Consider the following 102190-nt stretch of genomic DNA (forward strand, 5'->3'; position numbering starts at 1 on the left):
CAAGTGCATTTAGTTTACGACACTGTTTTCAATTAAAAATGGAAGAACTTTATATGCGTTTGGCCATTCATTTACAGGACAGCTGCTTTTTGGGGGCCTGCACTCTCAGAAAAAAGGTACAAAAGTTATCACTGGGGCTGTACCTTTTCAAAAGGTAAACTTTTGTCCATTTCATGAGCTAATAAGTACATTTTAGGTGTTAATGTGTACATTTTGGGTGCTAATATGTACATTTTAAGTGTTAATATGTACATTCTAAGTGTTAATATGTACATTTTAGGTGCTAATATGTCCATTTCAGGATATGTCAATTTCATGAGGTAATATGTCCATTTTAGGTGGTAAAATGTTCATTTTAAGTGTTAATATATACATTTTAGGTGGTAATATGTCCATTTTAGGTGCTAATATGTCAATTTCATAAGCTAATATGTCCTTTTTAGGTGGTAATATGTCCATTTTAGGTGCTAATATGTACCACTAAGGTACCAATATGCAGCCTTTGGGTACAAAAGTGTACCTTATGAAAAGGTACAGCCCCAGTGATAGCTTTTGTACCTTTTTTCTGAGAGTGTGTAAACCGCAAAATTGATTCAAAGTGCAAGTTTTTGAAAACGACACCATTATATTATTAATAAATTCTGTAGAAGTATTGTTGATTCTTAGTATATGTTTACTTAAGCAGTTAACTTATGTTAAATAATAAAACCTTATTGTAAAGTTTTACCCAAATATATTTAAATACATGACATGCTTGTTTCAATAGAAATTGCTTGGAAGAATAACTTACTGTGAGTGCTTTTCAGTGCAGCAAGGCAATTGCTAGGGTGTAGTGGCTGGTTGCTAGGTGGACGGACTGATGGATAAATAAACGATAGAGCAGAAATTTAGGATCTCAGAAGAGGTAAGTTTACAGTAAATATAGTATAAATATTCGCATTTTGCCAAGTCAACATATTTAGCAGCTGTCGCACTATAATTCTTGCTAAAATAATTAGCTAAAAAAACTAAAATAATTTATACTATAAAACTGACTATATATAACATGTTCTACAAAATGTACAGTAATAATTAATACAAAAATGTGTTTGTTTGAAAATTTGTTTATATATATATATATATATATATATATATATATATATATATATTCTTTTCTCTATTCTATTCAATTCTTTTTTTAAAAAAATACTACTTTTATTATGTTTTTGTTTTAGGGTAAAATGTGGCCTGAATATTGTGAGTAATAAATAAGATTCACCTGAATATTGTGGCAAACAATCAAAAGATACATTAATCCAATATTGTCTTATTATTTAAATACCTTTTTATGTATTAATTATCATGGGATGTTGTATGGCATAGCACAAGGATTTATTCTGTGGATCCTTCAGCAGATCTGAAAGCGGTTTAACTCCTGAATCTAACAGTTTATTTCCTCTGAGATCCAGTGCTTTTAGCTGTGATTGGTTAGAGCTGAGAGCTGATGCCAGAACAGCACATCCCTGTGCCGTAAGCCCACAATATGTAACACTGCAATTATAACAAGATTACTTTAAATCACATTTTCTGATCAAGTGAAAACAGACAAAAGTTGTGCGTACAGATCCATCGACCTTTCAACACATTGTTCAATTTGAAAATTAGAGTAACAGTTCACCAATAACAACAAGATGTAACCTATAATGCATTGTAAATGATCCACATGACACAAGTTACTGGTAATGACTGTATTTTTGTTTTAAAAAAGCACAAAACAAAACAGATTGCTGGAGCATATTTTCCCCTCCTTCACTCTCCCTATGAACACAGAGCTCAGAGAATCCCCAAACATGGGTGTTAAAATAACATTTACAAAGGGTAAATGATGGGAGAATCATTATTGGGTTAAAGACAACTTCATTACCTGATAGAAGATGACACACTCCCACTGAAAGCTGCTTTAAACCTGAGTCAAGCAGGTCATTAGCACTGAGGTTCAGCTCTCTCATACCCCTTTTCCACCAATTCAGAGCTGGTGCTGGTTCGGAGCCAGAGCCTAGTTTCAAGTCGGTTCTTTGTTTTGTTTTTCGACCACCAAAGCACCAGCTCTGAACCAGTAAAAGTGGTTCTTAAGTAGCACCAAATCATTGCTGGTCTAGAAGTAAGAACCGCTTACATCAGCGGCTGGGGGCAGGGTTACCGTGACCAACAAGACGAACAGAAACTTGTGACCACCATTTTTTAAATAGCAGCTAATCGTGCTAATAGCAGCTCGATTGTAATCTCCGTTAATGAAAGTTACGGCGAGCTGCACGGACGTGCTGGATTCGGCGTGTTTGGATACCGATGTAGTTCGCAAATCCATGAGTAACGCAACAACCGGCATTGTTGATGGAAGGCTTGTTCGAGATGCATCGGAGCAGCGTGGACTGATCGGAGCTGCGGGAGTGTTTGGAGAGTGTACGACTGCTTCTGCTTGTGAATCGCTCTCGCAGTTCGAGATTCGCAGTGCCGAACCATCTCGAACATGCCTGGTGTGTTTGTGTGTGCCACGCTAGCGTAGCTGGGCAACATGAGATGTATACAGTGACGAAAGATCTGGCTCTGTGGTGGCTCTCTAGCCTGTGGAAAGGCAACCAAGGGGGTAATCCATCGACCGGAAGTTGAAGCCTCGCGGGAGCTGCCATCTTGTAGCAGAACTTCACTTGCGTTAGCATTCCCATTAACTCCCATTCATTTTGAATGACTTTACATCTGAGGCGTTTGAAGACCCCATTTGTCCTTTATTTATTTCTAAAGAAACACGACAATGTATAAAATGCTCCATTACCTTGTAGCTTAGGTTATGGCCCCGTAGAAGCAGTTTTAGTGAAAGTAGGCTAACGATTGCGTCATACCCACGCGACTCTCTGTTGCACAGGAGAGAGATTACCGTATGGACAAGAGGAGAAGCTCGCGGGCTATCGGGGAAACGTGGAGGCAAAATGACAAAATAATTAATCAGAATACCTAGCAAAATTGTCTCCTTCTCCTAGCTCATGGACAGCTCCTATTCACACTCTCTGCCTCTGCATGTTTCGGAAGGGAATGATTCAGATTTCTCATGCCACAGCACTGGAAGACAGACGGGTTGCTCACGTCACATCTACGTAGTCAAGCTCTGTTTGAGTCTGCGCGTCAGGGATGGAAGTGCTAAAAAATCAGGCTTCAATCGTCTCAATGGAGTTCCAATGAGATCGCTCTGTCCATTTCTTTTACTGTCTGTGAAGGCAACCAGGTTCTTTGAAAGCTCCGAACCAACTCCGAACCGGCAGCTCTAGCTCTGAACCAGCACCTGGTTCTTGTTGGTGAAAAAGGGATATCAGATTCGAGTGTTTAGATGTGTCTACATAACCCACGACAGAATTGATGAGTTAGATTGCAATTATTCCGCCTGAGAAAAGGATAAAAACAATGAAAAAGTTTTAGATATACATACAGTTCATTTGTTATATCCATACATTCATTTGTTAATTGTGAGATGTTCACAGGAATCTAGAGGCCTGTTATTATCATAATCTCTCCAGATGAACACGTGGGTCTTCAAACACAGGGAGCAGATCTCTTACTCCTGAGTCTGTGAGGTTATGAATGCTGAGATCCAGCAAATCGACAACAAATCGAGAGAGAAACAGGCCTAATTTTATGATGTGTTTTGTTTCTGTTGTGTGTAACGTTACAGCAGTCGTCAATGAGGGGCTGCTGGCTTATACTTTCGTTTTGTATTTATTCATTTCACTATTAAAATGTTTAAATGTTCGCCGGTTCCTGCTTCCTTCCCACAACAAAACCCGTTCACGTTACATTGGCAAACTCATTAGTGAATTATTTATTTATGGTGAATTACTGCATGATACCTGGATGTTCAGTCAGGCGAAACTAGGATGGTTCACATCACAACACAAACGTCCGTGAGCACATGCACACCAGTCCACCTCAGTTCGAGCCAGTCCGGGCTCCTCAACCGACAGGCAGCCGCCTCCTGTTCCTCCATCAGCCACTATACTGCGAGTCGTAAAGACAGCCACTAACATCGGATTCAAAATCCTCTTCTTCCGTATCATGTTTAGTAGAGTCCCAGATGGCAAACTGATATTGAATCAACGTGGAAATATGACATCGAAACAACGTTGATCTGACATTGTTTTGCTCATCAAATTAACGTTGAACCAACGCCAGACGCTTCATTCTTTCAAAACTAACGGAAAATCAACTTGAAATCAACGTTGTTTCAACGTTATGAAAGCAAACCAATTTTCCATTTTCATTTAGCTTTGAAGAATGCCACGTCTGACGTTGGTTCAACGTTAATTCGATGAGCAAAATCAACGTTGTTTCGATGTCATGAGAGACGTCGTTTCCACGTTGATTCAATGTTAGTTTTCTGTCTGGGCGTCCATTGGTTCCAACAGTCCGTAAGAGTCCTTGTGTGCTGTAAGTCCCAATGTGTAAGTGTCCACCGGTGTATATGCAATCCATCTGTAGTGATAATCCAATGAAAAGTGATGAGGTTTGCAGGAATGGTAAGTCCTTAAAAGAAACTCCTCAATCCTGCTTTGGTCTTCTTGACAGAGACCTCATTGGTTTGCCATGCTGCTTCTTTTATGCTGGCTATTTCCTGTTACCTGTCAGGTGATCGCTCAGGCAGCCTCATTTAAAGACATACACACATAAAATGGACTAAAATGACTAAGACAACATGTAAACCTATTAAATCTCTAATATACATAAAATCATCACGATATATAGGGTGGTTAAAACGTGTGGCCTGTGTGACAGCATCACAATGTACCCCCATTCAAAAAACAATTGCCATTGCACTGTGAAAACTTGCGACCATCTCAGAATATAGAAGCATCTCTCATTCATTTGGAGTCGGAGTTGCACTGTCTGTGTGTCACTGTGTTCACGATTTCTGCTCATCTGCTGAGAAGGAACTCATGCAAGAAGTTATCCAGTTACCAAACTGTGAAAAGTTAAAAGAAATGGCGGCGTATTTTGAGCGCAGATGGGGTTTACCACCACAGTGTGTTTGTGCAGTTGATGGATCACACATCCCCATTCTTGGACCGGAGGAGTAGCACACAGAGTACTTCAACCGAAAGGGCTGGCATTGGATCACAGGCTGTTGTGGATGGATGGGGGAATGGGTTTATTTTGTGCTGCGTATGTCAGGATTGTGGGACTTAGTGGATAGGAGTTTGTTAATACCTTATGCAACAAAGAATATTTGTGGACATGACGTGGGGTATACAGTCCTTGGTGATTTCACCGACAATGGGCGACTGACACCCCAACAACTTGTGTACAACCAGAAAACAAGCAGAGCCAGAGTGTTTGTTGAGAATGGCTTTGGCAGACTAAAGGGCAGATGGAGATGTTTGCTAAAACGATCAAATCCCTGGTCATGTTGTGTTCTGTATAACCACTGTGAAATGAATGGTGATGAGTTCAGATAAGAATGGGTTACGGGTATTCAACCAGCCGGACGGGGCACTGCCATCCACTGTGGTCTAGATGCGCGCAATGGTCTAATGACGTTTTTGACTACAATGTAGTAAACTGCAGTCTCAATGATTACAGACCAGAAACTTTGTTTTTTTTTGTTTTTTTTTGCTTAACCCTTTCATGCATGAATTATGATAACCTCAGTCAGGATTTTTTTCCTTTGTGTTTGTATTGCCCTTAGGGAATGAAAAACAAGATTTGATTAGATTTTTTTTTTAAACAAATTTTTCAAAGAGATTTTCAGATGTCCACTTGAGTGGACAGCATGCATTTATAGTTTAAACTGAAGAGATACTGTATTAAACATAATACAATAATCAACCAGATCAATTTTGTGTATTTAACAAACTAATCAATACAATTACATCAAATCATGTGAAAACTATAAAATATATGAAAAAATATATATATATAAATCCGAAATATTGCAAAGGCAATTGACCTGCATAAAAGTTGCACTTCGTGTATCTTGGATATCAGAACATGATGATGTGATTCCATCAGAAATGTCTACAGCCTGTCGATGTACAATTGTGGAAACACTCAGATGCTCCCTCCAGTGTGCCAGAGTATGTCAATTTACCCTTATTAGCTGATAATTCTGATTATGTTAGAGATGGACACATTTCTAGCATAGCCCCTCTTCTGAGAAAACCTAGTGATACATTTTTTTTTAAATCTCATCTGAAATGAGCAGTGTTGGGCCAGGCATAACGCATTCAGATTATTTGGTTGATGTTACAAGGAAAGTAATGTGTTAGAAGTAACATGCATTACATAATCAGATTTGTTTTAATGTTTCGAGTAAAGTAATGTATTACAAGTAATATGCATTACCTACTCAGATTACTTTTTGATCTAACAATTAATTACAAGTAATGTGCATTATGTAATCAGATTACATTTTGTTGTTACGAATAAAGAAACGCATTACAAGTAACGTGCATTACATAATCAGATTACTTTTTGATCTAACAAGTAATGCACTACAAGTAACATGCATTATTTAATCAGATTACTTTTTGATCTAACAATGCATTACAAGTAACATGCATTACATAATCAGATTAATTTTGATCTAACAAGTAATGCATTACAAGTAACATGCATTGTGTAATCAGATTACTTTTTGATGTTACGAGTAAAGAAACATTGGTAAACAGATATTTTTTGATCTAAGAAGTAATGCATTATGTAATTAGATTACTTTTTGATGAAATGAGTAAAGTAATCCATTACAAGTCACAAATTATGTAATTACATAACTTTTTTAGACGTCAATGAAAATTACATTCTAATAATACATTTATTTACAGTCAAAAAAAGTTACTGCAAGTATTTTCAAAAACAATATTCACAGTATAAGTATAAATTGTAGCTAAAATATAGCCATTGATGCATGAGGTCCACTATAGTGGACGGGTGATTTATCCGATTTTTCTCCCAATCTAAAATCAAAACTTTGAAAATTTTACTGTGATATGACTCATTAGATACTGCTTGATGCTGCAATCTTTTTTTTACCTACAAGAGTGTCCTAGGATAGAAGGAATGGGTGGATATTCCGGAGCACCTTGGCATGTCTTGGTTTTGAGGGGGAAAAAAATCAAAACTCAATGGCTTATAACTTTGTTGCAATGCATAGGATGATGCACCAGGGTCCACTGAAGAGATTGATGTGCAACTTTCCCATCAAAACCCTTGCAAATTCAAGAAAATGCTTTTTAAATAGCTGTCCACTGTAGTGACCACTATGCATGAAAGGGTTAAGGAAAAAAAGGCTTTTTTTGGTGCAGTATACATCTGTTGTACTTTGTTTTTGCTGTATAACACTTTCTTTTTGTAAATAAAAATTATCACTCCTTTTCTGAATCATGCTTTGGTTTTCATTTATTCTGTAATCACCCCCAATTTGTACATAGAGAGCATTATATTCCTGAAATAAAATGATTTCTGCTCATTTGTCCTTGTTAACCAAATTATCTTGCCGTCACTTGAGTTAGTGAATATAGAAACATAATTCATAATGCTTCATTTATTTTTGTCTAGTCATTTTTTTGGCTCTGTAATGATAAATATAAAATGTAATTTCATAAGTGACAGGTTGTTAAACAAGTTTTCCTACTCTCTGCTTATTTGAACCTATATACACTTTCACATGGTTTACAGTTTTTCTCGATTGTTTACACACATTTCCTGCAAGCCTCATACTCTCAGAACTACACACAAATAAAAAAAAAAACACATAATAGGCAAAACCCCTCAATTCTCCTGCAAAATTAAACTTTACATTCAAAAAAAAAAAATTTTCTTCTCAAAAATGGTATTTTGTTTCCAAATGACACACAAACACCATCATATGAATAGACATTTATAAGAACCAGTTGAACACTGATGTGCTCAATGTAAAACACTCTTCTCCATTTATCGTAATGACCTTTGTTTTGTCCAGTGTTACACAACATACTACAGTACATACAGTGTGGTGTAAAATATTTGAGAATATTGTTTTTATATATTAAAAATCAGAACACAGAAATACACTGTAGCATTTTTTCCTCCACAAAAACAATGTACTCAGTGTACATAGTGTTTTGAAAAAAGAGTGTTTTAGAACTACAATTTGAGTGTGAAGCAGGAATTGTGCTTGTAGTTCAGCAGAATTGGTACAGGGGGTTAGTTAATGAGTTTCATGTTGTGCTCATTGTGTCTCAAATACCAGAATTTGTGTGTAAACAATTGAGAAAAACTGTAAATACTGAGCTTAGTGGTGTTTACTGAACACATATACTTCCTCAGAGCACTGAAAATATTATTACAATGTGGAATGTGTCTTTTTACGTTGTACTATATTGTAGTATGTGAAATGTTTGAACATATAACCAGCACTTCAAACTTCACCATATGAGCTTTACCATGGAAATGAAAAGGCACTGGATGTCAAGAAAGTGATATTTTACAAACTTTATTCAACACAAGGTAGCAATAAATTATGAAAACAGTAAAATATTACGGTGCAAAGAAAAACAAAGACAAATGTATTTTTGAACAACTGGACAAACTGTCCAAGAACAGACAGAAACCCGGCCTGAAAGCCTCCTCATTTTAGTGTTTTCACTTCAAAATCTTAATTTTGAGTTAAACTATCAAACTATCATATCATATGAGAGAGAGAGAGAGAGAGAGAGAGAGAGAGAGCATTCACCACTCACACATTCACAAGATTTATTATAGACCAAAACTGAATATATATATAGGCTAAATGGAAATAGATGCATACAAATAAAGAAATAAAGATGCATCAAAATCAATAAAGATACATAAAAACGATAAAAAAGTAAACAAATAAATTAAGATAATTAAAAATATAAATAAAGGTAAACAACCAAATAAATAATAATACAAATAACGATTAATAAATAATAATAATTTAAAAAAGTAAAGAAAGAAACTCGTTCAGTTTAACTATAGAACTTTTATCACTAAATAAACCAATAATCATGGTATAATTGATATATGCCTTACATACTCCTTTCTTGAATATTTTAATTTAATGAATTTAAGTCAACTGTTTGGGTCCCCAAACATATTAATTCATTAGAGAGAGAGAGAGAGAGAGAGAGAAAACATTCCCAACATTTAAAGTTGACGTAGACGATATTGTAGGCGGTTCAACGTCATTTCCGCCTGATGGCCTGAAAATGCAGGCGGCCATATTATATTAGCAAACACACTCACGCAGTAGCAGCAGTTTGTTTATGCTTGTGTATTTCGGATAAATATTTCCCCAAACTCTCTAGGTTTAGTTGAAGTGATCGTGTGACGATGAGCGGCGGCACGCCGTATATCGGCAGTAAGATCAGTTTGATCAGTAAGGCGGAGATCCGTTATGAGGGCATTCTCTACACCATCGACACCGAGAACTCAACCGTCGCGCTCGCCAAAGGTCAGCAAACACTCTTTACACACAAAAAGACTCTTCGGTTCGTGTTAACGCGTAGTATTGCGAGGGTATTTGTATTTAGCATCGAGGCTGCGTCTCAAAATGTAGTAAGCTCCCTAAACAGACAGCAGTGGTGAGCACTGGAGCCTCGTGCGGCTTTATACGCGTGTTAGTTTTCTTTGCGTCCTATTCACCTGCCGTAGTTTTGGGCATCACAACGGCAAAGTAAACGCGTCTGTCATGTTCATAAAACGCAATCTGGCTAACTTATTTGTTAAGATTTTAGCATTTTTAATGTGTTTAATAAAGGATAATTCGCTCCATATCAAAGTGATGCATTCTCTTGCTAATGTACCATGTTAACCAGAGTTAATGCCAAAATACCAATCATTGTTGCTGCTTTAACATCTTGCCTCATTCAGACAGTGTAAGCGGTGTAATCAGAGTTGTGTTTTTCATGCTAGTGGTTGCTAATGCAAAGTTACCACAGTTTTATGGTATTAATTGTGATATTTTGGATGAAACTATCATGGTAACTTAAATAAGTGTTCAACCTTTATACCTTACATGCAACTACTGCATTAAGGGATCTCTGATGTTTTATTGCCACTCTTTTCTGTGATTCAAATGATAATACTATATCATGCACACATTTAAACTCCCAGACACTGTTTTAACCATTCCCAAATGATGAATTGCTGTCTGGCCAGTTTTGATATGAAGATGAATGTTAGGATTGTGATTTTTGGTAGTACTAAAGCAAATGGTCAGCGTATATTAGCACCATTTTGGTTGTTTTTAAAGCTGTGATGTCAAACTTGGCAAGTAATGCAATCGGATCTCAAATTTTAAGAAGATTAGAGTCAAACCTCAGAGAGGACCAATTTATTCTGAATTAATTGGATGAAAGCTCATTTATAAACTCTTAATTCTCGTTGCAGTGCGCTCCTTCGGCACGGAGGACCGACCCACAGACCGCCCCATCGCACCCAGAGATGAGACGTTTGAGTACATCATATTCAGAGGAAGTGACATCAAAGACCTGACAGTGTGTGAACCTCCCAAACCGACATGCTCTCTGCCTCAGGACCCTGCCATTGTTCAGGTACACATGAACAAATGAAAAAAGTGAAGATTTATAATATGATTAACAGAAATAATGTGCTCTTGGTGGATATGGGCTGTATTCTAGTGAGTCTACTGGTAGATCCTTCCAACACTCCAGGAAAGCCAAGAATGTGGATCCAGTCTTTTTTACCACATCCGTCCTGAACCAATTTACAGATTTTGTCCGGTACCCAAATCTGTCATTGTCCGAAAAAGCAGGAGGCAGCCTGAAAATGAGCTTAAAAACATCATCCTGTGATGTTAACCTAAAAATTGAGGCGTTCTCTTATCTCTATCCTGAAGAGAAAAATATCCCATGAAACCACATAAGATTAAACCACAAGAAGCACTGCAAGTGTGAGGAAAATATTCAAATATAATGAAATAATTGTAAATGAATGAGAGAAACCCTAAAGAAAAGGAAATGCAACACAAATGTGCGATTTAATCTCTTCAGCTCATTCATACAGGTTGCTTTCAATAACTCCTCAGATTTCCTGCCTGATGTACTAATGACCGCATGTCCGCCGTGGACTCCATGACTTCACCACTACCTGTGGAGCTTTTTTCTGACACTATGATTAAAATAATATTTGGCCACATTTACACAGCCGGGTATTTAGAGAGACGAATATCCCCTCCCCTCTCCGTTTTCAACATCGGTTTCAAAAAAGTTGTCATTTACTTCAACCCAGAAAATCAGAAAAATTGTCAGAAAATCAGAATTGTTTGTTACATACGCATGGAATTTAGATGTGTATGAAACCCAATATTATATTTAAATACCCAATATAGTTATTTAACCCAACCCCCCAAAGCTAGTTCCATCTGTAGAGAACTTACGATGCTGAAAAGTTTTCTGTATAGTTAAGGAGCTCAGCTTTCATATGCCGAAACTAGCGAGAACCTGTACTAAAAATGTTTAGGGCTCCAACAACTAATCGATAAGATCGATTATAATCGATAATGACATTCGTTGACAATGATTTTCATAATCGATTAGTTGGTCTGATTACGTCACGGGGATTGGTTGAAACAGACCAATTATGATGCTCTCTGTCTTACATGCGCTTCATGAGGCACACACGCAAGGTCTCTCTCCCTAGTTAGTGTTAAACTCTTTAGACTTTTATTGATTAGTGCTTTATTTTTAAAGTTTGTGGGTAAGAATAGTGTAAAAAAAAAAATATTCGATATTAATCGATTCTCATTTTTACGAACCGATATCGATTCTTAAATCTCAAGAATCGATTAGTCATCCTGTTTCGTTTGAATGAATGGGACGTTGTATCGCGGCTGCGCGCATCCAAAAAAAAAAATCGCAATAATCTTTGTCCTTTGTTACTATTGATATGAAACAAAGTCTCAATTTTCAAATTACGTCCATTTTCTTTAGAAATTCAAAAACATAAATAAGGTTTTGGCGCTGTGGCGTGAGATCGCTCTGGCGCAGCTCAAGAGAAGCAGCAGCGCTGATCTCTCTTCCGGCTTAATAATACCAGTCACAGCGCCAAATAAACATGAATGAGCGTCTGAAAGAGTGTTAAAAGATAGAATACAACTTGCATCTAAATCCGTATCATGTCACATTGATTCGCTCAATCAGCGTTTCAACCGTGGAAAGACGTCAATTAAATAGCTTGTAATCAAAGTCATTGTCATATTTACCTCAGAAAACCCACATAAACTTGTTAGTCAGCTAGAAAAAATAACTCTAGAGGAGCATTTTGCTAAATATATACACCATATTACAATTGCATTATAATGTTCTTCAATATTTAATGCATATTTGAATAAATCTGGCAAGTTTTTATGACAGTTTTTTTTCATATAATCTTCTTATTATAAAAATAAATAAGTGTAATTTAAGTGTTTGTGTAGCTATAAAACAGTTCATTATTACCTTCATATTAGGCTAATGAAGTCTATAGGCTACAACTAGACTATAGTTTACAGCATTTAAGAGATTTGATTCCCTGGCCATTTATTGTAACTGATATCCAAAATAATCGATATCGAATCGAATTGCAAGCTTGTGAATCGAAATCGAATCGAATTGTGAAATTTGTCTCAATACCCAGCCCTAGTGTTTACAATGTGAAGCACTAAATATAAAGGCAGTTAATAATCACAGCAGTAAAATATTGTTTAGTTTTAGTCGCTGTACTCGGTGGTTTTCAGCGAATGCGTGTGCACTAATGCGTCATTTTTCCTGTCCTTTAAATCAAGCCTTTTGGCTTGATGTGTAAGTTACCTCTATTCTGTTCTCTCTTTATGGCATTTGTCTCAAGTCTTAATTGTTTTTCAAACGCAATCTACTGCGGCTCTACATTCAAACGCTTGTTTTCAGTCTTTCTGTATTTATCAATTTTACTTTAATTCTATTAATGAATTTTATATTTGAGATGTTTTTAGTTTACATCTCTACATCGAAATAACATGTCTGTGTAAATTTGTTTGAACAAAAATTGTGTTAATACTAGGGCTGTCTAACGATTAATCGCATTCGAAATAAAAATTTGTGTTTACATAATATATGTGGATGCACTGTGTATAATTATTTTGTGTGTATATATATATATATACACACACATGCATGTATATTTAAGAAAAAAAATATTATGATTAATTATATTAATATTATATTATTAATATTATATTATGTATAAAATATTTATATTTACATATCATATAAATTATATATAAATCTATATACAGTATATACATGAAAATATTTCTTAAATGTATACAAGAATGTGTGTGTATTTATATATATATATATATATATATATATATGTATAAAAATAATGATACACAGCTCACACGCATATATTATGTAAACACAAACTTTTATTTTGGATGCGATTAATCGTTTGACAGCCCTAGTTAATACATATGTTGGATATCTTTTTTATTTTACGTTAATCATGGTTGTCAACTTGCCATCAGCAATTATTTTAAAACAATGCAAATTTTGAAATTAGTAAAACTCAATGTGTGGCTTTTGCACTTTTTATAGTACGCTTTTGCACATAAATACCCTTGTGGCTACCCTGATTTAGGGTCTTGTTTAGTTCTAATAAACAATCATTCAAATAGAATTTATCCGATTAATCGAAAAAATGATCATCCGATTAATCGAAATAATCGATAGTTCAGACGCGAATTTCGGACTCCGTGTGCAAGGGCCTTCATTCCTGACCAGCTGACCTCATTATGTTTTATTCTTTTCCCATCTGTTAGTCCTCTCTGGGATCTTCTGCCCCACCATCATCTTTCCAGTCGGGAAACTCCTACGGGCTGTTCAGCCATCCACAGGTCACGGCATACCCTCAGTTCAACCCTGCCCCGCTGGTCTCGCCACAGTTCGGGACGGTCGGTGTCGGTAAGTTGAACAAAACCCTCATGTCACTCTTCCATACATCTCACGAGACCATATTATTGCGATACTCCAAGACCTGTGATAAAAGGTCAACAAAAAAATGACTGTTGATTATAATGGTCAATTTGGGATTACATAGTGAGTGTGAAAATGAATAGGCTTTGACTAAGTGCTGGAAACCCAATGCACAGGATAATAGTGACACCACAATAAAAAGATTCATGATTCTGATCCTGAAAATACAGAATTATTTTCAATGCTTTTTACTGTAACAGAAGATATTTGGCATGAGATCAGGACCCACAAATATTCCCCTGTTGCATTATTAGGCTATACATTAATATCAACATTATAGTAGCAGTTTAATGTAGAACTAACACTAAAATGTATTTATTTTGGTTGAAATATACACAATATTGTCACTATAAACTTTACATATTGTTGAATTTTTGTATTTCAGTATATTTTGACACTCCTAATGAGAAGCATATTTTTATAACAGCCTACAGCTGCAAAATACTTCAAGACATCCAATAATTTTAGGATGCTGAGCGGAAGTGACCGAACATGGTATTTGATGATCCTGTGGCACCGCTGATGTGTGTGCCTGCTTTTCATTTCCTCACAGGAAGTTCATTGGGATATTTTGTTAGTGACACTGGCATGACTCAGAGCAATGCTGCTGCCTCTGCTTTCAACAGTGACACTCTGTGTGCTTTCGTAGCAGAAGGTAAACCAATCCCTGGGGACCGAAAACAAACTATTTAGTGTTTATAAACCAAATGATTTGGGTTTATCTAACCGTCAAATGAAATCAGTATGTTACTAACCATTGGTCAGTGTAAAATAAAGCCTTGTGTTTAGAGCTCTGCAAGATCCCAACCGTTTGGTCGTCTTTAGTGTCTGTTTTGTCTTTTGAAAGTTTCGTATGTAACGGTTTCATTTCTCACTATCAGAGGCCGTTTTAAGGCACCTGCATGTAGAGGAAAAATCAAATTTTCTTAATACTTTAACTTATGGGCAACATGCATGCTGCAACGCTTTGGGAATAATAATCACATTTAAATGGGGTGGGAATTATGTGTGAGCAGAATACAGTTGACGGATATATGAAATAATTGTAATTATTTTCGCAATGCTTAATGTTGGAGGGGAAACGTGCTGTATTGTCTCCTATGCCCACAAGAGGGCGCAAGTGAGCGCAATAAGCAAATAAACCAAATCAAGCATCACATCTTTTGTTTAAATTGAAGTGACATTTACTTTTTAAAGTGCATCAACTTTTGAAATGATTGTTCTTAAAATATAATTTCCTTAATGTTTATTCAAAGAATATTAGGTTACATAGTGGATAAATAACATGTGTATCAATAACATGAGAAAACGCGTCTCAACAGACAGCATAATGCACTACATAAACACAATACAGCAAACCTGCCATTCAGAAACAATCCACTTCTACTCGCTACATATCAGTCCCTCCAGGATTTCACGATTTTTTTTTTGTGATTTTTGCGATGAAAATGACTGATTTTGTGGTGGTAATTTCCAAAAATGTGTGAAAAAATTTGCGATTTATATATAACATTTACCATAATAGTATTCAGTCCTTCCAGAAAAACACTGAGTTTTTTTGTGATTGTTGCGGGCAAAAATTGATTGATTATTCGGCCAGTTTTCTTTATGTGGGATATTTATGCAATTTTATGCGATGGAATTGCTGGAATTTACAAAAATCGAGGGAACTTGCAAAAATTGCGGTTTGATGAAAAAGAGAAAAAAAGTGATTCCCCCAACATCCTGTTAATATAAGAGTCATTTCTTATTACTTCCTTTGATAAACAAGCATACTACATCATAGAAAGTGCTGGGAATATTTAATTTCTCATCTTGTTTTATTTCAGACTGTAAGAGTGTAAATAAGGTGTGGCCCCTTTAAGAGCTGCGCGCTCCCTGTTGAACTGTCGAACACCCCATGTGTGCGGGTAATTTCTGTTTGATGCTACTACTTTTATCTTATGTTGTTTATTAAGTAACGATGTGACAGTAGAACGTTCGACAGACAGTTATACGAGTTCGATTTGTGAGATGTCAATCGCCTCCGTGAGTCTGTCTGAAGTCGCGTAATTGCGTCACTTCATAACGTTCCCATGGAAACAGGGGGAAATGGCTGCTCTTATGTGAAGCAAACGCAACATTTTTCAACTTTCTGCTAAAATACATGTGACTTTTTTTTGCAACGAAAATGCGAGGATTATGAAATTATGCAAACCCCGCATATTTTGCACGGAAATCGGCAATTTATGCGGCGAAAGTGAGGCGTATTTGAAAAAATGCGGCCCCCGCATAAATATACGGACTTTGGCTGATTTTGCATTGAATTCAGCGATCGCATAATCGCGTTTTTCTGGAGGGACTGACATATTGTTCGTCCAAAACACCAGATGGTGAACTTGATCTTCCGCGGGGCTGAACGATTAACCCAATCGCTTTTTGAAACGTTGTGATTAGCTGATCACAAAAGTCTTCGATGTGGATCTTAAATTGTCAGAGCAAAAGCATGACTGACCTCATTGTGTGGCCGTCTTATGCCTGGTTCAGATTACACGATTTTAGCCCGATTTTGGCACGATCCGTTTGACGTAGGGTGTCGTGGGGATTCGTAAACGACAACGGGCGTCGGGACGCAAGATTCGATCGAATCATCTCGTATAGTGCGTCATAGTACGCTACAACCTACGTCGCGTTTGCAAAGTTCGTGACAAAAAGACTAGCATGTTTAATTTTTTAACGGTCGTCCACGACGGTTCCGTCACATGTATGAGGTTGACCAATAGGAGCACAGAAGCTTTTCCGTACACAACTTTCAAAAATGGCGAAACAAAAGAGAGACGATTGTGCTAACGTTAAAACTAAAAGTAAAAATGTATAAGAAAACAATATTTTACCTCAAGTTCTCTTTGAAGGATTGACAGCCCATACTGTCCTCTTCCAGCAATCCAGGAGCGTGCCCAGTGTCGGGGTTTTCTTTCTTTCTTTTTTTCTTTTTTTTTTTACATTTTTCTGAACACAGGACAGCCAATACAACACTCACCGCTTCATCCATTGTTTGTTTACGTCAGTTTCCGGAAGTCACTCGCTACTAGTTTCGCCTTCTCGATGACATCACGCGCGCCGTTAAAGATGGCATGTGTCTTGTCCACGACAAAACAAGATTTTAGGAGTCAAAATCGTGTAATCTGACACAGTGACTATTGTAACAGACAAAAAAAAATTGTGTAATCTAATCCAGGCATAACTAACCAATGGAGATAGCTTTCCGCTGTTATACCCCAAAGAAACGAATCATCTATTGGATAGAAAGTAGTGTTCATTTCGTTAGTGAAATCTATGACAAGTTTTTTGCCAACCTTTTTTTTCGTAACTAAGACGTGACAACGCCATCATTTAACGATTTCTGTGACTAAATAAACATGCAATATCCTTGAATGAAGACGAGACTTAATGTAGTTTAAAAAAAACTAAACAAATCACACTCTGTTTTTGTCAGGGGAAAAAGAGATGACAAATTACTGTTTTCAACATTTTTAAAGCCCCCTGTCAGAGCTTTTCTTTTAATAGAACATGTTTCCTACCCAGGGTTTTACTTAATCTCAATCTGGCAACCATACGTGCGCTCTCTCTACACTCCTGAGGGGGTGCGGACGATGTGAAAACAAAGACTAGTAACCTTCAGTTTAGCGATTTTTTTTTTTTTTTTTTTTTTTTTTTTTTTTTTTCAAATGAAAGTGTCATCCAGCCATCTGTGTTCGGTCACGAGCGGCTGTTTGCTGCGACTAAATCTGTCATCAAACCTTCTCAGTGATGAACTGCAATAAATCCAAACGTGGATCTCGACTTTAACCTTCTAATTGTGATTGCTGAATGTCTTTTTTGCTGTTGTTTTAATAGAAAATCACTAAAGTAATTTGCATATATTAATTACTGTATTTTAATACTAGGTTACTATTTACCAGGTTACTAGTTTTATTTATTTATTTTTGTTTGTTTCATCAGTAGGCCTAGATGATAAATAGCCTATAATAAATCAGGAAACTAGATGAGGTCAAATAAATCATGTTTTGGTTGACATTCTCTTGATCTGTGCTTATCGGTGAAAGTGCAATAATTCTGATGAATATTTCTCAAATGACAACAATCAATATGATTATAATTGAGCAAAATAATTGGGATTATCAATTTAACCATTATGCAGCATGAAGAAAACTAGACTAAAATAATCAGACATTTGTCAACTAAAACTTGATGAAATAAATACAGGATACGGTTGACGAAATATAACTCGGGATTAAGACTTAAAAAAAAGCTGACAGAATGAACACTAATGGAAAGTAGGGCTGGGTAATAAATATCGATTTCTCGATATTAATCGATTCTCATTTTTACGAACCGATATCGATTCTTAAGTCTCAAGAATCGATTAGTCATCCTGTTTCGTTTGAATGAATGGGACATTGTATCGTGGCTGCGCGCATCAAAAAAATCGCAATAATCTTTGTCCTTTGTTACTATTGATATGAAGCAAAGTCTCAATTTTCAAATTACATCCATTTTCTTTAGAAATTCAAAAACATAAAAAGAGTTTTGGCGCTGTGGCGTGAGATCGCTCTGACGCAGCTCAAGAGAAGCAGCAGCGCTGATCTCTCTTCCGGCTTAATAATACCAGTCACAGCGCCAAATAAACATGAATGAGCATCTGAAAGTGTTAAAAGATCGAGTACAACTTATCGAAATCTGTATCATGTCACATTGATTCGCTCAATCAGCGTTTCAACCGTGGAAAGACGTCAATTAAACAGCTTGTAATCAATGTATCGTCATATTTACCTCAGAAAACCCACATAAACTCGTTAGTCAGCTGAAAAAATAACTACAGAGAGGATCATTTTGCTAAATATATAGCCACCGTTTAAATGTTTATATTTCATATAATCTTCTTATTATAAAATAAATAAAAGTGTAATTTAAGTGATTCATTCATTATTACCTTTATATTAGGCTAATGAAGCCTAGTAGGCCACAACTAGACTCCCATAGTTTACAGCATTAGTTAAGAGATTTGATTCCCTTGAGAAAAAAGGCCATTTATTGTTACTGATATCCAAAATAATCGATATTGAATCGAATCGAAATCGAATCGAATTGCAAGCTTGTGAATCGAAATCGAATCGAATTGTGAAATTTGTCTCAATACCCAGCCCTAATGGAAAGGCACACTGCATCTGCTGGACTACAGGGTAGTGCAGGGGTCAAAATTTAAAGGCATGTTGTACTTTCATTAAGAGTGTGTGCTGCACACTACTGGGAATATTAAGCTGAAGCTTGACTTTACAAATTAAATGGCAAATCTAATAGCAATCGCAATATATCTGCCACAAAATATTCTGCACAACCGTAATCTGCAGTGTGTGCTGACCGACGTATGGTCAATTGTGCACAATTGCACAATTTTTGCCAAAAACCAAAGGTTTTTGTCAGCAGGAAGCCACTTTTCAAATTAACACCGCCGCACGGTATACTGGATAAGCTAACAAAAAACAAACCGGATCATTTACGTTGTCGTCATGTCTTGTGCGCCTCTTGACACACAAATTCGAATTCAGGGTTTTTGCATTGCATGTGGTGTTTTTTTTGTTGTTTTTTTTAATTAGGTGTAAGTTAAGTCATCGCATTTAAAGCTACACTGTGTAACTCTTTTAGTTTATTCTTAGCTAAAATCACTTAGTTCTTTCAAAAATATATGTGCTCATTAATGAATATTTACTTCGTTCAAGTAATAAAGTATTCTCGTGAGTGTATAATATGCCATTGAAAATACATACGGGTAAGGGATTCTAATGTCGGTCGCCATCTTGAAAGTACATTAGCCAAAGAGGGACATAATTCAAGTTTCGTCTTTCGCGTTTACGTTTGAGATAACACTCATGGACGAAGTCGAACTGGAAGCCATGTTAATCTTGGACTACATTGGCCACCGTAGGAGTTAAAACGAAATCAAAATTGAGAGGAACAGAAACTAATATTCACTGGATGGTCGTATACCTTTACACCGCTAGATGGGGGTAAAAATCACACAGTGTAGCTTTAAGTCAACGTTTTCTCAAAACTCCCTTCTGCCGCTTTAAGGAGGGCCAAGCTTCTTTCCACCATGCTTTCCCAGTTTCTCTCTCCTGCTTAGACTGTCTTGCATCGTTGAGCTAGATTAGAGATGTGCAACTGTGGTCCACCTGCAGATTGGATCTCCATCAGTGTTCGAATCTGAAAAGGACCTGGGCTCCCCTGAAAGCCTACTTTGAGACATTTAGGGAGAGCTCTAACACTGACCCTTTTTTGTGTCGCATATATTTTGATTTTCTGTTCATTAAGGTTCCTGAAATAAATGATGATATTAAAAATGTGTCGGTGTTTATTCGCTCAATTCTATTTCCGAACATCTGTCTCCACTAATAAATGCAATGGGCGTGGTTCAGCGGGACGGAGCCGAGCGGTGAACAAGTCAAGTTCAAATGACAAACACCTGTCTGTGATTTCAGTAAAATTTCAATCTTGGCGTGAGGAGGCCGCATATAAGCGGGCCATGCTGACATTAGTGTGTGAGAGAGAGACTGGGAGCTCGTGCACGTATCCTGAGAGAAAGTGACTTCTGAAAGCTGAATCAAGCGGAAAGAGTGGGTCTATAAACTGTATCCAGTGAAGCTGTTTTCAGCGGGAAGAGGATTACTACGTCTGTATCCAGAAAGCTGTGTCCAGCGGAAAGAGTAACCTATTAATTATCATCTGTGTCTGTTGCCTTTTTGATATTTTAGTTAATGTTATTTGAGCGCGACCACGCGCTGTAAAAGAGCCTTGTAAATAAAAGTGCACGAGTTCCAGCATTTGCCGACCCTGTGTCTCCTTCCATCACCCACACACAACGAACATGTTTTGCATCACACTATTGTTTTAAATGCCCGAAAATGCACCAAAAGCGTTAAAATAGGGCTCCCCCGAAAGCCACTTTGTAATTCGAACCCTGATCTCCGTCCCTAATCAAATATACCTGAAGAGTCTAAACAAAGACTTCTGGATTACTTTAAAGCGAGGGGTTTTGATAAGGGTTGGGGTTAAACTCTGCAGGAGAGTGGACCTTGGAGTCCAGAGTTGGGCGAGATTGCCCCTGCTGCTAGAAGTGACGTATGCTAAGACTCTGCCTTCCAGTGCTTGGGCTTCCTGTGGTCTTCCATCTTAGCTACCGGTACACTAGGCAGTCCCTCCAGGATTTCACGATTTTTTTTGTGTGATTTTTGCGATCAAAATGACTGATTTTGTGGTGGTAATTTCCACAAATTTGTGAAAAAATGTGTGATTTATATATAACATTTACCATAATAGTATTCAGTCCTTCCAGAAAAACGCGGAGTTTTTTTGTGATTGTTGCGGGCAAAAATTGATTGATTACTCGGCCCGTTTTCTTTAAAAATGCGACGGAATATGCGGGATATTTATGCAATTTTATGCGATGAATTTCCAAAAATTGAGAGAACTTGCAAAAATTGCGATTTGATGAAAAAGATTTCTCTTTTTCAGTGATTTCCCCCAACATCCTGTTCTCACTAGGCTAATGTAAGAGTCATTTCTTATTACTTCATACATACTACATCATAGAAAGTGCTGGGAATATTTAATTTCTCATCTTGTTTTATTTCAGACTGTAACTAGTGTAAATAAGGTGTGGCCCCTTTAAGAGCTCGCTGCAGTGTTATATGTGCGCCTCGAACACCCCATGTGTGCGGGTAATTTCTGTTTGATGCTACTTCTTTTATCTTATGTTGTTTATTAAGTAACAATGTGACGGTAGAACGTGTGACAGACAGTTATACGAGTTCGATTTGTGAGATGTCAATCGCCTCCGTGAGTCTGTCTGAAGTCGCGTAATTGCGTCACTTCATAACGTTCCCATGGAAACAAGGGGAAATGGCTGCTCTTGTGTGAAGCAAACGCAACATTTTTTAACTTTCTGCTAAAATACACGTGACTTTTTTTTGCAACGAAAATGCGAGGATATGCGCATATTTTGCAAGGAAATCGGCAATTTGTGCAGCGTATTTAAAAAAATGCGGCCCCCCGCATAAATATGCGGACTTTGGCTGATTTTGCATTGAATTCAGCGATCGCATAATCGCGTTTTTCTGGAGGGACTGACTAGGAAGCCACTTCCACCATGTTTGTGTGGAAATGTCAACCTATGTCTTTGATCTTTGTAGTTCCTCTAGGTCAGAACTTAGCCAAACTTAAAAATGTGGGGGTGACTCAACTGCAATAACTATTTCTTCAGTTTGACTCTGTGCAGAGACTGCACACTCGATAAAAGTGTGGTTATCACCTGACGCTTTCTGTTGTCGCTCCTGAACTCGGTGTACCAAACTTAATTAAGCTCTCTGCTACTACTTTATTCAGCTGCTGTGTGGGGGTGTCTCTTGAAATACTGATTTAACATTTCTCCAATTAATATTTATAACTGAATGTGTGTGTGACTGGATTATGATCTCTGTTTTTAACACAATTCACCTGATTTTGTCTTCTAACCGGCACAGATTTCCTGGTCAGGGTGGCTGCGGTTCTTAACATTTGTGGCTGTGAACGGTCCGATTTTGTCACTTTATCTCATGTCTTGCCATTTCTGTGATGCAGGTCACACCAGTCCGTCTCTGGACGCTCTCCGAAAAAGCTCTCCAGTGGAGCCTTCTGCCCCATCCGCACCTGCGGTCACCACTGCCCTCACGACATTGGGCCGCAAGAGCCCCGTGTCAACTCGTGCAGCCTCCACCAACACCCAGATGCCTGTGGACCTCGCCGAGCAGATGAGGGGTGAGGAAACATTTTGGCTGTTGCCAACATTTCCAAATGCTCAACAAAGAGTTTGTGCCCATTGGTTTGTGAACTGCCCTACAGAACATGAAATGAGTCATGGCGCCCTCTTGTGCTCTGTGATTGGCCAACACAGTCAGATCGAAAGTGGGAAGTGTCGACTTGGGGATTCCCACTCCAGACTTCATCTGCCATGTAGCAATAGTGAAGGATGTATTTGAGTCTCAAGGCCCGTTCACACCAAGGACGATAAAGATCTAGTTCTAAAAATTGTTTAGAACTAGATCTTTTTATGTTTAGAACTTTGAAAAAGTTAGTTTGAAAAAGCTTGAAAAGAAAATTGTTTAGAACTAGATCTCAGTATTAAAGAATAGCAAGGTTCAATCCACAGCTACAACAATATTGAGAAACAAAGAACGATTTCGTTGAAAAAAAATAAAGCTTTTGAAAGATAAAACACTAACAGCCAATCAGAAGCCATTCTAATTTACGGGTTTGCGCATTTAAAAAGGCAGACAACATTGCGGAGCAGTTCATCTCTGAAGTCCACCACTGTTTAAAGGGGTCATGAACTGGCTTTTAAAATGTTATTATATTTTTGTCTGAGGTCAACTTAAGACGTTCGCTTGGTTTTTTGCATTCAAAAACATCAAAATGAATAAGTAATAGGCTATTTTGTACTCTGGTTGTGAGCCTTCCTGAAAAACGGTCGGTTTTTATGGGCGTGTCGCACTGAAGACTTGGAAGTAAACGCCCACTGCTGTGAGTGGAGAACAGTTTTGCATATTATAATGAGTTTCACTCACCCGTCGGTGTAACGTGGGGGAAAACGTCCAAAGTTGTCAAATGGCAACCGGATTCGCCCATACATGTTCGACCCAGAGTCCATGTGTTGCACAATTCCTGTCAGATCCAATATAGACGGCACAGCACGTTCTTTACTCTTAATCGGTCTGAAAATCCAGTCTTGTTTACGAAACAATCCTCAGTGAAATGAAGCGAACAGACAACGATGTTTTACCCTCATCAGCTGGAACGTCATTAAAAATAAAGTTTATCATGCAGTCCTATTGGAATCCAGAGGAAGCTTTTGCAGCGACTGTCTTCTTCCACAACCAGGCACTGCACAATATTCTGTATTGCTCGGTAGAACGATCCGGTTTGTCATCACAAGGTAGGCATGTATGTTAGGCTACTTAGCTATGCGTGTAATGCGCAAATCGGTGGGCGGGGCTAAACCGGCCGTGTTGAAGTAGGCGTCGATCTTCTGCGGGGGGTGGTGTTTTAACCCCTTCGATCGTCATAGTTTCCCACTTTTCAAAACGAGACGTTTTCAGAGGCTGGTGTAAATAAAAGCTTTTATTGGACTAACAAGGGCGTTTTCAGTTCTGAAACTTACAGGATATTCTTATAATATGATGACCTCTTAGATATCAAAAGCTCAAGGAAAATTTGATTTCTCAGTTCATCACCCCTTTAAGTCAAGCCCCTATTCAACAAAATGGATGTGGAAAACAGTCGTTTTCCAGCAGAAGTATTACCTCAGGTATCCAGCACTCGTTTCGACAACATTGTCTTGCTTTCTTTGAAGTTCAGTGCAAAAAGACTAGGTGTTTTTATTTCACTATATTGACTATGTCAGCTAAAGTCACCGTTAAGGCCTGTTCACACCGGGACGAATTTCACGCACGTATACGCCTCGTGACTAATCAAATGGCGCCAATGTGAGTGTGCACACCGATGCGTAAAACGCCACTCGTAAAAGCCTCATTTTTAAAAACAAACGCCTCGGGTTCGTTTTTTTTTAGTTTGACGTGCTGCGTCAAACTATCCTACGAATGAGATTGGCGCTTATATTCACGTGTTTGGAGCTTCTGAAGTTACAGTAAAACATAACTTCGGGGCACTCAAACACAAAACGGTCTTGCCGAGCACGCATACGTAACGGAGAAGAAGATATACGCCAAGTAGCGTCGCCGTCTACACAGCCAGGAAGAAATAAGACGAGGACGATGCGAGGCAAGTTGAATGTAGAGCTGCTGGTCTGGTGTTGGAACAGCGACAGCGACAGCGACTACGACCATCTTGATAAAAGAGAACTGTATGGAGTGGTATTGCAGTGCAAATTGGCGCCATCTAATGTCAGGGAATGAATTTGCATGTTCACTCGGCTCATTTGGCGCTTTTCCGCTGCATAGTACGTAGGGCTGCAACTAACGATTATTTTGATAATCGATTAATCGGACGATTATTTTTCCGATTAATCGGTTAATCGGATAAAAAAAAATTTATTTCATTTTTTGGTTTATTATAACTAAATAAAACCCTAAAACCCTAAAAACCACACTCTTTTGTGTGTTAAACAATCTACTTAATACAGACAACTTCATTATAAAGAAAAACAACAAATAAAAATATATGACCATAACCTATGACAAAAATGCTATTGTAAACTAGATTAGTGGATAACTCAGAAAAACTTAGCCTAAAAATATCACAAGTGCACAATAATTTTATAAAATCTGAACATTTAGTGAAAAAAACATTCCTTAGTGGGTAACAAATAAGAGACAATAAGTGTAGCACTAACTCTGGTAAAACGTTGCACATTGCTCTTTGTATTGTTGTTATACATTCATGAAAAACATCGTAAAAATCAGATGCACAGCTGTTTTAAATGTAAAGCACAGCTGTTTAGTGAGGAAGCAAAATATAATAGATAGGACAGAACAAGAAAGGCTATTAATAAGCTTTTATTGCGCAAAAGTATTATGACATGATCATGAAAGAGCTGCACAAAGTATCGCGAGCGCTGAATGATGCCCTTGACGCAACACGGAGTCACAGGGTGGCGCGCAGCTCTTCAGTGTCCGCCGCATTAAAGTTAAAAGCACCAAGGAAAGAGAAAGACATACTGACTGTGTATTATACAGTATCTTTGCAATAGTTTATTAAGCCTTTTCTTTTAACAGTTTTAAATTTCAGTTAGGCTACTGTGCACGTGAAGAACAATTATAGTGCACCGACTCTACTATAGTGTTGTGATCTAACAGACACTCAGTAGAAAGTGATTAAGTTACAGCAATAAAAGTCTAGCAAGATAGTCATTATATTACGAAACCATAGACCTTTATCTACGGATCAATTATAATAATAACATTGAATCATCTTGGAAAGAGTTTCATCATGTTAACTGTTGTAACCGAACGCGAAGTGCTGTTTGAACACCGAATAGAGAATGACAGCCGCAGTGGAGGGAAAAGCTTAGGTTAACTTTAATTTAATTACTTAAATATACATTTCTATCTCACATTATACTACAGTATCATGGCTTCATAAAGTATACACGATTAACGTAGGTCACCTATTTTGCTTTCAAAACGGCGAATTTGCCGAAAGGTGAATAATTTTCGTGTATGCTGCATATTGATAGCGGTTTCCTGATGCCCGCAAATTAGTTCAAACTCACGGAATCAAGAGTGCGCATGCGAGACAGAAGATGATGTGCTCCAAACCGTCCGTGTTGCGCGCGCGAGACAGAAGATAATGTGCTCCGTTCAAACAGTCGGTGTGGCGCGTGCGAGACAGGGTAGAGCGGCGAGGGAGAGAGACTGCGTGTGTGCCTCATGAAGCGCATGTAGCATGTAAACAATCCCCGTGACGTAATCAGACCAACTAATCGATAATGACATTCGTTGACAACGATTTTCATAATCGATTATAATCGATTTTATCGATTAGTTGTTGCAGCCCTAATAGTACGGTACGGTTCGGTTCGGTACGGCTCACTTATGGTGCTTTTCCACTGCATAGTACGGTACGGTTCAGTGAACCGGAAGTTGCAAACGACTTTTCTCCAGTGTTGTGACGTATTTCGGAGAGAAACGGAATACTAAATAAGGCAAAATAGTGGGCGTGGCTTTTTTTTCTAACTAGCACCTGATTGGATCTAGAACGCAAGTTTACACACGCTGTCAATCAATGCTCGCTCGGCGCTCGCAAACACACAGCAGCTGTCAGTTGGAGGGGTGTGTTTATGAATGTTAAGGAGACGCCCAAACCGTAAAGCCAACGTCATCGGGCAAGGTCCTCCAATGCAGAGGGGAGGGGCATTTTCAAACTTTGAGTAAAGATTACGAAGCCAAAAAATTTTTTTGTGTGGATTGACTTGCATGTATGAATTGTTCACCACAAAACGATCAATTTAGGCAAACAAAGTAAGTATGGTCAATTTTGATTTCATAGGGACTTTAAATGGTACCTGGTCTGTTGAGGTTCCAAGCGTACCGTACCGGTACTAAAATGTGACGTGAAACACTGCAGATCATTGGTCAGACAGAATCGTCACTACCAGCGTCACTACTAGCGTCATTGGATTTGCGACACGAGACACTTTTTTAGCAGTATTTTTGTTTTGCTGCCATCAGCCTCATTTTAAACACATTTTTCTGTCTAGCAGTTAAAAACAACCACATACCGAGAATCAGGAACACCATCCCCTCGATAGTCTCCATTGTTCCTGTGTTGTGGGTTTGAAAATGTGGCGCTTTTAAGATGATGTCATGGCAGTAGAGGCGCGCGCAAATAACGATCAGTCCCACACACTTTGAAGGGGTACTACTGCAGTAGAAAAGCAACCGAGCTTAGCGAACCGAACCGATCAGTACCGAGTCGAGTCGTACCACGTAGTGGAAACGCAAAGCGAGCCGAACTGTTCCGCGCCGAGTCGAAGCGTACTGGGCCGAACCGTACCGTACTATGCAGTGGAAAAGCGCCTTTTGTTAGCAAAAATCCCTTGGGTGTGAACACACAAAATGCATTGAAAAAGGCTGGCGAATAACGCGCGCTGATATTTTCTTCCGGGTGTGTACGGGCCTTTAGGTTATTAGCTTGATTACACTAGCGTCACTCAAAGCAAAGCATGAGGACATCTGTTGGTTAAAGTTGCGTAATTGCAACAAGAACAGCAAAAACATGTTCAAACGCGTTTGAAACCACACCGCATGAGCTTAGAATAAACAGACCGTTGTCGTTCGTTGGTGTGGGTGCAGATATAGTTATTATAGTTATCGTTCTTGGTGTGAGTGGCCCTTAACTCCTAGTTTGGAGAACATGTTTTAACATCCAAGGTAATTTAATTTCATGCCAGTCTAGCCGAACTGTTGTTTTAACATTAAGAACGTTAGGCCCTTCAGGTCCGTTCACACACCTAGAACTATAACTGCAAAGATGACGATAGATATAGTTCTAAAAATAATTCCAGATATAAGAGTCCATTCTACATCAATGGCACAGAGAAATTATAATTTTGGAATCACTTTCAGAAATTTGCTTCCAGTTAATGAACCGTATAAACCGTCGGAATCCACTCAACTTGAAAGAGCTTTTGAAGCGGCGGACGGCAAAACTGAACGATATCGTCTGCTGGTGTGGATGCTAATATAGTTCTCGTCATAGATTTCTTTATTGTTATCGTTCTTGGTGTGAACGGGCCTGTCGTAATATTGTAATAACATTTGGCCCTCTAATGCCCCATAATGCTGTCCAGGTAGTTTAGTTAAGACACAGCCTTTGACTTGGGGCTGTTAGTTTCTTGACAAACTTGATGGGTTCTGGATAGCCAATCATTTACCAGGCCTTTTATTAGTGCTTCAGAAAAAATAAATCAATAGAATAGAGAACACCATTTGAGCAATGCTAGTGTTAAAACAGCTTCTGCTACACGGATTTGGTAAAGCTTAATGTGTCATAGTCCTGAAGAGCTATACTCTCCCAGGTACTGATGTCCCGAAACCAAGCGAACCAGAGTCCAGAGGAGGCGACGGGGACGCGGCTAAACGGCTCGCAGGTTAACACACCTCTGCTGAAAGACATCAATGCTGTGCCGTTTGACGCTAAAACTGCATGATTCCTATAAGAGCTTCGCCCGTCTGTATTCACTTCTGTCCATATACAATGACTTTTTAGCAAGCTTTCTGCATTGATCAGAACTGGAAAGGGTGAATCTCATGCATCCTGATGAGAACATGCTTCACCCCAAAATCAAAAGGGAGGAAAAAAAAGGCATAAAGTACATTAAGCAGATAATGCATTATGTAGGGCCCTATGAAATCAGTTTTATTTTTTTCCCAAGTTTCGTTTTTTCCATTTTAATTTTTGGGAATTCTTTTTGTTTTTTGTCATAAAAAGAGTGTGCTTTTTAAACTAATGATTAAAATGTATACAAATAAAATAGGAATGACCTTAAATGTATTGAGGTAACAGACATTTACTCAGTAGCCTTTTCAGGACTAATACTGCATGATTTAGAATAACACTGTCCTCTTTAAAATGAGCTTTAAACTGTCCAGGAAAATAAATTATATTAGTTTATCTAAATTTAAATAAAGTCACACTCTCTCGCTCACGGAGTTCGCTTCGCTTTTGTCCAGTCCGGCGCCTCATAAACTGACGCGGTGTGCACGTTGTGTGTGTGTGTGTGAGACGCCTGGCGTGAGTAGAGACGGAGAATACGCTGTTTTTCCTTTCCCACGCTGAAAACAACTGAAAGAAAACGCTGCATGTTTTAAATAGTGTTAAAGAAATAAAACACAATATGTGGCGGCGAATTAGTCTGTGTGGGAAACGCTGCATTAAAGTCACTTGCGAACTGCTTGGCTCGGCACTGACGGCTTATAACTTTGAGTTTCTTAAAGGAGAACTCCGGCGTAAAATGAACCTTTGGTCTAATAAAACATCGGTACCTAGTCAATCGTTCTCTGAGATTTGTTTTCATGATAATTGAATGTAAACAGTTTTATCTCTAAAAACTGTTTAGCGTATAACGCTAGTAATGGGGGCATTTAGTAAGTAAAAAGAAATCGCTAGTTTATACCGCTAACAAGGCTCAAAATAACACAGTAAAGGCCATTGCACACCAAGTACGAATTTTTCGTGTTCGTCAGCCTAAAAATTCATCACGCACAGAAACCTTGCACACTGAGTCCGATGCGTATTTATTAAACCTTTGCGGGAAAAAAACGCAAAAATACAAAATGGATTCGTCAAGCAGTGAGGATGATTTTGTCGTCCTCTCTCTTATTGAAAAGAGAAGAAAGAGAAAATATTGCGTACATACAATCCTGAAATTGCGCTAAGAGGAAGCTTATTAAGGAGTTGTGAATTTATCCCGAGTCGACTGGTTGAACCACGAACGACGTGAGCTGAACTGTATGAAGTTCATCGAACTTCTGAACCGTATGAACGTGGTTCGACTTGTCGAGACTGTTTTCCAAAGATGGCTCCTGTCTGTATACACGAAGTGAACTGTCTTTATAAAGTATCTTCTTATTAAACGGTCTGTACACTTACACAGTTCTCAATGCTTCGTTTTGCATGTACGGGGCCTCATTATGTTACTGTGTTAGTGTGGGGCTATTTTGAGCCTTGTTAGTGGTATAAACTAGTGATTTCTTTTTACTTAGTAAATACCCCCAGTACTAGCGTATACGCTAAACAATTTTTAGAGATAAAACTCTTTACATTCGATTATCATGAAAACAAATCTCAGAGAACGGTTGACTAGGTACCGATGTTTTATTAGACCAAAGGTTCATTTCTCCTTTAAATAAAGACGAAAGCAGAGCCGTGGAGAGCCGCTTCCCCATGCTTTCATTGTTTTGTTTCATCGTTAACACCCAGATTCCACGTTAATTTGCCAGTTCCGCAATTCCGTCCACAATAGGTGGTTTGCAGTCACGTGATTGTGTTGACACGCGGAATCCAGATGGAGGGCAAGGAGTGAAGAGCGCAATGGACGAGATGGAGGAAAATCCGTACTGTACTACCTTAGACGCTATTACAAGAGAAATATATAAACAGAAAATCGAAACATATGTTGGACATGATCCTTATGTTATGAAGGACCGATTTTCAACTGAATTGAGAGATTTGCCTGCCATCGAGGCTGTAGATATCAGCAACTAACTCGTCTTACAGACATACTTTGACTTTACAAAGTTCGGAAACTGGTACGTTACACAAACAGCCACATAAGTGTATTTAAACACCTGAATAATGTAATTATAAGCCACATAAATAATGTATTAACTCACATTTGACTAAGGGATCACTGCACACACACAGGCATTTTCCCATTCGACTCCTCCCGACGCAGATGTAGGTTTGCAAGGCATTTTTCCCGGTGTTTTTCTGTCAATTTCTTGTATTTTCCACCCTTATGAACCACAAATTTTAGCATACGATAAAAACTCCTCGTGGTTTGATGGATTTGAGCAACCATAAACGACGCAAAACATCGGCATTTTGAGTGTGTTATAGTGCTTCCTAAATATAGAAAATCACTTCCTGCCCTCCATCTGCGTTTCGCCCCATGGCAACGCAGTGGCGTGACGTCACGTGAAAACAAGCTATTCCGTGATCGCAGAAATCATAGGGCCCTAATTATTTATTTTGCTTGTTTTTTTGTGTTTTCATGAGATTCACTCAAAACGCTGTTTTTACCCGTCATTAAACCTTTCAATGTTTTACGGCTTGAAAAACGGCTGTTTTGAGGGCTTTCTACCCCCTAGACACAGTAGAAGATGTGTTTGCACTGCCCTGTGTCGATACTTGGGTAGCTGTGTTCACACAGGCTGTATTTGTTTACATTCATAGTAATCGGCTTGATGTACCTCGTCTTCAGTATACAACTTCTGCATTTTTCTTTACACCAACAACTAAATGTAGCAAAGGTCTGTCCAGACCTCTGTGAGGTGCTAATAGACTTCCTTTTATATTTCTAGCAACTGAACATCATAAAGCATGCTTGGAATGGATGCTTTGTTTTCAGATCTTGATTTATTTTTTACTTCATATATGGCCCACATTAATGACGACATGTTTTGTTGAGCAATAACCCAGTGTTTGTGTGTGTTCAGCTGGTGGCCATCCTGCTGCTCGCCGCGGGCGCGCCGCAGGTCATCGGGGTCGAGGTCGGTTCCCTGTGCGCAGAGAAGGACCAATGAAGTTTGACAAAGACTTTGACTTTGAGAGCGCCAATGCTCAGTTCAACAAAGACGAGATTGACATGGAGTTCCAGAGCAAACTCAAGCTGAAAGGTGCAAACCAGATCCGCTTTATTTATTAGAGAAAAGTATGTTAACTGTAAACCGTGTAATGTTTTTGGACACCTATATGCTTGTTAATTACAAGGAAAGTGTATTAGTTTAAATTTGGTAAATGCAGTGAGCATTCTTGACCTTTTTGGGGCTTTTTGTAATAACATTTTTTCCCCACGGTGTTAAATGTGGTTTAACATTTATGCCAAACTAAACATACTTAAGTGTAATTTGTTGAAGCTTGTGTGTCTTGTATTTAACTAATTACACATTTATAACGATCGTGCAATTAGTACATATTAATATATTTACTTTAAACGTATTATCGAATAACACTACAGTTACAATTATAATCAAGTTCTTGTGATGCACTTACTTTATGCATTAGTCAATGCATAAAGTAAGTGTACTTTAAAGCAATAAATATTAAAACAATTAGGAAAATAGTCTAATTTCAAAACTAATTTGACATTATGAAGTGCACTTTTGTTCAGTGTTCAGAAACCATCACGTGAAACATGAGTGTCTCTAAGTGGCCTTGTATTTCATTAATATCATATTAGTTCAAGTACAGTGCTTTTCCATAGTATTAAAGGGATACTCCACTTTTTTTGGAAATAGACTTATTTTACCACTCCCCCAGAGTTAAACAGTTGAGTTTTACCGTTTTCGAATGTATTCAGCCTTTTTTTTTATATTTAGAAGAATATCAGTAACCAGACAGTTTCTGGTCTCATTGACTTTCATATTATATTTTTTTCCTACTATAGAAGTCAATGGGACCAGAAACTGTCTGGTTACTGATATTCTTCTAAATATCATAAAATCAGCTGAATGGATTCGAAAACGGTAAAACTCTAGGTAGATGCTCTAGGGGAGTGGTAAAATAAGTCTATTTCCAAAAAAACTGGAGTATCCCTTTAAGATGGGGCGTACTCTGCAAGTGCACATTTTATAACATTTAAAGCAAAAGGAGAGTAAAGGAAAGCGCCTCCTCATGCCGTAGTTATAGATCTCTGTGCGTTATTGTGTATGTTTGTTCAGATGAGAAGCCTGAGAAAGCTTTGAATGGCGAGGATAAGGCTGAACCGGGAGTGGACACTCAGAACAGTGAAGGAAACGCCGACGAGGAAGTTCCTCTCGGATCAAACTGCTACTACGACAAAACCAAGTCCTTTTTCGACAACATCTCCTGTGATGACACAAGGTCAGATGAGCCTCCGTGTGGAAACTCTCACTGTTGCTACTTGATGCTACAACCATGATCTGACTGAAATGATTTACGTGATTTTCAACAGGAAGGCAGCCGAGAGGTCTGGAGGATCCGGTTTCCCCCGGTAAGTCCAACAGGAGAAGGAAGTAAGCCCCAGTTTGCATGGAAACTTTGTGAAATGTATTTGAGCTTGTTTTAATTTCAGGAGGAATACCTGGGCGGAGGAGCGGAGGATGAACGCCGAGACGTTTGGCATCCCGTTGCGACGGGGCCGCGGAGGGTTCAGAGGTCGCGGAGGCATGGGCTTCAGGGGAGGCCGGGGCCGTGGGTTCAGTCGGGGCTCGTTCGGCTCGTACCCGGGTGGAAGTGGCTTCAGAGGAGCGTTCAGAGGCAGTCAAGGAGGAAGAGAGTTCGCTGACTTTGAGTACCGGGTAATGAATGATTCTTGAGATAAAGGTCAACAGTTGACAAATGCACTTCTAAAATATTTGGCTCTTTTTTTTGTATACATCTAACATAAAATAGCAGATGGGAATGGGCACTGAAATTGGGTATTAAACTGAATTATGGAAGACAGCTGTGTCGCTAAGCTCTGACGTTACCGGTATTTATTATAGCTATATAGACGTTATCTTGCCCGCCGATTCTATATGCGATCATATTAAATCATTTGTCTGCAGTTTTGCTATTTGCTGTCCAGAAGAGAGAGATCACACACAGCCCCTGCTTAAAGGCACACTATGCAGGAATTCAGTTTTTGTCGAACAGCGCCCCCTAGAGTCACCTTGGAGAACTTGTATTTAACGTTACTGTCGTAAATACCACTCACGCAGAGCGTCTCTGCACGCACAGTCTGATGCCCATCTGAAGCTGGTATATTAAGGGGCAAACCTTGTATAGTGTGCATTTTTTGCATTAAATAAGACATCTAGCGCTAAAACGTGTTTTTGAACTCAAGCTGAGCGCTCGTGTCTGCTGCTATCAGTGTCATGGAGACATAGTGTCTCTTGTGGCGGCGCGCGCTGTCTTCACTCGGACGCGCTCTTTAATCTATCGCCGTTGCGGAGATTTGAGCGTGAAAGAGAAATGTTTCGAGTGGGATGCCAGGTGTGCAAAAAAATATTCGAATGTCACATGTTCAAATCGAATACCAACCCACCGAACGAATGTTTGAATATTTGGGTCCAGCTCTAGATTTCATTAATAATAATTTCGAAAACCCTGTTTTTGTGTTGTATGTAGAGCCCGACCGATAAAGGATTTTGAAGGCCGATACCGATACAAATATTTATTGGCTTTAAAATCCGATATTCCGAAATAACGGCCAATATTTTTTTTTAATTTTATTTCAGAAACACTCATCAAAACATTAACAGATTTCCCCAACATTAGTTGTTTGTAGTTATTTATGAGTTTTATCTAAAATAATATGCTAATGCATTTTAAAAAGAAACTTGTTTCTTTTATTGTCTCAACAGAACAGACTGATGATAGTGGCATTAGCTAGCTTTGTGGTTAGCTAGTCTATGATGAGCCATAATTTAGCAATGGATATCATATCGTCATACTGCAAATTGTAAAACATACATTTTCAATATTACAGGCCTAGGAGAGATGATGCGTCTCACTGCTATAACTGTCACACACTATTAAAGAAACACTTCAGTCACATTGTCAAAAGTTAAAAGGACTGTCAGTCAACTACACTAACAACGTAACGTAACTATTACTAGCTAATTCCGCTTCACTCTCGGCTTATTTAACAGCAGCAAAACTGGACATGATGGTCACAAATTTTGTCCTGCTTATATAAGTTAAGAGAACTGATGGGGATGTTCTTTTAATTGTTATTCAAGCAATGTATGTATCGTGACCAACTCAACGAGTGTTGCCAACAGGGACGGTGTAGAGCGCCCTCTGGTGGACAAACTATACAACTCCAACACTCATGACATGGTTCAAGCATGTTTTGTCCATTTTTATTTTATTTTGGAAATATTCATTTATCGCCCATTATAACTGCCGATACCGATATTTTGGAAAATGCCTAATATCGGCCGATAATATCGACCCGCGAGGAGACGGAAGCCTTGTTTATACTTTGGCGAGTCTCCACAAACTCCAAACGGTCGAGGCGTTTGTTCTTGATGCACTCGCCGTTGTACCACAGGGGATGACTCAAGTAACCTTCCTCTAACCATTAGGAATCGAGGAGAAGAAAGATAAACACATGACAATGTTTATCTTTTAGTATTTCACCACCAATACAAAAATAATCATGTAAAACCCAGTAAACCCTGAGATTATTACTTGTGACATTACAAAAAAATATGTATATGGGAACATGTATGTATAGACCCCTTTTGCGCCGACGTCACAGTTACGTTACGTCACGGCGCTAGCTGGAGGCAAAACAAAGTGTAAACTGGAGGCGGTCAATGCAAAACAGCACAGATTCGGCTACATAATAAGGAGCTTAAATTATTGTTACTATTATTAAATGTCATCTTGTTGTCTTGTTTGGTGCAAGAATTGATGAAAAATGAATATGCTGAATCTGGAACTTTTATTTCTAGAAAATATTCAAATCATTAAAATCGCACCGTAATGTCACTCTTTACATTGTCGTGGTCTCGGCGCTGGCTCGGCAGAACTGCGGATCGTACACAAGTCTTGTACAGGACCATATAGACATCTAAAGATTTATATGCCCTCAGTTTCTCTTTACGATCGGTTTCTCTATAAGGTAGGTGTAGAAGTCAGGCCACTCACCCGATGTAACGTAACAATAATCCTGTCAGATCGTTCATTCATTGAGTGAGCGTGTGAAGGCTACGGGTCGGCCAATCTCGTTCTGTCCGTTAAAAATAACCTTTGGAAATAACAATCGCGGTCCTGGACACTGAGTGACCTTACACATTAAGATAATATCAGATTTTCTCCAGTCATTGCTAAACAAGCTAACAATCCTTGCTAACTAGCGTTAGTGAAGCGGCCAGATGGATCTTTCTGCCTCCATCTAAGCTCCGCCCACAAAAAAAACGTCACCATGTTTACCAACTGTAAAAGGGTCTATACAACTAAATTAATGCTCTCTTAAACATTTTCTAATTTCACTGAACATATTTCATTTCGTGTCCATTTGTATTAAACATGGACCTTTGTTCATTAAAAAGGCTTTTTATGCTATTGTATGCTAATGTAAGCAACTAATTTAGACGTGCTAACTGTGTGCTGGTGTGATGAGAAGTTTGTGCTCGGCTTTGTTTTTATGAGAGAACATTTTAATTTTAAAACCTTTCTGCTGGCCAGTAGATTATTATTTAATGTACACTTGAGTGGGGTCAAGTTAAACATTTTAGTTTGAATTTTATTTTATACTGTGCATTGTGCTAAATTAATATTTGCATAATGTGTAATTGATTTATTCTTTGAAAATGTTATATTATGCAGTTGTAATGCCTTGATTTTAGTCTATATGTACACAGTCATAGCCACAAATGCAATGGTACTAATAATTGGCATCATTTCTTTCGGTGTTTCAGTTTTCGGCCATGGTTTCCTCTTTAGTTTTTCGGTTTCGGCCAAGAATTTTCATTTCGGAGCGTCGCTACTTTTGTGACTGTTGGTTTGTAGTTTTGAACAACTAGTCAATGTGTTCTCTCTTCATTTGCTCCTCCAGAAGGACAACAAAATGGCAGCGTAGTGAAGCCGGAGAGGATCCGGAGACCTGTGTGTGGGAACTGTGTGTCTCGGGTCCGAACGAGGAGATGATGTAAATCTGTCACCAGCACTGGGGTTCGACTGCTTGAAACCTGGACATTAATGTAACATCTACTCTATTTCTTCCTGAGGAGTGGAACGAATGCAATTTTTTCCGAGTTGTTAATTTGAGAATAATATTTCCAGATATATTCTGTCTTCTGAGGGACTCAACCTGCATCATCTATAATAACACAGAGGATTTTGATCACTGAATGAGCTTTATTTTTGACTTGTTTTGCTATAAAGTATCTTAAAGGTTCCTCAGAATAGACCGTCTGGAACTGAGTTATATATTAGCATATTTTTCTAATGTAATTGCATCCTTAACCCCCAACGTCACTGTTCCTGTAGCAAGTAGGTTTTTTTTTTTATTAGATATTTACAAACGTGGTACATTTGATTTCTTCCTCGTAAGAAGAGGTCTACAGTCAGTGATATTCCTCGAGCCGTTCGGGATTTGTGCTTCGAGTGTCAGTATTGATAGAATTTCACTTAAAGACATTTTAGATAAAAAGAAAAAAGAGAAAAAAAAAACAAACAAACACGGAAATGCTGCCTTTGAGGGAAACGATTACTTTTCGAGTATGAAATGCCACGATTGAAACTAAAACGACACGATATGTTCAAACGATGCGATTTATATTTGAAGTTGTAGCACTTTGTAGCAGATGTTTCCGGATGAGTGAATCTGAGAAGATAATGCTACACAGCGGTTGCTTCCACCCAACCGCTCTACGACTGTCGCTCCGCATCGAGATCTGTATTCCTCGCATCATATCCTCCCTGAGCCTAGAGCTCGCCGGGACACCAGTCTTTACGAGGAAGTGACCGCTGAAAGCCAGAATGTTGTGTATTATAAAGCGTTGTTCTGCTACTGTGTGTTTTATAATCACTGACTGCACTAGCATGATGTCATAGTGACGCGTACCTCATGCTTTCCCTGATGTCATATCCACACCTATTGAGCACTCACAATGTCACCGTTTCATTTTCTAATCGGCTCTGTTTGGCTTCTGACATCTTTACGTTGTCCTCGCGGTTTTATGGATTTGTGTCACTAAAGTTGGAAGATTTGATATTTTAACTGGCCCGTTCGCTTCAGATCTGGTTGTGGTTATGACATCACTGCTTAAATGTTTGTTTAAATTGTTGGGATATTTGGGCAAGTTGATAATGAAAAATTTTTTTTTTTTTTTTCAGATTATATATTAAAGTCTGTAAGAACCGAAACACTTTGAATTTTGGATCTTGTGTGAAATATCATCTTGCAATTTGTTCCAGTAATTCACTTTTGATTTGAATTTGACACTAGTAATTTATCTAAAGCACATGGACGTGATTGAGGGTTTAGTGATGGTATAATTAATTAAATATGAACAAATAAAGAAGGGTTATCTTTACCCGGGAACAATACATTTTCTAAAACTTCACTTTTTTATTTATAATTAGGATCCCGCTAGTGTTTAGTCAGCTGATTTGTTGTTCCCGCCCCTTTTAGAGACTGCGCTACAGTTTCACACTTTTGTAAATCCCAGTTGTGTGTGTTCAGTGTCTTATGGAAGCTTGTTCCCACCACAGAAAAAAATAAAAAAGGCAATTATTATTATTATACTCACAATTGCGAGATATAAAGTCGGAATTGCGTGTTATAAAGTCAGAATTGTGAGATTTAAACTATTATGAGGGAACAAAAGTTAGTCTTTTTTTCCTCTTAGAATTGGCCTGATAAGTCGCAATTGCAAGTTTATATCTCACAATTCTGAGAAAAGATGTCAGAATTTCTACAAACTCACAATTATGTGTTATAAAGTCAGAATTGCGAGATGTACACTTGCAATTGTGAGGAAAAAAGTAAGAATTGTGAGATAAAAAGTCGCACTTCTGTCTTTTTTTCTCAGAATTGCGACTTTATATCAACCAATTCTGACTTTATCTCGCAATTGCGACTTTGTATTATGCAATTCTGACTTTATATCTCGCAATTCTGACTTTATATCTCGCAATTCTGACTTTATATCTCGCAATTCTGACTTTATATCTCGCAATTCCGACTTTATATCTCGCAATTCTGACTATCTCGCAATTCTGACTTTATATCTCGCAATTGTGACTATCACACAATTCTGACTTTATTTCGCAATTCTGACTTTATATCTCACAATTCTGACTATCTCGCAATTCCGACTTTATATCTCGCAATTCCGACTTTATATCTCGCAATTCTGACCATCTCGCAATTCCGACTTTATATCTCGCAATTCCGACTTTATATCACGCAATTCTGACTTTATTTCGCAATTCTGAATTTATATCTCACAATTCTGACTGTCTCGCAATTCCGACTTTATATCTCGCAATTCCGACTTTATATCTCGCAATTCCGACTTTATATCTCGCAATTCTGACCATCTCGCAATTCCGACTTTATATCTCGCTATTCCGACTTTATATCTCGCAATTCTGACCATCTCGCAATTCCGACTTTATATCTCGCAATTCTGACTTTATATCTCGCAATTCTGACCATCTCGCAATTCTGACTTTATATCTCGCAATTCCGACTTTATATCTCGCAATTCTGACTATCACGCAATTCTGACTTTATTTCGCAATTCTGACTGTCTCGCAATTCCGACTTTATATCACGCAATTCTGACCATCTCGCAATTCCGACTTTATATCACGCAATTCTGACTTTATATTTTGCAATTCTGACTTTATTTCGCAATTCTGACTTTATATCTCGCAATTCTGACTATCACGCAATTCTGACTTTATTTTGCAATTCTGACTTTATTTTGCAATTCTGACTTTATATCTCGCAATTCTGACTTTATATCTCGCAATTGCGACTTTATATCTCGCAATTCTGACTTTATATCTCGCAATTCTGACTTTATATCTCGCAATTCTGACTTTATATCTCGCAATTCTGACTTTATATCACGCAATTCTGACTTTATATCACGCAATTCTGACTATCTCGCAATTGCGACTATTTCTCACAATTCTGACTTCATAACGCGCAAATGTGAGATAAAATCGCAATTATTTTAGTTTTTTTTTTTTTTATTCAGTGGCGGAAACAAGCTTCCATAGTGTCGGGACAGTAATACTCGCATGTAAATGTGAAATTGCTGCATGAAGGACATGTCTTAGGCAATGCTTGAGGCAAACACTGTTCTGGAGAGGTCTTGATCAACACAATCCTTCCATCAGGGTCGACGCACTCCTGAACCTCAGCATGGCATCTGTTCACATCCACATGTAAAGAGGTTTTTACTAGATGCAAGAATAAACCGTTTAATATCTGTGGTGTGGGTTGTGTACTGCTTTGGGTCGGGCGGTCTTTACGCTCCATACTTCTGCTTATTTTAAAATGGCCACTTATTATGGATCTGATTCTGAAGCATGTTTAAAGTATACTGACATAAATAACAACACCATAGTTTGTTACCGGTATGTCATGTATCATGCCTGATTTATATTTGTAATCTTATATTTTTGTAAAATTTATAATAAATGTAATCTTAAATAACACACTACAGTTAATGAAGTACTTGTAATGAAGTAAGTGTAGTTTAAAGCACGACAAAATATGATTAAAACTTTAAAATGTACGTTAACTTTTTTTTTTAGTATCATAGACTCTTTTAGTCTTTAACGTTTTTGAATTGTTTTGTTTTTATATATTTTTCCTTTGTTAAAGTTGTGAATAAATGGAAAAGTTTCTCGGAGCACAAATCCTGTGAGAAAGCAAAAGCATCACAATGTACAATTAATTTTCTTTTCCATCAATATGTCCTTTTTATTTTATTTATGTAGTCTATTTAAGTTGCTCTAAACCAAACAAGAAATGTTGCCTTGCTAACGAGCTAAATAAAGTGTGTATATATAATTTCAGATAACATTTCAAGCAACATTTTTTGTTGTAGTTCCTTAAACGTTTCAGTTAATAACCTTTCTATTAAAACTGTTAATTTGACACCACAAGGTCCACTTTTTAATAGGACTAAAGTGTGTTAAAGTAATGGAAATACTCCTTTAGTTACATTGCCTTTTATTTAGTATATTATCTTCAAGTAATTTATGTTTTTTAATATTTGAAGTACACTACAGGTGCGTGTTAAAGGAGTAGTTCACTTTAAAAAAAAAACTTTTGCTGATAATTTACTCGCCCCCATGTCATCCAAGATGTCCATGTCTTTCTTTCTTCAGTCGAAAAGAAATTACGTTTTTTGATGAAAACATTCCAGGATTTTTCTCCATATAATGGACTTCAATGGGGACCAAACGGTTTAAGGTCCAAATGAGAGTTTCAGTGCAAACTGTTCAAAGGGCTTTAAACGATTCCAGACGATGAATAAGCGTCTTATCTAGCAAAACGATCGGCCATTTAATAAATAAATCAATAACAAAGTTTAAGTTTTATAAGCTCAAATGCTCGCCTTGCTCTGTTCTGTGTGACTCCTGTTCGAACCCTATGGTTCGAACTCATTCATCAAAATGAACAAATCTTTTTTCGAGGCATTTCATTCATTTTGTTCGTTGAATGAACCAAATGACACGAAAAAAGATTTGTTCATTTTGATAAACTCCAGTCTTGATGTAAAAATATCAAAATATCATGAATGCTACATTTATTAAATTGTCATGCACGATCAGTAGATATGTTTGTTTTATTGTAAGTTTAGTATAAAATCCTTTTTAAACTATTTATAATGTGTCTGTTACAGGACTGAGAATAAAAGGGTTAATCCTAAAATAAATGTAATTTAATGCCAGAGGTGGGAAAATATGATTTGATGGAGCTTTGAAATGTGTAATGTGGGGTATTGTAAAAAAATGGTTAAACGTAGTTAAAAAAAAACTCAGTAATGACCCTACTACCATCACACACAGCAACAAACAAGTGTAATATACTGTGTGTGTGCATTACATAACATCTCACCACCGCAGCCAGCGTCACAGTGGGCGGGGCTACGCAGGATTCGCTTATGTCACGGTGGGCGGGGCTACGCAGGATTCGCAGAGGTCACAGTGGGCGTGTCCCTCAGCATTTGTCACTGGACTTCCTCATCACGCTTCTGTACGCTGAACGAGTGTTTTAACGGTTGTGATTCACTTTAGCGTCTTTGGACCGAAGGAACAGCGGGATCTTTTCATCATGGGGCTCAACAGCGATCCGATCTACCGCAAACTGGAACAATGGTACAAAACCAACGCAGGAAACCTCAACATGAGGCAGATGTTCGAGGACGATCCTGACAGATTCAACAAGTTCAGGTGAAACGCACATCAAGCGCGTCTCGAGACGTGCGCGAGCTCAGCTAGACCTTCACACTGACGTTTGCTCTCATCTGTCAGCATCCTAATGTCGTGCAGCATCTCGGTTAGAAGGCCTAAATGAGCAAATCTCTCGTGTAACGCAGTTTACGTGCTATTTTAGTAAGATACCATCTTAATATTCGCGCGATGTAATATCAGGGCATATATTAGAGTATATATGCACATATCACGAGAGTTCGTTACATGATTTCAACGTTGATGTTGCAAGGTTATTATTGCCACATCAGGCAAATAGTCCTGAGCTCCTGGTTCCGCCCTCTGCACTGTTGCACTTGCTCTATTTCCTTCATTTACTCTCGTATTAATACATTCACAGCATACTTAACTAACCTGTGCTTTAAATCAGTATAAACCTAGCCACGTTAGCAGCTACACGCTAACAAGGTCATGGATCTTCGGTCATATGTGTTTCAGCTGTACATGCACTATTACACGGCTCTATGTGGAGGCATGTACTAGTGCCCAGTGTGATTTCATTAAATGCATGATCAGGCATTTCTCAAGCACTTTCACTGCTTATGCAATCTCTGAAAGTATCATCACGTCCTCTATTGCGATACTTCTGTTGCATGTTCACAATACTCGTTTCCTATAAGACTTTATTAGCTGTTCTAGATTCAATTCTTTTTTGAGTGTCAATAAAGGCAAATATAGTGTTCATTAATTCTCAGAGTAGTGTTTTGTTGGTGTTGATCAACAGAGGGCGCTAACGCAGCATGTAGTACGTGACTCTCTGCACACACACTCTCTCGCACACACTGCATGGTGAATCAGTCAGTGCGTTAGTGATTGAATACTAAACTGTTGTATATTGATCATTTACTGATATTAATCCCTCTTCTGAACTAAGACCGTTCTGATGATGAAGATGAGCACGAATTTGAGCGTCACGTTTTGCTGACGTAATAAGGTCAAATCTCTTTCATTTCCTCACAAAGTATATAACCTTTTTCATGTCAATACACAATAATCATATACGTTTATAAAACGTAAATTAAAAGTAGGCTATAATTCAAAAAAATATATATAGCGTTTCTGAGGAATCTCAGCCAAACCTCAATGGCCTCCAGTTCAGTGAGTCTTATTCTTGGGTTTGTGTGTTGCAACCGGCGCCTTCAAATCTCACCAGAGGTTGTATGTGGGGTTCAAGTCAGGTCACTGTAGCCCCTTTTCCACCAAAGCATTTTGAGGGCCGGTTCGGAGCCGGTGCCTGCGCGCGAACCAGTTCTTTGTGTTTGTGTTTCGACAGCCAAAGAACCGGTTCGCGGCCGGGAAAACTGGTTCCAAAGCGGCATAGACATATACACTAGACGTCACCTTGGGGTTCTAAGCATGCGTCAAAACCGCCGCCATCTTGGAACAGGGGTCTTGTCATAGGAAGTAGCTAGGTAAGGCTGCTATCTCTGCCTTTACTTCGAATTCATTGATGGTGGCGGACTTTTGTGCAGCGTATGATGTTCACGGATGAAATCTGAACTAAGAAGAATGTTTAAAAAATATATATATATATATATATTTTTGGAATCAATGATAAATGCATGTCTGACCGTTGGAACAAACCAAAAAAACAAGAAAAATCGCATTCATGATGATTTATGGTGATTTTATTTCCGTTAGACCTGTGTCTACTACATTGACGTTGATGCATTAAAGTGGAGGGGCTCCCCTGTTTCAAGATGGCGGCTCTATTGACGCATTCGTTCCAATGAACTGCCGTAGCCAAGGTGAGGTCTAGTGTATATGTCTATGCCAAAGCGGCACCAACTCTTTGCTGGACTAGAACCGTTCTTTTACCACGTCATGTTTACGTCAGGGGCTGGGGCTGGTTTAGATGTGTTCTAAACATCTTTTCTGACCATCGCAAAGCCAGGAGAAACTGCAGAAACACGCAAGTGTTTTTATTTATTTATTTATTTTTTATTTGAAACATAAGCAAAGAAGAAAACAGTCACGATATAGAACAAACAAATGGAAAGAAAAATGACACAAGACAGGGGTACATAACTTATCAGAAAAGATTACATATCAAACGAAAAGATTAAAAGACTTGCATATTTCAATTGTTTTTAAAGTTTTCTTGGTACACGAGTTAGAGATAATCCCAAAGCAATGTAGCCTACTTGGAAGCGTTTCTAGCCACGTGCACAGTGACGTAACGACGTCATTCCCTGGGCGCTCTAGTCAGTGGAAAAACAAACGGGTTCTGAACGGGTTCGCAAGTTGAACCAACTCCGAACCAACTTTGAACCAGTACCAGTTCCGAACCAGTTCTTTTTTTTCGGTGGAAAAGGGGTATGTGAGGTCACTGTAGACTCTTCCAGGACGACTTCTGCAACCAAGCCGTGGTGAAATTTGATGTATTTCCGTTATGGTCCAATGACGCCCAAGCTTCAGCTTCCTCACTCGCGGCATGACGTTTTATCCTAGGATTTCCTAATACTTCAATGAATCCATCTTGCCTTCCACACGCTGCAGGTTTCCAGAGCCAGAGGATGCAGCGCCCCACCATGCTGAACTGTAGACCTTCTGCATCCTTTTCCCCCAGACACACCGCTTCGCTCCAGCTCAGTTTCATCACTCCACAGAACAGAGTCCCGAATCTTCTGTGGCTTATTTACTGTAAATGATTTGAGCAAACTGGAACGGACTTTTCTTGTGCTTTTGGGTAATTTTTGGCACGTGTCTTGTAGTTCTGGCTTGTGTTGAGAGGTGCAACTGAAACCTCAGTGAGTCTTGCTTCAGGTCTTTTGCTGTCTACTCGAGGGTTTTCTCAGAAATCGCGTTTCAGCCGTTGATGGCTTCCCTTTTCTGCCCCGTCTAGGTAGTGTTACCACTGTTCCTTTAACTTTGAACTTAGTGTTGTCAAAAGTACCAAGTCGGTACTGAAATTGAAAAAATTTGACTCTTTGAGCGCCGTTGAGCGGAATCGTGAACTCTGATTGGCCATTGTGCTCGCGCGCTTATCTGATGTCTGTGAGATTGTCTACAATGATCAACACACAGGAGCGTTTGAGAGCCGACAGAAGTGTGCGAAAGTGTTTTAAAAAGTGTGAGCAGACCGGTCTGCCTATAGACTTCAAACGCTCTCGTCTGTATCTGTGTAAGCTCTCGCTGAAGAGCGTCAATGATGTACATTTACAACAAGTTTTTGAAGCGCTGATCATTGTAGCCAATCACAGTCATATTTGATGAACACAAAAGCCAATCAGAGGCGTTTACGATTCCGCTCAAAGCGTCACATATTTAAAATTCCATTACTGACTTGGTCCCGACCCGAAGTCGATACTGTGGTATTAGAAATTTTATCAACACGTTTAATTAAGATTTCCAGTACAAAGTGATGTTTTTGGATGGAGAGGGTTTCTGGAATGACGAGACCAGGCGGTGCGGGTTCCCAGCGGGATACTCCTCCTGACCGTCCTGTGAAGTGCGAGATGGATTTTCCTGTTCTTTTTGCTCACCGAGTGAAGACTCCTGACAGGTTTGAACACCTGCTCTTGGAGATCCTGTCTCAGTGCGAGAGTTCCTGGATCGTCCTGTTCTCGGGTCTCATGCATTTACGTTTGCTTTGTTTCAGTGCCTCCAGCTCTATGTAATCCTCCCCCGTGAATTGTATAAGAATAGTTCTGTATTTTAGTTTAGTCAGACGATTCTTGAGATGACTAACGTCTGCGTGAATGATACCTCAACGTCTCCTGGTCTGTTGCTTCTCTACAAAATTCACTACAGTACCTTTGACAACACTACGTGTGAACTATGCTTCCAACGGTGTCTCTAGGGAAATTTAGGGCCCGTCCACTCGAAGACGCGTTTCGCTGTATACGTATACATTTTTTATCGTATTGGCGTTTCGTTCACACGGATCCGGCGTTTTGGGAGAGTGAAACTGCTATTTTTTGAAACCGGGTACCGAAGTGGATAAATCTGAAAACGACACCCTTGCGGTTTCGTGTGTACAGCCAATCCGTATATTTTGCGAAACGATGATGTCATCACATCGTCACACGCCATCTTCGTCGTCTTCTTCTTGGTTCGTATACCGCACGCAAGGTTATGCGCATGCTCAAAGTCTTCTTCTCCGTGTATAGTGTATTTCTGTGGCAGAATTACAGCGCCCCATACTGGTCTGGCATATATATAAACTGGTCGCTATCTCTCTGTATCCCGCTCCTTGTTTGTGAAGGGCGATTGATATCTTCCCCTAAATTTTTGGACCATTCTTCTGACTTGGCCATATTTCTAACATAGTCGAACCTGGCTCAACAGTTCAGATGTCTCTTGTGTTCTAGGTAGGGGTGTCACGATTCTCCAAATCCTCGAATCGATTAAGTTATCGATTCTAAGGTCACGATTCGATTCGATTCTCGATTTTAAAAAAAAAAGTAAAGCGCAGATTGCTATGCAATTTTTAGACTACACATTTATGCATTATGCAATATAAATTTGTTCACAATGTACACTACACCATTGCTAAATTTAAAATATAACAAAAACAAGTAACATCATAAATGTAACAATAACTTTATTAAGTCAATTGGAAACTTAAGAGAAACTAAATGGCAGGTTACTTTGCTTTTGTAACTGCAGTCTTCTCAGAAGATGACCTTTATGTTCACAATCACAACAAAACAAACAAAAGCAATAAAACAGCAATGTCCATAGACTCCACACTAGTCTTCTCTGAATAATTAAGCATCTTAAACTATTTCCGAACAGTTATATTCTGTTATAAAAAAAAACATATACTACACAAATAACTACTTTTTATCCCCTGAGAATGATGACTGTATTTTTCATTATTTTATGTTCTTCCTAAAGAGGGATATGTTGTTTTGTTTAGAGCTGCTATTATCAGTTGTCACAGGGATGGTTACATTTTGTCTGTCCAACTTCCATTCCACTACCATTTCCCAGTATAATGTGCTGTGACAGTCATGTAGCTCTGTGTTGCTCTGGAGGTCCAGCAATCTGTAGTCAAGGCCACTAAATGTGCACTTCTCAGACCTTCAATAACTTTCTCCTTTACATTGTTGTACAATCAGGGTATCACCATAGTTGTGCCGGATTCACATATAGCGCCTAAAAACGCGTAGAAAACGCTGGGCACGCCGCATTCTTCATTTTGCATAGCGCCAGGGCGGTTGCGCTTCAGTTGGTTCTTGTCACATGACCTATTGTGTGCGTATGGTGCGCTTGCGGTATTCTGAAAAGTTGAGATGTTTTTATCTCGACGCGGCGCGGACGCGCAAGTTCCGTTGATGGGTCTTCTATATCTGCAGTTGCCATATGTGTCAGTTAGAGGACTCGCAGCCTTTCAACAGGTGTTTTGTTTTCCGCACTGTGATGAGTCGTTCATCATGAATGAGTCATTCATCATAAACGATCTGTTCATTGCCTCTGTCACGCGACAAATGAACAAAAGACTCGGAAGGTAAATGTTCTCTGTAAATTATTTTTCACTGCATTCAATATGTACATCTTCTTAATGTTCGGGCAATTTGCATGTTAATAGTATAACATTTAAAGCCCCTGAAATGACTAGAAAAAAAGTTTAGTTAATTTTGATGAACGAGATTGCACAATAGAGTCAGTAAAACGATCCGAACTTTCCATCACGGACGCGACATGGGGCGTGGCAGTATCGACGATACCATTTTTTATTTCGATTTCGATACCATTGAATTAATTTCGATCGATTTCGATTTAATATCGAAATCGTGACACCCCTAGTTCTAGGTCAAGCACACCTGGTGCAACTAATGAAGCCCTTGATTATTTTGCATCGGGTGTGCTTGAGACAACACCTGTTGTGCATTGCATTTGCATGATGTGTGCCGCTGTGAGGGACTCTATTCGGGGGGTTGAATAACTTTCAGTTGAATTTGGGGAAACCACTTGAAACATTTGCTGTGTTGAGCTATTTACATTATTTTTTGTTTGATTCGTTCATTGCAAACAAATGAAAGTCATTACATTTGGTCAATAAAACTGAATTGCAATGGGGGTTGAATATTTAGATCGCATTAAACAAGGACAACCCACATTGGACAACCCAAAAACAAAAAGACATTGGTGCTGAATGAACACTTTGAAAAGTTTGTATGGTATTTTGGACAAAACTATGTTTCCCATAATTCAGTTTTTTTTTAAAGGAGTAGTCCAATATCTTCCAAGATGGCCATGTCTTTCTTTCTTCAGTCGAAAAGAAATTAAGGTTTTTGATGAAAACATTCCAGGATTTTCTCCATATAATGGACTTCAATTGGGAACCAAACGGTTCAAGATCCAAATGAGAGTTTCAGTGCAGCTTCAAAGGGCTTTAAACGACACCAGACGATGAATAATGGCCTTATCTAGGACCCTTCGGGTCATGATTCGAAAAAAGATTTGGTCATTTTGATGAACGAGTTCGAACAGGAGAGTCACGAACGTGCATCACAGAACTGAGCAAGGCGACCATTTGTGCTTATAAAACTTAAACTTTTTTATTTATTTTTGAAATGAGCGATTGTTTCGCTTGATAAGACCCTTATTCATCGTCTGGAATCGTTTGAAAGTGTCTTTTGGACCTTGAACCATTTGGTTCCCATTGAAGTCCATTATATGGAGAAAATCCTGGAATGTTTTCATCAAAAACCTTAATTTCTTTTCGACTGAAGAAAGAAAGACATGGACATCTTGGATGACATGGGGGTCAGTAAATTATCAGCAAAAGCTTTTTTTAAAGTGAACTACTCCTTTAAGAAAAAACGATTTTTTTTGTATAATTAGGCTGCATATCCAGAGTCATGTGGCATGCTGCAGTTTGAGAGTCCCTCTTTAATATACGAGTCCTGTGTGACTGCCGGGACGAATACATTTTCTCAATCGGCTCATTTAGCTTTCCCAGTCTAAACACCTCTACGGTCCTGCCATCCGCATGTAAACCAGGCTTGAAGGATGTTTCTGGATTATCCATGTTGTGCGTGAAGCAAAATTAAACAAATAATAATCCATCTTTTGTATATCCTGACTGCGTGTGTGATCTGGTCTTGTGCGCAGTCTGGAGCTGACAACAGATGATGGAAACGTCCTGCTGGATTACTCCAAGAACCTCATCAGTGAAGAAGTCCTGGAAATGCTCTTCGACATGGTACAGTTTACAGTCTTCATCACATTCAACTCAATTACCCTCTTCACACTGCATTTACTCAGTCATAGCAGAGGGTGTTGCTGTTAGCGAAGCTGTTACTGTAATCTCTCTACTTCAGACTTAGTCCAGCTAAGCATCTTCCCTCGCGTGTGTCCATCTCCACATGTTAATTGGCTTAATGCATGTGTCCTAAAAGCTGCTGAAAATAGATTGTGTATGAGGTGAACCGTGTCACTGGGACACACGTGTGTGTGTGGTGTAATGTTTACAAAGTGTACGTCAACTCTTTATTTACAGTGAAATGCATAACCTTTCCAAGTATACTTCATTTGATGGCGTGTCTGAACACAGGCGCTCGACACAAAGTTTCATCCTTGTCCAGTTTCTGTTTCTCTCCAGAAGTTATATGCGATAAAATGTCTTTGCACTCTTTTAAATTAGTCAAGTGTTTCTGATTTCGTCGCAACCGTCCTGGTGTAAGTGTTCACGTCAGAACTGACATATACTTTGTGCTGTACTTTAACCTGATTTTGTACTTCTTGTCTTCAGCCAATCAGAGTAGCAACTGCGAAATCACTGATATGGCCGATTTCTCATAGTAATCACAGCAGGACAAAATACACAATTGGTGTTTTTATGAGTCACATAAACTCTTTTCTTCCCATCTCATCATGATTAGGCACGATCGGTGGGCGTCGAAGCCGCCAGAGAGAGGATGTTTGCAGGAGAAAAGATCAACTTCACTGAGGTGATAATATCTCAATGAAAAAGATTTAACTGAGAATTCACATAAACTGAGCAGTTTTGGTTTGAAAGGACCATTTGTAATGCACTTTTATGATGTACTTCTGAATGTTGATTTGTGTAGCAGAAAGTTGTTAAAAAATCCTAATTTTCTGAGACTGCAGCATGTTGTGTCTCTTTTGTGGCTTATGGTAAATGATATATAAATGAACACATCAGAAAGGGATAACTGACAAGTAACAGTAACGTATGAAACAAATGTAAATTTACAAATGGAGCATAGTTGCGGTTCTGTGTTTGTTAAAGCTGAGTTGTGTGTGTGTGTAGGGCCGTGCTGTTCTCCACACCGCGCTGAGGAACCGTTCCAACACTCCCATCATGGTGGACGGCAAAGATGTGATGCCGGACGTGAACAGAGTCCTGGAGCAGATGAAGCGCTTCTGCCATGTGAGTGAACCTGCATGGAAACAACAACCCACTTGTTTTATATACATTTATTACATGGCTTGTTTGAATTATGAGGTTGAATGCGGTCTGTTATCGATAAATAATGTAATGTTAACGAAGTATAACACACCATGAAAAATAGAGCGTTTCCATGGACACAGGAATGGACTTTTCTTTAGTGGAAGCAAAACAATTGTTAATTAAAGCTGCAAGCAGCAATGAAAAGGGCCCTCTCACCTGTGCCGCCACTAGTGTTGTCAAAAAACTCGGTACTTCGGTACCAAGTCGGTACTAAAAAAAAAAAAATGTTACGGTACCAGCTTTTCTAGGTACCGAGTACCAGGTTAATCCAGTTCTGTTCTAGACGCGATGTCTGAAACGTGCACAGTTGCGTCCTCTTCATAACGCTGATATGGCGCTCTCTCTCTGAATCCACTTGTTGACACGAAAGGAGGAAAGAGCCACATATGGAAATATTTTGGATTAGGCTAATGTCACGTTGCCATAAGAGGCCGATTACATGCAAATTCGCAATTTCAAATATAGGCGTGATTCAAGCGCGCTCATAATAAAAACTCGTTGGCGTTGCATAGCAACGACAGACGCCGCGTGAGAGCAAGCGCTTTGGAATAAGAATTCCAAAGGAATTAGAATAAGCACGCGCAAAAATATAATTAAAAAACACGCGCGACATGTGAACGGCCTCTAAAGTGCTTTCGGGGTAGTTTTACGAGTACATGAGCACAGTAGTATCTACCCGACACCAGAGTACTACTGGTATTAGTATTATCATTTAATGTCAATGCCAGTTCTAGGCGTATTCTTGCCTTTATAACTCAGCAGGTTTAAAAAGCCTTTTTAAAATTAAATATGAATGCAGTTTTAGATTAATAAAAGGACAGTCAAGTCAAATAAAACATGTTTTATGGTAATGCTACAAAGATACCATTCATAAACATTACTTAGTTATCAACACACTGAGTGAACAATATATTTTTACAACATTAATTAATGTTTGAAAATGTTATTTATTACAAACACTGATTGTTCATGTTTGTTCACTTAATTCATTGTGCATTAAATAAATAATGGATTAAAACTTTACAAACAACTTTAAAAATGTGTTAGTGTATACTATTGTTTATTTTAGGTCATTTTATCTAATCTTTTTCTAAAGTGTTTATAATACGAATGTACAGTTTCCATACTTGTAACCGTGATAAACACTTAAATATATGTAAATTTAAAGTAAGCTTTGGTACCGAAATTGGTACCGAGAACCGTGAATTTTAACTGGTATCGGTACCGAATACTGAAATTTTGGTACCGTGACAACACTAGCCGCCACCACCCGGCGGTTTTAGGAAAACAGAGCACGGTGGGCAGTAGGTAATGATAATAAATATAGGAGGACTATGTCAAAGGATTTGTATTTGTACGCTTCCTGCTGCCAGCAGGTGGCGCTATTTCTGTAACCAAATATGATCATGGTCATGTGTTCAGGATGGGACTCTTATCAAACATGTGAAGTTTGGGGCAGATCGGACATTGTATGCCTGAGTTACTGCAGGCTGTCTGTGGTTGCCTTGCAACATCGGAACTGCAAGCAATATTGACCTATATGGCATATTCATGCACAAATCACCAAAAGGCTGAAATTGGGTAGACATTTGTCAGGCCGCCAAGGGCACACCCTTGGACGAAAACTCAAGATCTTCGTAATTTAACTTCGCAAAGGCCTTAAGATTACACTCACCAAATTTAAAGAGGATCAGATCAAAACTGTAGGAGGAGTTCATTAAAGTACAACATCAGGAAATTACGAAAAATGCACAAAATCTAGGAGGAAGTTCAAAATAGCGGACTTCCTGTTGTGTTTAGGGCTATGCTCCAAGAGACTTTTTTGTAGGTATTGGGTCATTACATGTATATACCAAATTTCATACCCGTACGTGAAACGTAGAGCCAGGGAAAAATGTGGAGGCAATAGTTTTAAGAATTTGCCCCACCCAATTTTAAAAACCATATCACACGTAAATTTTCTCCACTTCTGAAGCGTGTGCAAAGTTTCCTGAGTTTTCGAGCATGTTTAGGCCCTCTAAAAATCTATTCTTTTAAGAGAAGAAGAATAATAATAAACAGAGCAAAAACAATAGGGTCCTCTCGCCATCGGTGCTCGGGCCCTAATAAACTCCTTTTTAAATAAATATTTTGTCATATTATTGATCAATTTGGTAGTTAGCCGTGTAATAAGCGGGATAATGTAGAGTGAGGCGTTTGTTATTGCGAATACAACCCATTCCAGACCTGATCAACCTGTCAGGGTTGTATTCGCTATAACAACCGCCTCGCTTTACATTACCCCTTATGTGTGTGTGTGTAAAGTAAGATGCATCATGTCCATATTCCAGGATGACAATGTCAAGGCTCATAAGGCTCAAATTATAAAAGGATAATTTTCATAAATTGGCTCCTCTCGGTCCAGTCCAGGGGTCTCATTTATAAAGCATGCGTACGCACAAAACGGGTCTGGAAACGTACGTACGCCAGTTTCCACGCAAAGGCTGTGATCTATAAAAAACAAACTTGACTGGAGAATGTGTGTAACTTTGAGCCATGCGTACGCACATTCTGGAGACAAAGGGAATTGGCGACACCGATGGTGAGCTCGAGTTAAATGTCGTTTTGGTCACTTTTAGACTGAAAATCTAAAGAAAATGATATCCTATTGACTACAGAAAGATAAGAGAGTACAAATACAATTTTACTCACCAAGCCTATCACTTGAAGCCAATATCCATCCCTTCTTAAATGTGCGTTGGGCCGTTTAGTGAAACTGACGCACATATAGCCTATAATCTAACGGTAAAACGATAAAATGTATCAAATGGATTTTTGATAAAATACATCTGATATAAACATTTAGATTAAAAATGCCATTCTCATACAATGCTCTGAAGTGTGTTTTACACTATTTGATTTATTCATTCAAAACAAGGCAAGGATATAGGCTACTTGTGACACGGCACATCTGTATTTCATATTTTCCAAACGCCTTGTACCTTAACATGGTATCGCGTGGATGAATAATCATATGCAAATGATATACAGATGAGGATATGCATATTTAAACTAGGCGTTGTAATCTCCATATATGGTTATTTCAGGGAGGAGACGCACGTGCGCACAATCTCCCGCTGACTGGGATTTATAAAGTGAATTCTGCGCAGGTTCTGGCGTACGAACGGTTTTATAAATCTGAATATTTTTTGCCGTACGCCATTTTTGGCTTTCCAGTGCATGGACACTTTTAGTAAGGATCCTACACACATTTTATATGCGTATTTATTTATTATATGCGTATTTATTGCGTATTTATTTTATAAATGAGACCCCTAATCAACCTGTCAGGGTTGTATTCGCTATAACAACCGCCTCGCATTACATTACATTGATTAGGGGTCTCAAACAGCGACTCTTTTCTGGCCGGCGGTGATTAAACTGGCTGGAACTGTTTTAATGCACACCTCCCAGCCAATCAGGATCAAGCATTCAGACAGACCATGGTATTAATAATATTAAAATCCAGCAGAAAGAACATTATATATTATATACAGCACTCATACTTGGGTGTGTGTAATGAAATTATAGTGACAAAAGTGCACTTGATTTCACCTTGCAATATATTTAATTGATTATTCTTTCCACAGACGGCTGATTGAGAATTCCTGAATATTGTCATTGCTTATGTGTGCATTATTTTGCAGAAAGTGCGCAGTGGCGAGTGGAAAGGCTTCAGTGGTAAAGCCATCACTGATGTAGTGAACATCGGCATTGGCGGTTCAGACTTGGTGAGTTTCCCACGAGTTTCCCGATGGATGTTTACACGCATCGCAATCGGCCAATGCTGGAGATTCGGTTATCTCTTAGATGGGCAGCTGGAGTTTAATCAATCTGTCTACAAACCCAATTCCATAAAAGTTGGGACACTGTACAAATTGTGAATAAAAACAGAATGCAATGATGTGGAAGTTTCAAATTTCAATATTATATTTAGAATACAACATAGATGACATATCAAATGTTGAAAGTGAGACATTTTGAATTGCCATGCCAAATATTGGCTCCTTTTGGATTTCATGAGAGCTACAAATTCCAAAAAAGTTGGGACAGGTAGCAATAAGAGGCCAGAAAAGTTAAATGTACATATAAGGAACTGCTGGAGGACCAATTTGCAACTTATTAGGTCAATTGGCAACATGATTGGGTATAAAAAGAGCCTCTCAGAGTGGCAGTGTCTCTCAGAAGTCAAGATGGGCAGAGGATCACCAATTCCCCCAATGCTGAGGCAAGAAATAGTGGAGCAATATCAGAAAGGAGTTTCTCAGAGAAAAATTGCAAAGAGTTTGAAGTTATCATCAACAGTGCATAATATCATCCAAAGATTCAGAGAATCTGGAACAATCTCTGTGCATAAGGGTCAAGGCCGGAAACCCATACTGAATGCCCGTGATCTTCGGGCCCTTAGACGGCACTGCATCACACACAGGAATGCTACTGTAATGGAAATCACAACATGGGCTCAAGAATACTTCCAGAAAACATTGTCAGTGAACACAATCCACCGTGCCATTCACCGTTGCCGGCTAAAACTCTATAGGTCAAAAAAGAAGCCATATCTAAACGGGAACCAGAAGCGCAGGCGTTTTCTCTGGGCCAAGGCTCATTTAAAGTGGACTCTAGCAAAGTGGAAAACTGTTCTGTGGTCAGACGAATCAAAATTTGAAGTTCTTTTTGGAAAACTGGGAAGCCATGTCATCCGGACTAAAGAGGACAAGGACAACCCAAGTTGTTATCAGCGCTCAGTTCAGAAGCCTGCATCTCTGATGGTATGGGGTTGCATGAGTGCGTGTGGCATGGGCAGCTTACACATCTGGAGGGGCACCATCAATGCTGAAAGGTATATCCAAGTTCTAGAACAACATATGCTCCCATCCAGACATCGTCTCTTTCAGGGAAGACCTTGTATTTTCCAACAAGACAATGCCAAACCACATACTGCATCAATTACAACATCATGGCTGCGTAGAAGAAGGATCCGGGTACTGAAATGGCCAGCCTGCAGTCCAGATTTTTCACCCATAGAAAACATTTGGCGCATCATAAAGAGGAAGATGCAACAAAGAAGACCGAAGACAGTTGAGCAGATAGAAGCCTTTATTAGACAAGAATGGGACAACATTCCTATTCCTAAACTTGAGCAACTTGTCTCCTCAGTCCCCAGACGTTTGCAGACTGTTATTAAAAGAAGAGGGGATGCCACACAGTGGTAAAAATGGCCTTGTCCCAACTTTTTTGAGATGTGTTGATGCCATGAAATTTTTTTTCCCCTTAAAATTATGCATTTTCTCAGTTTAAACATTTGATATGTCATCTATGTTGTATTCTAAATATAATATTGAAATTTGAAACTTCCACATCATTGCATTCTGTTTTTATTCACAATTTGTACAGTGTCCCAACTTTTATGGAATTGGGTTTGTATAATAGTTATAAGTTATGCTTATCATATTGAATGTGGCCTGTGATTCTGGATTGAAATTGCAGACATGTTTGTTAGATATTCTCTCTTTTAAACCAATGGCTAGTCCTCATATCTGTTAATCATAAACAATATAATGCATGTTTGTTCAGGGTCCTCTGATGGTGACTGAAGCTCTGAAGCCATACTCTAAAGGAGGACCCAACGTGTGGTTCGTCTCTAATATCGACGGGACGCACATGGCCAAGACCCTCGCGCAGCTGAACGCCGAGACCGCCCTCTTCATCATCGCTTCCAAGGTCACAACCTCAGTCTGAAACAACATTTACGTTAATGTTCAACAGAATTGGGGATGAACAAGTTGAAGTAGTTAACTTCTTAATGTTTTTCTCTTCAGACATTCACCACCCAGGAGACCATCACTAACGCTGAGACGGCCAGAGAATGGTTCCTCCAGAGCGCTAAAGACGTTCGTACTTTCACAAACCCCTGGAACGGTCCTAAATGGAAAGTTTCCATTGGTCTAATTCTGTGTTTGTATATTTTCAGAAATCTGCTGTGGCCAAACACTTTGTGGCTCTTTCCACAAATGCAGTAAGTGCAGCATTATGTCACCGTTGTGCCAATGTTAAAAATAAAGTAAAGCATAAAACACGTGTTTCCTGTTTCCTCGCCAGCCGAAAGTCAAGGACTTTGGGATCGACACCAACAACATGTTTGAGTTTTGGGATGTGAGTATTAATTTGTCGACAAGCGTATTACTTGCATGAGAATGTTATGACTGAATGCATGACTGCTAGTAATGTTTGAATCGGCATATTGACTGTTTCTCTGGTGTTTTTAGTGGGTCGGCGGACGCTACTCGCTGTGGTCGGCTATCGGTTTGTCCATTGCGCTGCACATAGGTACGTCTGCTGTGTGAACAGTCCCATGAGGCCTGAAATATGTTGTATGCAAATATATGAACACAAAAACACTTGGATTTGGTGTGTTGTACACAAAATAAAAAAAATCTATTCAAGTGTGTGTTGCATTTTCTGCGTCACCAGAGGGGGCGCTATAACATTAGCATAACCAGTCTTAAAGGATTAGTTCACTTTTGAAAAAACTCCTGATAATTTACTCACCCCCATGTCATCCAAGATGTCCATGTCTTTCTTTCCTCAGTCGAAAAGAAATTAAGGTTTTTGATGAAAACATTCCAGGATTTTTCTCCATATAATGGACTTCAATGGGAACCAGACGGCCCAAGGTCCAAAAGAGAGTTAATAACAGTTTCAGATGCAGCTTCAAATGTCTTTAAACGACACCAGACGATGAATAAGGGTCTTATCATGCGAAACGATCGGTTATTTCAAAGCTTATTCCAAAAATGTAACTTTTCTAAGGACAAATGCTAGTCTTGCTCTATTCTGTGAGGCGCGTTTGTAACGTCACGTAATACGTAATTACGTTCAAAAGGTCACGGGCGACGTAGCCGGAAGTACAGAATCAAAATCGTCCGACATCGTTGTTTTACCTTTTAATTCCTTTTTTGTAAACGGCGTTTGAGTTAGTTTGCACGTTCAACCTATGCGTTCAACTTGTAAACACTCTGACTCTGTACTTCCGGCTACGTCGCCCGTGACCTTTTGAACGTAATTACGTATTACGTGACGTTGCAAACGCGCCTCACATTATTTGGAATAAGCTTTGAAATAACCGATCGTTTCGCATGATAAGACCCTTATTCATCGTCTGGTGTCGTTTAAAGACATTTGAAGCTGCATCTGAAACTGTTATTAACTGTCTTTTGGACCTTGGACCGTTTGGTTCCCATTGAAGTCCATTATATGGAGAAAAATGCTGGAATGTTTTCATCTAAAACCTTAATTTCTTTTCGACTGAGGAAAGAAAGACATGGACATCTTGGATAACATGGGGGTGAGTAAATTATCAGCAATTTTTTTTTCAAAAGTGAACTACTCCTTTAAGTAAAACGTTAAATCATAATTGCCACGGTCTACTTTCTTAAGCCATGTTCCTGTCTCTGTTGAGAGAGATTCATCAAAGCTATTCCCAAAAATATGGTTTGTTAGTTACTAGTTCTAACATTGAAACTTTTAACTGGCATTACTAATTACTCCATTCTGGTGTTCACAATGAGGAACATTGTCACCAAATATTTCGATTTTCTCGGAAATAGTTTGTTCCAATAATAAAATATGTTCTGATATCACATTTCCATTTTAATGGCACAGATATTTGAAGGCAGAGGACTGAGGTTTCGTATCAAGTATGAATGCTCCAGAAGTGTATATATGGGCAGCACGCTTCTGCGTTTCTGGTCTAACTTCTGCCTGTAGACCACTAGTGCAGCTTCTCGCAGTAATAGATTGTTTGCGTTTTTCTGTCTGTACATGTTCCAGTAACTTTATTTATTGTCATCTTGTAGGTTTCGACAATTTTGAGCAACTTCTAGCTGGTGCTCACTGGATGGTAAGTACAATTCTAGTATGCCAGTATACAAGACAATAACTCTACACTGCAATCCACACGTTGAACCTCAGAGTTAAAGTGCCCCTTTTGTGCTCTTCTAAAGGTTCTTGATTTTGTTTTGAAGGTCTCCTATAGACCTTATGTAGCCACGCCCCTTTTCAGCGCTGCACTTGTCGTCTTTTGTCTCCGCTTTGTATTTCCCCAGCGATCATATTTATGAATGAACTGCCTGTTTTAAAATCTTCCCGGTCTACTGACATTTAAGACATAGATCTGCTGTAGACATTACAAAGCTTGTGAGACCCTTCGTGAACTCTAATTTAAGTAAATCCAAGGTCAAAAATCACCTTATATTTCTCATAATATACATTGCAGAATCAGCTCTTTTCTCATGGTGTCTAAAACAGTTTGATCAAGGATTCAGTCTCTCTTAATCCCTCCCTTCCTGATGGGAGTGGCCCAGTGTGTTGTGATTGGTCTACTCTGCTCTGATTGGTCAGATGGTCCAGTCTATTGTGATTGGTCTACTCTCCTCTGATTGGTCAGGTGGCCCAGTCTGTTTTGATTGGTCTACTCTGCTCTGATTGGTCAGATGGTCCAGTCTGTTGTGATTGGTCTACTCTGTTCTAATTGGTCAGATGGCCCAGTCTGTTGTGATTGGTCTTCTCTGCTCTGATTGGTCAGATGGTCCAGTCTGTTGTGATTGGTCTTCTCTGCTCTGATTGGTCAGATGGACCAGTCTGTTTTGATTGGTCTACTCTGCTCTGATTGGTCAGATGATCCAGTCTGTTGTGATTGGTCTACTCTGTTCTAATTGGTCAGATGGCCCAGTCTGTTGTGATTGGTCTTCTCTGCTCTGATTGGTCAGATGGTCCAGTCTGTTGTGATTGGTCTTCTCTGCTCTGATTGGTCAGATGGACCAGTCTGTTTTGATTGGTCTACTCTGCTCTGATTGGTCAGATGGTCCAGTCTGTTGTGATTGGTCTACTCTGCTCTGATTGGTCGGGTAGCCCAGTCTGTTGTGATTGGTCTACTCTCCTCTGATTGGTCGGATGGCCCAGTCTGTTGTGATTGGTCTACTCTGCTCTGATTGGTCAGATGGTCCAGTCTATTGTGATTGGTCTACTCTCCTCTGATTGTTCAGATGACCCAGTCTGTTGTGATTGGTCTACTCTGCTCTGATTGGTCAGATGGTCCAGTCTATTGTGATTGGTCTACTCTGATCTGATTGGTCAGATGGTCCAGTCTGTTGTGATTGGTCTTCTCTGCTCTGATTGGTCAGATGGTCCAGTCTGTTGTGATTGGTCTTCTCTGCTCTGATTGGTCAGATGGCCCAGTCTGTTTTGATTGGTCTACTCTGCTCTGATTGGTCGGGTAGCCCAGTCTGTTGTGATTGGTCTACTCTGCTCTGATTGGTCGGGTAGCCCAGTCTGCTGTGATTGGTCTAGTGTTTTACAGATTGTGTCGTAAACCAAACGGCCATTATCATATTTGAATATTGGCTCTGGATCTTCGTCAGCACTTGTTTTCACAGTGATATGAACAGGAATGATTCCTTCAGTTTTACCCATAGACTTAAAAAATATGGACATAGTGTCCGTGATGTCACTCGTTGGTTTCTAATGAGCGTTTTTGAAGATTAAAGTGGGGGGGCAGCCCGTCGTCGCCATCTTGGTAGCCTGTCTGTGTGCGTCAATCCCGGATAAACGAAAATGGGCAAAATTACGGGATTGGCTGAGGTGACTTGACTAACAGACAGAAGACAAACGGATAGTAGTGACAGCAGCGGCAATCCGCCTGTCACTTTAGTGGCCACACCCTTAATTATACCAACCTTTAAGGCTTAATATATTTTAAAATGATGAGTTATAATAAAATCCACCCCCCTCACAGTTGTCATGAAGGGAAAAATTAGCGATATAGACCAAAACCCATTTTTGCACCAGGCTGTAATAAAAACAAAATACAGCTGTAAAGTTGGGCATTTTAACATAGGGGTCTATGGGATTGACTCTCTTCTGAAGCTCGTCTCTAGAGGCCAGTCGATGAATTGCAGTTTAAGTCACTTCCGTGTTGGATTCAAGAGAGAGACTGGAAGGATGCTGCTTGGTTTTACAATAGTCATTCAAGTTTTTTCATCTTGGCAAAGGACTGCAGTTGAAAATTAGCCAGCTGGCTAACACTGGCACATTTACAGAAATGTTGATTAATGTGAACTTCACAACTTTCTTTCTTCTTTTCTAAATTAGAAAATTGCATCTTCTTGACTTTATGATAACACAAACCAAACTTTTCCAGTCACAGATACAACTCCAGTTATTGAGGGTCAAGTACACGTACAAACGGGCAGCCAATGAAGAACATAGGAATAATGCAAATTTGTTAGAAAACTTTCGGAAGTGAGACTGGAATTACTGACAAACTCGTTTCAGGCAGTTCAGAATCATCCCTTTCTTTTGGGAGACTAACTCCATTATCTGCACTGTCATCTTTAAAACTTTACAGACCTTTTACATTCAAAAACTGATATAATACACACACTAAGGCTGAATCCCAATTCACGCCTTGGCCCTACCCCTTGTTTTCGAGTGTACCCCTTGGCCCTTAAAACGTAGTTACAAGGGCCAAGGGGTTGAAATATTCCCCTACGAAATGAAACAACCCTTCATGAACCCGATACGTCATCAATCGTCGGCGATGGCTCTGCCGTTACAGAGTTTGTACAGGATTTCTCCATGACAACAACTGACAATCAGCGCAGCTGCTCTTAACTTTGAATAAACATGATGATTATAACATCCCTTCCTCGAAATGTATGTCTTTTCTGATCGGAAAGGTAATTTATTATACCCTTTCTTAATTTAAACGACTATAGTGTTATTATAAGAGTAAATAAAGTGCGTGGTGGAATCATCTGGCGCTAAATTTAAATGTTTAACTGTTTGCGATCCATCTCGCCGGTGATTTCCAATGCATTCCATGAAGTTTTCTCTTAGCCCTCCGTTTGGAGTGTGCCTCTGAAAAATCTCCGTTTCGAGGGCTTTGTAGCCCTACCCCTTCGCCCTACCCCTCGATCTCAAGAAGAATCGGGACACCCTACCCCTAGACGTGAACGCGCAAAACGGAGGGGTAGGGTCAAGGGGTGAATTGGGATTGAGCCTAAATGAAATGTGACATAATCGGAGCAACTTTAAGTGTTTCTGGGAGTAACCTCTTTGTGCTCTTTATCTTCTAGGATAACCACTTCCGCTCGGCCCCTCTGGAGCAGAACGCTCCGGTCTTGCTCGCCCTGCTCGGCGTCTGGTACGTCAACTTCTTCCAGGCCGAAACACACGCTCTGCTGCCCTATGACCAGTACATGCACCGCTTCGCTGCTTACTTCCAACAGGTCGGTCTGCTGGTGCTTCAGGAAGTCTCAAATGTCATTGTTTCTGGTAGTAGGACACTCTGTTGAGTTGTTGACACTCTTTCAGGGAGACATGGAGTCCAACGGGAAGTACATCACCAAGTCTGGCACTCGTGTGAGTTACCACACTGGACCCATCGTGTGGGGAGAACCGGGAACCAACGGACAGCACGCCTTCTACCAGCTCATTCACCAGGGTCTGTGACCCTAAACCTCCCCTGTAACCTAGTCCCTGCTTTAATCCACATGTTAACGTCCAGTTGTGATGCGTTTATCGTGATGATTATCTCTCCGCAGGCACTCGCTTGATTCCTGCTGACTTCCTCATTCCTGCTCAGAGTCAACATCCTATCAGAGATAATCTGCATCATAAGGTGTGCGGACCGTCTACGTATATCTGAACACGGCTTTGTTTTTTGGTTTTCATGTTATTTGAGCCAGTGTTTGTCTAAGCGGTACATTACACTCTTTCATTTTATGAACCCGGTAGATCCTGATGGCAAACTTCCTGGCTCAGACGGAGGCTCTGATGAGGGGAAAGACCACCGAAGAGGCCAAGAGCGAGCTCCAGGCTGCCGGGATGTCTGGGGATCAACTGGAGAATCTCTTGCCCCATAAAGTGAGTGATTCTTTACTTGATAACCATGTGTCGATATATAACCCTTTGGAAGATATCTTCATTCTTTCTCCTGGTGACCCATTGTCCTGCAAAGTTAATCTCCAGCCTACTAGAGGAGCAGGGTTGAAGACCACTTTTACAAATATGCTTCCAATGGTGTGTTTTGGTCCAAAAGTCATACAATCGATTTTCATTTGAATAAACAATGCTTGCCAAGACTGTTTTAATTTGCATTTGCCAACCATGTTCCTGGAGGCACTCCAGCAATACACACTTTTGAACTCTTCTTGTTCAAACACACCTAATATAACTTTTCAGATAGTCAACAGCAGTGTGGCTCCATACTGTCCTGTCCACTAAGGCTGTATCCACAATTGTTGGTACTTCTTTTGAACAAGTACTTACTTTACGCTCATGTCACCAATAATGTGAGCTGCATTGCTTACCCGACATTTACGAATCCTCTCCCATGGCCCTAAAGTGTCCTTTGTATGCACACTTCAGTACTTCAGAAATTGTGACATCAGGCATACTACTCTTTTCATATGTTGTGGCCTTCTATATAGTCGGGAATCAAGGCATGTTTTGAGCCTAACTCTTTGAAGTCTTCTTGTATTTGGCATTTCATTCTGACTGAAATGGAGATTGTAATTCGATTTTACTCCAGTACATGTTTAATAATACATTTGTTTTTTTTTTGTAGGTTTTCCAAGGAAACAAGCCAAGCAACTCTATCATCTTTAAGAAACTGTCACCCTTCATGCTTGGTGCGCTGGTTGGTGAGTATCAAACATGTTATACCAGTACTTCCTTTTGTAAACGTGCATGTTTTGTAGAACCTGCACTCATGGGTGATATCACGTATGTGTTTTCAGCCATGTATGAGCATAAGATCTTTGTGCAAGGTGTGATGTGGGATATCAACAGCTATGACCAGTGGGGGTGAGTCCAATTCAGTGTGTTTTGCAACTTACAACCACAAATTATTGTGAAATTTTGCTGGAGCCAAACAAACAAGTGGGCTTGGAAAGTCATTTCAGAGGCGGAGTATCTTCTTGTGTGAAGAGTTAAGAGTTTCGTTCATCTGTACATTTCTAAAGAATGACACATTTTCATCCGTCCCATCAGTGTGGAGCTCGGCAAGCAACTGGCCAAGAAGATCGAGCCTGAGCTGCAAGACGATGCAGATGTTCATTCCCACGACTCCTCCACCAATGGACTCATCAGCTTCTTCAAGAAGTACCGCTCTTAGATGCTTCCTGACTCCTCTGCTTTAACCCCACCTCTGCTGGCCCCCTCATCCAATGAGATTAGTGATTTATGACACTTGGCATAGTTCAGACGGCAAGCCTAGACTATGAGGATGAGCACTTTATGTCTGTCATCTATAAGCCACGAGATTGTTGTTTGTCGTGTAAGATTTGACTGTATTCATGTATCCGTGGACCAGCATTACAGTAGACTGCTGTATCTGTATGCACTGCACATGCTAGATGGATTCATATTCTCCTTTGGACCAAGAAACCACAATAAATGTATTATTTGACACTTTGTTTGTTCTCTTTGTTCAGCATAATGTATTCGATGATGATCAATTAAGTGTCCGTTTCATGGACCTGCACGTTTCAGATCCGGCACCTGCAGAATTGCTTTCAAAAGCGGATTTAGTAAATCCATCTAGTCACTTCTTGCAAGAAATTTCAACTACATTTCATTTGCATTTCAAGAAAATCCGTTAAACCAGGTAGTTTTTGCTCTCAGGGTCCCCCTACAGTTGGGAAACATTATTGTCCTCTACTACTGTTGTGAACTCTGTCATCCTACATTTGTTGACAACAATGATAGCCTGAACACTGTAGGAGGAGGTCACATGCAGGTATTCTGCTTGCGTCACGTGTGAAATGTCTTCATCAAAGGTACAGTGGCATATATTTCAGCATGTCATATGAATATAATTTCATGGGTTTTATTTATTTTTTATTTTTTCCGTAGCCTCACGCGCACCTCCTCAAAAATGTAACTACACGTCGTGACGACGCGGACCGCAAGATCTGTGATTGGTCGGCTTGGTAGCATCGCATTTCCTCCTACGCATTTCCGCACGCACCATCTCCTCCGAAGTTTTCTCTCGTTTCTGTCTTTTAGTTTTAGTAATTTCACTAAAATTAACTGTTTTTCCATCTCAATAAGCTCCAACTCCAACATGATCCGCTCTCTTTCAGTCGCCATTGATTGTAGTAATCCAGCCGCGAGGAATCTAAACACAGTGGAACATTAAAACCCTCTGCCGCCAACTAGCGTTTCGGAGCAATACTGCAGAGCAACCAAGACCTGAACGCAGAAATATAAATGCTCACAACGGTGTCGCCTACTTCGATGCAGAAGTATAAATTGGCCTTTACTCCCCTTTTTTGCAAGGAATATAAAGCGCTATGCTAAATTCTACTCTCCAGGATTCGTCTCTTTGATTCGGTCTGTGAGTGATTACTGCCGCTTTCTGCAGTCCTCCCTATCGGATGCCTCCACAAGTGAGGCAAATAATGCTAGAGACTCTGTTTAGGAAACAGACAGGTTGCTGGCAAGGCTAGGTCAGTAGACTTGATCAGGTTAGCCTCCCTGGTGGCATATGTGGTTGACTCTATGTCCCCTCAGAAAGTGACTGGACGGGACTCCTTTCGGATGCCCTGGCCATATTCCCTTAAAGGGGTGGTAAAGTATAATTTCACTTGTCTAACTTTAGTTAGTGTGTAATGTTGCTGTTTGAGCATAAACAACATTATCTCAAAGTTACAATGCTTAAAGTTCAAAGCAAAGGAAGATATTTACTTTTAAAGAAAAGGACTACAACAAACGGCTGGGAGGGACTACACGAGTTTCCTCCCGAGTTAGTGACATCACCAACCCAAAAATAAACCCCACCTCTGGAAACACACAGTCCATGTTGAAGAGGAAAAGTTGTTTAAGAGTACATGTGTGAGTCAACTCGAACTTTAGCATCCATCTTTTCACATGCAATAGTAAGTCACTCTATGTGCATCTCACAACAGTTCCTATATAGATTTTCCTGACAGAATATGCTAACTCTAGATAGTTAACTCCACATCAGCAACATAAATTCATCAACTAACCATTCAGAGACGTCCTGTTGTATTCTACATGTTGTCTCTTCTTCTTAGTCTCTCCATCTCTGAGTGACTCTGTTTTAACATTAAAAGCAGAACAGTTTCTGTCATTTTAGTGTCTGCGTGAGGAAAAACACACACGAGCTCTTGAAACCCCGCCCTCTGCAGCATTTGCTCATTTGCATTTAAAGGGCCAGACACAAAACGGTGCGTTTTTGCAAACCCTCAAAAAACTTTAACATGCTATATAAAAATATCTGTGGGGTATGTGCTAAAACTTCACACACACACACACTCAAGGGACATCAGAGATTTATTTTACATCTTGTGAAAATGGCATTTTACCACCCCTTAAAGGGAACCTCTTCCATGGAAGTTGTTAGTGTGCGGCCTTGATAGGCTTTTCTCTGTTTGAAAATTAGATTTTTTGACAATTTTTTATAAATGTGAGAGTTCTAAGGTCAAATCTGTGCGTTCATACGTTTATAATCGACGTTCCTATCAACCAAATCAGATTTTGAAATTGCCCAGCCGGCACATGACCGACCTTCAGCGTTGAAATATGGTTGAAATAATGTCAGTTGTTGACTGTTTTACTTGGTTAATCTGTAGGTCTTCCAGGAAACTGGCAAAAATGACAATGTGCGCGCCTATTTTAAGTTTGAAAATAAGTCCGTGACAGTTTGAGTCGGTGTGAGCAGCATTGCAAACTGTTCAAAGGGCTTTAAATGATTCCAGACGATGAATAAGGGTCTTATCATGCCAAACGATCGCTCATTTAAAAAAAAAAATAACAAAGTTTAAGTTTTATAAGCTCAAATGCTCACCTTGCTCTGTTCTGTTATGCGCGTTCGTGACTCTCCTGTTCGAACTCATTCATCAAAGTCAGAGTCATTTGGTTGATTCAACGAACAAAACGAACGAATTGGCTCATGAAATATTTGTTCATTTTGCGCGCATCACAGAACAGAGCAAGGAGAGCCTTTGAACTTATAAAACTTAAACTTTGTTATTTTTTTTTAAAGTGATCGATCGTTTCGCCTGATAAGACCCTTATTCATCGTCTGGAATCGCTTAAATCCCTTTGAACAGTTTGCACTGAAACTGTCCTTTGGACCTTGAACCGTTTGGTTCCCATTGAAGTCCATTATATGGAGAAAATCCTGGAATGTTTTCATCAAAAAATTTCTTTTCGACTGAAGAAAGAATGACATGGATATCTTGGATGACATGGGGGTGAGTAAATTATCAGCAAAAGTTTTTTTTAAAGTGAATTACTTCTTTAACTTAAAAATTGTACTGTCTTGTACACAGAGTTTTATGAACGGGAAACGGACATAGGCCTACTGCAACCTGCATAAGATAAATAAGTTACCTCTGTGTGTTGTTTTGTACTGCTTCACCACCAGTGTTCGGAGTAACGCATTACAAAAGTAATACATTACAGTAACATATTACTTTTTGCTGTAACGCAGTAGTGTAAGGCATTACTAATCAATTTTCAGTAATATTTTACTCGTTACATGTTCAGTCAGGCTTATATTACAGTTGTATTACAGTGTATTTTACTTCTTAAAGGCAACAGACTATGTGAAAGTTTTAAAGCAGTCTTTTTGTGCCAGTTTAGAGCGGTCGCGTCTGTAACATTGTTTTTTCCTCATAAATGCGAACACGAAAACTAAAATGCCAACCCCTTCTCATCCGATTTGCGCAGTGTAATTAACAGAATTACAAAAAATATATTTTGCCTCCTATTTTTTTTTGTCACGCATGAATGTGTGTCTTTTCCTTAATATTAAAAATAAAACATAGACTGATATTTGTCTAATGTCTAATGTCTGTCCTTTATACGTTTCAATAAATGTATTTTCTGAGAATTTTTATTTCAAGTTTTGACTGCAAATGTCACGTCCATAATGCTGGAATTTTAAATAATTTATCCTCAACTAGTTTTGTGGTGTAGGTCTACGTATTTTATAATGTTAACTTCAAATAATACTAATAGCCTAATTTAAGCAGCATTGGATCTGGACGGTAAGGAGAATAACGCTGGAGTTGGAAGAGGTGTGTCGCGATTCTGTAGGTTCGTGGATCTGAGTTGTGTGGTGAATCGCGATTTCGGTTTCATATTGCATATCGTTACAGCCCCAAAGTTAAGTACTACTTACCCAGATAGCAAACTGACATTGAATCAACGTGGAAATATGACATCGAAACAACGTTGATCTGACATTGTTTTGCTCATCGAATTAACGTTGAACCAACGTCAGACGCGTCATTCTTTCAAAACTAACGGAAAATCAACTTGAAATCAACGCGTTGTTTCAACGTTATGAAAGCAAACCAATTTTCGATTTCATTTAGCTTTGAAGAATGCCGCGTCTGACGTTGGTTCAACGTTAATTCGATGAGCAAATCAACGTTGTTTCAATGTTATGAGAGACGTCGTTTCCACGTTGATTCAATGTCAGTTTGCTATCTGGGTAGTTATTTTGGTGAAAGTAACTCAAAAGTAATACATGAGTAATGTAACGCATTACAATTCTGAGACAGTAATATTGTAAGTTAATGAATTACTTTTAAATAACAGTAACGAGTAATACCTAATGTATTACAGTTTGGAAGTAACTTGCACAACACTGTTCACCACATAAAAAAAAAAGCTTCAGCATTAGCGTAGCTCGCTAGCGATATTAGCATGTATTTCAATGTAGCAAGTTACCATCTAACTTACTGTTTGTTGTGTTTAATCTTGTCAGCTGGTTTAAAACTAAAACGTATGAGAGGTGATACAACCTTAATTTATCTGTTAGAAGATGCTTACATAACTTCTTCGAAAACTGATAACTGTCAATGAAAAGATATAAGTTTTTTTGGGGGGGAGAACACCCAACAGAGAGACTACACCACCACCAATCCACCAACTACTGTAAGTTTATTAGTCAATTTTACCCACTGTTTCTAAAACCTACACTGGGATTAATACAGTATTAATGATTCTCATCATCAAAGAAAGATATTTAATTATGAAAGTCTGAGTAACTTTTTGTCCTTTTATCTTTCTTCCTCTGAAGTGGATTAATGTAACCTTCACCAGTCCTTTATTTAATTCACTGGAAAGTCTCTCTGACCTGTCATAACAGGATAAATGGGGATGCATGTCAAATTATATGATGGTTTGATTTTGGTGACCTAATTGGCTTTTTGTGTGTTTCCTTTACTATGACACACATTATTCTGATGGGATTGCCATGCTTTCAGTGCCATGCTTTCATGCTTACATTTTTAATAATAATGTCAAAGATGACAGTAGGCTACTTTGTTCATGTTGTGTGGATGTGTTATATTGGCAAACGTTTGTACAATTTAAAATAAATTTTAAGATTGTTTGAATGAAAAAAAAAAAAAATCCAGCTTTTTAAGGACTTTTTAGTGAATAATATCTTGTTTCCCCCCACAGAATCACAGTTTGGTGGAGGATTTTTCTTTAACTGCTAAATCGTTTCTGGTAAGGATTCATTGACCTTTTGTGATATGTTTTGATTTTAACCAATTTAATAAAAATGTACTTAATCTATACATTGACCTAATTAAATACAATTGTTTTAATTCAGAAATCTATGTAATGTCTCTCCACAAATATTATCAGAAATATACAGAGCTCCCAGGGGTCAGGTGAAAATTGTTGAAACAATATAAATCTGCATTGAAAGATATAAGCTAAAGAACAACAGACCACAACCTTCTCAGCTCAACACCATAATGATGGAAAAAAATGATTTCAAAGATGAAATCATGACCTTATGATGATAGTACAGTTGTATTCCACCTTGGGGCTCTGAAGATCTGCTTGTGAATAAATGGTTTATATTGTAAATTTACATCTGAATACATCAAATTATGTGTTTTAGAATGGATAGTGTTGTATACTTTGTTTTCAACCCGACTGTAATTGGATTGTAAAGAGAAAATCTTGTACATGATTTGTTTTGAATAGTGAAAAGTGTTTTCAGTTTTCAGTGTTTTTGCTTTTATTTATAGGATAGTACAGAGAGAACTTTATCAAACTTATAAAAGGAAAGTTCTATATTAAATATATTATTCTATATTAAACTATTAAAGGGATAGTTCACTTTGAAATTAATTTTTGGTGTGTTTTAGCTTACCTCAAGGGCATCCAAGATGTAGGTGTTTTTGTTTCTGCAGTATTTTCAATTTTGATATTTTTAGGTCAAACCGTTCTTGTCTGTAGGTCATATAATGCAGGTCTATGGTCACCACCTCAAAGAGCATGCACAGAGAAGTCCAAATTAAACATGTTTTAATGACTCGTAAATGTAAGTACACATTGATGGCCTAAGACACGAAACGTTTGTGTGAGAAAACGAACAGTATTTATATCGTTTTTACCTCTTGTAATCACAGCCACGTCCAAGTGATCTGAGGGCGGGGGAGCTTTGCGGCTGCGGTTACAAGAGGTAAAAACGATATAAATACTGTTCTCTACTGCCTTGCTTTTGGCTTGCTTAGTTAGGGACATTTAATATTCAACAATATTATTGATCTGTGTTGTATTACTTTCACTGTGAAGCAGCTTTGATACAATCTCTTTTGTAAAAAGCGCTATATAAATAAATGTGACTTGACTTGACTGAATTAAAAAAAAAAAAAACTTTTTTATCTCACAATTGCGTGTTATAAAATTTAAGAATTGTGTGATATAAAGTCAGAATTGCGAAATATAAAGTCAGAATTGCGAGATACAAAGTCAGAATTGCGTAATAAAAAGTCGCAATTCTGAGAAAAAAAGAGAAGTGCGACTTTTTATTATTTTTTTTGTTTACATCTTGCAATTCTGACTTTCTAACACATAATTGCGAGTTTGTATGTCGAAATTCTGACATCTTTTCTCAGAATTGTGAGATACAAAGTCGCAATTGCGAGTTATCAGGCCGATTTAATAGTTTAAATCTCACAATTCAGACTTTATATATCGAAATTCTGACTTTATATCTCGCAATTGCGACTTTATATCTCGCAATTCTGACTTTATATCTCGCAATTCTGACTTTATCTCGCAATTCTGACTTTATATCTCGCAATTCTGACTTTATATCTTGCAATTCTGACTTTATATCACACAATTCTGACTTTATCTCGCAATTCTGACTTTATATCTCGCAATTCTGACTTTATCTCGTAATTCTGACTTTATATCTTGCAATTGCGACTTTATATCTCGCAATGCTGACTTTATATCTCGCAATTCTTGCTTTATATCACGCAATTCTGACTTTATATCACGCAATTCTTGCTTTATATCACGCAATTCTGACTTTATATCTCGCAATTCTGACTATATCACGCAATTCTTGCTTTATATCACGCAATTCTGACTTTATATCACGCAATTCTTGCTTTATATCACGCAATTCTGACTTTATCTCACAATTTTGACTTTATATCTCACAATTCTGACTTTATAACTCGCAATTCTGACTTTATATCACGCAATTCTTACTTTATATTTCGCAATTGCGACTTTATATCTCACAATTCTGACTTTATATCTGACAATTCTGACTTTATATCTCACAATTCTGACTTTATATCTCGCAATTCTGACTTTATATCTCGCAATTCTGACTTTATATCTCGCAATTCTGACTTTATATCTCACAATTCTGACTTTATAACACGCAATTCTGACTTTATATCACGCAATTCTGACTTTATATCTCACAATTCTGACTTTATATCTCGCAATTCTGACTTTATATCTCGCAATTCTGACTTTATATCACGCAATTCTTACTTTATATTTTGCAATTGCGACTTTATATCTCACAATTCTGACTTTATATCTCGCAATTCTGACTTAATATCTCACAATTCTGACTTTATAACACGCAATTCTGACTTTATATCACGCAATTCTGACTTTATATCTCACAATTCTGACTTTATATCTCGCAATTCTGACTTTATATCTCGCAATTCTGACTTTATATCACGCAATTCTTACTTTATATTTCGCAATTGCGACTTTATATCTCACTATTCTGACTTTATATCTCGCAATTCTGACTTTATATCATGCAATTCTTACTTTATATTTCGCAATTGCGACTTTATATCTCACAATTCTTACTTTATATCTCGCAATTCTGACTTTATATCTCGCAATTCTGACTTTATAACACACAATTGCGACTTTATATCACGTAATTCTTACTTTATATCTCGCAATTCTGACTTTATATCTCGCAATTGCAACTTTATATCTGACAATTCTGACTTAATAACACAATTGCGACAATATCACGCAATTCTTGCTTTATATCTTGCAATTCAGACTTTATATCTGACAATTGTGACTTTATATCTCGCAATTCAGACTTTATATAACGCAATTCTTACTTTATATCTGACAATTCTTACTTAATAACACAATTGCGACTATATCATGCAATTCTTGCTTTATATCTTGCAATTCTGACTTTATATTTCGCAATTCTGACTTTATATCTCGCAATTCTGACTTTATATCATGCAATTCTGACTTTATATCATGCAATTCTGACTTTATATCTCACAATTGCGACTTTATATCTCGCAATTCTGAGAAATGAAGTCAGAATTGCGAGAAGTAAACTCGCAATTGTGAGAAAAAAGTCAGAATTGTGAGATAAAAAGTCGCAATTAGGCCTACCTTTTATATTTTTCATTCTCTGGCGGAAATAAGCTTTCATAAGTAACTGACTAAACTGACTTCGCAGGAATGTTGCTCCAGACAATTGATACTGAGATATAAACAAAGTCTCAGGTTACTTCAATGGAGTAGTAATGCATTACCAAGTCTGTTAGTTTGTTCACCTGGAAAAATGTATTTGTTATCAAAATTCATCTAGAAATACATGAACAGGATATTAAAGCTTGATGGTTGTTTCTTCAAATTGTCGGGCCAGAAGACCTTTGAGCCAAGTACAGTTTCACAATTTATGGCTAAATGCATCCAATTATGCTATTAAAACCACCTATTATTTTTTATTTTAACGTTTCTGTTTGTTTCCATCTATAAGCACGTTCAGACATGCCTAAGTATCTGAAAAAGCACTGGTTAAGGGGCGTGAGTAATTTGTGTGTGGTATAAAGCATAAACCTGAAGATTTACAACATTCACACACTCATCAAACCAGACAGCTCAGACAATAAACTGGTTGTAATCTCACAGGCGCCTTTCTAGATCTCCTGATAGCACTGGCTGTGTGTTGTGTAGAAATGGAGGGTATGGTAGAAGACTGCCTGGGCTTTCTATATGATCTAGTCATGGTAATATGCGCCGGGCTGCTGCTTGTGCGTGTGGCCGTAGGCCTGTCTGTGAGGTGGTTGGGGTTGCTTGTGGTGTCCGGTGTGATGTTGAGCTGTTTGGTCCATTCGAGTGTTCTTAAAGTGGGGCTTATGAGTGTGCTGTGTAGTGTGATCCACTATGTAGGGCGAGAAGAGGTCATGTTGTCTACCCTGGACAAGGCGGTACTGGTCACAGGTAAGACACCATATCTCGTTTGCTCCTGAATTCTGTTTATTTGCATATATTCTGAAGGTCATATATGATAATGTATTCACAGCATAGTGAATGATGTTCACCACCAAATCAAATGTTAGAAATAAGACATTAAAACTTGAGGCCTATTTTTAGGTCCACTACGTTTTTTTTTTGTTTTGTTTTTTTTTTTGCATTGTGTCATTGGGTTTTATGACAATTAAGCACATTTCCTCAATCCATCATAATACAACAATGCAGTCAATTTAAATTAATAAATTCATTCAAACCAGCTCAATCTCTTCCATCTCAGATAGTATTACTTTATTTTATTTTATTTTTACTCTTAACTATTTTTATTTATATTGATTGCATTTACTGAATGAGCACTGTGCCACTGTTCGTCCGACTGTACTAGACATTTTATTTTCAACACTGTATTTTATTTTTATTATGATGATTTTTTATTCTAAACTGTTTTAATTATTCTGACTTCTTTTGATTATTTTCATTTCTTCCATGTAAAGCACTTTAAATTGCCACGGTGTATGAAATGTGCTATATAAATAAACTTGCCTTGCCATTTGCATATTGGATCTGGATATTATGATTTAATCATCATCATTATTCATTATGTAGATTATGATTATACAACTAATATACTGTATGTATATATATTAGGGCTGTGCAAAAATTAATTGCGATTAATCGCATCCAAAATAAAAGTCTGTGTTTACATAATATATTTGTGTGTGCTGTATATAATTATTTTGTATATATAAATACCTATGCATGCATATGTATATATTTTAGAATTAATTGCGCTTAAATTCTGTATATATATAAATACATAATCTATATTATATAAATATAAATATTTTATATATGAATAACACATTTTCTTAAATATATACATGCATGTGTGTGTTTTTATATATACAAAATAATTATATACAGCACACACAAATATATTATGTAAACACAGACTTTTATTTTGGATGCGATTAATCGCAATTAATTTTTGCACAGCCCTAATATATATATATATATATATATATATATATATATATATATATATATATATATATATATATATAAATGCTGTAATAGAACAAGTCAAATATTATAGTACCATAATGTGTCGTTTTATTAAAAACAGTTAATTTCCATTACTGTAATTTGAAAATAGAATCACTTTAATTTGAATTCAATTTTAAAAACATCTATACATGATGGTCGGCTAATAAAACAATTATAAGGGAATTCAGGTTGATTGGGACACTTTTTACCATTGAGATGACTGGGTAAATGTGTCCCAATCAACCTGAATTCATCCAATGTAATACAGTAAAAAACAAAAAAAATCATAAGACAGTTCTGAAAATGTAATTCTGGGGGTAATTTGGGGCTAAATGTTCTTAATTGTCATGAAAATAAGTCTTAAGTGTCCTAAAATGTTAAAAGGCATTTGTGATGATATGTGTACATCTCACCCAGTAGAAAGCAGTGTTTCTCTGTCGTCCTAGTGAACTTTGCACTTTGAACTGAACTCAGTATGGTTAACTTCACTGGTTCCCATAAGATCATAAATCGCTGCTGCATTCTTGTGATGTCATTTATCACAGATTGGTTTCCGTATAGATTAGAAATTATAAACAAACATGAATTGCCTCTGTGGCAGCTAACCACTGTTACCCATAATGCAATGGAATACTGGAATACATGGTGGTGTGATTGAGTAACCAATTGAGATTGTGTCTGTTGCACAGGTTGCGACTCGGGCTTTGGTCATGATCTGGCCAGGTTTTTGGACAGGGCAGGGATGAGGGTGTTTGCAGGGGTTCTGGATGAACTCAGTCCTGGAGCGTTGAAGCTAAAGAGCGCTGCATCTCCAAACCTTACCGTCCTACAGTTAGACGTCACAGACAGCAGCCAGATCACACAGGCATATCAGGACATCAAGAGCCAAACTGGAAAAGCAGGTTAGTGTGGTGTTGACATCTGATCCTATTGGTGGTATTTTATAATGATTTCTTAATCATTATTAATATCAAAGTTCTTTTAGGCAAGTCATGCCACTCGGCCGCCATGTTGGCAATGCCCCCGGGCAGCTATTTCGGACTAACAAGACCAGGCTCCTATTTAAAGGGATAGTTCACTTTGAAATGAATTTTTGAAATGTTTTATCTTACCTCAAGGGCATCCAAGATGTAGGTGTCTTTGTTTCCACAGTATTTTCAATTTTGACATTTTTCAGTCAAACCGTTCTTGTTTATCAGTCATATACTGGAGGTCTATGGTCACTAAATTAAACATGATTTAATGACTCGTAAATGTAAGTCCACATTGATGGCCTAAGACAGTGGTTCCCAACCTTTTTTTGTCTGTGACCCCCTTTTTCCCAAGAAAATATTTTAGGGCCCCCCCTTCACATTTAATGATATTATCGCTCTTGTAAGCTTGCAGCAAGGATAACAAAATGTTTTTTTTTTCTTCAAACAAACGGTATGTTTATGCACAAATAATAGCCTATAATATTGAAAATACAATGACTAAAACATCAGTAGGCCCTTTGTAATTTAACAACGTAAGCCTAGGAGAAGCCTATTAATTGGCCCTATTTGAAATGCAAAAATAAAAAATTTTCACATTGGTGTTTAGGTAAAACAAAAAGAATATCTGCTTGCTATTAAATGACTGTTGTCTGGGGCCTCAATACTTGCATGTTATCTGTGAGGCTTTATCAATGTGAGGCTTTATCAATGTGAGGCTTTATTTGTACACTTTTGGCGCTATAGCGAGCGATAATAAACTTGCATTTATTAACAGAATAATGCGTCTTTCGGAAAGAACAGTGTAGCCGGAACTACTTCTCTCTGTGTACGTCTATGACGAGTCACGCAGGTACTGTAGTACTCCGCAGCGGCAGCGATCCGAACCAGTGTAAAATAGTCCCAATGTAAACACTTATTATACAGGTGTATGTAACGCGCTGCTTCAGGAAGAAGGAGATGGATAACTCACGACTGAAGATATTACGTGCGGAGGCCAGACAGATTCACGGAGTCGATATGCATCTCAAAACTCGTGCTTTATTCCACATCGAACTCGTGCATATAACTATCTGTTGCACGTCCTCCCATCCACATCGTTACTTAACAAGCAAAGTAAAAATAATATAAAAGTCGGCATCAAAAAGAAATTACACACATGGGGTGTTCGCGGCACACGGCATATATCACATAGAATACCAATAATGCCGACTCTCTAACAGGAGCGCGTAGCTCTTCAAGGGGCCACACCCTATTATCACCCGTCACAGATTCTTAAAGGGGTCACACCATATTTCTACTCGTTACATGTACCATAGTGGTTCAGGATAAGACAAAAACACGGATTGGAAAATGGATGCATGATGAACTCACTCATTATATACATTTTGTAAATTTTGAACAGAAAAAAAATTAAGAACTTTTATTTAATGCTCATTGCTCAAACCTTCAAAATATGCCGCAACCCCCCACAGAGCTCGCTGAGGCCCCCTTGTGGGCCGCGACCCCCCTGTTGGGAACCGATGGCCTAAGACACGAAACGAGCGGTTTGTGTGAGAAAACGAACAGTATTTATATCGTTTTTACCTCCATGATAAAATGATCTGACGGTCTGCGCATGCGCTGGAAGTGATCGCTTGCGCGGCAACGTCACTCTTTGTTTATACAGAGATTTCGGAAGTTTTACCTTTCACTAAACATATTTAGATATACGGGAAACCGCAATGGAAGACGATTTCGGTATATCTAAATATGTTTAGTAAAAGGTAAAACTTCCGAAATCTCCGTGTAAATATTGAGTGACATCGATGTCCAGCGTAACATTGAACTGATTCAGTTCGGTTCAGTTGTATATTGCACAACTGATTCAGATCACTTGCACGTGGCTGTGGTTACAAGAGGTAAAAACGATATAAATACTGTTCGTTTTCTCACACAAACCGCTCGTTTTGTGAGTCATTTACAAGTCATTGAATCATGTTTAATTTTGACTTCTCTGTGCTGCTCTTTGGTGGACCCCCTTAGCCTCCAAAAACGTCACTACGAACCAGCTAATGACTCGTTTAAAAAACAATTCATTTCATAGACTTAGAGTCGACTCTCACTTTTGAAAGACAATAACTTTATATACGGTGCATTTTCAGATATAAATCTTTGCAGGATGCCATATTCCACACCATATGAACAGTCATTTTCAAAATTCCATGATAGGGGCTCTTTAAGAGCAGGCGATTGGCTTTCCAGTGGGAGGGGCGGGGCATGTGCATACAACCGCCATCTTTGGTGTTACGGGTTTTCCCTATATAGTTGTATTGAGGATCAAGGAAGTGGCATGTCTCTATATAAATAGCTCCATAGACTGTAAAAAAGATGGACAGCGCTACTACACCTCCTTCCACTGTAGAAAAAATTAAAGTGAGGCAATTTTTTTTCATAAACAGTCCTGGTTGAAACTCTCTTCACATCCTGATAGCAATCAACAACAGAAGTGGACTAAATATTAAAGTGCAGGACTATATTGTCTATGGAAGTCTTAGGAGCAAAAAAATGTCCAATCATTGCATTCGGTCCGGATGTAATGATTGGATGTCCTTCCTGCCTGTCAACGCATGTATTTCCGTCCCTCCGCACACACAGACATCACACGTCATCAGCGCGTTCAGTAAGACCATGCAGAGTTAGACAGACATCAGTCCATAGCTGTAACCCTCCCGTTTTTTCCGGGTTTCTCACGTATTTTGACTCTTTTCCCGCTGTCTTCCCGTTTTAGTATTTTCCCGTAAAATATCACGTATTTTTACGCTCTGATTGTATGAGACGTAGCTACAAGCTCTGACAGATTCGGCTTGAAGTCGTATATCCTCGGATGCGACGCCGCGCGCGCCGGCCGCGGAGACACACTATAGCTGCGTGCGTCTCAGCTGCGTGTCCGTTTTTATTTTACTGTCTATGGTTTTTATTTTGGCTCCCATGTTAACAGATTAGAGCGTTCCCCGTTGCCTGCGTGACATGCGCTTCTCAGGCGCAGCATGAGCCGCGTGGAAATCGCGTGCATAGAACCGACGCCTATTTTTTTACGACACGCAAGCGTGTTGGAAGCGTTTCCAGGCAAAAAAAAGAAAAAAAAAGAAAACGATGTTTATATGTCAAATATTTCCATTATTTTTGCCTATATATAATTTCATGTATTTTTTTTAAACAATCGAGTCCTGGTGTCCACTACAGAGGTCATAGCATAACATAGAAATAAAATATCTTTTTTTTTTTTACCCATTTGTTTCTTATGCTCTTAATAGTGTGATTACATGAAGAAAAGAAAAAAAAATTTGAAAAAAAGTTCTGGGCCTCAAGAGGATATAAAGATAGGATAGGCTAAAATAACATAGTAAGAATTGTGTAAAAAAAATCCCTTATTTTGGGAATGGATTCCGGGAAATCTCCCTTATTTTTAATGTTCAATGTTGACAGCTATGCGTCAGTCACAGAGCGTCGCAAACACACAGCAGCCGCGATTCGCAGTTCCTCCTGAACCGAAACAATGAGCTTATACTGCTTACACACATCTCATAACCGTAATTTAGAGACGCAACCCATGACCGTCTACTCTGAGCTGATCAGAATAGGATTTTCAGTGGCAACACATCAATGCGGAAATCAATCTGCAGCAGTCAGGTGGCACAAGTAAGAGCTCTTTAAGTTGTTTAGTTCATTATTATTGTAATGTTTTGTGCTTTGAGACATGAGGTTATTTAACGCCGTCTCTTATTACGCTTTGCTGAATCTGCTCTGGCTGTGTGTGTTCGTGTGTTTTGGCTTTGGAGATGCTCTGGGATTTAATGCTTTAAAGGGTTAGTTCACCCAAAAATGAAAATTAAGTCATTAATTACTCACCCCCATGCTGTTCCAACCCCGTAAGACCTTCGTTCGTCTTCGGAACACAAATGAAGATATTTTTGATTAAATTTGAGAGCTGTCTCACTACCACATTGGCTGCCTAAGGGACTGGCTCTTGACGGCCCAGAAAGTCAATGAAGAAAATGTTTAAATATCCCATGTGACTACAGTGGCTCAACTATAAGTTTATCAAGCGACAAGACTACTTTTTGTGCGAAAAAACAAACAAAAATAACGAGTTTATTCGACTATTCCTTTTCTTCCTTGTAGGCCTGAAACGAGACTTCCTTAGATTTCTACGACGCATGCGCGAGAATTGCAATCTCTTTCAACTACCTCAGTCAGAGAATGTCACAGTTCTCGCGCATGCGTCGTGGAAATCTAAGGAAGTCTCGTTTCAGGCCAACAAGAAAGAAAAGGAATAGTCGAATAAACTCGTTATTTTTGTTTGTTTTTTGTTTTTATACCCATACGAGTGCGGATTAGAACCCGCAACCTCTGACACGCTTGGCAAAAGATCTACCACTAGACCATTTAAACCCTTAACTGTCACTGTCCCGGTACCGGGACACCTAACTTTACTTCACTATATTTCTATTAAATCCTAATCTAATTATGACAAATTATATATTGTTGGAAAGGTCTAAGACTTCTAAATAGATATTCTACCCCTGTTTTGTGTTAAAAATTTTGTAGGAAGAGTAATTGATGAATTTATGACAAGAGTGCAACTCAGAGTTTTGACCTTTGTCACAAAAACTCGATGAACCCACTTTTAATCATTGAAACTTCAGTTTTTATGCTAAAAGCTCATAACAAACATATAATCTAGTATTTTTCAATAATAATAAAAAAAAATTATAGTACAATATTATCCTCTAAAAATGATAATATTTATATATATATTATCCTCTAAAATATAATATTATTTTTTATCGCCTTTTTTTATTATATCACATATTTTAGTAGTTATCATAAATTAGGTATCATTTGAAAGCTTATAAACTCAGAATTTATCCTGTGAAAACTGTTTTATAATTGAAAGTTGGGTTACCATAGAAACGGTACTTATTTTATCAGGCTCCTCCCCTTTTGGGCATCATTATATTTCATAATTTATGATCAAAACCTTTTCTAATCTTGACAAAACACATATTGTCAGAAAGGTCAGAGTCTCAAGGTTCCAAATTTTGTGACAGAATTGATATTTGGACAGAAATGTATTAATTTGTTAAGGCAGAATGTATACAACTAAATTCAATGGAATTCAATGGCACCCGGTGGCTATTTTTGGTACTACGCCTAAACAAAATCTCATGGGAACTTCAATTTTTGTGATATCAACTTCAAATTTGGAACATAACTTGATAAGATGTATGGCTTTGATTTTATAGAAATTTTAGAGTAAAAAATATTTTATAAAATATATATTTTATATAAAATAAAAAATATATAGTACAGTATATTTAATTTACTGTAAATTTAAACTTCCATAACTTTTTCATACTTTCATTTTTTGAAGTGTTTTCACTTCAGCAATATTCTACTGAGTGTTTGCTTTAAAACAAGACCAAACTTGGGTATATTCCAAAGCATTCTTAAATTACAACCATTTAAGTTTGAATAGTGCATTTTAACCCCCATTCTCAAAAAGGGGGGTGACAGCTAAGGGGTTAAGAACTCAAACTAAACTTGCGGTTTCGATGGCTTTATTTACGTGTTGAGCAGATGAGAGGCTGCACGGTTTGACCAGCGGACAGCGGTCGCTCACCAGGCCGCCGGATGGTGTTGCTAAGAACTTGCAGTGTATAACTATTATCAGACCGGCCTCGAAACACCACCGGCCCACCAGGAGAAGTCCCGACTCTCCCGATTGCCACTCCGCCCCTGCTATCAACCATCTAGAACTTTCGAACAAACGCACAACTAGCCAGAGCACTAACTTGGCAACTGACAACTTAGCAAACATACTTAGTGACCATTTTTATGACCCTTGGCTCAAGGGAAGAGACACAAACAAGGGACACATGTAAACTAAATTACAGCCTCAAAAGTAATGTTCATTTAATTACAAAAATAGGGCAACACCAAATAATAAAATTAAAAAAATTAAAGGAAATTAAGGTGTTTCTACAGAGGGTATGCGCGTGACATCACTGTCGGCCGGAGCGCCTGCAGTTCCTCACAGTGAGTGGCAAAAAGACTGAGCGGCTGTATATGTGTTTTCAGCGTGAATGCCGCGAAAAACAAGCACAACACATATAAAGTGGGAAAGAGCTTTGCGATTGACTCTTCAACTAGATTTGACAAAAAATCAGAGGTATATTTTTACAGACTGCTATAGAAAGAGGAGCAAATGAAACAACTGGACTCCAGTCAGCGAAAGCTGGATTTGCAGTTATCATTTTGTGTCAATATGGTGAATTTAGCTGTAAAACCATACCCATATATTTTGTATTGATATATATATATAGTAACAACTCATCAATTAAATATTTATCATTGCATATTCTGCATCATTGGATGTTTTTTTAATAAACACTGACCCCAAAAAAACTATAAAGTTTTATGGCTGGACGATATGATAATATATTTAGGCTATATATAACACTATCACTCGGATTTAGACCTACCTATATTGTATTTATATAAAGCGTTCACAGGCAAATTTGCTTTATGTTTAGGTCTATATTGCTTTTATTTCCCCGGTGTCGAAATCAGGCAAACATAAACGTCAGGCAACACGATTCCTGGCCGCATGTCAATATCCATGGATCACTGGATCTTTAGTAAGTTGTAAGGAACACTATATTGAGTCCAACATTTAGTTTAAATTGATCAAATTGTTCATTTTAGTCACATTTTCGCAGTTTCTGCAATTAAATCCAGTCACGCAGCAGATCTTTTGCCGCTCAGTCAGGCTGAGGGGGGTTGATCCGGCGGGAAAGTGCCGTCAATGCATTCCCTCTATATCCATCAGCAACATCAGTGTGTAAGGCAAGATGCGTGGTTGAAAGTGTAAAACAATGTAAATGTGCAGAAGTTCAGGTAATTAGTGGGCAAAGGTACCAAACAGCAATTCCCCAAACCAACAGCAGAGGTCGTCAAAACCATATAGCAACCACAAAGAACACCCAAACAACTCTTTAACAACATCCTCACTACCCAGAACAACCACTTTGCTACATTCTAGAAACTACCCAGAACACCCTAGCAACCACTTAGCAACAACCTATATCACTGACAACAACTTCAAAACATTCTAATAACACCTAAAAACACCCTAGCAACCTTAAGAACACCTTAAGCTGCGTTCACACTACAAGCAACTTTGTCGCTGCATGTCGCCAGTGGCTTGCGGTGAGGTCGCTTTGGAAGGAAAAGTCTAAATATAAAATAAAAATCAGTACATAAAATGCATAACATTAACTCATCATTTGCATAAAGTTAAACAGATCTCAACTTTGTCGGATCACTGGACATGTCCCACCCGTCGCCAACGGTCACTGTCGCTCGTGTCGCCGGAAATCGCCCGCTCTCCATATCTGCATAGCAACATGCAACAAACCACACAAGTTAGCAACCGCATAGCAATGCCCTGGCAACCCCTGACATCACCCTGGAATAGTATTGTTGTTACTGTTTAAAGTTTAGTATACAGTATGTATAGAGACAAGTGCATTCCCAGACAGCAAACTGACATTGAATCAACGTGGAAACGACGTCTCTCATGACATCGAAACAACGTTGATTTTGCTCATCGAATTAACGTTGAATCAACGTCAGACGCGGCATTCTTCAAAGCTAAATGAAAATCGAAAATTGGTTTGCTTTCATAACGTTGAAACAACGCGTTGATTTCAAGTTGATTTTCCGTTAGTTTTGAAAGAATGACGCGTCTGACGTTGGTTCAACGTTAATTCGATGAGCAAAACAATGTCAGATCAACGTTGTTTCAATGTCATATTTCCACGTTGATTCAATGTCAGTTTGCTATCTGGGTTATTATTTTGTATTATTCGTTTCTTGTGGACAGGACTCTGGGCACTAGTGAACAACGCAGGAGTGCTGGGATACGTGTGCGATGGAGAAATTCAGCCTATTAAAATGTATAAAAGACACATAGATGTGAATTTCATTGGTAGTGTGGAGATAACGCAAGTCTTTCTGCCACTGATTCGACAATCAAAAGGAAGAATAATCAGCATATCCAGCTTGGGAGGTAAACAGTTTCAGAAGCATGCAAGGTTTTTGCAATACTGACTAACTCTAGCTATTTAACATTTTCTGACAAAACATTTATCCTAAACCAGGGCTGCCGAAATCCTGTTCCTGGAGATCAACCAACTGCAGAGTCCAGATCCAACGCTGATCCATCACACCTGTGTGTAATTATCAAGTGCTCCTGGAGATCTTCATTAAGACTATTTCATACTACATGATTTTGCAAATCGTTGAGCTCGGCGACAGGTCAGGGTGTTATCGCGTGCAAATCGCGGGGGATTAGCGGCCCATGAACGCTTGGCAATCTGTTAGTGTGAAAGAGCCAACAATGCATCAAAGACGCTCGCAGACGTGTCGCGGAGCCCACAAAAATATCTAGCATTGCTAGATATCCAAAGCTGTCGCACGACTCAACCTTAGTGATGTCATGAGCTCCAGCCAATCAGAGCAAGGCATGGGTTTAGGTCACGGGGTTTTTGCATTTTTTCTGAGAGCAAATCAAACAGTGTGCAGCACTAGTTTCTGTCTGACGTCCATATTCGCGTGTTTGATTTCTTCTCTTCTTCGCTGGGTATTGGCGCGCGCGCAGTTTCGCGTCATTTCCGGTTCGTCTTATCGCGTGATTTTTCATGACAAAACATGGTTTGTAGACACGATAGAATCATTGGGTGACACAATTGTCAACTGGTGTAGTGCGTTACCTCCTTTTGCGGATCAATCATGTTGTGTTGTGTGGTGTGAACACTCCTGATTTCACACAGAGCAAGTCATGTAGTGTGAACCGCACAGTTCAGCCCGCCGTTTTAAAATCATGTGTGAACTAGGCTTTAGCTGCTTTAGTTGTGTTTGATCAGGGTTGGAACTGAACTTTTCACTGAATGGTAGATCTCCAGGAACTGGATTGGGTAGTTCTGGTCTTAACCAATTAAAGGTGTCAAAACACCCAATAAGCTTTGAAATCAATCACATCATTGGTTTCCTTCAGGTGAAGTTCCACTTCCTGGGTTTGCAGGCTACGGGGCGTCTAAGGCAGCGATGATCATTTACAATGGAGTGATTAGACAAGAACTCCACCGATGGGGAGTCAAAGTCATCATCATTCAACCTGGAGCTTTCAAAACAAGTGAGAATTAAGGCCCATTCACACCAGGAACCATAACTACAAAGTCTATAACGAAAACTATATTAACGTCGTCCACATTCACAATCAATCATATTCTGTTCATTATGAGTGATATTTATATCAAGAGTTGACTGGATTCCGATTGGCTGGCAGTGTTTTTTATCGTTCATCAGAATCCCAACCATATTTTCACTGTGTCAGTATTGTTATAGCCGTGGTGGACTTCACTATTCTTGAAGAATTATAGCTAATGTTAAAGTTATTGTTTGTGGTGTGAACAGCCCTCAAAGGCCCATTCACACCATGAACAATAACTATAATTATAGAATAAGATAACTCTGTTAGCAAAATAATGCTTCACACAAAATCAGTGAAAATACATTTTACATTTATTCATTTAGCTGACGCTTTTATCCAAAGCGACTTACAATTGCTATATATGTCAGAGGTCGCACACCTCTGGAGCAACTAGGGGTTAAGTGTCTTGCTCAGGGACACATTGGTGTCTCGCAGTGGATTCAAACAGGTCTCTCACACCAAAGGCACGTGTCTTATCCACTGCGCCATCACCACCCTTGAATCATCAAGATGATGAATGAACATACAGTACACAAGAGCATCTACAAGAGAGAGTTGTACGTCATCAGCAGCAAAGCCAAATAATGACACTCAAAACTGTCCATCTTGCAACAACAGCGCATCTTGGTTCTGTGAAACAGCAAAACCAATGTTACTCATATGCAGCAGAAACAAAGCAACCTCTGCATCTGTTTTTAAGCCTCCCCTCTTAGATCTCTCCAGCACTGGAACGTTTTGCTAATAATAACGTGATGGGTCCTAAAGCTCTTTTCTGATCATAACCCTTCTTCATCCAGTCATATTCCTCTGAGCTTTCCTCTTTTGTAATGTCTCTCAGTCATCTCTCTTTCTACAGTCTTTCTTCAAATCTCCCTCTTGCTCACTCTCTCTACTCCTTCATCTGTCCATCATGAGTGACACACCCCCTACTGCTGATTGGCTCACTCTCACCTCCCCCATCATGAGAGACACGCCTCTTACTCCTGATTGGCTCGCTCTCTCTACTCCGCCATCATGAGTGACACGCCTCTTACTCCTGATTGGCTCGCTCTCTCTATTCCTCCATCATGAGTGACACGCCTCTTACTCCTGATTGGCTCATTCTCTCTACTCCCTTATCTGTCCATCATGAGTGACATGCCCCCTACTGCTGATTGGCTCACTCTCACCTCTGCCATCATGAGAGACACATCTCTTACTCCTGATTGGCTCGCTCTCTCTGCTCCTCCATCATGAGTGACACGCCTCTTACTCCTGATTGGCTCACTCTCTCTACTACTTCATCTGTCCATCATGAGTGACACGCCCCTTACTGCTGATTGGCTCACTCTCACCTCTGCCATCATGAGAGACACGTCTCTTACTCCTGATTGGCTCGCTCTCTCTGCTCCTCCATCATGAGTGACACGCCTCTTACTCCTGATTGGCTCACTCTCTCTACTACTTCATCTGTCCATCATGAGTGACACGCCCCCTACTGCTGATTGGCTCACTCTCACCTCCCCCATCATGAGAGACACGCCTCTTACTCCTGATTGGCTCGCTCTCTCTACTCCTCCATCATGAGTGACACACCCCCTACTGCTGATTGGCTCACTCTCTCCTCCACCATCATGAGAGACACGCCCCTTACTCCCGATTGACTCACTCTCTCTACTCCTCCATCATGAGTGGATACGCCCCCTACTGCTGATTGGCTCACTCTCACCTCCCCCATCATGAGAGACACGCCTCTTACTCCTGATTGGCTCTCTCTCTCTCCTCCCCCATCATGAGACACGCCTCTTACTCCTGATTGGCTCACTCTCTCTACTCCTCCATCATGAGTGGATACGCCCCCTACAGCTGATTGGCTCATTCTCTCCCCTCCCCATGCTGAATGGACACACCCCTTACTGCTGATTGGCTCAATCTCTCCTCCCTCATTATGAGTGAACACGCCCCGTACTGCTGATTCGCTCACCCATTCTCCTCTCCTCATTATGAGTGGACACGCCCCCTACTGCAAACATTTATTCCGATATTAAAGGGTTAGTTCACCCAAAAATGAAAATTCTGTCAGTATTTACTCACCCTCATGTTGTTCCAACCCCGTAAGACCTTCGTTCATCTTCGGAACACAAATTAAGATATTTAAGATATTAAGATCGCTCCTGCATACAGTCCGTAGGCTTCTTGAGGGACTGGCTCTTGCTGTCCTCGAAAAGTCATTAAAGACATCGTTAAAATAGTCCAAGTGACTACAGGGGCTCAATCTTAACTTTATCAAACGACGAGAACACTTTTGTGCGCAAAAAAACAATGACTTTATTTCAACTATTCGTTTATTTCTCCCTCTGCGCGAGTCAGGTTACTAGTTTAATAGCGTAAGCTTCTGTTATTGTACGTCACACGCATCACACACACATGACCAGCGTCGGCCAATAGTGAGCCTACGTGTGACGTAGCTTTACGCAATCACACTACGTTAACTGACTACAGGCCCAAGGAGAAGGAAGTGAATAGTTGAAATAAAGTCGTTATTTTTGTTGTTTTTTTGCGCACAAAAGTGTTCTCGTCGTTTGATAAACTTAAGATTGAGCCCCTGTAGTCACTTGGACTATTTTAACGATGTCTTTAATGACTTTAATGACTTCCCTTTAAGGTTGTGACATATTAACAAGCACATCAACCTGATCACTTTATTTAGCGTTCATGTAAACACTACGTTTGGATAAATTAAAACAAAATAGTGTTTCTCAGAAATCGCTTACTGCACTTTTAAATGGTCATGCTCTATAAAGTTGGCTGTAAAAATGTTTTTACTGTTCATCAATTGAAAAAAAAAACAAATCATTACAAAGGTGTCCTTATTGCAATAGCTGTGGTGTGGACTTCCTTATTATCGTAGAATCAGAACGGTTATTAAAAATGTAGTTAGTTATCTTCCTTGCAAAAAATAAAAATCTCATTTAAGTGTACACCACTCAGAGGACTTTTTGTTTACCCATAAATTCAACTTTGTTTTAGAAGTATAATTATCAGGAAAATTTGAAGTGAACTAATCCTTTAATAGCAACTGTCGTCAACTCATTTCCCAGATATTTTCGGCAGCAGGGAGCAGTGGAATAGCGCTCAGGAGGACATCATCAGTGGTGTGTCTCAGGAAGTGATGACGTCCTACGGAGAAGAATACATCCGCTCAATGCAGCAGCGGCTGGCCAACATGTCTTCAGCATCAAGCTCCGACACAGGCCTGTTTCTGGAGGATTTGAAGCATGCGATACTGTCCCCGAGACCAAAACACTTCTATTACCCAGGGGCCGCAGCGTGGGCTCTTCCCTTACTCTACAGACACTGTCCCACCTCACTGTCCGACAGGATCCTCTCCACAATCTTTATGACTGGTGATGCCCAACCTGCACAACTTGAGGCTTCTTGAACTGTGATTCTGTTTGGAGATAGCCTACAAGTGAACAGTCCCTTATGGGAAGGTAAGGACTTAGGCAGGCAAATAGGGGTGTAACAATATATTGCAATACAACATGTATCGTGGATAATAGGGCTGGGTATTGAGACAAATTTCACAATTCGATTCGATTTCGATTCACAAGCTTTCAATTCGATTCGATTCAATATCGATTATTTTGGATATCAGTTACAATAAATGGCAATTTTTCTCAAGGGAATTAAATCTCTTAACTAATGCTGTAAACTATATGGGAGACTAGTTGTGGCCTACTAGGCTTCATTAGCCTAATAGGAAGGTAATAATGAATGAATCACTTAAATTACACTTTTATTTATGTTTATAATAAGAAGATTATATGAAATATAAACATTTAAATGGTGGCTGTCATAAAAACTTGTCAGATTTATTCAAATATGAAGGTAATAATGAATGAATCACTTAAATTACACTTTTATTTATTTTTATAATAAGATTATATGAAATATAAACATTTAAATGGTGGCTGTCAAAAAAACTTGCCAGATTTATTAAAATATGCATTAAATATTGAAGAACTTTAAGATTATAATGCATGTGTAATATAGTGTAGCCTATATATTTAGCAAAATGCTCCTCTCTGGAGTTATTTTTTTCTATCTGACTAACGAGTTGATGTGGGTCTTCTGAGGTAAACATGACGATACATGACAAGACAGCTGTTTAATTGACGTCTTTCCACGGTTGAAACGCTGATTGAGCGAATGAATGTGACATGATACGGATTTCGATAAGTTGTACTCTATCTTTAACACACTTTCAGATGCTCATTCATGTTTATTTCGCGCTGTGACTGGTATTATTAACCCGGAAGAGAGATCAGCGCTACTGCTTCACCTGCGCCAGAGCGATCTCACGCCACAGCGCCAAAACTCTATTTATGTTTTTGAATTTATAAAGAAAATGGACGTAATTTGAGACTTTGTTTCATATCAATAGTAACAAAGGACAAAGATTATTGCGATTTTTTGAATGCGCGCAGCCGCGATACAATGTCCCATTCATTCAAATGAAACAGGATGACTAATCGATTCTTGAGACTTAAGAATCGATATCGGTTCGTAAAAATGAGAATCGATTAATATCGAGAAATCGATATTTATTACCCAGCCGTGGATAAGGTGATAGTTCACCCTAAATGAAAACTACTGTGTGTGAAAATTCAAGTTTTCAGCATTTTAGTGTCTGTACTTTTACATGAAACTACTATAATGTTGAATATAATGTATAACGCAATAGGAGAATATTTGTGGATCCTGATAATGTTAAATGTCCAATGTTACCAGTAAAAAGTGGTTTAAGTATAAAATATTTAAATATATCTACTCAGTGACAGAGTGCAAGAATATTTGTCTAAAGTAATTCTGCATTTTCAGCTTCAGAATCATGAATATGTTTATTCTGGTGTCTCTGTTGTCCTGTGCATTGGGTTTCCAGCACCAAATACAAGTACAAGCCTATTCAATATACATATAAATATCAAATTTAGCATTTTAATCAACTGTACATTTTTTATCATGTGTCTTGGAGTATCGCAATAATATCGATGTGTATCGAATCGTTACACCCCTAGAAGCAAATAATACACCATCAGTGGTCGAAGTCTAGCGTGGAGTGCCGTCACGTTTACTGTTTGTACACAGATTGCACAACGGGTCCAATTGGGTCACTCGTCGCTCAAAAAAAAGTAACTACATTGCTACACTACTGTGTAGAGGAGAACTGAGTGGTTTCTCTCAAGGGGTTTTCTCCATACTGGCACCTGATTGAGTTTGGCTTCCTTGTCAATTGGGGTCATTCAATTTAATATTCAACAATAATATTGATGTGCCTCCATTGAGATTGATTATATGAGAAGTTGAACTGAACTGAGGTGGACGATGACATCACTGTTTTCTCCTGAGCGGCTATATATTAGCCTGGCACACCCGGGGCCCGTTTCAATAAGGAGGTTCAACCAACTCTGAGTTAAAGGTTCTATATGTAACTATTTTTTTTTTTAAATCCTTTTTTATTGCCTGCGTTTTCTCCATATAATGGACTTCAATGGGAACCAAACGGTTCAAGGTCCAAATGAGAGTTTCATTGCAGCTTCAAAGGGCTTTAAACGACACCAGACGATTAATGAGGGTCTTATATAAGACCCTTCGAGTCATGACTCGAAAAAAGATTTGTTCCTTTTGATAAACGTTCGAACAGGAGAGTCATGAACGCTCATCACAGAACAGAGCAAGGCGAGCATTTGTTTGTGCTTATAATTTTTTATTTTTTTTTAAACAAGCGATCGTTTCGCTTGATAAGACCCTTATTCATTGTCTGGAATCGTTTAAAGCCCTTTGAACAGTTTGCACTGAAACTCTCATTTGGACCTTGAACCGTTTGGTCCCCATTGAAGTCCATTATATGGAGAAAATCCTTGAATGTTTTCATCAAAAACCTTAATTTCTTTTCGACTGAAGAAAGGATATTTTGGATGATGTGGAGGTGAGTAAATTATCAGCAAAAGTTGTTTTTTTTGTAAAGTGTTTTTTTTTTAAAAAAAAAAAAACATTGCAGACCTCAGCAATGTTTAAAGAATTGGTCATCACAATCACATCCAGGTCAGGATTCTACAACTTTTATGATGGTACATTTAATTGTGAAAAAAAAAAAATGTATGAATCACACCTTCTGTACACTAGTATCCTTTCCATAAAAACGATGATCTTTTAACAATGCATTTGTCGTCACTAAATAGTTTTTTTTTAAAAAGAAGACCTTAAAAAATGTCCATTGTGTAATAATACAAAAAAAAAAAAAACATATACAAAATGTGTCAGTCCTGAGGCTTCATGAAGGCCCGTTTAGGTGGATAATCGGCAACATTGCAGTTGACGTCTTCTTCTGTCCTTGTAATAGCGGAGCGATCTCGTTTCTTGGCAAACTTTTTCCTCATGCTCCCAACCAAACTTTCATATCTGAAAGAAAAAAGAAACAAGTCAATGTCTTTCGCTTACAAAAACTGCTCTGAATATTATGACATCATGGTAAGATGAGTTCCTCTCGCACCTTCTAGCCATCTCTTCGTCTGTGATATCGGTTTCCATCCTGCTCAGAGTCTCGTCCTCCTCGTCGTCCTCCTCCTCCTCCTCTTTGTGTGCGTTCATTAGCAACATTAACTTCTACATAAATTCAGTTTTGTGGTGAATAAAAAAACATTCATTGTTATTTAGATAATAAATGTAAAAAAATTATCTTATCACGTACAATGAGTAAATAATTCAGATGACGGGACGCTAATCAAATGCACCAAGTTTGAGACATTAAAGGGATAGTTCACTTTGAAATTAATTTTTGATATGTTTGTTTTATCTTACCTCAAGGGCATCCAAGATGTAGATGTCTTTGTTTCCACAGTATTTTCAATTTTGATATTTTTAGGTCAAACCGTTCTTGTCTGTAGGTCATATAATGCAGGTCTATGGTCACCACCTTAAAGAGCATGCACAGAGAAGTCCAAATTAAACATGATTTAATGACTCGTAAATGTAAGTACACATTGATGGCCTAAGACACGAAATGAGCGGTTTGTGAGAGATCACTTCCGGCGCTTGCACAGACTGAAGCGCCCGCGCCCTCAGATCACTTGGACGTGGCTGTGGTTACAAGAGGTAAAAACGATATAAATACTGTTCTTTTTCTCACACAAACCGCTCGTTTCGTGTCTTAGGCCATCAATGTGTACTTACATTTACGAGTCATTAAATCATGTTTAATCTGGACTTCTCTGTGCATGCTCTTTGAGGTGGTGACCATAGACCTGCATTATATGACTGACAGACAAGAACGGTTTGACCTAAAAATATCAAAATTGAAAATACTGTGGAAACAAAGACGCCTACATCTTGGATGCCCTTGAGGTAAGCTAAAACATATCGAAAATTTATTTCAAAGTGAACTATCCCTTTAATTGGTGAAAAAATGAAGAAATTCCATTTTTTGCATACAACATGAAATAAATGAGAAAGTTTAGAAATATGCTAAATGAAAGCAAACGTATGACTTAAAGAAAAAAAGGTTTACAAAGCTTGTACCTGAACATCAGGATTGAAGCCTTTGAATGACATTCTGCCATAAACCAAATCCTCGCAGGGAACGTAACTTCTCTCCTCGATGATGTGGTTTCTGCTCAGAATAAAAGTGCCAAGTTATTTTTTTATTCTGATACAGAGCTCGATTATATGATTCTTTCGATTTCAGAGGCAAAAGTTTAATGAACCACCAGTGTTGGGAGTAACGCATTACAAAAGTAATATATTACAGTAACATATTACTTTTTGCTGTAACGCAGTAGTGTAAGGCATTACTAATCAATTTTCAGTAATATTTTACTCGTTACATGTTCAGTGAGGCTTGTATTACAGTGTGTTGTCTGCTTTTACTTCTTAAAGGCAACAGACTATGTGAAAGTTTTAAAGCAGTCTTTTAGTGCCAGTTCAGAGCGGTCGCGTCTGTAACATTGTTTTTTCCTCATAAATGCGAACACGAAAGCTAAAATAAAATGAATATTTTAAGTTCTATGGAGACTGGAGAGCCAACCCTTCCTCATCCGATTTGCGCAGTGTAATTCACAGAATTACAAAAAATATATTTTACCTCCAATTTTTTTGTCACGCATGAATGTGTGTCTTTTCCCTAATATTAAAAATAAAACATACACTGATATTTGTCTAATGTCTGGAGTCCTTTAAGGAAGTAGCCTATATACGTTTCAATACATGTATTTTCTGAGAATTTTTATTTCAAGTTTTGACTGCAAATTTCACGTCCATAATGCTGGACTTCCCCAATTTTAAATAATTTATCCTCAACTAGTTTTGTGGTGTAGGTCTACGTATTTTATAATGTTAACTTCAAATAATACTAATAGCCTAATTTAAGGATAAGGCAGCATTGGATATGGACAATAAGGAGAATAACGCTGGAGTTGGAAGAGGTTTGTCGCGATTCTGTAGGTTCGTGGATCTGAGTCGTGTGGCGAATCGCGATTTCGGTTTCATATTGCATATCGTTACAGCCCAAAAGTTAAGTTCTACTTAGTTATTTTGGTGAAAGTAACTCAAAAGTAATACATGAGTATTGTAACGCATTACAATTCTGAGACAGTAATATTGTAAGGTAATGAATTACTTTTAAATAACAGTAACAAGTAATACCTAATGTATTACAGTTTGGAAGTAACTTGCACAACACTGTAAACCACACATGACACAACGCCATTGCACATCAAATTATGTAGGACAAGGTATGTGGCTGCTTTTGCCTCATTTAACAATGTCATTCTGCATCACAAAAGAAAACCTTAAAGTTTTTCTAGAACTAAGCTCATTTTTCCATAGACTGAAAATCAGGTGATTTTTACTGTATATGAAGTAAGTTCTTCTCAACACAAAGTAACCACAGGTGTAGTTCATCACATAAACTATCAACATATTCCCCTAACATACACAAATAGCCTTTACTTTGAACAGAGACACCAACTTCATTTTGGCTTGGTTTATGGAAGCCCATTTCCACCACACAAGAAAAAAGAAAAATCATGAAAAATATAATACCAATTCATAATTATGCGAGTCAAAATTATGATACAAGTAATAATAATGACAATTCAACTTGTGATAATCATGGCTTTTTCATCTTTTTTTTTTTTTTTTTACATATTTTTACATCAGCTTTTTACATATTTATAATCTTGTGTCACAACGTTTTAACTCGTAACTAAGACTTAGCATCTCTTAAATTTGACTTTTACTCTCATAATTATGACTGGGTTTTTTCTTATGTGGCAGAAATGGGCTTCCATAGATATTTGTTGTGTAACACAATGACATTAAAGGGTAACTTAAAGGGATAGTTCAAATATATATATATATATATATATATAGACCATTTTGCAAGATGGACAAAACTGGTCCAGAAGCACTTCCTGTTTAGGTTTTTTAACACTACATAAAAGCTGGGATAAAATTCAACCAACACAACATATAAAACTGAATCAAAAAGTTAAACAAACATCTTTAAGATTTTTTCTTTACATGTGAAATAAAGAAAACAGTTAAAAACTGAAACAGGAAGTGTTTCTGGACCAGTGTTGTTTACATCTTGCAAAATGGTCTATAATAAGACTATGGAAGTAATTGGTGCCACACGACAGTTTTGTTACTGAATTTCTTCAAAATATAATATTTTGTGTTCAGCAGAAGAAATAAAACAAATGGAGGTTTGGAACAACTTGATGGGGAGTAAGTGATGACAAAATGTTCATTTTTTGGGGTGAACTATCCCTTTAAGAGTGTAAATATTTTTTGAGGACAGTCAGCGAGATGTTAGTTTATGAGTGATATGTCAGTGTATGAATGAGATTGAGTGAGATGATGTCAGTGTATGAGTGAGATGATGATGTCAGTGTATGAGTGAGATGATGTCAGTGAGGTCTCACTCTTTGGCCTTGAGCTCAGGAAGGTCCAGGAACCAGTGATCATCACTGATGATCCTCTTCTCCTCCTCATCCAGCTGCTTCTTCACCTCTGCATCTAAGCCTCTCTGCATGAACTACACACACACACATAAAGTTCACGGTTCACATTGCACCACGTGACTGTGTTCAGCAACGCCACGAGACTCAAAACAAAACCGAACTTTAAAATGAAAACATCTTATTACAAGTTCAATCAAAGTCTGATCGCCGTATAACTCTGTTTTCTGAATATCATACATTCGAGCTGATTCTGATGAGCAAGAGCCACGGCTTCTTAACTTACCTTCATTCGCAGGAGATTTTTAGACAGTTTCGCTGCACCATCGTTCGCCATTTCAGACAAGAGCTAAACTGCACGTTTTAATGTAAATTAATTTATGTAAAGTATTTCTTAGATTTATGTATTACATGGGCAACATGACTGTGTCCAGCACAAAACGCTAACATAAATACTGGTCCGCATGAAGTCTGCGCAGGCGCTGTGGCAAAACGTGCAAGGCTCGATTAGTTGCACTGCAGCACAGATCGACCGACAACATTAAGCTGTTAAATTAATTGTAATAGAAATCTAATAGTACTATAATGTTATTAATTAAATAATAGCTCAGTAATTTGTAATGTGTCTTATTTTAAAAATTAGTTACTACAAATTATTTTAATGAATATATTGATTACTCATGTCTGAAGCTCTATACCCATTAATGCCATTTGGCAAGTTGGCAACACACGATTTAGTTTTCAAAATGTATCACTAAACACATTCTTGTATATTCCACCACTGTGAGGATTTATTTATTCGGTTTTGGTAAGTTAAACAGACGTTTTACAAATCGTCTTTTGTTCAGTTAAATGTTTACATATGAAAGCCCTGTGGCCATGTATTTTCTTATCGGGGGTTTCCATGAAGAGAGGCATCAATTATATTTTCATTAATTATTTAATAGTAATATAAGTGTATTTATTGCGTAACTAATAGTGACTGCTATCATAAATATGAATCTGTTTAAGGACGGTTTTCTCATTAACACTTTTACCACACGGCTGTTTTATTTATTCACCTCACTATCAAAAAATACCATAGTGCCACTATGTTTTTGACGTGTACTGTATAGGCTACCTTAAAAATAACTTCCTTAAAGTACCAAGTTGTAAATACCTTGGTAAATGTGTGAATTATGGCGTGTATCTAAGCCGTATTAATATTCTGTTTTTTATAGGAAAACCTCCATCACAGAGTGACAGAAGCCTTGGAGGAGAAGGCAATGAAATGGGACCAGTGGACCTCAGGGTGTCTGATGAGGTGCGCTTGGACAGATCGGAGGGAGGTGCAATGTCCCCACTGTAAAGGGATCGCTCTAATCCTGTGACGTGCACATGCATCAGAAAGAAACTGCTTTCTGGAGTTTAATGAGATGAAATAAGTAAGATGGTCACATATGCATAATATTTGTTGTTTTGGGACAGTATGAAGTTTTTCATTTAAGTGATTGAAGTGAAAGTCACAAAATGATGTCACAATGACAAAAATTGTTTGCACACCTGTACTTTTTATATATATTTTCTAAGTTTGTTTGACTATTCTCAAAGCTTTATGACAATTATGCTAAGTAGTTGGCAAGACTAGTTATTGTGCCCAAGCTGATGCTTCCATGAAAGACTCAACAAAAAGGCACAAAAACATTCGCATTTTAATATTGACGTACAAATTATTATTTGGGGTGTGTCTGGGATTTTTACACCAGGACTTCTCTTTTTTCCCCAGTAATTAAAGGTACATTATGTACGATTTTTGTAATAAAATATTCAAAAAACACTTTCACAGTTTGATATTTCATGCAGTTGTGTATTTGCATTATCCCAAAAGTTACCAAGGATTTGGAAATCCAGAGAAATTCTAGTTTTAAATAATCGTCCGCCTATCAATGATGTAATATCTGCCCTATCCTCGGTTTCCGCTTGTAGAAACCATATGGATATATATAGCTATACATAGATTCCTCATTAGGATTAGGATGAGGATGGAGGAGGATGAGCTGCGCGGAGGATGAGCTGCACGGAGGATGAGCTGCGCGGAGGATGAGCTGCGCGGAGGATGAGCTGCGCGGAGGATGAGCTGCGCGGAGGATGAGCTGCGCGGAGGATGAGCTGCGCGGAGGATGAGCTGCGCGGAGGATGAGCTGCGCGGAGGATGAGCTGCGCGGAGGATGAGCTGCGCGGACGATGAGCTGCGCGGACGATGAGCTGCGCGGACGATAAGCTGCGCGGAGGATGAGCTGCGCGGACGATGAGCTGCGCGGAGGATGAGCTGCGCGGACGATGAGCTGCGCGGAGGATGAGCTGCGCGGAGGATGAGCTGCGCGGACGATGAGCTGCGCGGACGATGAGCTGCGCGGAGGATGAGCTGCGCGGACGATGAGCTGCGCGGAGGATGAGCTGCGCGGACGATGAGCTGCGCGGAGGATGAGCTGCGCGGAGGATGAGCTGCGCGGACGATGAGCTGCGCGGACGATGAGCTGCGCGGAGGATGAGCTGCGCGGACGATGAGCTGCGCGGAGGATGAGCTGCGCGGACGATGAGCTGCGCGGAGGATGAGCTGCGCGGACGATGAGCTGCGCGGACGATGAGCTGCGCGGAGGATGAGCTGCGCGGACGATGAGCTGCGCGGAGGATGAGCTGCGCGGAGGATGAGCTGCGCGGAGGATGAGCTGCGCGGAGGATGAGCTGCGCGGAGGATGAGCTGCGCGGACGATGAGCTGCGCGGACGATGAGCTGCGCGGACGATGAGCTGCGCGGAGGATGAGCTGCGCGGACGATGAGCTGCGCGGAGGATGAGCTGCGCGGACGATGAGCTGCGCGGAGGATGAGCTGCGCGGACGATGAGCTGCGCGGAGGATGAGCTGCGCGGACGATGAGCTGCGCGGAGGATGAGCTGCGCGGAGGATGAGCTGCGCGGAGGATGAGCTGCGCGGACGATGAGCTGCGCGGACGATGAGCTGCGCGGACGATGAGCTGCGCGGAGGATGAGCTGCGCGGAGGATGAGCTGCGCGGACGATGAGCTGCGCGGAGGATGAGCTGCGCGGAGGATGAGCTGCGCGGAGGATGAGCTGCGCGGAGGATGAGCTGCGCGGACGATGAGCTGCGCGGACGATGAGCTGCGCGGACGATGAGCTGCGCGGAGGATGAGCTGCGCGGAGGATGAGCTGCGCGGACGATGAGCTGCGCGGAGGATGAGCTGCGCGGAGGATGAACTGCGCGGATGATGAGCTGCGCGGACGATGAGCTGTGCAGAATGAGCCGAGGAGCTACACGACACAAGTGGTGCCGACGGATCCAGGGGGCTGGTCGTGACCAGCGATGGAGACGGGATAAGGATGAGAGGCAGGGATGCAGACGAAAGACTTCTGGACGAGACTGGCGAAGAAGATGTGTGTGGGTGAGAATTGGATCCATGAACCACTGGTCTATCAGGTTGTAGTCCACTCCTGGCTCTGCGATGGACTGACCCGTCTGTGTCGACTCCGGGGCTGGTTCTCGGTGGGCACTTCAGGCTCGCTGGTGGTGAGGGAGAGGTCGCCATTCCGGATCATCCAGGCCAAGTATCCCAGATATTTCCGGTTCTCCGGGAGCAAGAGGACACGCAACACTGGTGAGTCTCATGTTGATAATTTTGGTTGGTTATTCTGTAACGCTAGGTTCCCAAATGAAGACGATGATAATACAGACTCGAATAACAAGAGGATTTATTCCAAACATGATAACAAGCCAATGTATGAGACAGTGTGCACTTGACACAAACAATAACTGACATAGGATAGAACAGGGAGAAATATTTAACCATTACTTGCAAATTCTGTGGTTCCGTTCAAATTTTACTTTTAGTACGATTGTTTTAAACGTGTAAAACTGTGCAGCATTAACCCACGAAATCATTTGACAAATAGTCACATATCAGTAACAGGCTAATATAGCATTAAATTACACGTTCCATGCAGCTAATTCATCACGATGACATCAAATAGTGTGATCAAACGAATAGGTAATATAAAAATTTATTTACTACCTCATTTGTGAACATGATTCGTAATTATACCAAATATACCATATATGGTGAAAACAACATCCACCGTTCCACTCTCCCTAATAGCGTCATCACGCTTTGCCTTTATTGTTTTGAAAATGTGAACTCTGGCGCTGAAAAATTGCATAGTATAGCTTTAAGTTAAACTCATTTTATTTCAGTTAGTTACATTGGCAACACTTTTTTATATAATATGTATATTTTAATTTCACTCAGCTTTATTCCAATTAGCAAAAAATATTTTAACAGTTTTAGTGATCAATAACAAACACTGGATTGAAATGTTCACAATTGGTGAAAGCAATTCAGACTAACTTGCTAAAGTAAACCACCGACATTTCATTTTCACTGTCATCCAAGATAAATGGAAAAGGTTTGCAGAGAAAATTAAATGTGAAATAATACAAATATGGGCAGTATGGGTTCATGAAAACAAGCACACTGCCCTAAGTCAAAGACATATTATATCCTCATGTTTTTGATGTTCTGGTGATTACATCTGGGTGGGGCATGTTGCTATGCAGTTGCTAGGGTGTTCAGTGTGGGTGCTCGGGCATTGCTCGATGGCTGCTAGTGTGATCATGATGGTTGCTTTCTGGCCCGAGTCAAAAGAGCCCAACCCAAGTCTCTATGAAATTCTGGTCTCATTGTATTTCCTACAACTGTGGGACTTTGCACTCATTTGGCGATTTGTTCAAATAATGTTTATAAACACAACTAAGTTACAGCTGTCACTGATTATACAAACTCTTGGACCACCAGTTCTTTAAGGGACACCAGTGACGCCTGCCCGTGTGGCGCGTCTCGAACTCTGGTCAGCTCGTCCTGTAACTGAGCCACGGGCAACTCAAGACTGTAGCCCAAATCAACGAGAGCCTCCAGCAGGGGCCCTTGATACTGCCGGAGCTCATAGCGTCTCACTGTGGGAAGAGCTCTTCTGCCGGTCTGAAATGCTCCGTCAAAGTCTTCTAGATCCCTTTGGCACACCAATATGGCGCACAAGGTTGGTATCACTAAAGTAGGGTTGTGAGAAGACAGTTTCTCCTGAAGTATTAACGCCGTCTGGAGGCCCTCGAGCGCTCGGGAGAAGCGCCCCGCGCGCAGGAGGTTATATGCAGCTTTCAGTTCCTGATGAGTGAAGAACGCCTGGAAAGCTTGGGATTTCCGGACAAACCGGAGGGAGTAGAGCTGAGTGAGATAGTCTCTGAGGGCCACGCGCCGCTCAGCGATGTTCTCCTCGGAGAAGTTGCCCGTCATTTTCTTTTTGGGCATCACGATGTCCTCCATTTCCTCACTGAAGTCCAGCAGGAGCTCCTGATGGAGGTGGAGGAAGTCCGAGTAGCGCCTCTCGATAGCTACACGCTCGCAGTCGTAGCTGCCCGAGCGGATCACCACAATCTGGTACACCTGAGGGACAGAAATCAGAAGAGCATTGCTGGTTGTAAAGACATGTACAGCTAAAAAATGTTGGATCCTTACGCCTGATACACATTGTATGATTTTGGGCTGTCCTAGATGAAAGATGACCAATCGTGGGGATTTCTGTGGCTGCTAAACGCTGGCTCTGTGTCGTACAGTGAGAGAGGTGTTGTTTACCAAAGATAGCCTGCGATGATTTTCTGACAGTGTCATAAATTTAGCACGATCTCACAGTGCGTTTGCTGCTTCTAGCCAATCAAAATGCAACATGAAATGGCGTATTGATCAACGTGACGCGGCGCTAAAACTTAAAACTACTTTCCTCAAGCTTTGCAAAATTGGCTTGCCAAGTTAGTCTCTTTTCCCTAGGCATGACCGCATCCATATTCTCTTTTTTCAGCGCACATAAAAAAAACACATTTGCCAAAGTGCGATTCATCTTACTCTATTTGTTTACCACTAGCACATGTTTATGACGTCTTATTCTATTAGAGTCGTAGCCTACGATTCAATAGATGTCATCATCGTACAGTCTACAAGTTCATGTCCGCCTTGACTTGAGGCTGAGTCTTAATACTATAACACTGTGGATAAGTTTAGTTGTCTGTTCCAACTTGCTCATCTGATCTGTTCTGTGTTACCGTGTCTCTAGAGCAGAGAAGAGTAACCAGGCTTCATTCACCTCAAAACACATTGATTTACATTGTCTGAACCAGTCAGACCCTCTTCTAGTCTCGGCCTGTACTCGACTACAACACTGCCCTTTATATTCCCTTTAGTTTCCCAAAAATAATAATCAAATAATAACCATATATTAATGTTAATGTTTAATGGGCGGTGATCTATATGGAAGCTTGTTTCCACCATGATATATTAGTAAGCAGGGCCGGATTAACCATTAGGGCAACTGGGCACTTGCCCAGGGGCCCACGACATCTAAGGGGCCCTGGACACCAGTGGCAATTGGGAGAGTCGGGAGTTTCCCAGGTGGGTCGGTAGTGTTTCGAGGCTGCGAGGGAAGGTTTGATAAAACGGAATGTATGTTTGCACTAAGTGCCTGAGTTTAATAAAAAAAGACGTCGTTCACGTCACAGCTGAAGTGGCGTAGGTCGTAGCGCGAAAAGCACGTGAGTCAGCTTTTGATGTGCTTGACGCGAGTTCGAATCCGCCTTTTGCCGAAGTCTCTTCCCCCTTTTCCCAACACATATGAGATGTAAAATGTATAACCTAACATAGGTCTCTAGCGTTATATTTTGACAACAAACTAAAACCATGATATGGATTTTTGCCTTTATAAAACAGCACAAGATTTTAAGAATTTGCATCCTGTAAGTGCTGGGTGATTCAAAGAAAAGTGTGCACTTTGCTCACGCGATCAGGATGGTCACCTGGTGTTTTCTCCTAAATACAAGCTCAAGGGTTTATTTCTTGCAAGTGAAGAAATAAGGACAAAAGTTTTTTAATTTCCCTATATTATAGTGTAATGTAGACTAAAATATAGGCTACTTTTGAAATATTCATTTTCATTTATATAGTACATTTTTAAGCTTAATGGATTTTACGTCTTAGGAATAATTATATAAATCATTTTTACATTATTATAATAATTTTTTGGGATCCTAAAACACCATTGATAATGTAATGTAGACTGAGACTCAACTAAAAATATGTTTGAGCCCTGTTTATTGTCCTGGTACAAATCAATGCGTTTTCTTTGTTCAACGAGCAGTTCATGGGTTGAAGCTCTTAATTTTGATCTCTCAAAGAGCACGAGATTGATGCATTTAACCTTAAAATGTACAAAATTTTATTGCGGGGGAGCATATAACCCCCCTAGAGGAACAGTAAATCAGTAAAACTGTAAATGCTATCAAGGGTCCACCCAACATAGTTTTACAAATTTTCCTATAGGAAAGAAAAACCATTTATGAACTTTACTCCAGCATAGTTCAACAAAGTTAATTTTAAGTCAGTAAAACTGTAAATGCCATGTTA

The 102190-nt window shown here is 39.0% G+C and overlaps 5 protein-coding genes and 1 pseudogene across 10 annotated transcripts in view; 3 read left to right on the top strand and 3 right to left on the bottom strand.

Moving 5' to 3' along the window:
- Positions 1 to 1325: 1325 nt before the first annotated feature.
- LOC148964972 (NACHT, LRR and PYD domains-containing protein 14-like) lies at positions 1326 to 5080 on the bottom strand (annotated as a pseudogene).
- A 4137-nt stretch (positions 5081 to 9217) lies between these two features.
- lsm14aa (LSM14A mRNA processing body assembly factor a) lies at positions 9218 to 37208 on the top strand. 4 transcript variants are annotated; one of them, XM_039656844.2, is made up of 11 exons: positions 9218 to 9472; positions 10411 to 10574; positions 13820 to 13961; positions 14587 to 14688; positions 22689 to 22865; positions 28642 to 28713; positions 31784 to 31963; positions 33008 to 33170; positions 33262 to 33300; positions 33382 to 33607; positions 36859 to 37208. In XM_039656844.2, exons 1-11 carry the CDS (start codon positions 9352 to 9354, stop codon positions 36880 to 36882), a joined length of 1410 nt encoding a protein of 469 aa, XP_039512778.2. In that variant the 5' UTR covers positions 9218 to 9351; the 3' UTR covers positions 36883 to 37208. The 4 variants fall into 4 exon arrangements, with proteins under 4 accessions (XP_039512778.2, XP_039512779.2, XP_039512780.2 ...); XM_039656845.2 differs by lacking the exon at positions 28642 to 28713; XM_039656846.2 differs by lacking the exon at positions 14587 to 14688.
- A 4776-nt stretch (positions 37209 to 41984) lies between these two features.
- On the top strand, positions 41985 to 64206 carry gpia (glucose-6-phosphate isomerase a). The gene is made up of 18 exons (XM_039656843.2): positions 41985 to 42227; positions 49332 to 49422; positions 50102 to 50170; positions 50494 to 50613; positions 54381 to 54464; positions 56308 to 56454; positions 56553 to 56624; positions 56705 to 56749; positions 56833 to 56886; positions 57000 to 57060; positions 58590 to 58633; positions 61869 to 62021; positions 62107 to 62236; positions 62337 to 62413; positions 62530 to 62658; positions 63362 to 63437; positions 63534 to 63600; positions 63787 to 64206. Exons 1-18 carry the CDS (start codon positions 42109 to 42111, stop codon positions 63908 to 63910), a joined length of 1662 nt encoding a protein of 553 aa, XP_039512777.2. The 5' UTR covers positions 41985 to 42108; the 3' UTR covers positions 63911 to 64206.
- Positions 64207 to 72741: 8535 nt separating this feature from the next.
- Positions 72742 to 88697, top strand: hsd17b2 (hydroxysteroid (17-beta) dehydrogenase 2). Of its 2 annotated transcripts, XM_039656855.2 has the most exons (5): positions 72747 to 73326; positions 75093 to 75305; positions 83305 to 83490; positions 84478 to 84615; positions 87774 to 88697. In XM_039656855.2, the coding sequence occupies exons 1-5, from the start codon at positions 73062 to 73064 to the stop codon at positions 88112 to 88114; spliced, it is 1143 nt and encodes a 380-aa protein (XP_039512789.2). In that variant the 5' UTR covers positions 72747 to 73061; the 3' UTR covers positions 88115 to 88697. The 2 variants fall into 2 exon arrangements, with proteins under 2 accessions (XP_039512791.2, XP_039512789.2); XM_039656857.2 differs by lacking the exon at positions 83305 to 83490 and having other exon boundaries at positions 72742 to 73326.
- Positions 88698 to 90777: 2080 nt separating this feature from the next.
- mphosph6 (M-phase phosphoprotein 6) lies at positions 90778 to 95181 on the bottom strand. The gene is made up of 5 exons (XM_039656858.2): positions 94981 to 95181; positions 94659 to 94771; positions 92254 to 92344; positions 91229 to 91341; positions 90778 to 91137 (listed from the first exon to the last, which is right to left on the bottom strand). The coding sequence occupies exons 1-5, from the start codon at positions 95029 to 95031 to the stop codon at positions 90996 to 90998; spliced, it is 510 nt and encodes a 169-aa protein (XP_039512792.2). The 5' UTR covers positions 95032 to 95181; the 3' UTR covers positions 90778 to 90995.
- A 3240-nt stretch (positions 95182 to 98421) lies between these two features.
- Positions 98422 to 102190, bottom strand: part of snx20 (sorting nexin 20) — a 7152-nt gene continuing 3383 nt past the window's right edge. For both annotated transcript variants that reach the window (XM_039656860.2, XM_039656859.2), the window contains exon 4: positions 98422 to 100183. In XM_039656860.2, coding sequence (XP_039512794.2) covers positions 99515 to 100183 — 669 coding nt within the window. In that variant the 3' untranslated portion in view covers positions 98422 to 99514. The remainder of the gene's footprint in view (positions 100184 to 102190) is intronic.

The sequence above is a fragment of the Pimephales promelas genome, chromosome 25 (genome assembly GCF_988280905.1).
Source record: "Pimephales promelas chromosome 25, fPimPro1.hap1.1, whole genome shotgun sequence".
Taxonomy (NCBI): domain Eukaryota; kingdom Metazoa; phylum Chordata; class Actinopteri; order Cypriniformes; family Leuciscidae; genus Pimephales; species Pimephales promelas.

Coding starts and splice junctions, on each gene's coding strand:
- hsd17b2 (XM_039656855.2), top strand. CDS start 73,062: ATGGAGGGTATGGTAGAAGACTGCCTGGGCTTTCTATATGATCTAGTC. Junction 73,327..75,092: donor CAAGGCGGTACTGGTCACAG/GTAAGACACCAT, acceptor TCTGTTGCACAG/GTTGCGACTCGGGCTTTGGT. Junction 84,616..87,773: donor ACCTGGAGCTTTCAAAACAA/GTGAGAATTAAG, acceptor CTCATTTCCCAG/ATATTTTCGGCAGCAGGGAG.
- mphosph6 (XM_039656858.2), bottom strand. CDS start 95,031: ATGGCGAACGATGGTGCAGCGAAACTGTCTAAAAATCTCCTGCGAATG. Junction 94,772..94,980: donor AAAATCTCCTGCGAATGAAG/GTAAGTTAAGAA, acceptor GTGTGTGTGTAG/TTCATGCAGAGAGGCTTAGA. Junction 91,342..92,253: donor GCTTCAATCCTGATGTTCAG/GTACAAGCTTTG, acceptor GAATTTATGTAG/AAGTTAATGTTGCTAATGAA.
- lsm14aa (XM_039656844.2), top strand. CDS start 9,352: ATGAGCGGCGGCACGCCGTATATCGGCAGTAAGATCAGTTTGATCAGT. Junction 28,714..31,783: donor CGCGGCTAAACGGCTCGCAG/GTTAACACACCT, acceptor GTGTGTGTTCAG/CTGGTGGCCATCCTGCTGCT. Junction 33,171..33,261: donor ATCTCCTGTGATGACACAAG/GTCAGATGAGCC, acceptor GATTTTCAACAG/GAAGGCAGCCGAGAGGTCTG.
- gpia (XM_039656843.2), top strand. CDS start 42,109: ATGGGGCTCAACAGCGATCCGATCTACCGCAAACTGGAACAATGGTAC. Junction 54,465..56,307: donor GCATTGGCGGTTCAGACTTG/GTGAGTTTCCCA, acceptor ATGTTTGTTCAG/GGTCCTCTGATGGTGACTGA. Junction 56,625..56,704: donor TCCTCCAGAGCGCTAAAGAC/GTTCGTACTTTC, acceptor GTATATTTTCAG/AAATCTGCTGTGGCCAAACA.